At 33.9% G+C, this 111,780-nt stretch overlaps 6 protein-coding genes and 1 pseudogene across 7 annotated transcripts; 3 read left to right on the forward strand and 4 right to left on the reverse strand.

Moving 5' to 3' along the window:
• Window positions 1–3,603: 3,603 nt before the first annotated feature.
• On the reverse strand, window positions 3,604–10,188 carry LOC132065012 (NADH dehydrogenase [ubiquinone] iron-sulfur protein 8, mitochondrial-like). Of its 2 annotated transcripts, none has more exons than XM_059458225.1 (8): window positions 10,067–10,188; window positions 8,661–8,760; window positions 7,140–7,193; window positions 6,945–7,036; window positions 6,696–6,809; window positions 4,305–4,372; window positions 4,116–4,227; window positions 3,604–4,038 (listed from the first exon to the last, which is right to left on the reverse strand). In XM_059458225.1, exons 1-8 carry the CDS (start codon window positions 10,118–10,120, stop codon window positions 3,943–3,945), a joined length of 690 nt encoding a protein of 229 aa, XP_059314208.1. In that variant the 5' UTR covers window positions 10,121–10,188; the 3' UTR covers window positions 3,604–3,942. The 2 variants fall into 2 exon arrangements, with proteins under 2 accessions (XP_059314208.1, XP_059314209.1); XM_059458226.1 differs by having other exon boundaries at window positions 4,103–4,227.
• A 2,176-nt stretch (window positions 10,189–12,364) lies between these two features.
• On the forward strand, window positions 12,365–23,807 carry LOC132065014 (phenylalanine--tRNA ligase alpha subunit, cytoplasmic). The gene is made up of 18 exons (XM_059458227.1): window positions 12,365–12,580; window positions 15,408–15,530; window positions 15,840–15,932; window positions 16,900–16,956; window positions 17,124–17,179; window positions 17,306–17,398; window positions 18,570–18,660; window positions 18,786–18,823; window positions 18,974–19,012; window positions 19,735–19,811; window positions 19,885–19,969; window positions 20,068–20,164; window positions 20,251–20,347; window positions 21,842–21,913; window positions 22,104–22,170; window positions 22,246–22,371; window positions 23,292–23,346; window positions 23,427–23,807. The coding sequence occupies exons 1-18, from the start codon at window positions 12,434–12,436 to the stop codon at window positions 23,475–23,477; spliced, it is 1,464 nt and encodes a 487-aa protein (XP_059314210.1). The 5' UTR covers window positions 12,365–12,433; the 3' UTR covers window positions 23,478–23,807.
• A 338-nt stretch (window positions 23,808–24,145) lies between these two features.
• LOC132065015 (transcription termination factor MTERF2, chloroplastic) lies at window positions 24,146–28,201 on the reverse strand. Its single transcript, XM_059458228.1, has 6 exons — window positions 27,390–28,201; window positions 26,427–26,835; window positions 25,510–25,725; window positions 25,244–25,351; window positions 24,753–25,027; window positions 24,146–24,675 (listed from the first exon to the last, which is right to left on the reverse strand). The coding sequence occupies exons 1-6, from the start codon at window positions 28,115–28,117 to the stop codon at window positions 24,360–24,362; spliced, it is 2,052 nt and encodes a 683-aa protein (XP_059314211.1). The 5' UTR covers window positions 28,118–28,201; the 3' UTR covers window positions 24,146–24,359.
• Window positions 28,202–30,532: 2,331 nt separating this feature from the next.
• On the forward strand, window positions 30,533–33,912 carry LOC132065017 (AP-3 complex subunit sigma-like). Its single transcript, XM_059458231.1, has 7 exons — window positions 30,533–30,660; window positions 30,784–30,826; window positions 31,338–31,399; window positions 31,579–31,675; window positions 32,397–32,467; window positions 33,240–33,331; window positions 33,420–33,912. Exons 1-7 carry the CDS (start codon window positions 30,592–30,594, stop codon window positions 33,481–33,483), a joined length of 498 nt encoding a protein of 165 aa, XP_059314214.1. The 5' UTR covers window positions 30,533–30,591; the 3' UTR covers window positions 33,484–33,912.
• Window positions 33,913–40,639: 6,727 nt separating this feature from the next.
• On the reverse strand, window positions 40,640–48,832 carry LOC132065016 (probable LRR receptor-like serine/threonine-protein kinase At2g16250). The gene is made up of 4 exons (XM_059458230.1): window positions 46,509–48,832; window positions 44,642–44,770; window positions 42,383–42,405; window positions 40,640–41,645 (listed from the first exon to the last, which is right to left on the reverse strand). The coding sequence occupies exons 1-4, from the start codon at window positions 48,407–48,409 to the stop codon at window positions 41,056–41,058; spliced, it is 2,643 nt and encodes an 880-aa protein (XP_059314213.1). The 5' UTR covers window positions 48,410–48,832; the 3' UTR covers window positions 40,640–41,055.
• A 25,955-nt stretch (window positions 48,833–74,787) lies between these two features.
• On the reverse strand, window positions 74,788–77,714 carry LOC132065018 (receptor-like protein Cf-9; annotated as a pseudogene).
• Window positions 77,715–99,230: 21,516 nt separating this feature from the next.
• LOC132065019 (glycine-rich RNA-binding protein GRP1A-like) lies at window positions 99,231–100,360 on the forward strand. Its single transcript, XM_059458232.1, has 2 exons — window positions 99,231–99,416; window positions 99,726–100,360. The coding sequence occupies exons 1-2, from the start codon at window positions 99,309–99,311 to the stop codon at window positions 100,143–100,145; spliced, it is 528 nt and encodes a 175-aa protein (XP_059314215.1). The 5' UTR covers window positions 99,231–99,308; the 3' UTR covers window positions 100,146–100,360.
• The last annotated feature ends 11,420 nt before the right edge of the window (window positions 100,361–111,780 follow it).

Raw genomic sequence — 111,780 nt, forward strand, 5'->3', positions numbered from 1 at the left:
GAACCCAGCTCAATAAAAAAAAAAAATCGCAAGGCAAAATTTCGCAAGACAGAAATTTGCAAATTCTGTCCATGTGCAAATACTACCTGTAAGACCCAAATTCTGCCTTCATGGGTGAAATTCTTCCGGAAGGGCAAAAGTTAAAGACCACCATTTTGAGGGACAAAAATTAAAAACCACCCTCAGCGAAGGGCAATCCTACAAATTGCCCATGACTTTTAAGCGCATTTTTTTGTGCGGATTGCCCTTCTTTAGGGGTGGTCTTTAAATTTTACCCCTTATATTTGTAGTCTTTAAATTTTTCCCCTCATATTTGTTGTCTTTAAGTTTTGCCCTTCGCATGAAAAGGTGGGCGAATACCTAAGGTTCTGGGTTCGAATCCCCGCTCAGGCATAAAATAAAAAAATAATTTCGGGGGCGTAAGTTATGCGAGATCCGGCATAACTGAAAGTCTGCCCCATAAGGCAGAACCTTTCCTTAAGGCATAGTTTAGTTGTGCTTATGGGCCAGACTTTTAGTTAAGGTATAATCAAAAGTATGCCCCATAAGACAGAACTTTTTCTTAAGGCGTATACTTTGCCTTATAAGACAAACTTTTAGTTATGCCTTAAGAAAAAGTTCTGCCTTATGGGCATATTTTTAATTATGTCTTATGGGGCACACTTTTAGTTAAGGCACAACTAAAAGTATGCCTCATAAGGCGGATCTTTTCCTTAAAGCATAACTAAAAGTTTGCCTTGAAAAATAAAATAAAATAAAATATATGCCTGGGAAGATAGTTCCCTTCCTTCCGGAAGACTTTTATTTAAGCATAATTAAAAGTCTGTCAGAGGGAGCAGAGCGAAATTCAAGCTCTACCTTGTGATTTTTTTAAATTTTAGGAGCGACGGTTCAACGCGAACCCCCGTGAGTTTTGAACAAGGCGAAGGGCAAAAAAGCAGGCGTTAATTTGAGGGACAAAATTTAAAGACCACCCCAAAAGAAGGAAAATTCTGCGAATGGCCCTTTTAAGCATAAGTCATAAGTTAGGAATTGTAATTTTTGACTTTTGGCTTATTTTAATTATTTTGGCTTAAAAAAAAGTGATTAAAAAATACTTTTTTACTTTATCCAAATACTATAAAATGACTTAAAAATTGTTTTGGCTTAAAAGCACTTAAAATAAGCCAATCCGAACGAGCTCTAGTTGTTTTTAAGTAACAAGCAAAGGCTATTTTCTAGAAGCTAAAAAATGTAGCTTTCTCTAGAAGCATTTTTAAAACTTTAATCAAATACTATACATATTACTGCTCTAATATATAAAACATAAATGTATTTGTAATTGAATAATCAAATATAAACCAGAAATGAACGGTTTAAATTTATATAAAAGTGCTTTTTGAAACTGAATAGTCAAACAGAAATGAACGGTCGAGAAATCTAATCGTAAATAACAGAGGAATGTCATAATTGGGCAACTTAGAATTTAATAGTGGGTGAAAATTTGGAAATGCATTTTCTATATAAGCAAAACTGGAAATGAACGGTTAGGAATAAGATGAGAGTGGAGCCAAATCGTGTCTGTCGTTGTAAAATATCTTATCCTGCAACAGTATCCGCAGCAGCAAGACAGAAAAGACAGCGGCAACGTACGTCATCCGCTACTTCCAGAAGGATTTAGCAGGCGCTTGGCCATGCAATATGAAATTATAATTTCAAATTCGCATTTATTTATGTAATTTACATAAAATTTAAAATCTTAAATTCTCCAAAAAGGTTCAAATAATGATTTGAATTTTTTTTTTTTATGAAACTTGACTCATAAGTTTATATTTTGTAAAAAAAAATAAAAAAATCATAAGCTGATAGATATAAAAAAGCTTCACTGCTAAATTCGTTATATGGCAAAGGATCTTGCTAGGCTGATTGGCTTGAAATAGAATAGATTAAAATTATTGCATTACATTGACAATAATTATTACAACTCACTACCTCAGTCCAAACTTATGGCCTTACAAGGTGAAAATAATGGTAACTTATGTGGAGGTAATGGGATTATTCAACGGCAATGAATCTTAACATGACTCTATCACGAGCTTAAATTATATATATTGTTGGTATAAATAATTCTTTATATATCGTCTGTATAAAGAATGTTATATGTTAACAGAAGGATTTATATAGATAAGTCTCCTGAAAATGTGAGATTTATAATATTAAAATTAAGACATATTACTTGTTATAACAGGAAAAGATGACATGATATTATACAAATCTCTTTGATTAATGTTAAAAGGAGAATTAAACACCTGAATATACATCAATCCACCTTGGTGATAGAGAGACTTCACTTCTTTTTTTCAATTATAGTACGACCGTTAGTATCTATCACATCTTAGTGGCATAGAATGTGATAATGCTTTCCGTAAGTTATTTTGTTTTCAATTATATTCCATGAAAATGCACTTTGCATGAATAGCTTTTTTGTTCCTTTTCTTTTCTTTCTTATTAGGCACGTGCACTAGTAAACCAAATATGGGAAAGAAAACGAACACGAAAGTACCGAACTGTTTAAATAGCTAGAACGGGGGAATGGTATCCTTTGTTACCAGATTCATTCGAACTCAATTTTTAATACAAACAATAAAAATATATGTGAAAATTTACTAAACTTCCAATAAACATTAGAATTGAACTCATAATTATAGAAGTATAATGAATATAGTGCTATAACAAAACACAAAGCATGTAATAAATGTAGAAAGCACAACTATTCCAATAACTATAGAATAGAAAGCACAACTATTTGACATTATTTACAACTTACATAAATGGTATAATCCTGTAAAGATTCCTGGAAATGGACACGAGTTTTGCAAAATAATCGGAATGGGCATTTGCAGAGGTAAATGAGTTGGGTTTGGGGAATGAAATAGCACGTGAACCATGCCCGACACATCATCTTCTTCATGCTAGAACCACGTGCTCCATTATCTTTTACCTCACGTAAATGTCTAAAATTAAAAAAGATTACTCGGTCTCAACTTATGTATTTTGTTCGACAGTAGACATCGGCCACCACGCTATTTATTAAGTGTGCTTCATATGTAGAATATATTACATATTCATAGGATAGACTGACAATTTTGTCTCATCATTTGAATTTATTATTCTAACTTTATGTTCTATGAGTAGGGCTTGGGCCTGCAGCACGTAGAAGCACATCATTTTGGGGCCAACTCGTTTAACCATTTTTTGGAAAGAATAAAAAGGAAGAGATCACCAGTCTGCTATGTTATGAAGGAAGATTTCCAATGCTCCAAGTCCCGATATTCAAAGCCTAAACTTGTAAGCACTTCTAGTAGAACTAGGGAGAAAAACTGATTGGAGACATTCTCATACATGGCGCTATAGTACATTATAGACTCTACCTAGTGTCTTATAATTTGGATCCTAACCTATTTAAAGTTCTTTTGCGTTGAAGCACTGATTGCTTTAAGTCATCTGACAAAAATTGTCATACTTATTTCTTATTATATAATTTGTGCTGCTTTGCAGCAACAATCATCACAAGATAGGGTCTCACAAGATAGCGTTTGTAAGGGCAGAGAGAGCACTAGCAAATGAACAAAACTTCCAATCTTTTAGCACTGGAATGGATCATCCAAATCCAACTTGGGCAAGTCCTAACCCATTAGTACGGCAGGAGTAATTGCAATGACATAGCCACTTAAGTCTATGACCGACAGTACTTTACAAATAAGTCATCTTGCCATACCAGAATCTAAAACAGCAGCATCATTCGTCTACGGATGTTCCAAGATCCGGCTCTATTTCTTTCACAATTTTCTATGTATACGAAATAGAGTCCTCTCAACAATTGAAAGACAAGGGAAAACATTCAGCAAGTCCCTTTATTTTGTGGATTGCTCATAAACAAACTTCTATATTCAACGAAAGAGCTCAGCGATAGAGGCTTTCAGATCTCAGATTTTCCGCAATCTCAGTTTCCCATCGATCTCCATTCTCAAGAAGCTTCTCCTTGTCGTAAAGGAGTTCCTGATGCATACAATTTATTAGTCAAGGCATGTAACAGTAGAAGTTCATTTTTTTGCTAATATACTATTATAACAGACCTCATGAGTTTCAGTTGCAAACTCAAAGTTGGGCCCCTCAACAATGGCATCAACAGGGCAGGCTTCTTGGCAGAATCCACAGTAGATGCACTTTGTCATATCGATATCATACCTGTAATAGTTTATATAGACATGAGCATGAGTGTCTTAAGCATCTAATGGGACATCAGTGAACTGATAAAAGTGTACCTAGTTGTTCGACGACTGCCATCTTCTCGCTCTTCGGCCTCGATTGTGATAGCTTGAGCAGGGCAAATCTGTTAAAAAGCTCAATTCATTTGTATCAGTATACTTCAACATGAATGCTAGTAATGTCATCCACAGAAGTATTAAATTAAACATAGCACTATAGCAGCATATAATCCCTATGACTGACCCCTTTTTTTTTTAAAAAAAAGATGTATAATCCCTCCCTAGGAAAAGCTTCTTTTCAGATTGAACTGCTCAAAAACAGTGCCAATTGGGGGTGGCCCGGCAGTTTTAGCAGTTTCAGTTCACTTGATTTTGGTTTCTAAATAGACAACTGACCACTAGACCAAAATGGAAACTGTTTGATTCAGCTGTTTGAAGGGTGTTCAATTCAGTTTCTTGGTGAACTTCATATCCTTTTTTAATATTGTTTCACCCTAAATTACAATTCGTGAGCCTAAATTTGATGTAATAACTACTTGTCAAATTCTTTTGATATATCAATTGTGCTAAGTGCTAACTCACTAAAGAATCTCTCTTTATCCACATTTCATCATTAACTATACTCCATACCATAATATCATATAATTCAGAGATAATATTGAATTAACATTTTGCATAATATATTTAATTAATTTAACACTAATTCCATTTCAGCCTTTTCATTTTTTTTAAAAAAAAAAAAACTCAAACTGGAGTTAAATGACCAAATTTTTTTTTTTTAAAATACCTACCCTTAAAGGCCAACTAGGAAGTTTAAATGTTCATTCTCCATTTCAAGAAAATGTTCATCATTATTATATAAATGTTCATTCTTATATTAGTCACTGGTTACCACAATTTCACATGATATTCACATGATAACTTTCTCTTGCACTTCAAGAAGTAGCTTTTACTGCTAAAGACATAATTTCGACTAGATTCTTCACACAATTCAACAAAGTACTAGAGCATGCAAAGAGTTGAGAGTCTTACTATCACTTCATTTTTAAAAGGCCAACCCATAGTCGTCCAGAAGACACCTTAACTAAATGTTGTTCCATTTAAACACTCGGACTACATTAAATTGGTACCAATTTGACACCTTTTTAACAATCAGCTAAACTTATAAAGTGTGTGTAATACACTTGCGGGTGAGAAAATTGACATTCATCAAAATAATAATTTATAATAATTTATGTTCAAAAAATATATACAAATCTTATATTAGTCACTGGTTACCATAGGAATTAGGAATGTTCCAGAGAGTTCTCACAAAAGAAAATCGAAATTTCATCGGAATCCGGTGAGATTGATCGGAGTTTGTTTTCTGGGGTCACATGTTTATCACTGTTACGCGACCATCACTTTTGAAGTTGAGAGCAGTGACACCATCGACAATGTTAAGGCCAAAATTGATGGGTCATGATTTTGTGCTGTTGTTTTCATGAATTGGGGTTTTTGCGTTTTGTATACTGTTTTTATCTGATAAAGCAAATTTTCTGTTTGTGTATATAATGTGTGAGTGGAGATTGATACGTACATCAGCTCAACAATTCGTGTTTTGAATTATGTTCTTTTGGGATTTATGTTCTGCAAATAGTTTCACTAGTGAAGGAAATTGATGGCGTTGTGGTGGCAAGGTGGTGGTTATGGTGGAGGAAGTCTTGGAAGGAAAGAGAAGGAAGAAGAAGACATAAAGCAAAAAATTGTATAATTCAGCCTTCACGCGCCTGATTTGTGTGAAGATCACACAATTTGCCAACTCAGCAAAAAGTGTCTAAATGACACAGTGTGACGATAGGTGTCTAAATGGAACAACATTTAGTTAAGGTGTCTATCACTTCATTTTTAAAAAGATCATATGCTTGACAGAAGCAAATCCCACCCCCAATTTGAAGGAGCATATAAGAGACACAATTGAAATTTGTGAGACGATTCATACAGTTGAAAACGTTATCATGCTTCCATAAAGAATATGTTGTTATACATATTTCCCCATTACGCATATATTGTCAACTCAAGCCTAATCACCATACTACCCAAGATCAGGACCCTTGATCAAGAAAAGAGGGAGTTCAGTCGAGCAGTTTCTATGTTCTTACAATTATTATCAAAAGGACATATTTCACTAGTATTCTTCCTTTTTTATTTAGAAGACGCTTCAACTGCGTCCAACAATGAAAGAATGGAAGTAGTAGTTAGTAAATACCGCAGAACGCAAGTAGTCATACACCTCAACTGGAACAGTAGAAGACCAATACTAGCGTCATAATAACCCAGATCTTAAGTTTTATGAAGGCAACCAACAGAGAATTTTATAAAGGAAACCAACAGAGAATAACGATGGACACAGGCCCGAATCAATAGTGTGTAAATAGATAGTGCAGTTTAATCATAGCAAGCACTTACAGCTTCACAAAGTTTACATGCAATGCATCTTTCCTCTCCTGTAGGATAACGTCGAAGGGCGTGTTCCCCACGAAAACGAGGGCTTAAAGGCCCCTTCTCAAATGGATAGTTAATCTGCAATTTAATGGTTATTTGATTTGCCACTCAAAAAGGTAAAGGCCGAGAGATTAGCATGCCGAATGCTACTCAATCGGCAATCAAACATAATACTTTTAAGGTAAAAAGCTAGTAGAAGTCTGAGAGACTTACAGTCACTTTCTTTTCAAAGAAGTACTTAAGCGTCAGCATCAGACCCCGAACCATTTCAGTCAAAAACAGTGTATTTATGCTTCGCTCAAAGACTGCATTTAGTCAAAAAAAAAAATCAGAAACAGGAAATGCACGAAGGCAGCGCCAGGGGAATCTAAGCGAGATGCAGAGTCAGAAATCTTTAAAAGGATTTGCCTGAATTCCAATCTTTTGATAGCTCCTTTGCTAGCTGCTCTCTTTCTTCATCATCTGTGATGACAGAAAAAGCAGTGGATCATGGAAGTAAGTTCTACTGAGAAACCCCAAAATAAGGCACAAAAAAAGCCCAGGCGACAAATAACAAACCAATGACTATAAGTTGAGTAATACTAACTACTTTTTATTAGTGACTTTGAGTTCAGTAGTACTAACTACTTCGCAATCAGAGTAAATTGTTGCTCCGAATCATTTACCGTCATCTAATTAGGTTCTTCACGTAGTATTCAGACCGAATGACCAGTGTTATCAAAAGCGAAAAGCGCAAAAAAGCTCTAAGGTTAGCTGGGGCTTTAAGCGCAAAGCGCAAATAAAGCATGGGCTTTAATGAAAAAAAGTGCAATGTTGCAAAAATACAAATATATATATGTTTAGTCCAAGATTAATAATAATAAGCATGAATAACAAATATATGGGCAAAGAAATTGTAAAAATATTACGAAAAGTGAAATATCAATCATCTAGTGTCACCTCTCCAAGAGAGGCTCATTGACAAGGAAAAGTATGTCTTAGAGCCTTGATGACGACACTGAAGCGCACATAAAGCGAGGCGAAGCGCTCAACATGTTTTGAGCCTCGCTTCAGGGCTTAAGCGCGCTCAAAGCGCGCCTTTGATAACACTGTGAATGACACTGTGAAATTACGTCGATACTTCCACATATTATGGGTAAACTACGAAACATTTAACATACCATTGAAACCCACAAGAACTGGTTGTCGCATAGCCCAGCGTTTATTAAAAAACAAATCAATGCCCACAGGATGCACTGCCAATCTAGAATGATAATGTGCAATAGAGAAAAAGTAATCTGAAGCATTAGCCCAACCTTCTAAATCCATTTAGGATTGATTTTCTCTCAATTTCAACAGAGAATTAGATGGCATAACAGACAGGTGTTTCTACTTGCAAGAATTTGCATGGTCCTATCCAGAATAACTAACTATGTACCATGTTATGAGCTACTTTGGTTGTAATATTTCCTTAGCCGCAATGGAAATTTGATTGCGGACTTCAATAATATAGATATGCGCAAAACATTGCTATCATGCGTAAAGTTAACATATTCTCTTTATCCCAAAATGCTTGATTTACTTTCCTCTCAAGATTTTCCATGGAAAGTAATAATCATTTCAAATATCACAAAAGGTTCTAGTGGTCCTATAATCTAATTATTTAACCCAAAACTCCAGATATGACCAAGGTCCCCAACAAATTCCAAACAACCCATATTTTCTACTCCTCCCTAGATAATTGTGCTCATAGAAGTGAACAACCCAATAGGAAAGGAAGGTACTACATACCACACTGCATAAAAGTTATAGCCCACTAAAGCTCTAAGGCTCATTACCAGTGAGCTACAACCTTTTCTCTACAGCCATGTCATCCACATACATGCTAAGACACTCACGGTAAGGGGTTGGTGGATTTGGGGAGAGGGGACTGGAGAGCACAACACAAACCTTTGTCAGTTGAAAACGAATGCTTGGTAGCAAATGATCGAGTACCAAGCAAAGTTCCATTAGATGTATTAGTCCCTTGCCATGCTTGTCCTGCCAAAACCTACAGTTCCCACAGAAAGAAAAAGGTGTCAAACCATTCTATTAAATATGGAAATGCACAAATACATGCACATATACAAGTGTGTGCATGTAATCATTCTTATGTACGCATAGAAAGCAACCACACTGACCAAGAACCTACAAAGTAGTCAAGTAACTGCTGATCCTCGCACCTCCGAATATAATTTCTCAACAGACAGAATGTATTGTGTGTAGTATCTTAGAGTTAAAAATGAAGGAAACATTTTTAATATGTTAAACCCACACCAAACCGCCTCCCCCACCCCACATGATATCCCAACAGTGGACCTTTCCCACTTTGCCTTTAATAACTCTGAATCCTCAACTTTATTATAGGAAGTGGATGTCCTTACCACCAAGATATCCGTTGCTTGTCAAAACCAAAGACACATAGTATAAAAGAGTATAAGTACTGGCAGCCGTAATGTTGACTAGGGAAAGCCTGAATGGTAATCCATCACTCAGCATCTTCGTTGCCTCTATTAACAGCAATTTCTACATATTTCTTTTTATTTAACCTATTTGTATCTAAGCTAACACCGTACTAGGATTATTCCAAATTTATCTTCAAGCGGGTTGAATTGGGTAAGGCAGGATGAGAAAGGGAGTACTGAGATATAAAAGAAGTCTTTATGAGGTAGGATAAAGACTTCTTTTTTGTCCATTTTTCTGGTTATCAAAAAAGAAGTCTTTATCCTACCACATAATCCGAGAACAACAAACTGTGCCCTACAGGCACCCGATATTTCACTAATCATCTTTGTTGCCACTATAACAGCAATTTTTACCTTCTTTTCCTTACCTATTTCTATCCAACCGCCTCAGTCTCCGGAAGTATTTAAGCCAACACCCTACTAAAAATTATTCCACATTTATCCACTTGCGATTTGAATCCGGCAATAGCAGGACAAAAGAGGAGGTACAATGAAGCAAAAAAAAAAAAAAAAAAACCTTTATCCTACCACATAATTATAAAACCAAAAACTGTGCCCTAAAGGCACCCCATATTCCTACCAGAGAGTCCCCCCCTCCCTAAACCCAAACACCTAAAGCCCACCACTCGTTTGCATCAAATAATCAAGGGCATACACTAATTTTTAAACATGAGGTCGTTTCCATAACCTAAGTGTAAACCTGATGTGGAGGAAAGCTAATACGGATGCAATTGAGTGACCAAACGGTTTAATTGATGTTAGTAACGTTAGGGTACGTGAGACCATTCTTCTTATGAGAAATTGAGTCTGAAACGAATGAGGAAAGAAAGGGGATAGAGAGTCTCCACTTACAAGCTGGCGACAGCGAAGAGCAGATAGAGACTTGCGAGCTAATATAGCGGCCATTCGAATGTCGAGAGAGAAAACCAGAAAGGCGATTGCCAACAACTGAAATGTTCGCTTGCAGTTATTATAGTCCGATCGGTTGTGATACCGTCTCAGATCTTAATACCGTGTTATGTGTACGTTTTGGTTAAGGCCCGTTTGTCCATAGATATCAAAAAAAAAAATCACTTTTTTTGGGAATTTTGGAGTTGAAATTGTGTTTGATCATAATTTTTGGTGAAATATAGTGGTTAAAAAGTGAAAATATTTTGAAAAATGAGTTTTTTGAGTTTTTGGTATTCCGAAATATAACTTCAAGTTGTATTCGAAATTTTTATGACCAAATGCTGATTTCGAAAAAAGTGCAAAAAATTTCCGAAATAAAGTGAATAATTTTTATGGTCAAGATTAATAGCGTTTTTAAAAATAAATAAAAAAGTAAAAATGTTCTTTTCATAGTTTTAACTCAAGAATTATGATTAAAAGTTAAGTGATCAATTATATCCCAAATAATAAAGATTTTAAAGTTAACATGATCTGGTTTACACAGTTTGAAAATCAATTCTCTACTTAGACAGCAAAACCCAAAATTTGGTGAATTTTAATTTATGGAAATTTGCACTTTTAGTTCCTCAAATATAGAGGAATTCTAATTTTCGACATGGTGATAAATGGTCGAACGCATTCAATCTTCAATTAGTTGAGATGTTTACTTTTGATTCATTTGCTTTTGAGAGCTTCACAAATTCTACGAAATGTTAATTGTTAGATCATTTAATTATTAGTGTGTTATGTTAAATTCATGTTTTTACTTCATATTTGATGTTAATATAATTTTATAACTAATATAAGAATGCGTTTGACCATAGAAATCGAATAGTTTTCACTTTATTTAGAATTTTTAAAGTTGGAGTTGAATATGGAGTTGTGTTTGGTTATATTTTTTGCAAAAAAATATTTGGTTGTTTGATTATACATTTCCTAAAATACGTGAAATTGATTTATACTCCAAATTTTAAAAAACTATGAAAATCACCCAAATTGATTAATTTACTTGAAACATGCAAACCAATCTACTCTAAAAATAATAATATCTCATAATGGATAATCACATAATGTAATAAATTGGATCCCATATATATTTTTAAGTACAAAAAAATTATTTTACTATTCAAATGTCATGATTAAATACTTTTTACTCTTTTTAAATCTACCTAATGAATAAAAACTCAATTAAAATTATCTGATTTGACCTGATCCAGAATCCAATTTTGTGGTATGCTTGATCAAAGTTGAAACAGGTTGTTTATAATAACAAAAAATTTAGGGCAAAATATGAAAAAAGAAAAATTAAAAAGTGAGACGGAAAAAAGAAAAAAGAAAAAATAGGTTTTGATGTGTTTCAAATCACAGCAGAGATAAAAACATTAATTAATTTCTTCCCTTATCTAAACATTAATTAATTTCTTCCTTTTGACTAGGATGGCAAAAAATGTAATAAAACAAGATATCCTATTAGAAAAGACATCTTATGCATATACGCTTAATTTATATAAAAACATATTAATTATTATAAGAAATTATTCTTTCCATATTTATTAGAGAATGTTTCGAAGGTTACCGCATTTACATAATTTAATTTGTTTTTAGTTAAGTAATTACTTGCTCAACATATACTTAATTTAAGGCCAAACCCATCGACAGACACCTGCATTATCCACTTCTTTCACTGAAGACCTGTGTGCCCTTGTTTCATTTAGACACTTCAAAATTGCGGTCATTACTATTCCACTTAGATACTTTTGCATCGTTATCTGGAAGCAAAATCAACACCAAAGGGCGCCACCTCATTTTCACATCCAACCTACCAAAAGTCCCAATTTTTAATGGTCAAAACTCCACGAATTTATAAATTAGTGAATTTACAATGAAAATAAGTTGGCACAATTTAATTGAGTTGGCACAATTTAAATGAGCTGACACAATTTAATTAGTCACTTAATCCACGTAGGAGAGTAGGTGTTGGTTTTGCTTTGATAATGTGCAAAAAGTGTCTGAAAGTGAAATAGAAATCACCCAAGATCTAAAACGAAACAAGGTCACTTTAAGTTAAGCCAAGTGAAAGAAGTGGACGAACACATGTCTTTGTCGATAGGTTTGGCCTTAATTTAATTGAGAGCAAACCAAATTTAGGGTGTATAAAATAATGAAGACAAGAAAAAACCAACAAATAAATATGTCATATCGTTAAAGCCCCCCGGAAGTGAAAGCGAAAGCAAAGGTTTCATTAAGCCGCCCCTTCAGTCGCCGTTACCAAAACCCTAAAGAGTGAAAATGGCGGAAGACGCCATACTTGGTTATCTCCAAAACAATGATGAAATTGAAAATTCTGAAAAGTTTGCCCAAGATTTTAGTCTTAGCCATGACGACATCCTCAACGTCATTCGCAGTCTCCATGGATTTAGACTTGTTGATGCTCAGGTGAATTTACTTCCAGATACATGTGTGTGTATGCTTAATACCTTTTTTTTTTTTTTTTGAAATTTCCGTTCTCAATTTTCGATGGTATATACAAATTTGATACAGAAAAGAAGAGGCATTCTGTTTTGAAGTTATTAGATAGCTAACATGTCCTGGATTTTTTCTTGATAAATAGTTATTTAATGGAGGTCAGGAAAAATTTCTCTTATAGAATGTATCATTAATAGTTGAATTTCATTTTTATTTCGTTCTGATTTATTGCATTACTCTATTTTCTTTGGTATATTCAAATTTGGCAACAGGAATTTGAGTTTTAGAGTTATTAGATTGCGAACTTGTCCTGGATAATGGGAAAGTTGAGGAAAATTTTATCTTATTGTTTATCATACAGTTTGAATAGAATGTAGATTAGCTCTGTGGAAGATGCAGTATTTTGTTTATACCTAGACTCACCTAGGTGAATAGTGTGTTGGATAGGGTGGCTACTTACCTAATGTCCCTTGTTCCCATCCCTTATTATGTGGAGAAGAGATTGAATAAGCTTAGATGTAATTCTGACCATATGAAGTTGCATTTAGGGCGTGTTTGGTATGAAGGGAAATGTTCTCTTGGAAAACAAGTGGGTTGGTTCTTACTTATTTTCTAGTGTTTAGTAAGTAAGCAATAAAATATTATCCCAAGAGCATTTATATGTAATCTAGCAAAACATTATGGAAGTGGGATGGGGTGGGGAGTGGGGGTTCGGGTGCGGCGGGGCTGGGTTGGTCAATGGGTGGGGGTTGGCGGTGTTGGGTGGGTGGGGAGGAGAGAGAACTTGGAATGTCACTTATGGAACGTGTTTTCCTACTTCCATTAGGGGAGTTATTTTTCTCATTTTTAAGGAACTTGCTTTCCTAGAGAAAATATTTTCCAATTTTTTTTTTTTTTTTTTGATGACATGTTTTCCGAAATATTTTGACCTACCAAACATGAGAAAATTGAGAAGATGTTTTCCTCCAAACCAAACACACCTCAATATACAAGGTGGTGGTATGGGGGTGAAGAGTATTAAGCTCCAAAGCAAAAGCTTGCCCTTTAGGTGGCTCTGAATTTTGATTTGGAAGACTTATGCACCTCCTAGAGTTGCCTGTTTTGGTTAGGTTGCAGCTAGGGATGCTTGTTTGACTCATGATAAACTTCAAAGGTGAGGCTTGAATTTATTTGAATTTCCTTTCTCGATTTTCTTTGTTATATACAAATTTGAATACAGAAAAGAAGAGGCATTCGGTTTTGAAGTTATTAGATAGCTAACTTATCCTTGTTTTTTTTTGTTTTGTTTTGTTTTGTTTTGATAAGTAGTTATTTAATGGAGTTCAGGAAAATTTTCTCATAGAATGTATCATCAATAGTTGAATTTCCTTTTTATTTTGTCCTGATTTATTGTAGTACTCTATTTTCTTTGGTATATTCAAATTTGACAACAGGAATTTGAGTTTTAGAGTTATTAGATAGCGAACTTGTCCTGGATAATGGGAAAGTTCAGTAGAATTTTGTCTTATTGTTTATCATTCACTTTGAATAGAATGTAGATTAGCTTCGTGGAAGATGCAGTATTTATAGGTTAGTGTATTGGATAGTGTGACTACTTACCTAATGTCCCTCATTCCCATTCCCTATTATGTGGAGAATTCAATAAGCTTAGATGTAATTCTGACCAGAGAAAGTTGCATTTAGGGTGTGTTTGGTATGAAGGAAAATGTTTTCTTGGAAAAAAGTGGGTTCTTACTTATTTTCTAGTTTTTGGTAAGTAAGCAATTTTTTTTTCTTTAATCCCAAGAGCATTTATATGTAATATAACAAAACACTATGGAGGTGGGGGAGTGGGGTTCGGGTGCGAAAGGGGCTGGGATGGTCAAGGGGTGGGGTTGGGGGCGTTGGGTGGGTGAGGAGGAGAGAATGAACTTGGAATGTCACTTATGGAACTTGTTTTCCCTATTTCCATTAGGGAAGTCATTTTCATCATTTTCAAGGAACTTGATTTCCTAGAGAATATACTTTTCAAGAAGCGTTTTGAGCAACCAAACATGAGAAAATTGGAAAACTAAATACACCCTTAGCTAGGTGGCCTAATGTGGTGATCAATATACCAGGTGGTGGTATGGGGTGATGAGTATAAAGCTCCAAAGCAAAAGGTTCCTTTTTAAATGGCGCTGAATTATGATTTGGAAGACTTATACACCTTCTAGAGTTGCCAGTTTTGGTTAGGTTGCAGCTAGAGATGCTTGTTTGACTCATGATGAACTTCAAAGATGAGGTTTTTCTTTATGCAGTAGATGCTATTTCTGGAGAAGTCTATGGAAAACACCAGTCATTCGTTCCCCCATTTCAATCAAGTATCACAAAACTGTCAACTGTTTTTAAACCTTTCTGGAGTTGGCTGGGTTATGCCAAAGGAGATGAGAAGCTTGCTGATTTTCTGACAGCATCAGAGAACCTGTTAAGATTGAAGGATTTGGAAGATCACACTCCATTATGCATTATATGGACTACTTGTCCGGAGAGGAACAAAATATGTGTCTTGAGGGAAAGATAGATCATATTTCTTTTGTAAAGCATAGGCGTTACATAATTAATTTTTTTGGTATTGGGGCTATAAGGTAGAAAATATGAATTATGTCTCAGGATTTTTTCGAAGACATGAAGATATAGTGGAAAAACTGTAATGTTCAGCTACTTTGTATTGCATGCAATACCATCTTTCTGTCTTTTATATAGAATATCTCTACAAAGCATCAGGAAATAGCTTTCGCGGATGTGAAACAATATTTGAATTTATTGAATTGTGCAGGATATTAGGAGAGAGAGATGGGTGCTTACTGAAGAGGGGAAAACTTATGCTGCCGTAGGTTCTCCAGAATTTCAGCTTTTCTCAGCAGTACCACCAGAGGGAATTGCGCGGGAGGAGTTGCAGGTTGCAGCTTATTCTTGGTGTTTACTCGCTTGTTTATTTTACATCAAAGAAGGAATTAAGTGATTTTACTGAGTGATTTTCATGCGCCATTTAAGAATGCTTTTAGATCAAGCAGAACAGAATTATAATGGATGAAAAATAAAGATTCAAAAAGAAAAAGGAAAGTAGTAATAATTTAAAAGGACTTCACTAAACTAGCAGTTTTTTTATTTTTTTTATTTTTTTTTAAAAAGTAACAGATGTTTGGTATATATGTGTTTTCATTGTTTAGTGATACTCTCTTTTGGCTTAACGCTAATCTGGATGCAGAAAAAATTGGATCCTGCAGTTTATAAAATTGGTTGCCAGCAAGCTATAAAGAACAAGTGGGTGGAGATGGCGAAGACACATGTTTCAAGGAAGGTACAGTAGGCAAATAAATAAGAGTGTAATTTTGCTCTTATTTTATTTTATCAGAAGCGCACTTTTGCTCATCCTCCTCAGTACCTTCTCTCCAACCCTTGCCTCAAACAAAATTTTATTAACTTCGGTACCAAAAGAATGTTCTCTTCTTAAGCTTGCTTGTCTCTCATTCAGAGTCGCCTATCTCTGCCTCTCAATCACCAAACTCATCCATACAGTTCATTTTGACAGGTAGCAGTAGTATTGCTCTCTTGCAACTTCAATTTTATTTTCAAGCTCACGTTTACTTAGTTTTTGACACCATCATAATTTACTTTCTTCTCCTATCCCTTCTCCTTGAGCTTGTAAGTGCAAAAATATATCTATACAATCTTCCGGAAGATTAGAACCCAAATGGCTCCATTTCTTTTGAGAGCAAAATGTTTGGAAATCTATGAGTAGTGACCCTTTCGCTGTAAGGTCTCTTTAAAAGAAAGAGGCGAGATAAATGGACTAGTTGCCAAAATGATGAATAGCAGTTTATCTATTTCTTGGTCCCCAGTGGTTCTTGCTTGTGGGGCTAGGTTAGTCAAATAATCAGGAATCCCCTTGAGCCTCACAATGATTATGAAGTTCTGAAGAAGCCTTTATTACTCTCTTAGTACCAGTTCGTTAGAAATAAGTGTCATTTCTAGCCTACATTCAGCATTATTAAACTGTAACTGCCCCCCAACTTCCCTTGTGGTGGTTCCAGGATTTGTCTGTTTCTCCATCTATATTTTGTTGCTCCTTATTGTTTGCCATCTAGCTCAATTTATAGCGCGGGGCTTTCTTTTGTTTTAGTGTTTCTTTCCTTATCCGTATCTGTTGAATAAGGTCTCTGAGAACTTTAATGTACAGGCAGCAAGTGAAGGTGATATCTACATGTGCTTCTTTTAATACCTTTTACAGGGATCCACTGCTTAGTCTATTTGTTGGCTTCATGTAGGCCCAACATGCTGATGATAAAGTTAAAGATTTGCTATTGAGGATACAAAATGGCGAGGTATATAAATTTGTCGTCAGTGATCATCTTATTCCCCAACACTTCACTTTTTACTCACCTTTCATCTTTACTATTAGCTCTCCTCCCACACAGGAAATCAGTTATGGTTTTGTCGCTAGTTGACTGTTATATTAATCAATTCGTCTTTAACAAGCAATGCATTGCAGGCTGTCAATCAGGAGGATATTGATGCTCTAAAGCGAAGAAAACTAATAATTCAGCAGTAATTATCTATTCTTCAATATCCTTTCTCCAGCACTTGACGTTTACCAGATGTAATCTCACAATTACCCTAATATGTGGTCAAATGCTGGTTCTTAAATATATTTCTTATTGGTGCTCTTTCTAGGGTTTGGAAAGGTTTCTCAGTAAAAAAAGGTCCTAACTATGCCCCGAAAAGGAAAAGAGCAGCTACTGATCTCACGCGGGAAAATTTACAGAGGTAACTTTCTGACTCATTTTCTCTGAAAAGAATAAATAATATTTGGATTTAATTTTTAGAAAAGTTTACAAATTAACTGATGGAGTTTGAAACCCTACATGTGAAACTCCGACACAGTTTGAACTTTTAAGAGTGAAAATCTAGTACACTGTAACTGTGCTGGAGTTCAAACTTTTGAAAGTGAAACTGTAGCACACTGTGGTGGAGTTTTACGATTTTTTGCTTAAAGTTAATAAGTTGTCTCTTGCTTCTCTGCTGGAGTTCTGAAATTGTTTCCAGAAGTTTAATAAGTTTGCTGCCAGTCCTAATTGCCGTTTAAGTTAAACTCTGAACATAAGAGGTGATGCAAGTACCACATTTCTTACTAGCTAGTAGTGAATGATAGAAATCAGGACACGGTTGCGGTTTTCTTTTTTCTTGGCATGTTGCTCAAACTATTAACTGATATTTTGGATGGAATGATTGGTTGTTCGAAGCATTTTTTTCTTGGTTCTCTTTTCCCCCCTAAAATTTCCTTCATCATGTCGCATAATGAACGTAATACAATCAACTGCCAAGCTATATAGAATCAAAATTCGAACTCCAACACTATGTCCTCGAGTTTGAACTATAAGTTGAAGAGTTGGTAAATGCTGCATGATTTACTCAAACTCCAGGAAAAAATCATGGAATTTGATGTCCTTTAGTTTGAAAACTCCCTACGTGTGAAACTCGAGGAAAGTGTCCATTTTTAGCTTATTCTTCAGCTTCGAACTCCAGCGCTTATGCTTGAGTTTCACATACAAGGAGTTTCGACTCTCCTGGAGTTTCACATGTAGGAGTTTCGAACTCCAAGAGACAGTGTTGGAGTTTTTCGTGTTTCAGCTGAAGTATTTTTGTCCGGATTTTACTTCCGCATAAAGAAAAAGCGGCTTCTATTAGTTTCAAATGTGGTCTATTTCCAATTACAAGTCGAAAAGTGGTCAGCACTATGCTAAAATGTACAAAACAAATTCATGGGCTGGGTAAATGGGAAAAGTTTCAATTTGTAGTTCTCTCCAGATGGTTTCGGTAGTATTTAATATTTATTTCGACATACAAATTGATATGTTAGTGGACTACACTAATTCCACGATGGACGAAGTATTTAGTTTATTTTTCTGATCAATATATGTTGCTTGTTCCTTTGAAGGGGTGACTGGAAGGAAATGGAATTTAAAGAGTACAACTTCAGTGCTAAAGGTCAACCAGTTGAAGGTGGCCATCTTCATCCATTGCTCAAGGCATGTTTTTATTCCATTTTTCATTATTGTGGTTCTTGTCGCCTTATATTATTTTATTTTGTTGACTAACTGAGGCCAAATTGCCTTCCCTCACGTGTTGATAAAATCTTACCATCTTATTGCAGGTTAGGCGGCAGATACAAATGATTTTTCTCTATATGGGGTATGACTAAATGACCATTTCCCGTGTCTATATATGCATTCTGTGTAAATGCATGCCTATGCGTGCAGTCTCTTATGTATATATTCAGTTATATATTTGGAAATTCTCTGTAGTGGACTGTAAGAGCGAATTTTCATTTGAATTGTGCAGGTTTGAGGAGATGCCAACAAATAATTATGTCGAAAGCAGGTAAACTATTATTTATTTTGTTAGTCTTTCCGTGGTCATAAATACAAGTGAGTCCTTCATAATTGATGGTACAGCCAGGATTCCCAAAGAAAAAAGTTGTTAGGTTATATGAAATAACTTAGCTAGGAAAATGGCGCATCTCCTTGTCTTTTTACGTTTATCCAAATAATTGGAGCGGACCGACATTTTCTTTGCGTGGCTCCTAGTTAAGAGGTTGGTCTGTAAATATTTTGAATCAAATCCTACTCCATCCTCCATTTGAGATGCATGTTTTGGTATTGTCATTTTACTTGCTAAAGTTCCTACTCTCCATTACATGACAGTCTCAAAGTACCTCTTCTGTAAAGCAAACAACAACATACCCAGTGTAATACCTCTGCCGTAAAGCAATTTGCTAAATATTATTTTTTCATGTTGAACATTCATGAGCTTCTGGTGCTAAACATTCAAATTTATTGAAGATAGATGGTAAACTATAGCTATTGAACATTTATGAGCTTTCAAGCTCAAATTTCTTTTCAAAAAAGAGCGTTCTAGCTCAAATTGATGGTAAACCATAAAATTGACTTGCTGGTGGACCATAAACGAGTCTTTTCTGGTGTATAGCTAGTGGTGATTTGTTCATTGTCATGTTCTTCTCTTAGTTAAAATTGCGAGGATTAGTTTTTGTCTTAATCCCTGTCAAAGAAGTATACGTCAATGTTGCTGGTCATATTTTGCAGTTTTTGGAACTTCGATGCACTTTTCCAGCCCCAACAACACCCTGCCCGTGATTCCCACGATACATTCTTTTTGAAAGGTTAGTTTGACTTTACATTTTATCTGCCTCATCTATGTTTCTTCTAATGAATTTGTATGTTTAATTTTTGTAGTGCCTTCCACTACAAGGTTGCTGCCAGAAGATTATGTTGAGCGGGTAAAAGAAATTCATGAATCTGGTGGTTACCAATCTAGGGGGTATGATATAATACTGCCGATTCTTAATTCAATGTCACTAGCACTTGTCAAGGTTTTGACATTCCTATATAGCGAATTTAATGGTGCTTCTTGCTTAGATATGGATATGATTGGAAAAGAGAGGAAGCGAACAAGAATCTTTTGCGGACACACACTACTGCTGTTTCGTCAAGAATGTTGTATGCATTAGCTCAGGTCTAAATCGCTCACCAAATCCAGAATTATAATTTCATATATATTTGACTTCTTGAATTTTAAACCTGTGCTACATCTTATTTCAGAAGCCATTTGCCCCCAAGAAATACTATTCTATTGATCGTGTTTTCAGAAATGAAGCAGTTGATCGGACACATCTTGCTGAATTTCATCAGATAGAAGGTTATCATATAGTTATAGAATTTTCGTGTCATTCATATTTTTTTGGTTCCTTGATATATTCTTTTCTTCTCTTGTTCTTCTATGGTGCCAAACTTTTAGCTGAGATAAGACACTGGTCCTTGAAGTGCCTGCAAAGCTGATTCATTGTCCCAAGTCCCAGCTACTGGTTGAATTCCTCATAGAGAATTATAATGAGCCTTGCTTTAGATACTTTAGGAACATTTGCTTGTTTTTTTTTTTTTTGTTTTGTTTTGTTTGTTTTTTGAGAAAGTAGGGACTATTGTTTCTATTGCTTACCATGACTGCACATTATCAGAGAGCTATACCTCTTGACATGTCACAATTAAGGATCAGTTTGGTTCACAGACTAATTATACAAGGATTATAATACAAGGAACGTTATATGAATAATAATGTAGGAATTGTTATGTGGTGTATAACAATTACATGGATTGTTGTGTAGAGATTGTCTACTTTAAGGGCTTTTCTCTTTAGATATACTTATACGTGTATTGCTATACATGTATGCTTATTCCCTTTGTTTCATGCATAAAATAATACATAGATTTTCGGATAAGTTGTTTAGCAAAGCATATTTTAATACAGACTAAACACTGTATTAGTTATCTCTAGTTTTATACTGAAAACCAAATGTTGTGTTAGTTATGCAAAGCTTAAATTAGCAATCCAGAGTTTTATGTCGTAAACCAAATGTTACAGAGTGTCCAATAATTGAAAGACTTGTCGATACTATTTACTTTGTACTGTAGATGAGTGCAACGCCAAAATTTGGCTTTAGATTTTATTTGCTTCATAGCTCATAGGTGATAGGTACTACATGGACAGAATAAAACTTAGGGCTCTACATTTTTTTCATAGTTGTGAACTTACTTTTTTTTTGACATCTTCTGCTCCCAAGAAGAGAATTTCTTTGGGGGTTGGGTGTAGCTTCCGCCTACGGTTAGGCAGCTACTGGAACTATTTTACCAGCTAAAAGATCTTTTCGTAAATAGCAATTCGTTTCATCTTTTTTTATGTTTTAGATTTCGTGTTTGGGTGTTATATCAGATATGGCTTTCTGAGTGACTGCTGCTACAGTGTGGAAAACCTCTATAATTTTGTAATAGTGGTCTTGTGAAAAGCAGAAGGCCATTTTATTTGGCATCCATCCCTCACTCCTTTCCCCTTTTCTGGTAGTATGCTAACCTTTCTTGGCATGCTATCAACCTGAAACTCTCTTACCAAGTTGAATTTGATGCTGGCATTAGCAGAAACCTGAGTGGTATTTAGTCTGCATACTTCTGAAACATATTTCTGCATCTGTGTAAATTCTGTGCAGTGATAGGTCATCTCAAGCTCTCTTCTCATATTCAAACGTAATAATGTGTTAAACTCTGATGTGTTCGGTAGTTGTTTAAGTATATCTTGTTCTTTATCTGCATTTTATCCTTGTTGATAATTACATGAACTTATTGTCACTGTTTCTTATTCCAGGCTTAATATGTGATCGTGGACTTACTCTTGGTGATCTGATTGGTGTTCTTCAGGATTTCTTTTCTCGTCTAGGTGACCAACCAACACTATTGCTGTATTCTTTCTTATGTTCAGTTTTTGGTACAGCTATATCTGTTCAAGTCTTGGTTTCATAGAAAAGACACAGCTTGCGGTGATAGCATGTCCAACTCAATTTACATGATCTTTTAATTTTGAGACTGCTAATTAGTGGTTAACTTTTTTTTTTTTTCCCTAATTACAGGAATGTCCAAGCTTCGGTTCAAACCTGCTTATAATCCTTATACTGAGCCCAGCATGGAAATTTTCAGGTTGTAGTAGTATATTTGACGCGAACGAACACTTGTTCCACTCAGCACTAAAATCATATCCTTTTGTTTTGTCAGCTACCATGAAGGCTTTGAGAAATGGGTGGAAATTGGAAATTCTGGTATGTTTAGGCCTGAAATGCTGCTTCCTATGGGTCTGCCAGAAGATGTTCGGGTTATTGCCTGGGGCCTTTCCCTTGAGAGGTATACGAACTGTTAGCAGCAACATGTTCTTACTTATTTAGTCAAAATTAATTTCCTGTGCTTATTACTAGGTTGTATTGATAACACTGAGAGTTGTCTTCATGTTTGAACTTACTAGTTCTTAACCTGTAAAGAGAAACAATAACCACAGTAAAGCGACACACGCGTGCATTGTTTTCTTTAGCCATATTATGTGAAAGCATTGACTGTAGCAGGAGAGAGTGGAAAGTTTAATGTGTACCTGTGAATCATCTTTACTTGTGCAAACATGTGATAATTTGAAGCAAATATCAATTTTATACGTGTGAAACCTTGGATCATTTACATGTTTAAGTAGCACGTTGAAAATATTTGTGGCATAATGGAAGTAGGTCCCAAAGAGGAAAAGTTTGGTTTTAATGGTTACTCAAAACTGTTTACTGCTGAAAAGTTCAAAGCTTCAATGACTAAGGTGCTCTCTCATGTAATGCTTGCAATAGTTTCTGAACTGATTATTGCAATTCTTCGCACGATTCTTGCTATTTGACAGAGATTGTAAGTCATCTGGCTTCGGTGTAGTGCTGCAGTTATTTGCAGGTCTTTGTAATGTCACCAAGATAGAAAGAGGATAGGGGTGGGGGAGGAGGGAGAGAGAGTAGGAACTACGGGTTGGTAGTTTATGGTGGCCTGAGTAGCTGGTTGTGGTTTTTTAATCACGAGGGAGGGACCAGAGGGTAGCTTTTTTGGCTTAGATGGAAGTTTTCTGCTTGCACATGGGTTGATATGTTGACAAGGACGTATCTATAATTCGAATTACCCGGCGGGTGGGGTGTAATATCTACTTTTGGTTATGCTACTCTGTTTATATTTGGGTATTCCATGTAATAAAACTATGTTCACATGTTTCGTTGAAGTTTATTTTGCTTGTCTTCGTGTGCCAGGCCTACCATGATTCTCAACGGGATTGACAACATCAGAGATCTTTTTGGTTCCAAGGTATAATTGGACTCTATCAATTAATTGTGGTACGATTTCTCAGCGATGCCAATGTTTGATCATTTTATTCTTTCTTGCAGGTGGATCTAGGTCTCATCAAAAGCAATCCGATATGCCGGCTTGGACTTTAGGAACACAACGCTCTTGACTTGCGAATTCACTGTATCACTTGTCAGACACTCCTGATGGTTGAGAAAAGAGTTTTTTGCTGGCCCATCTGTTGTGATCATTTCTTTACCCAGTAGGAGAATTGTCGCTGGTATTTGTCATAGATAGTGTTTGATTTATCTTCTTACACCCGAGATTGTCGACACAAATGTGAAGTTTAAATTTCAAATGTATGGGAGCTGTATTCAATTTTGATGCTATTTGGGATTTGGGCTCATTTAGTCCGTTCACAATACTTTTGGGTATCTAATGACAGCTTAATATATGGAGTTTCCTCCTTGCAGCCTTCACAATTTGAATAGGCGAATGACCCTGTAAAGAGCGCGTGCATTATTTTCAGACCTTTTATGTGTAAAAATAATGATGTTTAAGACATAAAATTAAAAACAGTTCAGGATTACCAAACCAATTGATCCCTCATACAAATAATACCAACAGATAAAATGAAAAGTTTGCTTGCTTTGATGCAATACTTTTGGATAATGGTACACTCGTACCGCCTGTTACTCCCTCCATTGCTGTTTACTTGTCCTCTAAATAACTGGACACTCCTCTTATAAAATTACTAATTAAAGGGTTATTTTACCAAAGTAGTTATTTAAAGATAATAGTAACATCGGAATTGTTATAATGGACAATTAAAATTTTAAAAACTATTTTTAGTATAAAGGACTGGTAAAAGAGAACGGAGTATGAGGATGCTCATTTATGTACATGACTACATTCTCGCCCAATATAGTTTGTTCCAAGTAGATCAGTTGCGAGCCCTATTTTAACCCAAGAAAAAAAAGAAGAAGCAAGATCTACAACTTTATGTCACAATTTTATATGCAATTTTTTGGTTGTTATGCAGAATTCTGAATATGTGCAGTAGGTAAATCTTTGTAATCAGAACAAAGATCTGTCTTTTCCTCTACCATCTCAGCTGTTTGAAAATCAAAAGGCAACTTTTCAATGGAGCCATCAGTTTCAGTGTGTGCCTGCTTATCATATATGACTCCAGATTCAAATCTTAAGCGTCTTTCGACAGCAGCCTGAACCCTCTGTTTGAATTCCTCATCTGAGCTTGCCAACATATATCGAAGCTTGAAGTTTACACGGTTCTCCACCATAATCTTGTGTCTAGGAACTATTCTTTCATCTAGTGAATAGCTAAAAAACCTGTAAAATAGACGTCAGTTTAAGTAGAATAGTGGAATAGCAATATCATCAGGACAGTTTCGTTGAAGGGCATATACCTTGGAAATTCAATAAGATCCTGCAAAGGCCGAACCATCATTCTTCGCAGATAACGATACTTGGGGCGAAGGATATCTATATTGTATGTCAGTAGCATTGGAAAATCAGCAACCATTTCACCTAATTGTCTGAGAGTTATGCCCAGGGACAGAAAATACTTCACATTGTGATCCAATTTATTGGCAATGCTGCATCCTAGAAGCTCTGGTCCTAGAGCTATCACCTTTCCAACATTCTTCTGGGAGACACCAGCTTTTGTCAAAAGGAATATGACCTTTAATAAGATAAGCCCATATCAGTTCTGCTTCAACTCTTTAAGTAGTAAGTAGTAAATAGTCACTCTGATTCATAAATCAAAACTTTGTTCTTCATGTGATCCTTTATAGGGATTGCACTATTATCACCAAATATTACTAGGGCAGAGGAGATCGACATTGTTTAGACAATTTAGATGAAGTATAAACAGTCAGGAAAAGGGAAACAAACGGACCACTGGACGTATCTTCTTGTGGAGGCTGAAAGTGAGTAATCTGGGAAACCTGACAAGCACATTGCCAATAGCATCTTGTTGGACACCTATGTCTTGTAAAAATTGAACCTTCAATAATCGAGAAGGTAAGTCATTAGCAGGGAAAGGAGAAAATTTAAAGCAAATAGAAATTCTAGTTGCATTTTTCAAATTTGAAGGGATAAAATGCACTGCAGAAGTTTAAGTTGTCAACGATATAGCTCCACATGCCAAAAGTAATAACATACCTTAGACACAATGGTGGTCTCGAAATCAACACAGAATAACACTGGCCTGGTAACAAGAATTTTTCTCATGCCATCTTTTGAAATCCCGAGGTAGTAAAAGTACTTGACAAGAGGCTTGAACTTTTCTTCAATACCACAACCCATCAAATGGGGTTTAAAAGCTAATAATCTTCCAACATCTTCATTGCTGAGGCCAAACTCCTTAAGATATGCAACCTGGATGAGCAAGAATCAAGTTTCAACAAGAAGAAAAGTTGGAATATAAGCTTTCATTCTAAAGTTCAAATCACCCAGCATGTCATAACCACGAGAAAATGACGAAAATGATCCCTTATCTTTGGTAGATTCAAGTTAGTCCCTTAAGTATCGAGAACAATTTTGTCCTTTAAGTTTGCCAAAAGTGAGCACTTTTGGTCTCTGTCAAATATTCAACAAACTCAGATTGTTAAGTTAACCAGAATTGTGAAAAGAAGAATTTAACCAAAAACACTAGAAATTTCCGCTAAAAATTCAGAAACTGCAACATAGAACACTACAATAACAGAAATTTCAACTCAAAAAGTTGCGCCAGACTCTTGAAATTGACCAAAAATAACATAAACTACAAAATCTGTACTTCCAAATGTGAGTTCCCGTTAAATATTTTCTATTTTCACAACACCGATTAAATTTAACAATCAGAGTTTGGTAAATATCTGACGGAGAACAAAAGTGCTCACTTTTGGCAAACTTAAAGGATCAAAACTGCTCAAATGATACTTAAGGGACTATTTTAATCCTACTATCAAAGATTAGAGACCATTTTTGTCATTTTCTCTCATAACCACTAACAAGGTCATTCTTCAGTGCTTTTTGCACCAAGCATGTGGGGAAAAAAAAATAGCCCATTTATGTAAAGAACGTTAGGAATCAGGCACCTTGTGGTTCATCTCTTCCATAGAGAAGTAGCCAAGCACCTTAGGATAGTCAAACAGCATAGTTCCAAAATCCTTCTCATCCATTCCCATATCAAAATAGAAGTTTGTACGAGACTCTAGTTCATCCATGGTGAAAGACAATATTTCAGGACATCGGCCTACAATATATCCTATCCAATCTCTCTTCACTCCCTTGTACTCCAAATATCCAACGATTTCGTCCAATTCATCCAAGCTTCGACCCAATACATTTCCCCTAGCTCTAATCAATACAAGCCCAATAAATCTTCCCTTCACATGAATTGACTTCAACCACTCAGCCAAACGTCTTATTGATTCAAGATCTCCTCTAGAGTTGCAAATGAGGTGCGCAATTTGAGGATATGACAATGCATTGTGTTTCAACCACCTGCAAAGGAACATAGGGGTAGTTTGCTTCACAAACTAGCTATGCAATATTACAACCCTTGTAGTGGCGGAGCCAGGAATTTATACAAGGGATTCAAAAATGTCACATCTGAAATATGAATCTACGACATAAAGCAAATCTTGAACCTCCTTTGCCACTTTACAAGAACTTTAGAAAAAACTAGTTCTTGCCCTTTATGCACAGTTGGGACTTGGGAATCCAATTGAACCCCGTTCCCTCAAGCTAGTTCCGCTCCTAAATGCATGAATTGCTATTCAATAATCATACGTGGATTTTCACTCATACACTACCAAATTTAGGTCAATAAATTAACTAATCGTTATATATGTAGCCACTATATACGTAATCTTATACTACATTCTATCCCAAGGTTCATGCATAAGCAAGTACTTAGTTATATAAACTCTTGTAACCGAAATAGAAAGCTGTATTAGTAATGCAGAAATTTATGCTAGGAATCAACCTTTCTATTAACAATGCAACTACTTTATTGAGCTTAGTGAGTTAAATTCGATATGCATATTCCTTTGTACCTCACAATTGGCACGACACCAGAGTCATCTATGAAGGCTCTAGCACGAACATTGAATGACGAACCCGAAAACTCAGGCATTTTCTTCATTGAAGCAGCTTGAATCATTACATAATCTATAAAATCAGACAACTCAGAAACCAAATTCGTCGAATAGGTAATACTAAACCTTCCCTTTCTCATTGCTTCTTTAAAAATCTCAACTGTCACTTTCCTTCTTATCTCAAGTGCCTTTATTAACATCTCATCATCATCATCAAAACCCCTTCTTTTTTTCAAAAAAGATGAAATTGGTGGCAATGAAGTGTTCACATCAGGGTCAGTTGGGGATTGAATATATATAGAACCTGGAAATTGAGGGGTTCTTTTTCTTATTAATGACATTTCTAGAACCTTCTCTTTATCTTCTTCTAATACAGCACAATCTTGTTTTTCCGGTTCAGTTGAACCAGGTAAGGGTTCTTGATTTTCCGGTTTATTATTTGATGAGAGGTAACGATGGAGCACAAAAGAGGATTTTGAATTGTGCTTTCGAGTGATACCCTTTTCATTGTTTGATGCATGGGTGATGTTTGTATGTGTTTCTTGGTTTTTAAGGTTGGAAAAAATGGGGGGCAAACAATGACGTTTTGGAGAGAAGTATATGATGTTGGGTAGAGTAGTTTGATGTTGTTGATTTATGGATTGTGGAGTGAAGGAGAAGTGATGGTGATGAAGCTCACAGAGCATTTTTAATGGAGGAAGCTTGAATTTTTGGATAAATATCTTGCTAGTGTTCTATCTAACTTCCAAGCTAATAGTGAAGAAAAAAAGGGGTATTGATTATTCACTTAAACCCAAGAAGTTAAGTTGAAACTATACTTGAGGAAACAATATAATTTGCACCTGGGACCAGTAAGGTTTTCAAATTATTCCCTTGATAACTATGTTTAGCGACTTAATATAGTAGTATTTTACTATGAAGAAGCTATTCCCAGTCTGAATTTATGTGACATTATTTTCTTATTAGTTGATCCTAAAAAATTTTATATATTTTTGTATTTAGTATCAATCTAACTTTAAAGATGTCTATTTTATCTTTAATGAGATAATTTTAACCACAAAAAAATATTTATTGCTTATTTAGACTACAAGAAATTCAAAATTGTTCATTTATTTTTTAAACTTCATATCCAATCAATAGCTCCACACAAATGGGCATAGAAGAAATAGTATTTACACTTTATGATCATATTAAATTTTCATTGATTTCAGGATGTAATGATCAAACTAGGGCTGGGTATAAATACCGAAAAATCGGACCAAACCGAATCGAATTTCAAAAAACCGAAATCGAAAGAACCGAACCGAACTAGTTTGGTTCGGTATTCGGTGTCCACCTTCAAAAAACTAAAACCGAAATAGCCGAATTGAAGTTTGATAAAATCGAACCGAAGAACCGAACGCACACCGAAATTTAATACATTACCAAAAAAATTAAAATCGTCCAGACCCATTAAGTTTAATCCAGACCCATTAAGTTTAAGCCAAAAAAAAAAACCCAATTGTAACAAGACCTCTTTTGCTTTTGTATCCCTAATTTGTCACTTCAGTTGAGAAAATCAAAGATCCTTAACAAATGAAGGTGACTAGGATGTGTCTTTAGGATTAATGTATGTCCTTTATGTGTTTTCTTAATTATTCTTACTATATGTATATACCACCTAGTAATCCTATATCATAGTTATGATTTTTTGTTCTTGTGCATCCTGTTTGTTTGATTTTGATTTTAATTTATCAATTTTGTGTTTTATTGCTTTTGAGAATATGAATTAGCATAAATTGAATTGCTTCTAATATCATATCAAAAAAACCGAATTGAAAAAATCGAAACCGAACCGAACTAGTTTGGTTTGGTGTCCGGAGTTCACCTTCAAAAAACTGAAACCGAAATAGCCGAACCGAAGTTTGATAAAACCGAACCGAAGAACCGAACGCCACCCCTAGATGAAACCTAGAAAATCAACCTACGAATTTTAAAAAAGGGGTATAGGAAATATTTTTGCTACATGATTAGTGGTAATACGTCCTTAAACAAAAGTTACTGACACTCTTATGTCCCAATTAACGTGGAGTATGCCGTAAGTAGAATATTGTCTTTTTATTTTGAAAATATTTTATTTTAAAATTTTTAGTTTACCTTAATAAAATTATTTATATCCACTTAAATATCTAATAATTATTTCAGATCATACATGTTTATTCTTTTTTTATTTCAGATGGTATTGGGATGGAAGAATAATAGTTGAGAAACATAAAAATTCAATCGGGCATGCTATTAGATTAGAGTTTCAGACACTAAGGCCTCATTTGTTTTCATTAAGATTAAGACGTCTGAATCTGAATGCACATCTGAATGATTAAGATGTTGTCTCTAGGTCTGAACACTGAATGATTAAGCATCAGTTTTTTGTTTTTCAATATCTGAATGTGCATAATGTATTTATTTAAACATAATAAATATACAATTCAAATTAAAAAGTAACTAAATCTTAGAAAATAAATACAAATTTACTAAAATAAAATATTATTTGATTAAAGAAAATGAAACATTTATGTTCACTAGTAATGGTGGAGATGTTTTGTAATCGTGGTGGGTGGTGAGTGGGGGTGAAAGGGTGAGTGGGTGGTGGGTGGTTGGTGTGAGGAATAGGCAGTGGGGTGGGGTTGGTGGTGGGGGGTGGGGTTAGTGGTGGGAGGTGGGGTAGTGGGGAATGGGGGTGGGTGGTGTGGTGTAGGGGTTGATGGTTTGGCCATAAAAATTATTCACTTTTTTCGGAAGTATTCCGGAATACTAAAAACAAGAAAAACTTATTTTTCAAAAATTATTCAACTTTTTTCACTTTTTTACACTACATTTCACCAAAAACTACAATTTCAAAAACTATGGCCAAACACAACTCCAACTTCAAAAATTTCAAAAAAAAAGTGAAAAAGTTTTTGGTATTTATGGCCAAACGAGCCCTAAGCATAAAATAATGATGATAATTAGACACAAAAAAAGTAGTGCTCGAATATGCATTTTACCACATTTGGGGTATCTAATTGTAATAATCAAAACATAAAAAGAGTAGCAAACACAAAGGAGCAACGCGCGTTCTTACACACTGGCCAAGATTTAGAAGCAATCACAGAGCAATTGGAATCAAATAATCAATCTGAGGATGATAAAGGGAGTGATCTTGATGAACGATAAGGGCAAACCCCGTCTTGTTAAATTCTATGATTATCATGTAAGTCTCCCCTAAACCCCTTTACTCTACTAACAAGAACAAAATGATTAAAGCTCTCGTTAATTATTTTTGTGAATTTTGATTCTTTCTTAAAATCAATTGTTGATCGTAATGTAAGGTTAGCCCGCTGAGAAGCAGCAAGAGTTGATTCGAAGACTATATGGAGGTTCTATTTACATTTCATTTCCTTCTCTATTTGTTTCTGTAAGAATAAAAATAGATTTTTTTTTTTGGATCTTGATACGTATTTTGCTGCCAATTATGGATTGTAAGGATAAATCCGAGAAACCCATTTCAATTTTGAAAAATGTTAATTGGCTTGCCAGCTTTACTCCCTCCGTCCCTAATTAGCTGTCATGTTTCGCTTTTCCAGAGTCAAAGTTATGTGAATTTTGACCAATATCTTAAAATGTTTTTTTTTATCACATTGAAATGAGAAAAGTTGCAACTTATTGTACTTTTCGTATAGTTTTTGAATATCTAAATTTTAATTGTAAAATTTTGAGTTGATATAATCTAATTGAACTTTGAAGATTAGTTAAATTGACTCTCGAGAAGGGAAAAATGATAACTACTTTGCGATGGAGGGAGTACTCTTTTTTTTTTTTTTTGTATGGCGATTTATACTGTTTATGTCGTGTAAATCATTAGCTGTGACATTTTGTGTTCGAGTGCAGTTTTAAGCAGTAGAGCAGAAAATGTAAGCAACTTCGTCAAGGTTGACTCCCTTTTTGGATCAGTATGTGTTTTCCTCTTTACTCTCTCCATATCTCTCTGAATTTGGTTTTCTACTTTTCTTTGTGGTTTTTATCATCCCTCAAAGTACATGTAAAAAAAATACAAAAGGGTTGATCAATTTTGTCCTTCATGGTTGCTTTATGCTAGAGAGATTCACATCTTGTGCCTCCTTACGTGCAGGATGCTCGACTTGTGTACAAGACTTATGCCACACTACATATTTTATTCATATTTCACAGCTCAGAGAATGAGCTTGCCATGCTTGATCTCATGCAAGGTATGTCTACTCAGGCTCTGGACATGCTGACTTTTAACACATTACAATGACTAATTGAAGAACAATGATTCATCGTCAAAAGGTTATATTGATATAATATAAGTAAATCAAAAGGCCAAATCTCACTCTGATAGGGGCTTAACGTAATATTTGCGGAGTTCAGGCACAAAACTCTTGCAATCGAACAAACTTGTCAGAGAGCCTTCCTAACGATTTCTTGCTTGCCGTATCTGCTTGCTCCAAACTATTTAGATCAAATGAAAAGCCCTACTTGTTGTAAAGAAACTTGCTTGCTAGAAAGAAACTTTAGCGGACATGTATCTTCTACTATAATAGTATAAATATGGGATATGAGGGAAATATGCAAGTTTGAGCATCATTGTGTATTATGGCGGTCTGAGATCCATGGTTGCTTATGCAATACCATTTTCAACATATAAAATTTGGGAAGTGCTGCTATCAATTTTTTTTTTTTTGGGAGCAGTGCTATGTATGTAGGTTTCCATAGGAATGAATTGGTCACTGCTAAACTTTTCTATGTTCTTTTCTTATACTAAGTGTGTGTATTTGTGCTTCTGACGTAAGCTACCTGGACACGGTTTAACAACTTCGTTTGAAAGACCAGAACATATTCTTACCATTTTCTTTTACTTCAATGTACACATCATCATTCTCCTAGATTTGCTAACTTGAATGATGTTGACAATATTTTGATTTTCAGTTTTTGTGGAGACAATGGACAAGTGTTTCAGCAATGTGCGTGAACTTGATATAGTATTCAACTTTAATAAGGTTAGTCTTCTCTCTTGATTCAGCATCATGAAGCATGTATCGCTAAAGGCATGTAGTTGTTCTGTGACCTGATTCCTTTGGGTTTTCTGGTATTTGATGTAATAAAGAAACACTTGTGATTTAGTTCATTATTTGCATCAACTTTGGGGATATACTAATTATTAAGGGCTCGTTTGGTTGGAAACAACTTATCCCGGGATTAGCAACTTATCCCGGGATAACTAATCCCGGGATAAGTTATCCCGGGATAAGTTATCCCGGATTAGTTATTCCACCCTCAAGGTGGGATAAAAAAACACTCTAATCCCGTGATAACTAATCCCGGGATTAGTTATCCCAAGTTTTTTTTTTTCCAACCAAACGTGGGATAAGGCAGTACTAATTTTTATCCCAGGACTATTTTTCTCTATCCATCATACCAAACGAGCCCTAAGAGCTGAGGTATCTTAATTGCCAAATATCTCAACTGTCCCTTGAAATAATGTTAATCTAAGTAACATTACCATTCTCAAAAAAAAAAAAAAAATCTAAGAAGCACTGCTAACTGATTAGGGGTGTTGAAATTTCAACGTGAGTTTATTTATTTTGAGTTCAGTTGATGGCTTTTACTAAATAAATTTGAGAAACTATTACTCTTCTTAGGAATAAGTGTAACTAATAAAAAACAACAAAGAGTGATTGGCCTGTAGATAAGATCTTATTTTCATTAACATTCTGCTTCCATAATTTTTATTGAAAATAATTGTGACTTTGCTGATATGAGGTTTTGCAGGTGCATGCTATATTAGATGAGATCATTTTGGGAGGTCAAGTTCTTGAGACAAGTTCCTCAGAAGTGGTCAAGGCAGTTGAAGAAATCTCTAAGTACTTTCGGAGCGCACTTGTTTCTTTTCTCTTTTGTTTATTACTCACCAGACATAGGTCAAAATGCTATAAGTTCTTTTTCGTTCAGGATGGAAAGGGCTGCAAATTCAATCATGGCAGTTCCATCAATAACTGGCTGGCAAAGTCGATAAGTTCTGTAGGACAATTCAGATCATTTTTCAGCCCGTAATGATTGAACAGTGCTACCAAAATTGGTCAATGAGCTGGGCACTGTATTTGTCAACCAAGTTGTTGAACCATTACTTTTTGGTGCTTGAAATTTCTGCACAAGTGTGTTCGGAGAACTACAGTGCTTGCAAGTTGAACTATCCATCTTTTCTCTGTAGAGTTGTGACGTTCCAAGTTTTATCCCATTTGGAGGAATGAGGAAAAATAAAAGTTACTTTGAAGTGAATATAAGAAAGTGTACAAGTGCTTCGTTATTATGATATTTCTTTTCAACTAGTTGTACTTATTACATTGTGTTTGACTGCAAGCTTTCAGCATATCAGAAACTGCAACTATACATGAAAATGAGACTCTTGGGGCATGTGCACTTAGTCAAACGTATCTATTTGGAAGTGCCTTTTTCTTTTTTTTCTTTTTTTTACTTCTTTTTGCTTATTTTGAGGAAAGGGGAATTTGTCCCAAGATCTTGTAGATGTTATGGAGCCACAAGGCTATTTCTGCTGCTTACGGTTAGGTTTCTGAAATTTTCCCTTTACATGGTTTTGGTCTTTCTATAAACCATATAAGCCAAATTGCTAGCGACCCATTGCCTAAAAGAAATAATTGTTGGAGGGCTTAGTCCTAGTTTCAACATACTAAACTTTTTAGAGCATTCAATTGTATGCTTTTTAATTAGTATATCATATCAGTTAGTGATCAGTCTACTAGCTTCTTTAATCCCACTCGGTCTTCATTTTCTATTTCTTCCGAGTTGTTTCGGCCATTCCAGCTATCCCGAAACCCATGTAGTTTTTGTAAAATGCGCTCCATAAGCTCAATTAGCATCTGACTACTGACAGTGCTAATGATGTATGCTGATAAGTTATTTAACGAGTACATGCAGCCATTCTGGATGAGTAGAAAGCAGTATATTATCACCGAATTTATGATTCCTTAACAGTTATTGCTAGGACCTGGCAACTTCTTTAGTTTGTTCGAAGTTTGTCTTGCTACCTTCCATGTTTTGAGATAACAAGCTTGCAGTTAATGAAAATCTAGAGATGGAATAGAGTGAAAGCTTATGAATTTTATTGAGTGCAGTTGGTGATTCTGGTTAAGCCGAGGGTCTATTGGAAACAGGCTCTCTCTCTTCTCAAGTTAGGGGTAAGGTCTGCGTACACACTATCCACCCCCCCACCCCCACCCAAAGACCCCACTAGTGGGGTTACACTGGGTTTGTTGCTGTTGGTGGTGGTGGTGGTGGTGGTGATTCTGGTAAGCTAAGTGGAAGAATTGTTTCTCATTTTGTTTTCTCCCCTTTCTCATTTTTTGAGTGAAAGCTAGCAATATTATGATAAATCAAAGATAGAAACACTCCATGTCAAGCTAATGGCGCCAGACCAACGATATTTTCATCGTAACTCCATTGTCCTCAGACCCCACATTGTGGGATTTCACTGGGTATGTTGTTGTTGTAACTCCATTGTCCTCAATTTTGACTCCGGAAGTTTCACAACTATGGATGACATGGCAGGCTGGTCAGTGGTAAAACTACATGTTTTTATCATTTCCCCTAAAGAATTGCTGGTAAATGTTAAACAGATACAGGTTCCAAGTTTGGTGCTTGGACAAAACTGTGATTAGGTCCCTGGTCTTAGGAGTTGGCCTTATTTCTGTTGCCAAAGTGTTGCATTAAAGATAAAGTTTACTTCGTGAATGATCATTTAGGAGGGAATAGGTTAGAATGAAACATTGCATCCAAAATTGTGGCTTAGTGGTCTGTGAAATAGGTGAAAACCATCAGGTCAGAGTTCAAATCCTAACACGGACAAAAAAGTTTAGGTGGTTTCTTCTCATCTATCTAAACCTTGATTAGTAGAGTTATCTCATGCCAGTGCTGGTGGGATATAAAAGGTAGCCGGTGGAATAGTTGAGGTGCGCTCAGACTTGGTCAACACCACAATTTCTTTGTAAACCAGAAAGGCTAGAAAAAAAATCTTGTTTCTGTGTACATTCTGTAATGTATTTAATTTGGGGAAAAGGGTCAAATATACCCCTCTACTTTAGTTTGCTAGTCAATTTTGCCCTCCGTTAGCCAAAGTGATCAAATATAACCTTCCGTTAGCCAAAGTGTACACTTCTACCCCTAAGTGGATGGAAATCCTAATTCAGCCAAAATTAACCATTTAACTAAAAAAAACCATGCCCCAACGGTTGACCCCCCCCGACCCAAATAATACAATCAGCCCCACCCAAATAATATAATCATCCCCACCGGTAAAGATTGAAATTTCAAAACATAACATTGTGAGGCTTGAGATTCTGCATTTGACTTATGAATGACTTGATTAACCTCCTATAAACATTTGACTTGCTAAAACCACATTTGTGATCTTGCATATAAATTTGGAGCAACATGGAATAAATTAGAACTAACAAGGCATACATGACCTGCATCTTTGTGCAAAAGGTTCAGTTTGCATTGCTCCACTGAAATTATCATTCAATAGAAATTATCAGCATCGTTCAAAAGGTCTGCACAACATCATATTCTAAAATGAAGTGATCAAATGAACTTTAGCTGAACTGAACCAAAAAGCATGAACCAAAACTAAAGATTATGATTGCACATAAATGAACTTTAGCTGAACTGAGAACTGGACAGAACCTGCACCAAACTGAACAAAACTAAACCTCAAAACTAAATCAAAATCTGAACCAAAACATGCAACCAAAGTTGCAAAATTTCAATCTTTACAAGCGTAGAAGTGTGGCTGATTACATTATTTGGGTGGGGTTGATTGAATTATTTGGGTCGGGCGGGGTCAACCGTAGGGCATGGTTTTTTTTAGTTAAATGGTTAATTTTGGCTGAGTTGGGATTTCCATCCACTTAGGGTAGAAGTGTACACTTTGGCTAACGGAGGGGTATATTTGATCACTTTGGCTAACGAAGGGCAAAATTGACTAATAAACTAAAGTAGAGGGGTATATTTGATCCTTTTCCCTTTAATTTGCTTAACTCCTTGATTTGACAATAGCCATGTTCAGCCCCACTCTCTTAAGAGTGCAGTATTACCTTTTTCCTGTCTGCTGGTTTGGAAACTCTGTATATATACAGTGAGATGTCTTCAACCTACTCCAATACCTGCTCAAATATAAGAAGCACAGCCAAAATTAAAGGGGCAATTTATGGCTTATGGTCCAGTTGTCTGGAAATTTTCAGCAAACTTTAGCATAGGCAACATCAATTATTGTCATCTACTATTGGCAACACACTGCCCAAAACCTTCCATACCATTCATTTTTTTCTCTTTAAGGCATTAAAGTTGATGGAATTGCTGGGGTCAGTGGTGAACTGGAGACTAAGAGTCTAAAACATTGAATAATGAATACCATTTAGTATTGTCTCTGTCTATTATCTATATGGCTATCACAAGGGGTAGCTAGGATACTCTATCCAGCGTTTAATTTAACACTTACTCTAGGTTTTTCCACCTCTTAACGTCATGTGGATTGAGAATTCTAGAGTCACACTGGGGTAAGTGGCGAATCGCTATTTAACTGTATAATAATTGATGCAACAAATTAATGCTATAGCCTAGTGGTAACGATGAGAGTTTCTCATGCACTATAGGGATGAGTTTCTTTAATCTTATGGAAGTCAATTCTTACGCATGAAATTCGAATATTAGCTAGCAAATGTTCGAACTCCATCCAAATTAACAACTTGAATGAAGGTAACAAACGGACATTTATAACTATATAGAAGCATGGGTTAAAACCCATGCTTCGTCATCCGTTAAGCACCAAAAAAAAAAAAAAAAAAAAAAAAGTGTGGTCCCCATATTAACACCAACCAATATTAAAAAAAAAAAAACCAATATTAAAAAAAAAAAACACCAACCAATATTAAAAAAAAAAAAAAGAAGTAAAAAAAGTGGAACCCACCATCTCCAAACTCACGGAAAAAAAAAATGGATCCCGTATTAACAAAATCAAGCAATATAAAAAAAAAAAGTGAATCGCATATTAAAAAAACAAACAATGTAAAAAAAAAAAAGTGTAAACTTTGTATTCATAGTAAACACTAATATAATAAAGTTTTAGATACGGAGCACAAACTACAGTGGGTTAAAACCCATGCTTCGTCGTCCGTTAAGCACCAAAAAAAAAAAAAAAAAGTGTGGTCCCCATATTAACACCAACCAATATTAAAAAAAAAAAACCACCAACCAATATTAAAAAATAAAAAAAAACACCAACCAATATTAAAAAAAAAAAGTAAAAAAAGTGGAACCCACCATCTCCAAACTCACGGAAAAAAAAAAGTGGATCCCGTATTAACAAAATCAAGCAATATAAAAAAAAAAGTGAATCCCATATTAAAAAAACAAACAATGTAAAAAAAAAAAAAAAAGTGTAAACTTTGTATTCGTAGCAAACACTAATATAATAAAGTTTTAGATACGGAGCACAAACTACAATGTTATATTAATCGTGTTTTGAATATATATATATATATATATATATATATATATATATATATATATATATATATATATACATAAAAATAGTGCAAACTAATAATGTCCAAAAGGGTGGGCCCCATACTAAACAACACCAAGCAATATAAAAAATAAAAAAAAGAAGAAACCATATAAAGCATCGGTTTAGACCCATGCTTCGTCGTCCGTTGTCCCTTAAAAAAAAAAAAAAGGTGTGGGCCCCATACTAAATAACACCGAGCAATACAAAAAAAAAAAACCAAAAAAAGGAAGAAAAAAAGTGGAACTTACCATCTCCGAACTCATGGGAAAAAAAAAAAAAGTGGACCCTATATTAACAAGCAATATAAAAAAAAAAAAGTGAACCCCATATTAAAAAAAATATAATGTTAAAAAAAAAAGTGCAGAAAAAAAAAAAGTGCAGACTTTGTATTCATAGCAAACACTAATATAATAAAGTTTTAGATACGGAACACAAACTATAATGTTATATTAATCGTGTTTTGAACATCCCGTATTAACAAAATCAAGCAATATAAAAAAAAAAGTGAATCCCATATTAAAAAAACAAACAATGTAAAAAAAAAAAAAACTGTAAACTTTGTATTCGTAGCAAATACTAATATAATAAAGTTTTAGATACGGAGCGAAACTACAATGTTATATTAATCGTGTTTTGAATATATATATATATATATATATATATATATATATATATATATATATATATTATATATATAAAAATAGTGCAAACTAATAATGTCCAAAAGGGTACGCCCATACTAAACAACACCAAGCAATATAAAAAAAATAAAAAAAAGAAACCATATAAAGCATGGGTTTAGACCCATGCTTCGTCGTCCGTTGTCCCTTAAAAAAAAATGGTGTGGGCCCCATACTAAATAACACCGAGCAATACAAAAAAAAAGTGGAACTCACCATGTCCGAACTCATGGGAAAAAAAAAGTGGACCTCATATTAACAAAATCAAGCAATATATAAAATAAAAAAAAAAAAAAGTGAACCCATATTAAAAAAAAAAAATATAATGTTAAAAAAAAAGTGCAGACTTTGTATTCGTAGCAAACACTAATATAATAAACTTTTAGATACGGAGCACAAACTACAATGTTATATTAATCGTGTTTTGAACATAGTATATATATATATATATATATATATATATATATATATATATATATATATATATATATATATATAAAAATAGTGCAAATTAATAATGTAAAAAAAAAAGGTGCACCCAATATTAAAAAATCAAACAATATTCATATAATTTCTAAAGTATCTCATTAAGTCAATAATGATGGATTCATTGCCACGTGCGTATCAATCCATAAGTGGGAGCAAATGAAATTGCTTTTCTTCAAAAGGTTAAATAGTCAAACCATACAATTTTTTTTTTTTTTTTTTTTTTTTGCTATTCCGCCATGTGATTTATTTGTTATGTTTACTAAAATAAATATACTTAAAATATTTATATTTTAAAATAAGATAGAATTTAATTACTTTTTTATTTTTATTCATACTCTAATAAATGTGAAAAGAGATTAATGTCGTAAAAAAAAATATACCAAATGAAGATCAAATAATGAATAAGGTAAATGTCAAATTATAATTCTAATCAACGTTTTCTTAAAATACCATGCAAAAGACAACATGACAAGTAATGAGCTAAACTGAGAATATTTACCAAAAATTAAAAAATAGTATTTCTTCGTTTAAATAGAAAATTAATTTCTACTTTGTTTCGTTTTAAACAAGTAAAATTAATTTAATAATTTGATGGGATTGTTGTAAATTTTAATGACTTGTAAAATGCAACGTTTACCATCAACCACCTGAAGAATCTGCAACAGGGTGGTCCCATGGTCTAGTGGTCAGGACTCTGAATCCAGTAACCCGAGTTCAAATCTCGGTGGGACCTTTCTCTTTTGTCTTTTGTTCTCTTTGATTTTGTTTTCCCACTCTTAAGAAAAACTTAACAATTTAAAAGAAGAAAAATCAAACTAAATGGGTGGGTGTATACGACTTTTCTCTCCCACTTCTCAACGAACACAAAGTAAAATAGGATCAGATAATGTTTCGTTGTCCATATATTTGTGTCTTTATTGGACTGATGATTATTTGAACAACGTTATCATATTAAGGACAGACCAATATTAGAGGTCAAGTACCATGTAAAATCACCCGTCAAACCTTCTTTACTCTTGTTTATAATAGTGGCACCTAGACTAACTTGCGTGTATAACTCACCTATTTTGTAGCGTACCTATTACCTTCCGCTAACACATATTGGTTACTCATTCACCAATGCTTACGAAGATGAGAAAAGAATTACCTATAATCTTAGCTTAGTTATTTTCTGTACCTTCCTATCAGCACAAGTATCAGATACTCTCTCCACCAATGGTAAAAATATATATATATATATACCTACTATCTAATAAAACAACCTGAACTGCTAGACTACAATCTTGGATGCAAAATCACTTGTCAAACTAATGCTTGAATGAAGTTAGCATAAGAGTAATGCTACATCAGAAATTGGCACGAGAGAAAAAGGCAAACCTTTTGACTTTTAGTACTAAGAAGCAAAGCAAAGCAGCAACAAGAAAAAGGAAAGACCAATGAGATACCTTTTTTTTTTTTTTTCCTCTCCTCCATTTGGAAAATGAAAGATTCTGTATAATTTACATTCCATGGAGAGACTAGTAAAAAGAGAAGAATTATAAGAAAAGAATTGGAATTTGGAATGAAACATAAGCCCCCAAAACAAATTAAGAAAAAAGAACCACCACTGCCTAAATCCTGTGGTCCAACTCTATCCCCTGAAAGAAAAGAAAAAAACTTAAAATCCCCAATAAACAATTTGATGTTTGCTGTCCCAGGTAAACGACGCATCTCCATTGGCTTGCAAACTCAGCACTCCGAAAACGGAGAATGTACAAGGTGGCCCCGCCAAACAAGGCAACCTTACTGCAGATCCTGTTGCATTATTAACAAAGAATTAATGACAATCACCTCCCTTCTACTCCTCATGTGGCTCGGGAAAAATCTCTTTAGAATGTCGTCTAGTTGATGAAGAATGACCATTGTCCCCATTAGGACCACTTCCTTGAGAACCCGTTGTTCCTGATTGCTTCAAACTACTTGTTGCTTCCAACTTATTAACTGCGGCTGCAGCAGGTACGGCTGCCACATCTGAGGAACTACGCCAGCTGCCAAACAGTGCGGCGTTCCATGAACTTCTCGATGAAGTTGCTCTAAGTCTTGCTGAGCTAGTATGTTCTTCCCTAACTACCTTCAAAGGGTTTTCCAAAGCTTTAAGGATATATCTCATTAAAGGTCTCCTTGAAGGTTTGGGATTGAGGCAAGATCTGGCAACAATAGCCATCGCCCATACTTCCTCTAATAAATCTTCGTCTATGATTAAGGAAGGATCCACAATGTTTGTGACAAGTTCTTTATCATATATACTAATGTACTTTAGTGTACCATCCAACCACTCCTTCATGCTGGCGTCATTGGATGCACTAATACCCAGCTTGCCAGTTACTAGCTCTAACAAAACCTTTCCAAAACAGTAGACATCATACGCACAGGTGGCACTAGGTGTACCTGTCCATTCGGGAAAAAAAGAATATTAGGAAGAGAGTAGACTTCAAAGTATTCCTTAGTGATACTTTAAGCAACAAAGGAATAATTAGGCAAAAGGTAAAGCAAAAATCACCACCAATACAATATCAGAAATGTTACCCAAATAATTTTAAATAATTACTTAGGGTGTGCTAGGTACGAAGGAAAATATTTTCTTGAAAAATGTTTTCCAGAAAATAAGTGAGTTTCTTACTTATTTTCTTGTGTTCGGTATGTAAGCAAAAAATATTATCCTAAAAGCATTTGTATATAATCTAGACAAATACGATGGGAGATGGGTATGGGGCTAGGGGTGTTGGGGATGGGGCTACGGAGGTGGGAGTGAAGATGAGGTGTGTTGGGGTGGTGGGGATGGGGGCTACGGAGGTGAGAGTGAAGATGAGGTGTGTTGGGGTGGTGGGGATGGGGGCTACGGAGGTGGTGTGGAAGATAATGTGTGTTTGACGGTAGGGCAGACACGATCAATGTGGAATGGCACGTGTGGAACTTGTTTTTCCTACTTTTACTAGGGAAGTCATTTTCTACATTTTTTAAAGAACTTGATTTCCTAGAGAAAATATTTTCCAAAAATTTTGACCAACCGAACATGAAAAATTGGAAAAAATTCCTCCATACCGAAAACACAAACTAATTTGATAAATATTAATTAGTCACATAAACCCTATTTAAGGAAAGTAACTAAACAAACTTGCACATACCTGATGCACCTTGTTCCGACGTCCTGCAAATAAGGAAGAGAGAACTATGTCAACAACCAGCAAATATATATAAAGCAGTACAGGTTGAAAGAATATAACAAAAAAATTTGAGATCATTCAACGAGCTTAGACGAAAAGCTGAAAGAACTGTGGTAGCCACTTACGTTGTAACATTGGAAATACGTTTACTAGGAAGAAGGATACGGGAAAAGAGCTTAGGTTGAATTAGGGCACAGTCCCATTGAATGTATAAACATTTAAGTTAAATAGTAGGAAGGTTCGCAACCTTGGACTAACTCAAGCACAGACATCCAAAACTTTTCACCCCTTATTACAGCCAAATATCGCGTTGCCATGCATGAGTTTAGAATCTAACCATTTCCCATATTTCTATAATTGTATTTGGTTACCCCTCAAGACACTTGAACCCGCAGGTAAATCTACCAAACAGAAATCGCTCAAGATACTAGTGCAAACAGGAAAACCTTCCTTGTATAGAGGATTATATACAGTTGTGGGATGGCCGACGGAGTGATTGTACCTTATAATGTTCTAAAGACGAGACCTACTTTTGGTGTAACATTAATAGCATGTATGAAAACAGATCTACCATTAGATACGGAACCAGACTACTGTATTCATATACATAGTCTTCATCTATTTGTCACAAGTGTCAGGCCTAATTAAGAGCGGAACAAAGTAAAAAAAAAAAAAAAAAATTCAAATACTATAATGATAATTTATTCAAGAGAACCTGAAGGCAATTCTAAGTCTTAAAAAGCAAAAGATCCTATCACTTGAGACGGTGTGGTCCACAGAGTTTTGTCCCTGATGCATCTTCATCTCGCTCAATAAGAGTTTCCTTTTTTGTAATTTGCACTAAAAGAAAGAGTCCTATCTACATTAGCCGTTAAAGTAACTTCTATTAAACCCATAATTAACATATTCACACTTTTATAGCATTCTCGATAATGATTGAGTGTAATCATAATCAGTGGTGTAAACTCAATTGCTAAATTAAGAGAACCTGAAAAGTTTACAGAAGTCATGAAGATTAAAATCTAGAAGACCTAAAACCTTTGGCAGCTACATAGGACTTGGAACCAATTCTTCACATGCCTCTATATCTTAGGTCATTCCAGAAGTGTTTACCCCACAATACAGCATTTAATAATTTCCCGCATTCTATGTAGGCATAACGAGAGTAGCTCATAGTTAAAGCTAGACAATGAGAGTAGGTCATAGTTAAACTTACTTCAGCACGGGATGGAAAGCTAAAAGAATGAGAACTATGCATTCTCTACCAAATAGCTTAACCAGAAAATTATCCAGTGAAAACAAGTGCACCCAAAAGCTATGATACATGGATTCAGCTATCCATACATATACCATACGGGGAGTTTTAAGTATCCAGTAAGGGTACATACAGTGTTTTGCTAATATTTTTAATGTATTTAGGAGAATCTATACAAACTACAACACCCATGCGACACCCGCTTGGCATAGGTAAAATGAAGGCCAGAAGATGCATATTACTTAGAAAAGAGGGTGATGGTCTTTTGGACTAGTCTCACTGTTCTTTATAATGCTCCTTGTAACTTGAATACTGAGAAGAACTATCATTATATACAAATTGCATGATCACTATCACTAGAACTACACTAGACAGCGCCTACATCAGAGAAACAAGGAGGTCAGCCTCTTTCAAATATACAACATGGATTCTGGCAATGTAGTTTGACTCTCATGTCGATCCGGATGAAGTTCTCATAATGTAAAAACAAAGCTAAAGCCCTTTCATACAATAGCAGATAGCGGGATGATAGGGTTAAGAGTAAGGTTGCCGCATGAACGTTAGAACTCTCATTTATAGCAGAACTAATGAATATAACACCAGATAAGCTTGAGCTGGCAGCAAAACTGTGGAACTCAAATCCAATTTAGTAACAAAGCCAAAGCAAAGACCTAAAGCTTTCAAATGATGAATGCAAGAGAAGCAACCATGAAACAAGTAGTTTCTACAACATCAAATTGGAAATGCAGGCCTTCTCAGTTTTCTAATAGATGAAGAAAAGCATGTTAACAATAAACCGCCTGATTTTAAAATCCATAGCAGGAAAAAGAGAAACAGAAACAAAATTATTGACTGCAGCATAACAAGTAGTACTAGTAGTTTTGCCTTCTAAAAGAAAAGGATGGTTAGAATTAACAAAGTTACATACATCATAATCAGAACAAAAAGGACCAACAAGTACTCACTGTGGAAACCTGAGCAGCCTGGATATTCTGTTTTGATGGCTGTCTCCTTCTTGTGCACAGACCTCATTTAGACTCCCTAACCGCACTTCAAACTTATCATCAAGAAGTATGCTGCTTGCTTGAACATCTCTGCAAGAATATTAGGCAAAGTAAAAACAAGATGTCACTATGTGGTGCACTAGCATAATTCTGACCGAAATCAAGGGGTTCTCTCTCTCTCTCTCTCTTTTTCTTTTTTGTGTGTGTGTGTGTGTGTTGGTGGGGGGGGGGGGGGGGGGGGGGGGTGTTGAATCCAAGAGGATTTCATGGTGAATTGCAGCACAAAAACTATGTGGACATTTAGAGCAGCATCTCCGTTGATAATTCCTTCTGGAATGGATTTTTGGTTCAAGAAAGTCTATTAGATGCCCCATGAAAGGATCTTTTGTTTATAACCGAGAAATCCTCGAGCTCCAATGGTGCACAATCCAAAACTCGGTAGATATGGGCCCAGTCGTCTACCTTTCTCCACTTAAATACCAAGCTGTAGTCTAAGGTACGATTCAAAACCGATGATGTGAGCTTAACCCACATAATGCGTTGTGATCTTGCCACTAAACCAAATCCCTAGGGGTTGCCCCGTGAAAGAATATTTGATTGAACCCAGAACATGCGGATGAAAAATTTTAGAGAAGTGAGATAGTTCACTGACTGGCTTAAACTAATGAAAAAGTTTGGTATAAAGGAGGAGAATAAAACACACAACAATATCTTTAAGAAAACCCAAGCTGACATTAAAAAGGGCTCCAGGGAGATGAAAGTTACAAAAGATAAGGAGTATCATATGCAGACTACCTTTCGTTGATTAAGATTGATCTATTGTGTCAATATGCGCGCAAGCTAGCCAGGACACCACGGTTATCAAAAAAAAAAAAAAAAAGATTGATGAATGGAAGAAGGTTCAATCTTAATTTTAATTTTTATTTTTAAAAGAACCGTTCTTAGTTTGAGAAGTAAATTTCTATTTGTGCATCACAATATCCCAGCGCAGTAGAAATTTAATGCCATCAAAATCTAAGCCCACATTCCTCGTACCGAATCTAACACAAATTGACACTGGCTAGATTAGAGATATTGCAGCCATGCATGCAACTACGGGAGCAGAGCTACAACAATTTTACAAGTGCATGGCTCTTGACGTTACATCGCACTATAAGCCCTAAAAGGACAAGTTTTAGGTTTACTAAGCAAATAAGTATTAAATTTATTCCATGCAGGTGTAGCTCATAAAAATATGAAGAGAAGCCCTCGAGTTGATAGATTCAAGCTCCAACTTCCAAGATATTCTGGAGGCTATCCCTTATGATATGAACTTTGCATAATAATAGTGTAACCATCATAGATCTCCACTCATAGAAAATCAGAAACCATCAATTGCTTTTCATTCCATCTGCTTTTGTAAATCCCGAGAAGCTATAATAGCTGAAGCCGATAAACCATAGTGACTCATAAAACAGGAATGCAAGCAAGCATTCATTCTAGTGTAAATTTCACAGAAAGACAAGACGTTATATTTATAGTGAATTAGTGACACCAACATTATATCAGGGATTCTTTAGAAATAAAAAGCTTTTGCTTAAGTCATCGAAGTCCCCGGCTAATCCTCCAAACTATTAAACTAACAGACATATCCGTTCTTACCTTGAGTCTACGAAAGAGTCACCAATTAGGTACAACCAAAGAATATACATTGAAAGAGTAATTGCAACTCTTCCAAGATTTATGATCAACATGTTTAAATGAAGACTTCTTGTTATGATAGTGAAATATAAGTGCACTTGCAAACATGGAAATATAAGAGAAGTGCAATATGACAAGGCATTGATACCTGTGCACTAAAGGCGGGTTACATTCATGATGTAGATAAGACAAACCCTCAGCAGCTCCAATAGCAATTTTCAGTCTTGTTATCCAATCCAATGACTGCAAACTATCATCATCCGAATTGTTTTTTCTAAACAAAGAACTGGAGAGATCTCCATTTGGCATATACTTATATACCAGGAACTTTTCATTCTCATTCTCATTATCCAAACAGTGTCCCATAAAAGGGACTAATCTGGAGTGAGAAACCTTGCTGAAGAAGTCCAATTCTGATAAATATGCTTCCTTCCTTGCAGAATTCACATCAATTCTTTTGACAACTATAAGGGTCCCGCCTTCTAAGATACCACGGAAGAGATCACCTGAATGGCCATGCTTCATAAGATTTGCATCATTGAACTCACCTGTAGCTTGAAGAATCTGCTGGTAGGTAAATGCATCTCCTAAACTTGAAAAATTCAGTGATACTCCGGGTCCCGGAGGTGGTGGTGGACTTGAACTGGCAGGACCCGGCCCAACCTCAGTGGCTCTTTGAGTCGTGCCACCCCGTTTGCGAGTGCAAAAAATCAGCAGCAATATACAAATAAGGAGAAGTGCAATTAATCCAACGCTGCCCAGAACGGCCGCCAATATGATTACATTTCTGTGACTCTTTTTGTTGGATTTGGGAGCTGGAAGAGGCTCGGTGGCATTTGGCTCTCCAAAATTATCAAACGACAAGCCACGCTCGCTATAAAAAGATGCACATTCACTCCTACTCCTTTGACTTGATACATTCCTTTGACTTGATACATTTTGGAGGCAATTGCTATTAATTGACGCGTTGCTTCGTGCGTAATCTGGTAGTTTGCCTTCAAAATAGTTTCCTGATAGATCTAGAAAACTGAACCTTCTGTTTAAAGATGGCAAATTTCCATAGAACATATTCTGAGAAAGATTAAACACTGCACCAGTAGCATTGACAACGGAGCTAACATTTGGGAGAATACCAGTGAAGTTATTCGCAGAGACATCTAGAAGTTGCAACTGAGGCATTGACCACAAAGCATCAGGCAAGGATCCCGACAGCCCATTATTCTCAACAGTAAATCTCTGCAAGTTTCGTAATCCTCCTAATTCGGGGACCACTCCAGTAAGACTATTGGAGCTGAGGTCAAGGTCAACCAGATTAGAAAGGTTACCGAGTTGGGCAGGTATGGACGAAATTAAGCTGTTATCAGACAGATTCAAGGATTTCAGCTGAAGCAAAGTCCCAATGTCTGGAGGAATAGCCCCATTGAAGAAATTTGAGGACATATCAAGCAAGGTAAGGTTCTGAAGTGAACCAAAGGAAGCAGGAATGGGCCCCACAAGCTTATTTTTCGAAAGATCAAGAGTCGAAAGATGCGACAATTGACCGAAACTCGAGGGAATTTGCCCAGTGATACCATTGTTGGACAAATTTAGAGTAACTAAACTAGTCAAATTGCCTAAGGTAGGAGGAATAGGACCAATTATAGAGCATGACTTAAGATCAAGAACCTTAAGAGATGCAAGATTTCCAAGCCATTCAGGAATATTTCCAGGGAGTGCAAAATTGGAAGCATTAAAAGAGTCCAAAAAGGTCAAATTTTGAAGGGCATCAATTGAAAATTGAGGGGTTTGACTCCCAAGTCGGGTTCTTTTAAAACCAGATATATTGATCTTAGTGACTCTACCATTTTCACAAAGAATACCTGTCCAGTCTAAACAAGGGTTACCTTTTACAGGCCATTCTTTTGCTCTTAACCCTAATGAAGATCTCAGTTGAAGCAAAGCAAATTTCTCAGCAAAAGAAAAACTAACCCCTTGCTCAAATGTAGAGTCAAACAACAAGAAAAACACAAAACAAAAGAAAATCACTCTACCCTGTTGTTGTTGCACCATTCTTGATATTCACCTTCATTTAGCTTTGAAAATGAAAATTCTCATCTTTTCTCAAACATATATACATGGGTTCTTGATTTGTAAACCAAATAATGGATTCTTGATATACATTCTGTTATAGAAAACCAAAAAGCTTACCTTTTTAGTTAATCACAGAAGCATTTGTTGTTCTTGAAAAAAAAGAATACTGTTTGTATATATATCTCTCTATACCAACTCTTTCTTTCAGTTTCTTCAGTTGATGGGTTAAGAGAAAAGATTTAAAAAAATGGTCAAAAGAAAAATTGGGTTTTTTTGTTATTTTGAGAGAAAGTGGTGTGAATGAAGAAAGGAGAGTAGTAGTGTATACTATAGATGTAGAGAGAGGAAGTGAAGAGCTGGTATTGACTGACTCTCTCTCTATATCTCTATGTGATTAATTGGAACACTGCTGTACTGTTGATTACTGTAATAGAAGAACAAAAAAAAAAAATGATTTTTTTATGGTAAATATTTTTCCCTTTTTGGCAATAATGCTGACAAAAAGTAGCCAAAAAACAAGTTTACACCTTTTTGGTTGCCGGATTATGGCCTGAAAATGTTCTTTTTCTAACTATGTTGGGGTAACTTGGGTTTGGAGGGGGAAATTGAGGGTTTAGTTGACTACCGGGAAAGTTGCAAAAAACAGCTAAGCTAAAAACAACTTACTTTGATTCTAAATTAGATTATCATTAATTTAATTACTTAATTTAGGCTTCTTTTTTTTTTCTCTCACTAGAATCTCTCTTCTAATTATTTCCGTAATTATTACTCTTTTCCTCTTTGTTTTGGTAGATCAGTAATGTGAGTCGATATCAGGTAGTAGTGTTATTCGGCAGCTTTTATGGGATATCTTTTAATTACTTTTCTTTTATGTTATTTTTTGTTGTTAATTCGATGATCTTTAGGTAAAACGTATTTACAGCATGGCATAGTTATCATTTATGAATTCTTTAATAGAGCTGACGAAGAGTTGGCTCCTTTTGTGGTGGAAAAGAGTTGAATGAGACTATAAACATGTGTGAGACAGATTTCATAATATATTTTTTTAATAAACAAATGAAACCTCTTTAGACGTGCTTGGGTTTATCTCAAATAATAAAATAACGCAGTATTAAAAAGTTTATCTCAAATAATAAAATAACGCAGTATTAAAAAAACTTACTGCTTATGTTATGACGATTCGTAGGGGTGTTCATGGTTCGGTTTGATTCGGTTATCTTTTAAAAGATGGCCAATCAATTTAGTCCGCTTTTCAAATGTTAGAATCAAATTCAATCAATTAGGTCGGTGTTTCATTGCTTCGGTTTTTGTCGGTTTGGGTTTTTCAATTTTTTCACTTTTTATCGATTTTTATTTAAATATATGACAGTGTACGTCGAAGCACATATTAAATTGACTATTTTCTAGCATAAGACTATCAAATCACTTACTCCTATTTGAGAAAAGAAAGAAATATAAACCTAATCAAGTTATATATGTACTTTCTCTAAAAACTTGTATGCATCATCTAAGAATTTAGCCATTTTCAAGAAACATAAAAAAAGAAATTCTTACAATGAATTTATTTTTGTGCAATAAATTAAAGATCTAGTTGTGATATACCAAGATATCTTAATGAATAATTAAAGGACTCAAAAACGAGTTATTTTGAACAAGAAATAGATTCTTAGAATTATCAAAATAAAAATAACAAATCAAACTAGAAAGTAAATACAAAATTTGAATTACTATAAGGGCAAAAACATAGATTATGAATCAGGAGTGCAAAAGATTAATATCGTAAAATTTCAAACTTTTTTCTATAAAATACATACATAGATATTTATATTGTCGGTTATTTCGGTTATTTTTTGCTTAAAATCAAAATTAAATCAAACTTTGGCGGTTTATAAAATGGAAAACCAAAATCAAATCAAACCAAAAAGTGTCGGTTTTTTTTCTTCGATTTGATTTGATTTTCAATTTTCCGTGAACACCCCTAATGATTGGATTGAGTCACCGAGAGACATAACTAATATTCTATTACAACAATAATAACATACCCAGTGTAATTTCACAAGTGGGGTCTGAAGAGGGTAAGATGTACGCAAACCTTACATCTACCTTTATGGGATAGAGATGTTGTTTTCGTAGACCCTTGGCTCAAAAGAATGTACCGATGCAGATATGTAAGAAAAAAAAAAAAAAAGAACAACAAAATAGCATGTACCAAACAAATGTCGTACCAAACAAATGTCAATATACATTAGCGGGGAAAAAAACTATGCGACTACCCCAAATCATACGACAAAATGTACGATAACACTATATTAACTACTAGCCATCTATCCTGATCCTTGACCTCCACACCTTCCTAATTCCTATCCAAGGTCATGTACTCAATCAACTAATGTTATATTTGATTTATGATATTAATTTAACTTATATGATAGATTAGTAATGAGATAAGAAAAAATATTAAAGAAATAATTAAAGACATAGATAGATGTAGAGTACAATATTTAAATTTACGAAAATTCAATAATTTTTGTTGCAACCCTGTATATATATTTAGAAAATTTATTAAAAATATTTAATTGTGAGTATTTGCATACTAACTTAAATTTTTTTTTAAAACTGATAAGTTCCAAACTATGAATCCCTCTCTTTAAAAAGTTAATTTGATAACATAATTATTGCGACTTTGTAAGTAAATGCATTTAAAACTTCTAATGTAATTATTGCGGCTAATTAACTTTTTAGATGCTGTCGTTTCTATGAGTGTGAGCCGTTAAAGGACAATGATGACATGTTTAAAGCCGTTAATCATAGTTACAATTAACGTGTACCAAAAAAAACACAAAAATATTTTTCAACCGTGAGAATATCATGTGATAATTATTTCACTAAGAAATACTACTGTTTATTGGTGTAAACGAAATATTTTCATTTATCCAAAGATCTTAAAGATGCTAATTAATCATCAATGGTATGCATATAATCAAGAAAAAGGAGATATTGCCGTTAAAGATTTCACAAAATTAATCATCTAATCGTCCTACCGTATCTTTTCTATTTCGAAAAACACTCATTTATATTTACAACTTAAAATTCATTGTATCATTAATTGGTTTGATTTTTTCGTGATTGATTTGTTTCAAATAAAAAAAATAGTACTACTTAATATTTTATTTCAAGAAGAGTAGACTGGAATAATCTAATGTCATAGTGAAGAATTTATGTTGGTTTTTTATTTAAGAAATAAACTAGTCAGAGGAAGCAACTCTACCACGCCCATATACGCGCACACACTTGTCATCAATTGTCATAAAGCAGCACTTTTTAGCTAAAAATAAGCAAGGTCATTAATATTGTAAAAAGTTTGCAGCTTAATTCAAATTGAAGAAACACTAATCGTTCCGACCAAGACACTTAATCAATTTATAGTTCTGGATCTAAAGAAGCCTTGCTAAAAGTAATAAAATTGAAATTTTAAGAGTTTTGAGATGATAGATTTTAGTCTTTGTTCCCAACTTGCTTTTGGTACGTGCAGACATGGACACAATTTGCATTTTATGAGTTCAACTCAATCAATATTTTTCACAAGAAACTTAGATATATGCATGAGAATTATTACTTTTAGTAAATATTAAATTCTGAACTAATAATTCAAAAGTGTAACCGATCGGTAATAAGTATATCAATGTCAAGCCAATCAAATCTAAATCCTAAATATGTGTCCTTACTTATAGGTAAATTTTAGTAATAAGTTATACAACAACAACAACAGCATATCCAGTATATTCCCACATGGTGGGGTCTGGGAAATAGTAATAAGTTATAATCGTACTAACATTGTTGGCATTAAACTTTTTTTATAATTCAAGAAGTAAAACATTCTTGTGGACTTTTCTCTTGCTTCTTTATCTTACGTGAAAGACAAAGATTTGTCATTCATTAAGAAGAGCTAGTAAAAGACAACGATCTCGCGCACGTAAAAAAAAAGAGCTTGAAGACAAAACTAGTAGACTTGCGCCCCCCACCCCCTCTCTTTTAGCGCACGAGATATATGTGAGGCCTAATCTAAATATGATTTTTTTTTTTTTTTTTGTAACTAATTGTATGTACAAGACTCAGACTGATTTATGGACAGGGAGCCCCGCGATATCAATAACCTATGAACATAACAAAGCTAGTACATTACAAGTAAGTATTCAACTTCATAACTCTTCTAGCTAACTAAGGCTTCATGGTTCCTCGACATATACCTTCCTGGATTATCAACTTTGTTAGCACATCTATTGTCCTCATTTTCTGCTGAAAGATTCTGCAATTCCTTTTGTGCCATAACATATAAATGCAACCAGCCAACGTTACCCTGTACATCTCATCTTTAGAGTTCTTGCCATTAGCATACAATCTTTGCCATTCTTGCTCATCCTTCATGCCAGGACTGGTCTTGAGTACCCTTGCCATTGAAGCAGCTTTCCCCAGATTGCCGCAGACAGTGGTGTAACACCTCGTACTCTCATACTAAACCATATCGGTAACATCCCGTAAGTTTGAGTTAGGTCCTAATGGGTAATATTGGTATTATAATGACATGTTAGTTATATGAATCCCTTTGGAATGATTTCGGGCGATAGATAGTCGTTTTGAAGTCAAACCAAAAAGTGAAATCCTTAAGGCCTTCTAAATCTGTCTAAATCTGAGACAATCTTCAATCATTGCCAGTTTTTGAGAATGTGAGTTAGTAATTTGAGAAAACTTACTTCTTGAAAGTTGTAAATAATTGAAATACCTTTCCAATGGTGTATTGCGGAGATCAAACGGACATCCGTACAAAGAGTTATGGCCATTTTACTGAAAGTTGCAGAGCTGAATCTTCATTCATGGCCAGTTTTCGAGAACGTGCGTTAGTAATTTGAGAAAACTTCCTTCTTGAAAGTTTTATATAATTGAAATACCTTTCCAACAGTATATTTGGAGATCAAACGGACGTCCGTACAAAGAGTTATAACCATTTTACTGAAGGGTGGCATAACTGAATCTTCACTGGAAATTTCACCCAATGTACGCCCAAGGAGTATTGGACGTACTTTCAAGTACGGGCCGTACATCCTAGGATGTACATTGCCCGTTTTTGGCAGAAAACTCGTTTAGAATGGGTATGGTCTTATTTTGTTCCCATTTTTCATTCTCCCAAACCCTAAGGACGAAATTCTTCTCTCCCAAACTCAAGATACTCTAAGGTAAGCTATTCTAAGTCATTCCAAGTTAATTCTAACACGTACCCATGATTACTAATCAAGAATTCATCATTCTTATACTAGGGTTTTCAAGAAAACCCACATAAAGATCAAGATTCTAGCTTTTGGAGTTCTTTTTCAAAATTCAAGTCTTTAATTCAAGTTTTGGAGCGATTAAGGCATGTAGAACTTCTATCCACGTGTGGGAATCTCTACGTTCTTCCCCACGCTCCGTTTCTTAATATCCATGAAGTTCAAATCCTATGGCATTAAACCCAACATATTGGTAGCCTGTATTTATGTATTTATGAACATGAATTTTGTATCTATATTAGTTATTGTATTCCTAATCTTCCATTACAGTTATTAGGAACCCTAGCTTAATCCATGAATCGTGAATTCTTCCTCATGTGTTCTCATTATGTTTATATGAAGCTTCATGATTTGATCTAGCAAGTTACAAGCATGTTTTCAAGTTAATTATATAAGTATTTATTATTATTATTATTATTATTATTATTATTATTATTATTATTATTATTATTATTCATGAATCAAGAACTTGTTTGCAAGACTATGACAAGTATCTCATGAAACCATGATCTCACAAGCTATCATGATAATTCACATGTTTTGGGATTTGCTTAGTTAACCGAGAAGGCTCGGAAATTCGAAACTACGTAGCCACCGTAGGATAAAGGTTGTCGCCATGAGGCAACACCTTCATTATGCAGTTTGGATCCTTACATGCTTATTATTATTATTATTTAAATCTCATACCCCTGGCAAGGTGTGAGTGTTCTGTTGGTAGGACGCAAGTATCAGATCATGTTGTCATTTATACTATAGCATTCCCCACGTTACAAAAGGTTATATATACATGTATTTCCATTGGTTTACTGTTTTCAAACTTTACTCATGCTCATGTTCAGGTTATATTCAGTTTCAGTTCATGTCCTATACCTATATTGTGCCATGCTCTTTATTTCAGCAGGTTTTACATACTAGTACTATTCACCATGTACTAACATCCCTTTTTGCTCGGGGGCCTGCACTTCACGGTGTAGATACCAATTTTCAGGAGCATACACACCGCGTTAAAGAGATCACCTCGGTTATTAGCTTATTGGCGAGCCCCACTTCTCTCGGGGTTCAACATGGAGTCCGCACTAGTATTCGGTTTATAGTAGTCCGGGGCCATGTCTGCGCTAGAATTCGGACATGTTTTTAGAGGTTTCATAGACGTATGTTAGTACACTGAGTCAATTGTGCTTTTATGTTTGCAGACTATTACGTTTTCATGATATGTCATGCTATGAGATTACTTCAAGACTTTATTCCGCAATTATGTTTTCATGATTCATTTAAATTGCATCATATAGATTATGTTGTTTTGATGCCCATGTTGACAAGCAAGCCATAAGGTTCACTCGGACACATGCAAGAAAGGCCCGAGTGCCGTGTTGCGCCCAGGTCATGGTTCGGGGCATGACAAGTGGGCACTTGAAAAATAAATGCTCAGTTGACTTAGTTTCCAAACCACATATAGCACACTCAGCATCATCAATAATCCCCCATTTGCGTAACCTGTCCTTGGTGTATAGCTTTCCCTGTATTGCTAGGTATGTGATGAAGATCCACTTCGGGGCCCCTTGTTTATTACATATCATCTTCTTCCATGGAACTTTGGAAAAATTTCCTCTAAGCTTGTTGTACATAAATTTGATGGAGAATCTGTCCAACTGAGTGCCATTGATTCCAGTCTCTTCAAATATCTTTTTGCTCTGAAAATTTTCTACATTGGCCAAGAAGCTTGACTAATTCTCTTGACTTTTTTTTGTGTGTTTACTCAATTATATTTTGATAAGAATTTTGGCTCCGCCGCGGCTAAAAAAACATTTTACCACTTTGACACTCTCAAGAACCACAACGTCTATTTATTTATTTACTTATTTGCGTATAATTTCCACTCAAAATCTTGAAAGGTGCAAGTAGTTGAACATTAATTACAGGTTTAAACCAAGTGGTGCAAAGACAATGGTGGAGCCTTTTTAGTTGTGTGTGCAAGTTTTTATTTTATTTATGTATAAATATCCTGTATATATTTTTATATTCGGGGATGGAGCAAAATTGCAGCAATAATGAAGTCAAACACTATGTGATGGTCAACTCTTTTTATTCTTTTATTGTTTTGCTTTTTTGTTTTGTTTTGGATTTGATTGCAGTGTGGTCATCTTTCTTATCCACCTCAGGTGTCCACAACAACCAGTAAAGGACAGCAATAGCTTCCTTAAATTTTCTTTGGTCTTTTCACACAAAAAGGCGAAGTATTTGTACAAACTCATGTTTTATGCTACTTTGTGTCATGTTCATTTTAGGGTTTACACAAGCGAAAAAAAAATGATAAACATGAGTTACTTGGTGGACCACTCCCTCAAGATAGATTGATAGAACAACCTCCATTTTGTCCCAAACAATCAAACACGTCGTCTAAAGAACTTGTCTTCTGCCTGTTCTTGTAAACCCGGCTTTGTGAATGCTACTATTAAAATTTTAAGTGTTTTTTATGAAGAATAAGTCATTAGTTGGTATTTTGTTGGAAGAAAATAACTTCTTTCACATTTAAACGATATTCATTTTCCATCACAGATATCTCAACTCTGTCATATCATTATTCTAATTAATCAACACTTAATTAACACTATCCGATTTGCTAACATATATCATCATCATTTTTCTATTACTTCTTTCATGTAAATAGTTCACTCACCAACAACACATCGAACATCCAGAAATGACTTAAAATTAATATCAAATATATATTTATTATGTTGCATTAATTATGCAGAGTTTACACAGAAAAACATTGCATCAATTATGCAGAGATTAAATTAGCAAAGCGAAATTTTATGTTATAAACCAAATTTAATGTTGTATTAGTTAAATGTTATGTGGCCATAACGACTCCTAAGTCCTAAGGGCATAATTTCTTTCGGGATATGGATAGACGGTACTAATAGTCAGTCGATTAATTATTGAGAGACAAAGTCTAATATAGCCGTTCTAATCCCTTCCTACCCATAAAGGGTTCTATTATGAAGTTGTAGCAGCAAATTAAATATAGAGTATAGTAATTACTTAAATGAAGACTTGATAATAATTGGAGGGAGAAGAATAATTATTTCTTATTAAGTTAGGTCTCACGCATGGATATTGAAAGCACTTGTAAAATATACATGTAACAAATTATGCCACCAACACATTACAGCTTGTAAATAATGGATATTGTCATGACAACTATATGTGACAATTATATATGTGTGGTATTCTACTAGTAATAGTTATTACTAGTAAAAAGGGAGGCAACAAGTGGCACACCTAAGCACTCAAGCTTTAAGGACTACTTCATAGAAGCATAGTGGTAGTTGACGGGCATATAATTATTCGTTATAAGACTTGGAAGAAAAATATAAAGGTAGTACGTCCACATCAAACAAACTCAAGATTATGGAGATCGGAGTCCAAATATTAACCGAGATAAAAAATATCAGGTGATTTTTTTTATCTATGTAAATTTTAGCATGCAAAGTTATCCGCCAATTGTATTAATGGAAGATAACACATATTTGATGGAATAGTTGAGGTATGTTTAAGCAGTAGGGAAACCAGAATTTCTACCAGGAAGGTTATATCCTATTATATGTACATAAAAAGATAATTGACCTGAAATATGCAATGTGATTTTCCGGCAATCCTTCAACATATTGTTTTATCATTTTCCCCATTACATTCCACCAAATGAGCACTTAAGGGGTAGTCAAGTGGGTTAAGAGCCATAAGGTCTTGGGTCCAGATTCAGCAAAGGCAAAAACATTAGGTACTAGGTAAATTTTTCTTATGTCGAAGCTTTGGTGAAAAGAACTATCCATTAAAATTAATTGAGGTGTGCACAAACTAGTTCGCACATATAATAATCGTGGTGTTCAGACCAACCTCTTAATTAAAGAAAGTGAGAAGAGGGAGTTGTGGCTCCAAGATTTCAGATCTGTGACAGAAGATGACAGAAGATTTGAAGTGCCATTAGAATATTGTCTTCAAAGAACACCCTTGCACATGCAGCCCAAAAAATTTACTTCTAGGAAAAGAGATGAAAAAGAAGCAAAGCCTATAAGTAGCAAAAGGACCAGCAATCGGAAAGGCAAAAGAAGGTGCAGTGGTAGTTACTAGTATTTATTAATTAGTAGTAATAGTTTCTGGTGTTATGGACCGCAAAAGTGAGATACGCGATTTAGTACTGTTTCTTAATCAACCACTTCATCTATAATATATATGTTGTCATTAGTGCTTAGTGTATGTGCCTTTTGCATTATTTAATTAATGATTGACATGATAATTATTTGAGTGGTTTAATCTATAGCACGTGGCTCATTTGACAGATGTAAACTACTACTAGTCTACTACTAAGTACTAATCTCTATTATTATGAATTAATCTTCTTATTATTCTACTTTACGATTATGGATTCTTCTTATTCTACTTTCTCTTGTCATGTTCGTCCCTCCTATCTTTTTGCTTTTTTCCTTTTGGAAGATGCCTAATGGATAAACTAGGCAACCCTTGTTAATTTCATTTCAAGATAGATACTCCCCGCATTTTCTTTGCTTTAATTTAAGAAAATTTACTTTACTCTGTAAGACAGTCATTAGTCTAATCAATGCAAATATTAATTTTCTTATAGAAATAATACTCCCTTTGTTCCAATTTTTATGTGATACTTTTCGTTTCTCAAGGTTCAAACTGCATGAACTTTGACACATTAAGATGTATTTTTTCACCAAATTGATATGAGAAAAGTTGCAACTTATAGTACTTTTCATATAGTTTTCAAATATATAAATTTTAATCTTAAAATATTGACTTAATCTAATCCAATTTAGTTTCAAAGTTTAGTCAAATTAACTCTTGAAAAGCAAAAAGTATCACATTAATTGAGACGGAGGAAATAATACTTTGTCAAGTCGGTTGTCATCTCCTCAAGCCAAACAACCACGGATTATTTGAGAAAGATAAACTGCGTGGCAGATTGGAGAAAATAATTTTTACTATAAGAATAATCATCGTTAGTAGTGATGAGATGAAACTATTGTTATCCAGCAAAGGGCTGACTTATTTTACAAACATGTTCCCTTTTCTTGAGCTTTGTATGCCTTCTTGCAAGATTTCTGTTTAAAGTGAGTTCTCTGTTGTCTTCTGGATCAGTTGAGTTAGGTCTGAGGTCCCATTTATTACCATTAACTTTGTGTAGTAAAAGAAGACTAGTAATGAAGATAATAAGTGCCACTACTGAAAATTTTGTTTAACTGATCGATTGGTTTGAAAATATTTTTGTGTTTCTTTTTTACTTTTTAACTCCGGTAGTTTGCAATTTAGTCGGTAATGCTTTGATGGCGTAATCGATATGTCGTATCAGGGGCGAATCTATGTATGAAAAATGGGTCACGTGAACATATGGTCACCCCACTTAGAAGGAGGAAATGCGTTAAGTGGGAATTGATCAATTAAGTGGGGATTGATCCTTAGACCTCTAGGTAAATAACTCAATACTTAACCGAAGTGCACCATTTAACTTTTTAACTTTTTTGTTGTATGGGTTCGAGCAGATAATATTATACCAATTTTAGAAAATATATATACATAAAATACCTAATTTTACGGAGAAACCATGTATTCACGTGCCTCAAAATTACTGTACAAAATCTTCCCTGACTCGGACGCGGTAACGACTCTTATTAATAATGATTAGTTATTTCTTTACTAATTTATTTTCTTTATACTATATGTTTTCCAACTACAGAATATAAAATCAAAGTTAAGACATGGTCAGTAAACGAGCCTAAAGTATAATGTGCACGGAACCTCCTTTTAATGTCCAACTACCTGCCCTAATTTTTCTTTCATTTCAAGTTAGGCACTCAATTTGTTCGTTACACTTTCTTTTCTGTCGACTAATTGTTACTCAAAATTCTGCGTTACCTAACTTTTAGTGTTCCGATTTGAATAAACATATTCTCTTTGGTTTTTTTAGCTGAATTTCACAAATAAATGTGAGTGTATACATACGGAGTATACCGTTGTCTTATTAGAATTATTATAATCTTCGAACGAATTTGACCAATTCAGTGTATTTTTTTTTATATAAAATAATAGTGGTGCTCGGATCAGTATGCAATACCAAGTTTGACTATTGCATTGAGTACCTGCTACTAGAGGCGAACCATACATTTGATGTTACGGGTTTGACAGAACACAATAACTTTGGCCAGACCTTATATTGTTGATAAATTCACTTAATAAGTATAAACAATCTATTCAATACTAGTAAGCAAAAAGAATTATGATCCACAACTCATAAACTTAAAATTCTAAGGTTGCCTCAGCACGAGTATCGAGTAACTCTCCCGTTGAGACTTAGACAAATGAGAAAAAATCACCAAATGGTCTTTTTTTTTTTTTTTTTCCTTTGTCTTCGTTGAAACATGAATCTAGTCTTAGAAACTTGTGATTTTTATTCTTGAAATGTATTTGGTATGAAGCGAAATGTTATCTTGAAAAATAAGTGATTTTCTTATTTATTTTTTGTTTGTTTTGTAAGTAAGAAGTTAAAAAATATTATTAACCCAAAATATATATATATATATATATATATATATATATATATATATATATATAATCTAGAGATAAACACTATGAAGTTGGGGTAGGAGTTGTGGGGGCAGGAGGTTGGGATGTGGGCGGTATGCGTGGACAGGGTGCCATGGAAACAATCACCATGGGATGTCATTTATAAAGCTTTTAATTTTTTCACTACTCCCACCAAAGATCTTTTCTAATTTTAAGATTTTCTTAAGAGAAATATTTTTCAAAATATTTGCCGACCAAACATGAAAAAAAATGTTTTGCTTCAGACCAAATACACTCTTGGTTATTGCTTTTTTATGGCAACACGCCAACGGGCTCACGATTTGGTCCAGATCAAATAAATGGTTCAAATGAAGAACGCTTCAGAAAATGCTCTAAATATCTCTGATCTGAAGAAATCATAGTACAGTTTTTGCTAGTAGTTAGACTACATATGAAATTAATAAATTTCATTCAGACAAGTTATGAAAAAATAGAAGAGAAGAACTTTCACGTCCTCTTTGTGTGTTTGTGTTCTTCTTTACTATTTTCAAATATTTGTTTTCGTTCCCACCAACCAAAGCAACTTCGCTTTAATAAATAGTATTATTACTCTCTCCGTCTAAAAAAAAAAGTGTTGTTTTAGCAAAAAAGTTTGTCCCAAAATAATTATCGCTTCAAATATTTTAGACAAAAATAGTAATTATTATTCTCAAGAAACATTTAATAAATAGGGGTAACTTAGTAAATTATACCTCATATTTATTGTTTTTTTCTTAATGAGCGTGAAATGAGCCAAAGCGACACTTATTTTGGGACGAGGGAAATACTTCATAGTGGAAGATATACGTATTAAACATTAAAATAACTTCACAGTGGAAGGTATACGTATTAAAAATTAAAATAAATATTTGGAAGTAATAAAATATTAGTTTTAAACCCGCGTAGTCTTCAATTATTTATCTCAATGGTCTAAGTACTAACAAACTAACAGAATAAATCGGTACATAAGTCTCTGTCGAGACAGAGGTTTCATTTTTCTAGGAGGAAAATGGAAAAGAGCCAGAAGGATTGAATTTATTTTATTTTATTTCATTTTCCGTTCCTTTTTTTTTTTTTTTCTTTTTGTGGGCGAATTGAGGTGCTGAGAAAAATAATAATTCAAAGGTCAAGTAGACATGTCACTGTTTAATATTCAAATTGTCAACCATTGCTTTAAACAAAAAAAAAGTAGTAATCATTTTTCTCTTAATTTTAAAGAATATCAAATGCCTATTTCGTTTAACCTAAGCTTTATTATTAATTACTAGTAAAACCAAGTCAAAATCAGTAGCTAAAATAACTAAATAGGGCGAAGAATAAAGAGGATTGCAGATATTTTGAAAGGCAAATTCTTCATGCTTCCACTGGTTTATGGAGGTCCATTAATATCCATGTGAATATTTCCAAGAGCATATCAACTTATGACTTTTTTTTTTTGAAAAAAAAATTAAAATAATATTTTCAATAAGGTCAAGTTCTCTTATAAGTATATACTTTTCTTGGAAGATTTTAGAATTTGGAAAAATGTCATGAGCGGTTAACCGAATGACAAATCACCGGCCTCATTAGAGATTTAATAAAAAATTTAAGTTATATATATACCATCAATATAATGAATTTTTACACTACAAAAAAGGCTCCATTACGAATGTAACAAAAATTTAACTTGGTCAATGTAAATCATCGTTAAAAACTAAGTATGTTGGAAGACAAAAGCTGAAAGAGAACATAAGCATGATTACAGTTCTGATATTTGATTAATTCGCATACGTTGACCTCATCCTTCCAAAACTTAATAATTTGCTTATCATCAAAATTTGAAATACTTATAAAATTTTGAAAAACTTGTTTGAATAGTTCAAGTGAAATAATGGTATCGGTCACAATTTTTTTACGTTTTTCCCACAAATTTTTATGTCGAAACACAAACTTTCAAATGCTCTTTTCCAACTTTAACTTCAGTTCTTCTTTTTTCAACTTCAACTAAATAGGGTCTAAATTAACGTCTACTTTAGTAACTTTAGCATATTATTATAAATTTCAAATCCCTAGCACACCAAACTTCAAGTTTGGTCCAAGTCTACGAGATGGGTTCCTCAATCACAAGTCTGGTAGTTTAGCTGTTTAGGATGAAAATGACATGCTTAAACAATATCAAGACTTTTGTTAATTTCATTCCCCTCCTTTTCCTTCGTTTTCAAACATAGAGTTATCATTATTCATACGTCAATATTTTTAGTGTTTCAACGTCTAACAAGAGGAAAATTGTCTCTAGTACAATTCAAATTCTCGAAGCCATTTTTCTTGAAAAATTAGAATTAAAACATTATTTGAATTATTAGACCCCTTTTTGTAGCCTCTTGTATGGTCCTCCTTTGGGAGATTTGGTTTTATGATACATTACAATACTATTTAGTTACATGAATCTTTTCACAGGAGATCAATAGATAATAACACCAAAATTTTGTAAATAAACGAAAAGATCTTTGTAAGATAATTTTCTTTTATTCAAATTGTGAGCTGGCACATGAGATCATTTCCTCCTTTTAGTGGATTGACGTCCCCTCCTAAATTGAAGGTTGCATTTGAACTACTATTCATGAGTCAATCCCGCCTTGAAAATTTATGGAGAAATGATTTTTTATAAATCAGTTACAATTTGAATTTAAAAAACCTACCTCACAATAATTTATCGTGTTTTATTTATTGATCTCCCTGAAAAAGTCAAATAGCTAAAATAACAGGGAAGTTATATATTTGGCCGCTCGGCCAAAATACTTACCACCGTTAGCCAATATATATATATTATGCATCTGCCGACTATTTTTTTGAGCGAGCAATTATTTAAGCTAATTTCCCAATAATATATTTGAATCGGGACATAAAAGCGACTTCTTATTTATTTTGTTAATAGCAGAGTCATTTAAAAGGATATTTTCTTGGATAAAGGATTAATATCTTCACGACAGAATGAGGAAAGAGATTAATCACGTAACCTAATTTTCTGGGGAGTATGAAGTTGGTGTAGACATTCATATACCCATTGGCCCCATTAGGCACAGAAGGATATATAGAAAATGAAAGAGACTGAAATTGACGTCCCCAGCCCACCTTGTTAGGTTATTAGCCATTTAGCCCCAGTAACTATATATTTGAATATTCATTAATTGTGTATGCAAATATGCTTTCTTACTTTCTGTTCATATATTTGTTTAAAATTGACAGCACTATAAATTCATCACGGAAGAACCGTCCCATAGATTTTCAAGCCGAGGACTAGACGTGAGTAACGTTGGTAAAAATTATGTGGAATGGCAAATTTTCGAGCTTGTTATGTGTTTTTAGCCCCATTTGAAAAGTAATAGAAAAATAGCCACACTTTAAATGCGAAAACATGGAAGAACTTATAAATATTTGAACCTTACGATACATTTCTTGTTCTTGAACTTTTAAAGTTTGGACCCCATGAACACTGGTTTTGTAACTTCGTCCAATTCCCAAATCTCATGATACCTTCCTTGATTTTAAACTTATAAAATTTTTGAACCACGTGAATTTCTTTGGTTCCGGACCTCAAGAAACTCTCCTTGGTTTCCACTAGTTAATCCTTTGAATTCCAATAACATTTACTGGAGTTGTTTTTAATTTTAGTTTTAGGAGTACTTTTATCCAAAAAAAAAATCGTGGTGAAAAATTGCTAAATGTTAATAGCTTTAAAATAAAATTGCTTATAAGTATTTGATAGCAAATGTTACAAGTGACTGTTTACCTATTTTGTCCTTTGCATGGGAGATTGTTATTGGGGTTCTTACATAGATGTACTGCCAAACAAAGTAGTTTTCACCAGCCATAGCCCAAAAAGGATTTTTAGCCACTGTAGCCTAATGCTAAAAAATTCAGCGTCACTCCTTCACTTTATTTATGTACTTACCTCATTAGTGGCTCCTCCTCGCTTCCACCAAAATCCCCACTTAAAAAAAAAATCAAAATCACTACTTCTATTAATATGATTCTATTTCAGATCCAAACACAAGACAATCATCATCTCTCACATGTTCATCCTTCCTCGCTCTTAATCAAATTTTATTTTCGTTTTTTCTATATGAAATTCATCAAAAATTAAAAGGATCACATCACCAGCCTTCCACAACTCATTACCATAAAAGATTGTCATTAAACTACCAGCACCATTATAAAGTGTATACACATTGTATAATAATGTATAAGAGATGTGTATAACATCCATCTACACTGCTATACAATACTTATACATTGTATAAGTAATGTATCTAGTGTATAAATAGTGTATAATCGTGTATATACATTGTATAATTATGTATAAAGTATATACACATTATATAATAATGAATAAGAGATGTGTATATACTGCTATACAATACTTATACACTGTATAGCTAATGTATTTATATTATATAAATAATGTATATACGTTGTATGATTGTGTAGATACACCTTTCATGCACATTTATCATACAAAAACACCATCCCACTACCGTTACACCTCCATTTTAACACCATAATCACCAAACAAGAAAAAAAGAACTAGAAGAAGATACATAAGTCGTCCACCAATTTGTTATCGAACCTTTTTCATTTCGGATCTAAAAGCTTTTCCTCTTTGAGATGGGAGTTTCAAAACATTTGTTACCATCCCTATATTATTCGAACTAAAGACCTTAAATTTGACTTTGTAGCAAGTAAAAGAAAAAGAAAGAGAGAGAAATATGGAAAGATATATATATATATATATATATATATATATATATATATATATATATATATATATATATATATATATATATATATATAGAGAGAGAGAGAGAGAGAGAGAGAGAGAGAGATGGACATCTGGAAAGAAGAACAAAGAGAGACATAGGGGTTCGATTGAAAAGACAGTCCCATGGGAGAGAGAAAAGGGGGCAATTCGCAGGAATGCCCTTACTTTGGGGTGGTCTTTAATTTTTTGCCCTCAAATTAGTGGTCTTTAATGTTTTGCCTTCGCCTAATACCATGAGGTTTGGGGTTCGAACATCAGTTTAGTAAAAAAAAAAAATTGCAAGACAGAGTTTTGTAGCAAAGTTGGCTGCGCGGGGAAATTTCACTGTCAAACAGAGTTTCAAAGTTCGAAGGCAAAATTACGCCTTGCGAATCTAAACCCCTGGCTTGCGATTTATTTTTATTTTTTATTTTTATTGAGTTGGGGTTCAAACCCAGAACTTGGGTATTAAGCGAAGGACACAAATTAAAGACCACCAATTTGAGGGACAAAAATTAAAGACCACCCCAAACACCCCAAAAAAAGGACAATTCATGCAATAAAATGGAAAAAGGGGAGTGGTGACCAGGTATAAACTAAAAGGGTTTTTTTGGTTCAAAGACAAGTTATACATGGATTAATAATGCTGGGATTAGTAATATAGAGATTAGTAATACAAGGATTAGTAATACGGGGATTATTTTTGTTGGGTGTTTGATTCATTGCACTAAAATTGGACACAGAAGATACCATTTGAATATTTATTAATTTTCAAAGTTTAAGAAATAATTTGTTCCAATTATACCCTTGGATGCTTGACCTTTATAGGTTTCTTGGAATAAAATAAGGCTTATTTTGTCATTTTAGTTTTTTATCCATGGATAAGCTATCCATAGATAAGTTATCCCATGGTGGTGGTGGGATAAATAATCCATGTATTAGTTATACATGCCCAAAAATATCAACCAAACATGGTATAAAATAATACCGCATCTAATATCATACTATTTTAGCTAAGACCTCCTACCAAACGAGCTCTAAGCGGGCTAAACCGGATAAGAAAATAATAAGGGAGAATGACATATATATAAATAAGAATATGGTATATTTACAAAATATGAAGATACTTTTTAGTTTACAAAACATAATAATAGATTTTTTACAAAACATAACAATAGATTTCTTACAAAATATATTAAAAAAAAAAATCACTAAAGGCTTAAATTTTTCGCTCAAAATTTTGTGCATGAAATCTGTATTTTTCGCTCAAGACTTAAAATTTCACTCAATTTTTTTTGTGTATAAAAAATGTATGAAAATTGTATGAAATATGTATTTCTCCCTCAAGGCTTAAGAATTTCGTTCAAGCCTTAGAATTCTCACATTTCGTGTATCGCTCAAGGCTTAGAATTTCGGTCACAATTTCGTGTATGAAAACTGTATAAAATCAGTATGAAATATGTATATAAGCATATAATTTTTGTATAAAGTTCATGTTAGGTTTTTGAAAATTTAATACAACTACAACAACTGTATATGACTTTCATACAATATTCATACAAATTTAATACAAATAATACAACATATAAAACTTAAAATTTAATTTTCATACAAACTCAATATACAATTATCATACAACATTAATACAATTTTGAATCTCACTTCAAAATTTGAAATTTTTAAGCCTTTCAAAGAGAAACCATTCTTTTCAAATCTTCCAATAATATCACCAACCTGAAACATACTATCAAAAGATGATACAAAATTAATCAAAGAAAAAACAGCTTCAATTCATTCCAATTCTTTTTCCCTCTGAGTTCAGAATGTTAGATCTACAGTATCTAGGAATAGTGACAAACAAAACATAGAGGACCCGGATGCCAAATTGATACTCTGCAAAACTTATTTTCTCCATGTTTTTCAGATCTGCCCCGTGAACAGAATGGAGATCTGCGGTGGTGTTGTGGTTGTTCGGCTGAGCTACAGTCTAGGCATAAAGAAAACACATTGCTCTCTGTTGCTTCTCATTCGATGGAAAAAAATTGTTCTCCCCCTATTTTTCCAGATCTGTTATGTGAACTAAAGGGGAGAGAAGGGTTGGCCTTTTAAATTTTTTCAAATCTGGTATGTTTTATAATTAAGTTTTTATGTTTCGTAAATAAGAAAAAATATCATTATGTTTTGTAATATAGTGTCTTAAGTAGTATTATTCAGTCATTTTCCCAAAGAATAATTGGGCTAATTTCTCTGAACTAGATGAGCGAATGGTCATGGGCCTTAATTTTGCCTTTGGGATTTGCAATAATTATATTTAATAGCTAAAATATAACGGATAGGGCAACTTTTTTTCGCGATAACTTCCCACACCCTAAATTTAAGCAAAAAAAAAAAAAAAGAAAAAGGTCCTCTCTCCTATCCCCTAAAATACACGTCATCATTAAATTTAATTTCCTCAATTTCAAATCGTTTTACAATAGTTCAACTTCCTTGTTTATCTCTAATTAACTACTCATTAATTTCACTCATAATTCAAATCTAATTCCCAAAAAAGGGATTGTAGGTTCGAACCGTTTTTTTTTTCCGTTTGAATCGAAAATTAAATAAAAAAAAATCGTGAAATGGCTAAGAAAGTTTACTCCGATAATAGAGGTATAGAACCCGAATTTTCAATTCCTAATGTTTTGGATTGATATTTTAATAGTTGTTTTTCATATATATATTTGGCTATATTTTTAATTGTATTTTGATTATTATGTTCAATATTACTTATTCCGGTTTCTGTTGACTATATTTCAAATATATTTTTCATATATTTTGACTATATTTAGAAAAATTTCAGAAAAATAAAAAAAAAATAAAAAAAGTTGCAGTGAAAACGTTGTTACCTCAATTATGAACTCAATTATGACTATATTTTGGCTATATTTTAATTGTATTTTTGATTATTATGTTCAATATTACTTATCGTTTCGTTGACTATATTTTATATATTTTTCATATATTTTTCAAATTTCGGAAAAAATAAAAAAAATAAAAAATGGGTAAACTTTTACCTCAATTATGAACTCAACTTGAATTCGATAAAAGTCAATATATTCCTAGTTATGCCTTTGGTTTGATATTGTTATTTTTCAAAGGTTTTTGATTAGTTTTTTAACCTTTTTTTTTTGGTTAAAAATATGAATGTACTTTTTGAATTCAATTTTTTTTTGAACTAAGAGATATGAGATTTTAGGATATTTGCGTGAATCGGGGAACATTAAAACTGATTTTAATTTAAATTGTAGATTTTGTTTAGTTATGCCTTCTGGGTGCATATATTTATTTAGTTGTGCCTAGTTAAATAACTAAAATGTAGAACATGTAGTTATAGGTTGTTAGAAGGATAGTACAGTTAGTGAAAAGACATGTTTCGGATAGCTAGCGGCAACTTCTTACCAACTAAAATTTTGTCCCATTAAAATTTTGCCGACTAAAAACCCATGGGTTGTAGGTTCGAACCCAAATCGATCCAAAATTAAAAAAAATTGTTAAGTTTAAATTTCGCTACCAAAGTTACAATTACCAAAGTATGGGCAGACTTGGCATAAGTACGCATAACATTGGTAATTCTTCACAGAAATTATGTTTTGCCCAACGGCTATCTTTTATGGGCAAACTTTTAATGGGTAAACTTTAGTTAAGCCTTAACTAAAAGTCTTTTCCAGTTATGCCTTATAAGCGTACTTTAGTTAATTTCTTGAAGACACGGACTTTGTCTTTAAGGCGATTTTTTAGTTATGCCTTAGGGAAAAGTCCGCCTTGTAGGGCCTCTTTTAACTTTGGGGCATACTTTTATTCCTTAACAAGTGTATGAAAAAGACTTTTACTCTGCGCTAACTAAAGTCCCGCATCGGCGATAACTTGTTAAGGAATTACAAAGTTATCACCCAAACTCTTACCTTGCAATTTTTTTTTATTTATGCTTGAGCGGGGTTTCGAACCCGGAACCTCATGATTTTCGCGTGAACGCTCGGGGTTGCAACGCGAAGGGCAAAAATTAAAGACTAACAATATGAGGGGCATAATTTAAAGACCACAAATATGAGGGGCAAAATTTAAAGACCACTCCAAAAGAAGGGCAATCCGCGCAAAAAAAAATGTATCGGATGCAAGAAAAGCCTAAATAACTAGCCCATATACATCCATTGCAAACTCGAGTGGAGGCCCAACTTTTAGTGAGATAAGTTATTCAATTTTTTTTGGTGCAAATACAACTTTGAGAATGTTACATAGACGGACCAAAAAGAATCCCTAATTACCAGTTATAAATTGATACCTTTAACTAACTATCAAACATAAAACACTTTAAATAGCAACTTAGAGAAATAGGGGTCTTTTGATTTTAGGCTCGTATTTTAATTTTTCTCTACTAACTTAGAGATATAGGGAAATTGACAGGGGAAACCTTATGACAATATCTTAAAGTTTTTCATTTGTGAAATTTGAAATTTCATGATGGCGGTCACTTTTCAATTACCGAGACAAAATGGTCATTTGTGAATTTTACCTGACTAAGGTGTGAGTTGTCTGGGAGTTGGGATTTTTCCATGTTATCATATGCTACAAGATAAGCCCAAATAACTAGCCCATATATTTGCATTGCAAACTCGTGTGGAGGCCCAACTTTTAGTCAGATAAGTTCTTCAGATTTTTTTTTTCTCGTACAAAATACAAATTAATTCGTGAGAATTATGATAATGTCAGATTTTTCTTTTCAAACATCATTCTGAATTTTGTTTATTTGCCTCATGCTATTATTTTTATGCATTTGATCCCAAAAACTTTATTTCTTTTTTGCATACATAAATTTTTCTTTACTTCAATTAAATAAAGATGTTGACTAAAAGGTCCTTCTTCTCCCATGATAGTTTCTATGAAGAATATCTCTTTATTTACTAACCTATTCTTTGTCATGCTATTTCTTTTTTTTCTAAAGATACTTTCACGTATAATTTCCTTACTCTTAATAAGATGAATAAGCAAACTGCAAAAGGTTATTGATCATGCTAAGGGTTCCCTGTTTCCATGCTAGATGAACTTATCAGCTTTTCTACCCACCTGCAAAAGATACTCTTTTAGTTAATTGTTTTGGTCATTCATTTCATAAAATTAACTTAATTTTAAGAGCAAATACTTTTGATCTGTTTCTAAGATTGTCTTTCAGTGGCAAAGAGAAAACAATCCAAAATGCAGTATTATGAGTTTGAATCCCGTAGTTATTCGATTTTTTTTTTTTTACACCAGCAAACCGATAACAATTAACACAAGAGATCAATAAATCAATCACATGAGATCTTTGTAATTACATACTCCAATTATTTACTCTTAATGACTATAAATTATTATCTTCTATTCAAATTATAATTATACTATTTTCTCTTAGTACTACTGTGTTCGAATTGGATCCCGGTTGCTGTATGCTAGCTATGGCAATATACAAAAAAAGGATAATTTAACATAGCGAAAGGACACGTTGATGAGGTTATTCTGTCAAAAGTCAATTACGCCCTCAAAATAAAATTAAACACCATGAAGCAGCCATGTCGATCTTGAGTCTCAACTGACTCTTCTATAATAGTAAAATAATACTAATAGATACTAACATGAAGTGATTAGCTAATATCACTTAGTTAAGACAGGCGGAATAGTTTAGCTGTTTGATTTTGTTAAAGGATTGATCTTTTGAATTTGTAAAATTTAGCAGGAGGGTTAAAAGAGATGAGGGGAATTTAAGTTCTTCTTTCCAGGATCAGTGCATATAATTGTGCATTCCTATTTCTGAAAAGAAGTGTTGTAATCATTTTTTAGTGGTTAAGTGTTTATGAGTCGAGTAGTATCCTAATGCCCATGTCACTTCCTACAAGCCCAAAGTTTAATTTCAAATTAAGTTCAAAATCTTACATATGCCTCCTTAGCACGTGGCTCGACCCAACCTTCTCTTGTACTGTCCTCCTTCTTCTAATGTGTCTCCTCGAAGACCTCAAAAAGAGGCACAGCCTCTCCCCCATTTAACTTTCGCTGCAAAGTTAAAAAATAAGAGTTGGATAAAAGTTTAATCGTATTTAGATAATTTAAATGAAGGAAAATTAATTGGCTAAAGTACCAATCTTCGTCGGTGGCCCACCAAACTCATGGAACCTCCGGTGTGCAACAAACCACCCTTTTGAGGTTTCGGGCATTATACAAGTGTTCGTTAATCCGCAAAGATACTTTCTTCTCAAAAATGGTATTTATTTCATTTTCATAACGAGGCTGCCTTGTACACTTTGTCTGCAAAATACTAATATCATTAGAAGAAAACTCATTTTTGAAAACCTTATATCATTAAGACCTTCGTCACAAACAAATTAAGATTATAGCTGCGTCCCCGAAATGGGCCAAAGGACAAGAGAAAAGGAAGTTCATTAAGCATGAATGTTAAAAGGAATTCTTAAAACTGACTAACAGCAAGCTGCAACACATGAAAAATTATGTGCAATATCAATTATTCTATCAGAAAGTGGATTTTCGTTTCTTTTAAGAATCCATATTCAGTGATAGCTCCAACTAAAAAAAAAAAAAGCAAAAGGAGCATATCTAAACTTTCTGATTTTTAGAAAACATGAGAAAACCTTTTTTTTTTTTTTATTTTTAACATCCAGTGTGTTCTCCCTCTGGAGTAAAATCAAAATCCACAACATGCCAAATTCATGCATGTAAAAGCACTAAATCAAGTATTAGATAAATACACTTTGTCTGCCATGTACCTTCAACTGAGCCCACATTAGCATTCTAACATCGTATGTAAAGTCCTTGTATCTACCCCAAGCATCTCGGAAAAATGGTTCAAATGATGTTGTAATCATATTCCCGGCATATGGGGGAATGAACCTGCATTAAAATTAAACCATCTTAATTTTTGTACTTTCAACAAATTAAGGAAAAACATAAGGATTACTTACCCTTCACCAGACACTTCATCTTCACCATTTCAACAATAAATGGGGATATAGTGCGTTACCTCTCCTGTGTGGTTTGCGAGCTATTGCACAGGAGCTGGGTTTACCTTGTGCGTACCCGAACGGTAGCGGCTGCGGGTTCCCATGTCATCAAAAAAAATATAAAGCTAAGAACTTCCAGTGCATTTCTTAATTAACCAACTTAAATTGTAAGAGCCACCATTTACCTTTAAGTTTTCAACCTTTTAGTCTATTCTTCCAGTTAAATGAGGTTTCATCAGAATAGCTAATAGCTGCGAGGAAATGGGTGCTAATTTATGTAGGCTAGAGTTAATCCATTTACGAAGCAAAAGGGTTTCCTAAAGTAATTATCTTATTCCAGCTCTGCTTCAGCAACAGAGCCTATTGAGTATAGAACTGAGACAGAGAGAAAACCAGTATACATGCTTCACAACACTGTTATCAAAAGCGAAAAGCGCAAAAAAGCTCTAAGGTCAGTTGGGGCTTTAAGCGTTAAGCGCAAATAAAGTGTAGGCTTTAATGAAAAAAGGCGCAATGGTGCAAAAATACAAATATATATATATATATGTTTAGACCAAGACTAATAGCACTAAGCATGAATAACAAATTTATGGACAAAGAAATTACTAAAACATTACGATAAAGTGAAATATCATATATCTAGTGTCATTTCTTCAAGAGAGGCTAATTGGCAAGGAAAAGTATGTCTTAGAGCCTTGGTGATGACACTGAAGAGCGCATAAATCCCGGTGAAGTGCTCAACATGTTTTGAGCCTCGCTTCAGGGCTTAAGCGCGCCTTTGACAACTTTGCTTCACAACAGCAAACAAATGATTAGGATAAGTCCTATTATACTTCCTTCAACAACAAACATTCTACTTTCATGCACAATAGATTCAAACAATGGTTTTACATATAACCAGCATACATTTGACTTAGTTTTATGTCATTAAATCAAATTGAAGGTTAGGCTAAGAGTTATATTCTCTTATATTTTGGACAGAATACTACTAAGACTAAAAGAGTATATTCAACATGTAGATATTCATTCTCAGCTAGTCCTAATTTCAACCTAATGTCTTGACAAAGAATTCAATAAGAAGAGTTGTAAAGTTACAACAAGTTGTACTAATTACTTTTAGCGAATTCAATAGGCTAAGAGATTAATGAGTTGATGTTTAATCCTATAGGCATGATTTCTACAAATTACTTTTAGCGAAAAGCTTGAAAGTTTTTACTTCTAAAACAGAACCATGTTCCTATCCTTTACATAATACCTGAGATGAGGTAAAATTGATAAATTAAACTTATATTCATGAGCCATAAAGTTATCTCATAAAGATAAAACATAGGAGATGAAACCCTAGCAGTATTTCCAAAACAGATCATAAATGAATTGCTTTCGCAAAGCCAATGTTGTCTCCAATGAATTGCTTCACTCTCACCTAATTGACCACAAAAGACACTCGCATACAATAAGGAGCGCTACAGGTTTATTTAACAATTTCAAATATACCGAAGAGAAAGTGAAACCAAATTCACAACAATTCGTTCCAAACAGAACTATCAAATTTTGTAACCTGTATCCTAAACTCACAATATAGCTAACCAGGAAGGTCACCTAGTCATTTTCAGTTTTAAAATTTTGATTGGTTAGGATGAGAGTGTTACTTGGTGTAGAGACCTTGACTTACAAGTCAACAAGGAAAAAAATAACTAACATACTTCTCCTTTACTCTGCTTTCTCTATACAATCAAGAATCTCAATCAAGTTTAGAGAAGGAGCCTAATATAACTTGATATTGTTCCATTTAAATCAAAGTAGAAACCGTCTATGATTCAAATACAGTCCAATGTAAGCTCGTGCAAAGGATTAATTATAACGTACTAATATCAATTTAGTGAAATTGTGTAGTGAAATCACCAACCTTGTTTTTATATCAATAAAATCACTAAACTTATACCTTATCGGAGAAATCACTTTCTGGCACCGGAAATCAGACTTGGACGGGCCCCACTGAGTAGGAAAAATTTCTAAGTTTTTTTTGAAGCTCTACCCAATATCTAAACAACCCACCAGGTCGGAGCTACAAGCATATCTGTACTTGTCCCTAAACAAAGAAAATTCTGGGGAGAACTGAAACAAACAAGTGCACAGAAAAATAAATAGAGAGATAAAAGAGGAGAGAACATACTTTGTTAAGTGCGCCCTGTGTTTCATTCAAAACGGCATCGTTTTCCCTTCTGCAACTGCAACAACATACTTAGACCCTTTTTCTTTCGGGTATGGGTCAAAGTTATTGGGTGGGTTGTGTAGATATTGGGCAGAACATATTTTTTCTTTGGTTTTGATTCAGCATACTAATGCCTTCATTGCATTGAAAATAAGCTCCAAAACTGAACATTCCTATGCATAGAGATTTATTAGTCCTAAGTTACTTTCTTGATTGCCTTAAGATTTTGGGTTAAATGCTCATATTTAGAAGTAATATGCTTGAACCAAAGCAATCTTTATTCCATCGAGTTAACACCATAAGGATATTTAAGCCAATTAATCCTATCTTCAAGGACAAACTTAATAGGTAAGTGTTTGCCTTGCTATTGAAATTAATTAATGTAATTAAGAAAAAGATAAGATAACTTCATAAATTTATTAACTGAACTTTGCAGTCGAATCCAATTAGCTAACTAATAGGCCGAATATGTAACAAACTTATTCATAGGGTAACAAATACTTCATGAAACATCACAAACTAGGAAAGTAATAGCTTTTATTTGCATCACCAACAACGTATTAGACTTGAATCCTGCAATTTTCAAAGATGAAGAAATAAAGTTTAGAGCTTTAAGGATGAAGGAGGTAGCAAATACATCGATATAAAAATAATCTCCTGAAAGATAAAGATCAAGTTAATACCTAGATGTTACACACTAATATCTTTTCTTGTGTTTTTTCATTCTAGCAATAATTTTGTGTTCCAATTCTTCAACCATCCTCGAAAACCATGCTGGACTTTGGGTTGCCAGCATTATGTATATTATGGAGAGTACAACAATTAGACCACATCCATAACCCATGAGAAACGCCTGCCAACTGATTATTGCTGAATCTCCTTCTTCTCCTTGATCTAGCTCAACTGAAGTTGTCGCTTGTGGTACCCCATCATCACCGCCACAATCTTTTGAGAGCGGAAATCCATGTAAACCATCATTCCCTTGGTATGAACTATTCTCAAATGTATCAAATTGTTTTCCTTTGGGGATGCATCCAACAAGATGATTGTGAGAGAGATTTAAGACTTCGAGTGATGTGAGGGATGCAAGTTGCTGCGGAATTTCTCCTCCAATTTTGTTAGATGAGAGATCCAACGATTCAAGTACAGATAGATGTTGCAGTGATGCTGGTATATGACCTTCCAAGCCATTGTGAGATAAGTTCAACGTACGAAGCCCAACGAGATCTCCAATAATGCTTGGAATATGACCTTCAAATCTATTCCTTGAGAGATCGATAATTGCGTTTGTTCTCCAAAAAACTTGATCAAAAGTAAGATCCAATCCCTTTGTTGTAATTTTCAAAGACTCATCATAATCAACATATCGAGGATAATTCATGTTCTTGTCAATTACTTTCATGGCATGGAGATTCTGAAAAAGATTTACTGGTAAATTCCCACTAAATCCATTGGATGAGAGATCCATAGTTAGAAGTTGTGCAAACAAGTTTCCAGTCCTTGAAGTTTTAATGGGCCCGTGCAACTTATTAGAAGTCAACTTCAAAAACGTCAAACTAGGTATGGTTCCCAACCATCTTGGAAATGTGTCATTCAACTGATTGTTAGCTAAATTAAGAAGTAGCAAATCTGTGCAATTGATCAAAGATCGTGGGACTTTTCCCTCTAGCTTATTCCCGGCCAAGTTAATAACTGTGAGATTGTTTCCAAATCTAAAAGTTGTATTAATTGTTCCACTAAGACTATTGTTGCTTATATCCAAAGCCCAAAGTTCACTCATCTCACCCAAACATTGCGGGATTGATCCCTCCAAATTATTACTTCCCAAATCTAGTAGTGTCAATGTTTTCAGATTGCAAATAGTTGAATCAATTTGTCCACTGAGATTATTTTGAGAAAGGAGAAGATAAGATAGGCTCTGCTGGTTTAGGAGTGACTTTGGAATAGGACCTTGCAGCTGATTTTGTCTTAAAATAACTGTTAACAATGTTTTGGACTTGAAATCCTGAATTTTGCCAGTGAAACTGTTATTGCTCAAGTCTAAATTAGTTAGTGAAGGAAGGGAGAATATACAAGAAGGTATTAGACCAGTTAGGGAATTGGATGAAAAATCTAGTGTCTGAGTTGTGTCCAGCTTTGATTACAAGATAAGCACTCAATTTGGCCATTCAAGTTGTTTTCCCCAAGATCTAAGTACTTTATGCTGGTGAGATTCCATATAGGTTTAGGAAAGGGCCCTGTGAGATTGGAAGAACTCATGGACAATGTTTGCAATGAAGTTAGATAGCTAAATGATTCAGGTATCCTACCGGTAAAATTCACACCAATAAGATATAATCTCATGAGAGATGCACTGCTATTCCATTTGGTTGTGGGAAACCCAACAGTGAGCTGGGGATTGTATGATAAATAAAGAGATTCCAAGTTGGAAAGGTGGAAAACTCTTTCGGGCAATATACCAAATAACTGTGTGTCTGGAAGCCATAGAGTTGTTAAAAAAGAAGAGAAATTTAGAGGAATGGTGGAAGAGATGTTCACATGGTAAGGTCAAGCTCTCTTAATTGGGTCAAGTTCTTAAGGAGCAGTTCAAAATTGTGAGGTCCTAATCTAAGCCCATATGGATTAAAATTCCATATACGAAGAACGTATAATTTAGAAAGATGAGAGATTTCAGAAGGGATTAGACCAGAAAAATCTGAATTCGACAAATCAAGATGTGTCAAACTAGAAAACTCACCAAATTTAGGCGAAATGAACGACCCGGAAAAATTATTATAAGACAAATCAAGCCTTTTGAGATTGGAGAGTAGAAAGAGGCTACTGTTAGAATCAAACTTGCCTTGAAGTCCGCTGCAACTGAGATCAAGCTCAATCACTTGTCCAGTCGTCTCCTCACAGTGAACTCCACCCCATGAACAACAATCTGTGCTCTTGTTCCATGAAAGTACTTTTGACTGATAAGAAGGATCACAATAAGAATTAGCAGAAGCATTTATAGTAAACATGTGCTTGAATTGAAGAAGGGCAAGGGCTTGATCATTGGGGCATAAATGAGGTAAAGATGAAGAGGAAACAAGTTGACAGAGAAAGGCTATATATAGCAGAAACAATGCAAGTTTTTGATAACCCATTTCTGCACTAAAATTATAAAAATTAAGTTGGTAGAGAAGAAATCAAGAATTTTTTGCTGAGTTCCTCTATTCAATAATATTGAGTTATATATAGCAGAAAGCAAAGAAAAATTTACTACTGTAGCTTTGGAGTACTCAATTCCAAGAAGGTCACCTAGTCATTTTCAGTAAAATTTAGACTTATTCCATGAAGACTATTACCAAACAAAAAAAACCAAAAACAAAACAAAAAAAAGGAGACTATTATTTCTAAGAAAAATTTCTAGATTTTTTGAAGCTGTACCCAAATATCTAAAATTTCTAAGAAAAGCTTTTGAGAATTAAACAAACAAAAAGAGAAATAGAGAGAAGAGAGAATTTTACAAATATCTCTAAACAAAGAAAATTTTGGATATTGGGTCAAAGTTAAAATACAATCTTTGAGAGAACTTTACTTTTTCATTTCTTGATTTTCCCAAAAATTTAGAGAGAACAAAGAAAATGGACTTTGATTTTTACCCTTTCTTTTTCATTTAATGGGTCAAAGTTTCCCTTCTTTAAAATCTGTTTCAAATATTTTGATTTTTCTTTTTTTTTGTTTTTTTAATTGGATTTTGATTTTTACCCTTCAAATGGGCTGGACTTTGATTTTTACCCTTCAAATTGTTTAATTTTGTCTTTTAATTCATTAAAAAACGTACATATATTTCCCTTCAAATAGTGCAAATGTACCCTTTTTTTTTTTTTTGATTTTTTTTTTAAAAAATGTCACATGGCTTTAAAAAGATTATACCTTTTTTTTTAATTGCATAACGGTTTGCCCTTCAAATGGGTGGACTTTGATTTTTAAGTCTATCTACTTTTTTTTTTTTTTTTTTTTTTTTTTAAAGCCATTTGACGTAATTTTTTTTCTAGTGACTTCAAGTAAAAATTTTTCGTTTAAAAAAATGGATAGACTTATTTTTGTTTAAAGTTCCAACAACTTGAGCCTCTTTTTCAACCATTGGTTGGTTTTTTTTTTTATTTTTTTTAAACAAAGAGACAACCCATATTTTAAGAAGTAAAAAAATTGTCTCGTGGCTTTAAAAAATAAGTCCAATATGAAAATAGATAGACTTATTTTTTTAAAGTCACGTGACAATTTCTTAATTAAAAGATAATCTAAATGATTTTTTTTTTTTTTAAAGCAAATAAAAACAAATGGGTATATTTTCATTTGTGTTCAATCAAATTTAGAGTGGTATATATGCACTATTTTCTTAACGAGTAAAAATCCATTCAAACTTATATCTTCAAACAAAAGTCGTTAAATCGCAAGATTGAAACTCTATCACCTGTGGAGAAAAAAAGTGATAGAGAAGAGATATGTTTTTGAATATTAAATATGTCAAAATAATTTAATTCATAACGAGAACCCAAATCAACAAATCAAAATATTTAACTTCAAATGGAAAAAATGGACTTTGATTTTTACCCTTCCCTTGCAAAATATACCCATTTTAACACCGACAATTTTTTAGCTTGTTTTTTAAAACAAAAAGAATCGGATCAACTATAAATTTCATATGAAACAAAAGCATCAAGCAAAGAACAAACACAAAAACTGTGGTGAATTTAAACAAGCAAAGGGACATAGAAAAATAAATAAAACAAATAGAGAAATAAAAGAGGAGAGAGAACATATTTTGTAGAAAAGTATTGATTTAGTTAAGTGGGCCCTGTGTTTCATTCAAAGAATTGATAATTGATTTCAATTGAACTAAGTTGAAAAAAGATAAGAATTTATTTGATCAAATAAACACCATACTTAGACCCCTTTTTTCGGGTATGGGTCAAAGTTAACGGGTGGGTTGTGTAGATATTGGGCAAATGTTTAAGAAATGAGAAAATGGTCCTTAATATATTGGGCTTGACTTTTGGTCCTTGATATACATTTTTTTGCATGGATTTTCCTTCAAAAAAGAAACAATAGAAATTTTTTTTTTTCAAAGTTGGCTGGTAGTTTGAAGTCTTTAATTTTTGTCTTTTAATTAAATTACTTGTTGGCTATTGTTAAAAAAGTTCAAAAAATATCCTCGAGAACGGGTTCGAACCTCACATTTTATGGATAAAAGAATATAATTTCACAAGGCAAGGTGTAAAATTTCAAAAAAGTCTACCTTAATTCCGGGGTTAAAATTAAGGCTCAAAAAAAAAAAAAAAAAAAAAAAAACTCTGCTTGAATTGCTTGAATAGGCAAAATTTTGCAACGAAACTCCGCCTTGCATTTTTTTTTTTTTTTTAAAAAAAGTTCGAAAAGTATCTTTGAACGGACTGCAAGGTATTATAAATACGTATTTTAGGCAAAAGGCAAAAATTAAAGTTAGACCCCCTTTTTTCAAGAGATTTTTTGTGGGTCCACCTAATCTCAACTAGCTTTCTTTTTAATTTCTTTTTTTATTCTTCAAAAACACCTTTTTTATCTATCTCCACGGCCCCTCCCTCAAACCAAGTTATATTGTATTTGATTTTCTTCTATAGGGGTCATTAGATACTACTTATTAATTATTAAATTTAATAGAAACTTTAGTTTGGGTATTTAGTTGTAAGAAATATAAAATAATATTTCAAACAAGTTTCTACCAAAAAAAACTGGAAGAAAAGGTTAGTTACATATACCATTGCATTTTCCATTCCCTCCCTAATTAGGTTATTAGGAGGTTTGGACCAAAAAAGTTAAATAAGGGGTTAATTTCTTCCATAGTTTTATAGGGGAATCGGGAGAACTAATTGAGATTTGAAACTTTTGATTAGAACTCTCACACACTCTATCAAAACACAAGAAATTTAACATACATCCATTAAAATTAAGAAGTAGCAAAATCCATAGATTGAAAAAAACTTTAAATTTAAGCTAAAATCTATAAATCAATGTAATATTTTTTGAAAAAAACTTTAAATTGTGCTAATATCTATTCAATGTAATAAAAATCTCAACCCCTCCACTATAAAACTATTATTTTAGTTTATACACTTTATGACTAAATTGGAAAAAAAAATAGATGCTTTGTATCTGGTGGAAAATAAATTATTGACGTCGTTTATGATAAAGTCGCTAGGTTACGTTGAGCAAGATGGATGTGAACCCACTCAATGAATTTTTTTGTTAGTTGCTTCTTTAAATTTTGCACACCCTTCATAAAATCTCTGGCTCTGCCACTGGTAATGACCTTGAGTAAAACATTTGAAGTCAATTTTTTTTAAAAAAAGTATTGATTGGTGTATCTTGACTAGAATATTACAAGTAAAAATTCCATTAAAATCTTGATTGGTTAGCATAAGAGTGTTATTTGGTGTATAGACCTTGACTTACAAGCCAAAAATTCATAGAAGTTTTGATTAGTTAGGACAAAAAGGAAAAAAAAATATTTATACAATGAAAATATTATATTCCAACAACTTGACGTCTCTTTCAACCATTTTTTTTTTTTTTTTTTTTGCAATTTTACAATTTCAAAGAAGAAAAAAAGTTGATTTTGAAAATAGTAAAAGCCGGATATTATTAAGAACATGTACAAGAAAAGTCTACAAGAGTATTAATTGATGTAGAGACCTTAACGAAAACATTTCACGTCAAAAAATCAAGAAGAGTTTGATTAGTTAGGATAAGAGTAGTGATTGATGTATAGACCTAGACAACAACATTTCAAGTTGAAAATCCTAAAATGATCAAATCGGAGTACTTAGTGGAAAAAGATATCAAGAATTTTTTGCTCTGTTCCTCTATTAAATAATATTGAGTTATCAAGAAAGCAAATAAAATTTACAACTGTTGCTTTGGAGTAATAAATTCCAAGAAGCTCACCTAGTCATTTTCAGTCAAATTTAGAGTGGTCAATTACATATGCACATTCTCTGGTGAATATAAATGAATGCTGGAAAATGCCCTCAAACTTATATTCTCAAGTCAATGCAAAAGTCGTTGCGTAGAAAGATTCAAATGAAATCTACAACACAAAAATTCTATCACCTGTAATAATACAATTTTGTTTGATACATTATCGGATGAAGACGTCAAAATTTCAACTCACTGCAAATAGTCCTGACCCAATAATTACACATTATTAATATTATTTATCAAATAGTACAAGACATAATGCAGAATAACGCAACTTGAGAATATTAACTTTAACAAAGTACTTGGGAAAATAATTATTTCATCAATTTAAATTTTAGAGGAGAAAGAAAATTAAGAGTGCTAATTGTGTATAGACCTTGACAAAAACATTTCACAAGAGTTTGATTAGTTAGGATAAGAGTATTGGTTGGTATATAGACATTGACAACAACATTTCAAGTCGAAAATCCTTTAAAATTTTGATTGATATAGACCTTGACTTAAGAGTCAAGAAGAAGAAAAAAAAGATCTTCATCTTAAAAAAAAAAAAATCTCCCTTATTCTGCTTTCTCTACACAAAAAAGAATGACAATTAAGTTCAAAAAAGGAGCCTAATTCTACAGTTGCTCTACCACTGGGTGTAAGCCATGTCTTCATTTAGTTTCCAAGAGCACACAGTATTTCAAGGTTCCAATTTTACTTGATATTGTTGCAAAAACTGCTTAAAGCAAATCAAAGTTGAACCGTCTACAATTCAAACACAATCCAATGCAAGCTCATGCAGATGATTAATTATGATGTATTTATATATCAATTTAGTGAAATTTTATAGTAAGATCATTAACCTTGTTTTTGTACTAATAAAATCACTCAACTTATACCTTATCGGAGAAATCACTTTTACGGCACCTTGAGAATATTAACTTTAACAATAGGAAAAAAATATTTAATCAAATTAAATTATTATCAGAGATTGAAAAGTCTTTTTTTTTTTTTTTTTTTTTTAAAATTGGTAACATGGAAAAGAGAAAAGTCTATAAGAGAATAAATTGATATATATACCTTAATGCCCTCTCCCCAAAATGTCAAAACACGTCAAAAAATCAAGAAGAGTTCGATTAGTTAGGATAAGAGTATTGGTTGGTGTATAGACCTTGACAACAACATTTCAAATCGAAAATCGTTTAAAATTTTGATTGGTTAGGATGGAGTGTTACTTGGTGTAAAGAGCTTGACTTACAAGTCAACAAGGAAAAAATAAATACTTCTCCTTTACTCTACTTTCTCTATACAATCAAGAATCACAATCAAGTTTGGAGAAGGAGCCCAATTCTGTAGTTGCTCCTAATATGGCTACGATTAGGTGTAAGCCATGTCTCAATCTATTTTCCATCAGCACATATTAATATTGCAAGGTTCTAATTTAACTTGATATTGTTGCACAACAGCTTAAAGCAAATCAAAATAGAGTTGTTTGCGATTCAAATATAGTCCAACGCAAGCTCGTGTATATGATAAATTATGATGTATTAATATATCAAGTTAGTGAAATTGTGTAGTAAAATCACTAACCTTGTTAATATGTGATGTATCAAGGCATGATAGACGATCATTCGTATTTAAAGAAAATATCGAAATAATAGTGCAGGTAGGAAAAGGGAACAACTATTAGCTGGGGTGTGAAACTTACCAAAAAGTGATAGTTCAGATGTGTTTTTGAACATTAACTCTAATATGTCAAAATAATTTAATTCATAACCAGAACCCATAAACTCAAAATCCTAACTCCATCTCTGCAAACCACCCATTTTAACGCTGACCAGATACAAAAAGAATCGGGTCAACTATAAATTTCATATGAAACAAAAGCATCAAGCAAAGCACAACCACAAATTCTGTGGAGAATTGAAACAAGCAAAGCACAACCACAAAATTTGTGGATAAATGAAACAAGCAAAGGGGCACAGAAAAATAAATAAAATAAATAGAGAGAATAAAGAGAAGGGAGAACGTACTTTGTTTGAGTTAAGTGGGCCCTCTTGTGTTTCATCAAAAGCGGCGTCGTTTCCCCTTCTGCAACTGCAACAACATATTTTTAGAGTTCTCATCAATTGAACCATACTTGAAAAAAGATAAGAATTGATCAAACATATACAAGAATATGACAAAAATGGTCCCTTGTGTTTGAGAGTAAGTTTAAAATAGTTCCTTATGTATGCACTTAACAGTTTGGGTCCTTTAAGTTTATCAAAAATTAACACTTTTAGTTATCGTAGGCGAACGACCATGAAAACCAAATATTTTTCTTTATTTGAAATTTTGAAGTTAGAGTTGTGTTTAGTTGTTTGAAGGTACTAAAAGTGAAAAAAGTGAAAATAAGGTTTTAGGTGTTTTCCAAAGTAGCATTTGGAATTCTCATGGCCAAATGTTGATTTTCAAATAAAGTGAAAAATTTCTCATGGCTAAACGGGTCCGATTCGTAAAATATTTACTGAACTCTGTCTGTAAGATTTGATGGAAACAAAGGTGAAAGAATTTAACTATAGATACCAAAAAAGTCCCATCAAATCCTAAAATATGCATCAGACTCTAGAATATAAATTAAAAATAACAAAAACTACAAAAATTGTACTTCTAAATGTGAGTTACCTGCTAATTTCCTTTTTCTCCCAAAGTTTACGTCAAATATAACAGACGGAGTACTCAATTCTAGGATGGTCACCTAGTCATTTTCAGTCAAATTTAGACTTATTCAGTGATAGTGTATATATTTTGATATGATGATGACTATTATTTCATAACAAAAAAAAAGACTATTATTTAATCTTTCATAATTAAAGTTCGGCCAATTAGTTGCAAGACATTTCCCCCCTAAATTTATAGAATTAATATTGAAATGTAATGACATTGTATTTGAGCCAAATGGATAGTAAGGATTCATATAACTGACCCAAACTAGGTTGAGATTGAAAGAGTATTTGTTATTGTAAATGTATAGGATTAAATTTTTTTTTTCCAGTAACTATGGTTAATATGTGATGAATCAACGCATGATAGACGATCATTCATAGTTAAAGAAATTATTTGTACAATGAAAATATTATATTCCCACAACTCGGCTTCTCTTTTAGACATTTTTCATGCAATTTTGATGATTAGAAAAAGAAGTTAACAGTTAAAGCTGGATATTATTTAGAATGTCCAAGGTACTGAGTGTTACAATGTTTCTACAATTATTTCAATGGACTTCAAATTATATGTATTGACATTATAAAATATTTTTACTATCATGTTGCTTTCTTTACTGTAACGGGTTACTTATCATATTATGCAGATCATTCATGCTTGCAATCTAAAGTTTCCTACAAATTGCTTTTAAAAGATTTGACAGTAACAATTCCTTAACACTGTGAATGTATAGATGTATAGAAATTAAGCTAACGGAAATAATCTTAAGTTTACATTCTCAAGTCAATGCACAAGTTATTCCACTAGAATTCAAATGAATGCTGGAAAAAATCTCAAATTTCATTCTCAAATTCATTGCATAGAAAAATTCAATGAAAGCTACAACAGAAAGTTCCTATCACTTGTAATAATGCAATTTTATTTTATACCTTTTCAAAAGAAGACTTCACAATTCCAAGTCCCTGCAAGTAGTCCTGGCTCAATTACTACGCATCATTAATCTTATTTATCAAATAGTACTAATTTAACTATTGCACTAGAATCCAAATGAATGCTAGAAAAAATCTCAAATTTCATTTTCAAATCAATGCAAAATTCATTGCATAGAAACATTCAATGAAAGCTACAACAAAAAATTCCTATCACTTGTAATAATGCAATTTTGTATGATACCTTATCAAAACAAAACTTCATAATTCCAAGTCCCTGCAAGTAGTCCTGACTCAATTACTGCGCATCATTAATCTTATTTATCAAATATTACTAATTTAACTATTATACAGCCCTGCATAACATAGAACAATGCACCTTGAAAATATTAACTTTAATAGTAGGAAACTGTTATTTAATCAATTCAAATCCTTAGAGGGGAAAGAAAAGTCTACAAGAGCATTAATTGGTGTAGAGACACAGGCAAAACATTTCAAGTTAAAAGTTCATAAAAGCATTTGATTAGTTAGGATCAGAGTATTGGTTGGTGTATAGACCTTGATAACAACATTTCAAGTCGAATATCGTTTAAAGTTTTGATTGGTTAGGATAAGAATTGATGGTGTATAAACCTTGACTTCAAGGTAAAGATTGACAGAAGTTTTGATTGATCAGGATAAGGGTATTACTTGGTGTATAGACCTTGACAAAAACATTTCAAGTCAAGAAAATCCAATTTTTTTTATTGGTTAGAATAAGACTGTTATTTGGCGTTTGCACCAAATCGAATATTAACTTGATGATGATCATAGTAAAAATATTATATTCTAAGAGTTCTTATGAATTTATATTTTCAAAAATTTTCAAGAACTTAGGATGTCCTGCAGAAGTGGAGTTTGGTGATTTAGTGTTAGAATCTTGATGTCTTCTAACATTTGAATTCTATTGAAGTATGTCCTAAAATTATGATAAACTCAAAATATCATTTATACATAATAGTACCCAATGAATTTTTCTGCTCGGGACAAAAAATCTAGGATTTCCTTAATTTTCTGTTAGAAGAAAAGAGGATGCATAGTTAAAGAGCGTTCTCAATATTATGCCTTGAGGAGGACTAAAACCTCCATGCTCTTAGCACAAGATCTTGCATGGACTTTAGTACCCCTTTGAGCTAATCCCTTAATTGTTTCGGAGCAAAAGTTCAAGAACGTGTTTATTTCCTTCATCTTTATTTTCCTCTAGGCAAGAATCTTTAACTTACTCTTTTTCTTTGTTGTAGAAGAGCCAGAAGACAACGCCTTACATAGGGTGCCAGCTGCTCGAACTGATTTTACACTAGAATGTACCTGCTGATGGAAGACAATTAGGATGTGTATGAGTGTTAATTTGTATATAGATTTTGACAAAACATACATCTGAAGTCAAAAGTCTATAAAAACTTTGATTAGTTAGGATAAGAGTATTGGTTGGTGTATAGACCTTGACAACAACATTTTAAGTCGAAATATCATTTAAAGTTTTGATTGGTTAGGATAAGAGTGTTACCTAGGCTAGAGACCTTGACTAAAATATTTCAAGTAAAGAAAATACAAATTTTAGATTGGTTTGAATAAAAGTGTTATTTGATGTATGCACCAAATCAAATATTAGCTTGACGATGATCATAATAAGAATATTATATTCTAAGAGTTTTAATGAATTTACATATTTGAAAATTTTCAAGAACTTAGCATGACCTGCAGAAGTTGATTTTGGTGATTTAGTGTTAGAGTATGGAGTCTTCTAACATTTGAGTTCTTTTGAATCATGTCTTCTAAAATTATGAAGAATATCATATATACCTAATAGTACTAAGGGTGCATTTGTTTTCATTAAAATTAAGACTTCTGAATTTGAATACACATCTGAATATTAAGATGTTGTATTTAGATCTGAACACTGAATGATTAAGACTGTTTTATTTTTCAACATCTGAATGTATAATTTATCTACATAATAAATATATAATTTAAATAAAAGTAATTAAATATTAAAAAAAATCTTGTTGATAATTATTATTTATGTTTAATTGATCAATGAAATACAATGGCTGCTTGAGAAATACATTAACCCAGATCTGATTCGTAAATATGAATTAGTATGAGAAATCAAGAACCCATGAAATTTAGGCAACAAAAGTTGCTCGCTCAGTCAATGATCAATTAACAAAAGTAAACCAATCACCACCATTTTTTTTTGTGCCTCCTATTTTAGCCATTGGTCTTCTCAAAACATATTTCAAAAGAGTGCTTTTTAAACCCTAATCTCATAACTGGAAACTACCATTAAAAATACGGAATAAAAATGGAGAATTGGATTCAAGAATACCCAATCAGGATTTTGTCACCTTACCAGTTCAAGAGAAAAATATTGGGCTGGTTGATTTACAGTTGAAAGAGATGAGGAAGCATGAAGTTGTTTTGAGAATGGAAAGAAAAAAAATGGGGCGGGAAGTTGAGGGAGAGGAAAATAAAAGCGTGTATTTTAAGATCTGAACAGTGTTAAGACTCCTTCCCAGATCTGAATGAATCAGATGCTTTTAGACTTATTAAGAGCTTTTTTAAAAATAAAAATAAATGCACTTAATGGGCTGAGGTCTGAATCATTCAGATTCAGACCCCCATTAAGTGCAAACAAATGAGGCCTTAATGGATAACGGGCAATTCGCACGATTGTCCCTATTTTGGGTGGTCTTTAATTTTTGTCCCTCAAATTGTTGGTCTTTAATTTTTCCATTCGCTTAAAAAGTGATCGAAAATACCTCGAGGTTCTGGATTCGAACCCAGCTCAGTCAAAAGAAAAAAAAATCGCAAGGCAATGGTTTTGCAAAAGTTATGCCTTGCAGAACTTTCGCGAAACCTTGTCTTGCAATTTTTTTTTTTTAACTGAGCTAGGGTTCGAACCCAAACCTTAAAATATTTCTAGCTACTTTTTTAGGCGAAGGTTAAAAATTAAAGACCAGCGCCTTTGAAAGACAATCCGCGCAAAAAAAGTGATGGATAACAACTTCACAAGTGTGTCCTCAGCCAATGAAATGGTTAATAGTGACCCATGGTAGAGTAAGATCAATAATGGTACACTATCGGTTAAAAGGACATTGAGCCCAAAACAGCATTGGGACCACTGGGTTCCAAATTGGAAAAAATAGGCTACTCTTTTCTCCCCAAATTAATTAGGAATATTTACTGTAGTTAAATTAAATAGTAATTACTAATTATAAATACCTCTTAGAATTAGTTATGCCAAGTAAATATTCCTAATTAATTTGGAGAGAAAAGAGTAGCCTATTTTTTCCAATTTGGAACCAGTGGTCCCAATGTTTTGGCTCAATGTCCTTTTAACCGATATGTATCATTATTGATCTTAAGCAAAATACATCAAAACACCCAAATATATCCAAAATGTCGATTTCACACCTAAACTATACGAGCGACCTATTACACACCTTAACATCTTAAAAGTGAATTTAATTCCCCTCTGCAAGGTATTATACCACTTTCACAGCGTGTGGTGTTCCACACGCCCATGCCACGTGGAAATAATTTTTTTTAAATAATTTTCAGTACTTTTTCTTTTTTCTTTTTAATTTGCACTATTTTCTTTTTCCTTTTCTTCTATACTCATTACAAAACCTACCACCAATTTCACCACAACCATATCCGCCACCACCAAATTTGCCACCACCCATTTCACCACCACCATATCCTCCGCTACCACCACAATCAATTTCACCACCACCATATCCATCACCACCGTCAAACCAATCATCAAACCCATCCATAAAATTAAAAAATTAACCACAAATTTCACACCCACAACCAAATCAACCATTAAATCGCTTCATAACTACTGCCACTATAAGAAATTGCAAACAATCACCATAAATTCAAGATCCGCAACTAAATTCACCACCGAAATTACATCACCCCGTCCAAAATTCAATTTGTTACTGCTGTTCAATAGCATCGACTATTTAATGTGTTGTTCTTTATTCTTGCCCCCCCCCACCACGCACTAGTGTTATTCTTTACTTTGCCCCCCCTCCCCTCCCCCCCCCCCACAACCCGTTAAATCTTCCCCCCACCCGCTCATTCAAAACCTTTATTATCTTCGATGGCATATCACCATCCCCAAACCCAATCATCAATTCCATCACCACCATCAAATTTACTAGCTATAAACAAAGACGCCATCGCCACCATCGAGATTCATGTTATGTTTTTTTTTTTTTTTTTTTTTGGTATTACTATTTTAATCAACAAAAATTGATTGACATATTTATATTAATGGTGCTGGATTTTAATTTTTGATGGTAGGTCAGGTGAGGATGATGAAATTGATGGTGGCAATGTGATTATTTGTGATGGAAGGTATGGTGAAGAAGAAAGGGAGGGGTTTCGGGAGTGGGGGTGGTTTTGAAGATGGAGGGACGAGGTGGGGCAGCGGCGTGGTGGGGTGATGGGTAGGCATGAAGGGAGGAGAGAGAGAATGTAAAAAAAAAAAAAAAGCAAAATGGAGTGCTCATCTTGACGGGTGAAGGGTGCAGCCGTGCAAAAATGAAGAAGAAAGAGAGGTGGGGCAGGTTTAAGGTGATAGAGGGGCAAGGCCGGTGGGGGGTATAAAAATATTTATTTTAATAAAAAATGGAATAAAAAAATAAATTTTTATAAAAGAGGCGCCATTTATTAATTTTTAATTTTATTTTGTGCCACTTCAGCTTGCAGGGGGGAATTAAATTCACTTTTAAGATGTGTAATAGGTCGCTCGTATAGTTTAGGTGTTATATTGACATTTTGGGTATAGTTTAGGGGTATTTTGATGTATTTTGCCTAAGATCAATAATGGTACACTATCGGTTAAAAGGACATTGAGCCCAAAACAGCATTGGGACCCTTTGGGTTCCAAATTGGAAAAAATAGGCTACTCTTTTCTCCCCAAATTAATTAGGAATATTTACTTGGCATAACTAATTCTAAGAGGTATTTATAATTAGTAATTACTATTTAATTTAACTACATTGAATTTTTAATTTACTTACCATAGCTATACCAAATACATTTCCCTCTCTTCGGTGCCTCTCTCAGACGCGATTTGGTCGGATACGGCTCGACCCTCCTCCTCATCGACGACACCACGGATACGAGAAACGCCGATGCCTCCACCTCTTCTTTATCCACGGCGACACCATGGCCACACTGTAGCTCGTCCGAGCACCCCTAGGTCACCATAGCGCCACTCCTAAAGAGCTTTAGCACTTGTTTTCCTTCATCGGAGGAAGAGGAATTGGAATTTGCCATCGTTAGAGAAAGAAACTTTCTGTAAAGAACACGAAAGAAAAGGGAATACACTTCTCAGATCTGACGGATCTTTTGGAATCCATGGCTTTTTCTCCTTGTTGTATCTTAAATTTGAGTGTATTCGTTATTTTTTTTTACTGTAAATACAAGTTATATGTAGTTTCCTGATTGTATTTTGGGGGCAAACTAGATGTATTTGACCATATGTGTTGTTTGAATATCTATACACATATGTATAACAACCCGAAAATTTTCAAGTGCTTAGAATTACTTCCTTATTTGTAGAGTATTTAATTTTAACGAGTTTCATATCGGAGCGTGTACTAATTATACCCATATAACATGTATCTATATATTAGTGTTGAAATATTATTTACATGATATAATATTAGTTGGTGAATTAGTAAAGAGTAAATTAGTGGGTCAGGCCCACTACTTGACTATTGGTCGGTTTCGGATAAAAGTGGAGGGACGGACAAAACATTATTCTATTCCTAGACTAAAAAAGAACCAAAAAAAAAAAAAAAAAAAAAAAAGGAGAACCGCATTGGGCAGTCAGGCTACTTTGCGTTCAAGAACCATTACTGAGAGAAAGATTTCTCTCGGTTAAGAAAGACAACAAAAAAAAAATCCGGGTACATAGTATGTTATTATTTTAGTATTTAAAAAGAAAAGCATGTTGCGAGTGAATTTGGATATTAACAAGAATGGTAGGATTTGTAGAGGGGGTTAGTTTCAAATTGCAAAAGTTGCCATTCTTTTGCTTCAATTCACGTGCAACTATATAGTACCCATTTTGTTCCTTTTGCCATTTTTGCTTCTTTCCCTCCCTTCGTCTTTTCTCTGTACACTCTATAATATTAGAATTTATTTTGGGATGTTTATCTTCCTTCTTTCACCCTTTCTCTGTACACTATAAATATCAGTATTCATTTTGGGATGTTGGGGTTATATAAAAATATTGTAGAATTGTTTAGTAAGGGTATATATGGATATACAAGTTCTACTTTTTAAAAGAATTATGGATCAAGGTATAGAAGGTTGAGATTTAGTTCTAAACCTAAAATTATAGGATTAGTTTTCCTAGACTAATTTAGACCATTTATTTATGTTACTGGATAGATTCAGGCTATTGGAGATTGTTGAAGAGAATTTGGCATTTCAAGAGAGGTTGCGTTCCGATTATAAGGCAAGTGGGCTTAAACTCTTAGTTTACTTGCTTTTCATAAAAAGCATATGGTTTGTGTTGTATGTATGCATTTAAACCGTTTAGTTCGTGTGAGTGGGCAAGCATGATCTAAATTGGATAATTTTCAAGTTTCTAAAGTAATGACCGTATGAGTTCTTTAGTGTAAATTCGCTGAAATAGATACTATTTATATAAATGTAAAGTTTAGAGGTGGTGCTTGATTGGATATATATTCACTTATCATATCTTCGAGAGGGCACACTTTCATAGTCCCATTGATGTTCATTGAGAGATAGATATTTTAAGTGACCGGGTAAGATGGGGGTAAATAATGCCCTCTACGGAAGACGGGGTAAGACATAGACAAATATGTACTATGTCCGGTGAGCATAGATTCGGATTCGGTGTAGTGCATCGTATTGCTCGTGCGGGTAAGACGGGGGTACATAATCCCCTCCCAGGAAGACGGGGTAAGACATAGACAAATACGTACCATGTCCGTGAGCCACATTGAGATTCAGTGTATTTCATGTATTGCTCGTCCGGGTAAGATGGGGGTAAATAATGCCCTCTCCGGAAGACGGGGTAAGACATAGGTAAATACGTACTATGTCCCGTGAGCTTAGATTCAGATTTAGAGTATTTCATGTTTTGCTTGTTTATCTTCCGTGATTTCGACTTTAGCTTCGGTGTTTGTATATATTTGATGTACTTGTCTTGTATAATTGCTTTTATGCATTATCGGATTTCAAAGACTTGCCCCGCAGGTAAGTCGAGAGTGTCGATGATCTTCTTTGGTCTTTTAGACTCACACTTGTTGATGTTGTATGTGTGCGGTGTGTGGTTAACGGTGACCGGTGTAGCCGATACTTGATTCATTCCAGCTTTGTTCGGTCCGATTCGAGAGGTGAGCCACCATTAGATCATGGCCTCTTCTTCTTTAGTTGACTTAGTAGTATTCGAGCTACGTCTCGTACTTTTATATTCAGACTAGTAGTTCCATGACTTAGACATTTTTATGGGGTTTATCAGTATTTGTATTTCGCTTCCGCACTTTTCTTTATATTATGAGACTTTGCGTATTATTCATTTTATTCGTTAATTTTCGCATGATTTGCTTAGAGGGTTCGCCTTATGGGTAGAAGCTCGTCAGGTGCCCGGTCACGGCCTGAGTGTCAGATTTGGGTCGTGACAATATGTTTGTATATAAATTTTCGAGTAAATACAATGTATTTGAAATTTTGTTGAAATAATTCAAATACAGTTGAATACATTCAACTTTGCGACGCCGGTGGCGATTTTGTTGATTGCAGCTCGAATACATTCAAATACAATAAAAACCAAAGGATATATCAATATATAAATACACAGCTCCGTCGTGTATTTAAATGCACTGAAATACAATCATTTTGAATACACATGTATTCAGAGAAATTAAGGTTGCATGTATTCAAATACAATCAAATACACGTGTCATCAGATAAGGTTGGATACAACTGAACGGTGTGTTTCAAATACAACGAATTTGCCATAAACTAGCTACGAATTGTAAATTAATAAAAGGTAGTTACTAATTGTTAAGAGCCCTTAAAAGGTAGTTATTCTTGTAAGTTGCCCAATTAATTACGGGTCATCGGCTCTTATGCCCCAATTTTATGCAGGTCTATAAATTTTTGGCCCTCATAACAAACAACCTTTTTTGCAAGCATAAGTTTATGTTTTTGCATTATAATATTCCACAAATTGTGCTCCACACAGACTTTTGCCTTAAAGAACTTATGCCCCACTAAGCATAAGATTAAAGTCAAGCCCATTTAAATCGCGATTGGTGCAATTTCTTCATTAATTACTCACAATCTCAGAACCAATCAATTTTTAGAAACGAATTGGACAAGTAGCCACTGTTTTAAAAGCTGTTAACATTTAACCACTCTCTTGACACGAAAAATTGGACAAAAATAGCCCCCCCAAAAAAAAAAACGGAATAACTCCAGCAAACTCTATTGAAATTCGAAGGATTTGGAATCCAATGAACGATCCACAGAAAATTTTGCTAGAGTTTCAAATCCTATGAACAAGTTGTATGGTTCGACCATTATAAGTCTAAAACAAAGAACGATTCAAAATTTTGCTGAAAGTTTCAAATCCCATGAACAATTAATTGAGTTCAAGCCTTTTTAAATTCAAAACCAAAAAACGATTCACATATTCGAACTTTTATAAGATTTTCTGTGTTTTAAGTAGCATTTTTACCAACATAACTTCCGCATTAAAGTGTGACTATTTCCCCATCAAACCTTTCAAAATTTAAAATCAAAAACTCACATCAGGTCCGAAAATTGGTAATTCCACCTAATTTTTACAGTATTTAGCCTTACTTCAATATAAAAATAAAATCTGAAAGAAAAAGCGATCAATTGTTTAAGCTATTGATAATTACTTTAAATTAGTAATTTGACTATGGAATGGCAACATGAATGATATTTTTTAATTTTTTTTAATATAAGTGAAACTTTAGCGCAATGTATAGCTACTAATTACCCATGTTTGTTCTTGTTACAGTGATCCGAGCTAAGCACGCCGACGTGGTTTGATTTTCTTAGATTATCTCATTATTATATGGAGATATTTTTGTTTCCCTATCAAATTTAGTGACAAATGCTCAGTCAACCGTAGAAGATATCTTGTGCATATCTGGTATGTAGAATTGGGCCACGATGACAACATATCTGGATGTCTCATTCTCTCGTTTAATCTTTCGTTGTACGGTTGTAGGGTGTTTATGGCTGTTTGGAAAATAGTAGATATACTGAATTTTATTGAATGAATTATTACTATAAAAATAAAATATTCCAACTTGTAATTTACGCTGCATCATTAAGTACGGTAGTCTACTTTTAGACGGTGTGCAATTGTGTGGAAATAATGAGGTCATCTTCCTTCCTCTATCCTCTACCAAGTTTCAAATACTATGGACCCTTAACCCACGTTTGTCCACACCCTTAACCAACATGGGTGGGCTAGCAATGAATGAAAAAAAAAAATCCACAAGAATCAATTTTATTGAATATTTAAATAAATTATATGTTAAATCCAAAAGTAAATCCAAAGTTTAAACATTATTAGTTTAAGTTCGAAGTTCAACTGCAACTCATTTGATTTAATGAATCGAATTTTATTATTTGTACTTATTTAGTAATGTAAATATTTTAATATACACACAAGGTTTGAATTAAAATTAAAGCACCCAAGGTTGTAACATAGTGACTAATGAATTGAGTTGATAATCACGTAATTTCAAGTTCAAATCGTATAGGGTAAAATCTGACATTACACGTGGCAAGGGATGATGTTGACATGTGGCACGCAAAAACGTTAGGGAGCAATTTGTTCGAGAACCCGGAGGAGACCATTCCTTACGTATCTGTAGCAACGAATTCAAAGCAATTGTCAGGGAACAGTTATGTGCTTCAGGCATTACATATTCGGACTGGATACGTAGCCAAACGTTACGTTCATGCAATTAAAGTAGCATTTATTGATCATTATTATCCATAACGAGGGAGCGATTCACGGGTTCCTGCTGGTGAATTTGTACCTATAAAAGGAGCCTAACATCAGTGTTAGAGGCCATCTAATTCTAGCTTCACAATTTACAATTTATGCATTCTAGTAAATCATCTTATATTTTACGGAAAAGGGCCTAAAATACCCTTAACCTCTTAGAATTGGTACAAAAATACCCTTCATCCCTCTTTCGGCCCCCAGATACCCTCGTCGTTAACCTTTGGGGTCTAAAAAACCCTTATTTCTAACGGCCCACGTCTAATTAAAAAAAAACATTAATTAATTTACAAGTGGCATCACCTAATTGACCTAATTTTGGGTCCCATAATAAACTAAAAATAAAAAACTCCCCCCCCCCCAACCAATCATCTTAGTTTATTCATTCAAGTATTGTGGCAAAGTGTTAGGTGGAATATTAGGCTCTTCAATACCCAGAGAAGATGAAATTCGATTAAAATGGCATTGTTATTTACATGAACTTCAGGAATACAATTACATAGAACATAAATGTAAATTTCCAAAATTTGGATTGGTCAACTGTTGTTCTTAAAATTTGATGAAGTTGTACTATATATAGGAGCAAGCCTCAAGCCATTAAATAATACCCTTTAAGTTTTTCCATAGCTTTAATATATAGTATTTCACTTAAATGAGGTTGTCCTAACCAAACAAATATTAAAATTAAATCACTATATATATGTTGTCTTCAAGTCTAACCATTTGGCTTTCATTTTTGGTGATTAAATATATTAAAAGTAATATCAATTTTGCTCAAACTTGACATTGTGAGAATAAGGTCAAAATTTGCATTTGATGACAGCCAAGTTGTTATTATCTTTTTTTTTTCTTTTCTCAAGCATATACTTTTAATAATTGCATAATTGAAAAAATATATGATTGTTGGTTTGGACGAAGAAGACTAAAAATGAAAGAGAGTAGAAGTGGATCAAAGGGGTTTGGGCGGGTTGGTTGGGTTGGAGGGGGGGGGGGGAGTTTTTAAAAATTTTAATTTATTATGGGACCCAAAATTAGGCCAATTAGGTGATGCCACATGTAAATTAATTAATGATTTTTCTAATTAGAAGTGGGCGGTTAGAAATAAGGGCATTTTTGACCCCATAGGTTAACGGCGGGGGTATTTGGGGGCCGAAAGGTGGATGAAAGGCATTTTTGTACCAATTCTAATAGTTTAAGGGTATTTTAAGCCCTTTTCCGTATATTTTATCTACTTTTTTTACCGGAACCATATTGTTCTTCAAGGTTGAGTGTTCAACCAGAGTTATCTTCACTGAGGGTAAACACAAATTTCAGTGGAGGCAAAAACACAAGGTATTACTTTTGCATTGTCCAAATATTTATGGGTAGAGTTATTCGTTACTTGGTAAGAGCATATCACGTAGAATTAATCGAGTATGCGCAAACTGTTGGGATTGAAATAACAGGGCGTCATGCGGAAGCTAATAATTACAAATCTTGAATGACGATAAATCAGATGACAAAGAAAACTATAAAAAAGAATTTATTATATGATATGAGTTTGTTCGAGAGAAAATTAAAACTCAAATATATTAAGAAAATTAGGACAAAAGTCCCAACAAAGACTAACTCGACTAAGATGCCACTTATGAAATTACTCTGAATACTATTGTTGTTGTTGCACAAACTAACTCGAATATCATAATTATAAAAAAAAAAAATACTGAATTTAAATAGCCCGTAAGTTCAATCAAATAGGGATACATTCAAAAAGTTAAAAAATATTACGGAGTAGAGAGAAAACCCAATAGGAAAAAGAATTCTTAATTAATTTAATGTCCAGAATAGGAGTAGATTGGAGTAGGTATTTGCCATGTCAACAAATTGAGACATTGGGGGACCCAGGTGCCATTATAAATATCTTCAGATTTGGATACTGATATTTTTAAGGGCAATGCCGTACCAACTGGGGTTTGCCAAAATATCTTGCGTTCAAACTCACGTTTAACCCTGGTTAGCCACTGAAGGTTATCTATTACCGGCGCAAACGGCTCTAGTATATCCCCTTATAATATTCCTCCTAAGTATGATTTGTCAAGTAGTCCCTTCTCTTTTTCTTTTCTCTCTTCCGGTCCCTTTTCTTTTTTAATCATTTCTTTAAGTTACTATTTAGTTGTATTCTATGTAAAAGGCGAGATAACAGAAATTGTAAAATTTATGACTCGATATACAGTCGCTTTCAGATAACTATAAAAGCTTATGGTCTAATAATATCGATGGAAGCTATCCACTTAATAGGTGCGAGTTTGATTATTATTATTATTATTATTATTATTACTTTCATCTTTCTTTTCAACCTTATGTAATACTTTTTTTTCCAACTAGTCACTTTAATGTGTAACAATAAATTCCACTACGAGACATGACACTACATTAATATAATATATCACATTTTGAAATAAGCACATGCACACAAATAAGCATATATTAAAATCTAGGATGTACACAATATCTGTATTAGGTATAAGTGTATTTACAAAATATTTATTGGGCTTTATTCATACAAATCATGTTAATTTATCATAATTAAAGGATAATTTGAAATTAAAATATGTACTTTATAAATCATGATTAATTGATAAATTTTATGTAAAAACACTTGATACGCAATTATTGTTTAGTTCACGCACTGAATGTGAAAAAGTATTTTATGTGCATTACTATTCGGAATTCGAGTTATATAATTTTAGAAAATATTTATATTACAACAATAACATACCCAGTTGATTCCCACAAGTAGGGTCTTGGCGGATAGGATGTACGCAAACCTTACCCCTACCTTTGTGTGGTCGAGAGGCTGTTTTCGGTAGACCCTTAGCTCGAGAAAATAAAGCAAGATAAAAGGGAAAGAAAAGCATGATATCAAGAAAAAATATGACAATAAAGTAGCAAGATAAAAGCAAAAAAAGAGACATATAGTAGTCCACGTTGAGAAAAAGTATCTACATGATTACTAACTACTATTGCCACTACTAATAAGGAAAATTCTCAGCTACTTTCTAATCTATTATCCTAATCCTCGACGGCTACCTTCTAACCTAGTATCCTAATCCTCGACCTCCACACTTTCCCATCTAGAGTTATGTCCTCAGTAAGTTGGAGCTGTGTCATGTCTTGCCTAATCACCTCCCCCCACTTCTTCTTCGGCCTACCTCTATCTCTCCAAATTTCTATTATAGCCAACCTCTCACACCTCTTTACTGGCGCATCTACACACCTCCTCTTCACGTGCCCGAACCGTCTCAATCTCGCTTCCCTCATCTTGTCTACCACGAGAGCTACTCTCACCTTGCCCCGTATAACTTCATTCCTAATCATATTCATCTCAGTACACCCACGCATCCACTTGAGCATCCTCATCGTTACACTCATCTTCTGGATGTGAGTGTTTTTGACTGACCAACATTCTGCACCATACAACAAAGTTGGTCTAACCGCCACTCTATAGAATTTACCTTTAAGCCTTGGTGACACATTCTTAGCGCACAGTACCCTAGATGCGAGCCTTTATTTCACCCACTCCGCTCCAATACGATGAGCAACATCATCCTCAATCTCTCCGTCTCCTTGGATTATAAACCCAAGATACTTAAAACTATTGGATTATAGACCCAATATATATATATATGTATATATATATCGGAAAATATTTATATTGACTTCATAAATAGCATATACGTATTTTTTTTAAATCTTGCATATAATATAATGTGAAAAGTATCTGAAAAACATTATTATTTGAACTTTTTTAAAACTTTATTATTTCATTCATATAGCAGAAATTAGATGAATACAATATAATTTTAGGGGTTAACTACACTACTGAAGAGTGTGAAGTATAAAATTTTCATTGTATTGGGAGGTGAAAGTGTTTGATCTTAAAACATAAAGGATCTATAAGTAATTGAGTCATAATATAGGAGTAGGATTTATGTGCATGGAACAAGTTGAGGAAAATGACAAAAACGAAACGGCCAAAACTTTAACCAGACCCATTAACCCGAGTTGCATAGGAGTTAGTAGAGAGGCGCCGTGCAAGATTAATTTAACCGTCCCTAGATGCAAAACCTAGGCTCCTCACCCACCCTATAAATAGCAGCGTTTTTCTTCTCAATTCTCCACAGCTCTCCTCTCTTCACATTCTTTTCTAGGGTTTCTTTTCTTATTGTAGTCTCTCTAGAAAAAAATGGCAGATGTTGAATACAGGTGCTTTGTCGGTGGGCTGGCATGGGCCACCACCGACCAAACACTTTCCGATGCTTTCCAACAGTTCGGTGAAGTTCTCGAATCGAAGGTCTGTTCCAGAGCAGAGGATCGGATCCGAGCCTATGGCTTTGTTGACCACCCTCTGTTACTGAATTGATCTGTTACACTCTGTTACTGTTACTGTTACTACTCTCTGTTACTGTTACTATTACTGTTACTCCTATTATTCCAATTTCCCTGAAACGGTACGTTCCGTCTAACTCTCTTTTTACAAGAGATGCAGATAGATCGCTTTTAATGTTTCTCCCCTGTCAGATCTAACTTTTTTATTTTATTTTGATTGTTATGTTATTATAGATCTGATAGAATTGTTATGTTTTTTTTTTGAATTTTGCAGATCATTAATGACCGGGAAACTGGTAGATCTAGAGGATTTGGATTTGTTACCTTCAAGGATGAGGAAGCAATGAGGAATGCAATTGAAGGAATGAATGGTCAGGATTTGGACGGACGTAACATCACTGTGAACGAAGCTCAGTCCCGTGGTGGCGGCGGCGGTGGAGGAAGAGGCGGCGGTGGTTACGGTGGTGGCCGACGTGAAGGCGGCGGCGGTGGATACGGTGGAGGTGGCGGCGGCTACGGAGGTGGTGGCCGTCGTGAAGGTGGATACGGTGGTGGTGGCGGTTACGGAGGTGGCCGTCGTGAAGGTGGTGGTGGTGGTTATGGTGGAGGTGACCGTTACAATGGTGGTGGTGGTGGAGACCGTTACTCAAGAGGCGGTGGTGGTGGTGGATCTGAGGGAAACTGGAGGAGTTAGTTATTAAAGTTGGCTTTTATATTGTTTTTGTTTAAGATTTATTGTTCGAAATTTGGTTCAAGTTCTGTTATGGTTTACTTTACTCTGTGGCTCTCTGTTACTGTTCTCGTTTTTGACCGCGATTGTTACCGTGATGTTACCCTACCCTGTGAATCTGTCTTGACAGACTTCTTTTGAATGAAGTGAATGAAAGATTTACTATTTACTATTCGCTATTTCCTATGTTTTTCTTCAAAGCTTTTTCAATTTAATTCTTCTATTGCTCTTGATTACTCCCTCCGTTCACTTGTCCAGATCCATAACCTATGTTTACTTTTCGTTCACTTTTACTTTGTCTCTATTTCAAGGGATTGATGTAGAAAGACAATTTTTTTATTTTATCAACATTAATTACTTATATATAACTATTTTTCAAATCTTGTAAAGATTATACAAATTTGTAACTATTTTTCAAATCTTGTAAGATTATACAATTAGTTGTAGTATTATAATAAAATATATGCTTGGTGTGCAAGTAACTTTTTTCCTGCACAGTTAAATCGTTGAACCAGGTCTATCTATCAGATTTAATACTGAATATCTAAGAATATAGGTCACGGCTGAATCAGATTTAATACTGAATATCTAAGAATATAGGTCACGGCTGAATCAGATTTAATACTGAATATCTAAGAATATAGGTCACGGCTGAATCAGATTTAATACTGAATATCTAAGAATATAGGTCGCGGCTGAATCAGATTTAATACTGAATATCTAAGAATATAGGTCACGGCTGAATCAGATTTAATACTGAATATCTAAGAATGGTCACGGCTGAATCAGATTTAATACTGAATATCTAAGAATATAGGTAGCGGCTGAATCAGATTTAATACTGAATATCTAAGAATATAGGTCACGGCTGAATCAGATTTAATACTGAATATCTACAGCATTTTAGTGTGTTTTGAGATCAACAAATTAATTCAAGCTCAACGTTTTTAAATAGAAGCACTAATTACGCCGATCCAATTACACTTGTAGAACACAATCAGAACCATATCACGCTATGAATGCTGAAGAAGAGGGGCAAAAAAGTATTGACCTCTTTGGCAAAAGGAAAATATGAAGGAAAAGGACTTCGATGCCAATCTAGGAATTAGGATCACATTTTTGACAAGCATTTTAACCCAAAATATGAAATACTCCCTCCCGATAAAAATAAAAAAAAAAGTGTTCACTTAGCCTATTTTTTGTGTAAAAAAAGTGTATTTACTAAATCAAGAAATAATTAATCTTATCTTTTCAGATTTTGCCTGTTATGTGATTAAATTTTAATGTCTATTTAATTAGAGGTAGTTTAGTCATTTTTTTAATATTAAATTTTAATGTCTATTTAATTAGAGGTAGTTTAGTCATTTTTTTTAATTGAAGTGAGTAATTTGATCTAAATTTGGCCACACTTATGTAAAAATCATCATAATCTCTATTGTAAAATTTTAAATTAAGATAAACTTTGAGAAGAAAATATAGAAATGACATTAAATAAGCATACATTATTAAATATGACTTTTAATAATATGACTTAAATAGTCATATGAATTAATCTCATTTGGATCATTATGGCCAAAAGACATATTTTTTAATCTTTGCCGGGGAACACCTCCGTCTCTCAAATCGAGATGGTATCAGTAACATCTTAAAATAATGTGAACATTGGTTTCCCACAGAAAATACTCTGCTTAGGAACACAAAAGTTCACGCTGTTCCAGAAAATCAAAATCAGGTTCCCAAGTATAGACTCCATTTGAATATTGGAAGGAAATGTGTGAACATAGCGATTTATAATTTTAAGTAGTAAAAATGTTTGCAGAAATGATTTTGCAAAGATTTTTTTATGTATTATTCTCAGATTTCTTGTGTTTTTTATATCTTCAAGTGGCTTCAAGCGCATCTAGGCACATCTAAATCCATATAGTCCATTCATGAGTTTTCAATTAAAATTAGTAAATATTCACATATTTATCATAATTGTTAATCATTCCACTAATTCATTACTTTGTGTTACGTTATGTTTGTATTGTTACTTGTTTGACAATAATATAATTCTATAAATAATCAAATATAAAGAGATCAATTTTTTTAATTAATTAAAAATTAAATATAACAATTATATATATTATGACAAGCAAAAATAAAGTTTACAAATAACTTGGATACGTGTTACTATGCTATAAAAATATTTTTCCATAATAGTTCAAAATTTTAATTAGGCAATTGATGGCTCATTAGGAAATCTAAAGACATGGTGCATGCCCTGTCACGCGTTGGAAAAGAGAGGACACAGTGTGCGCTACGCTAACGGACCCCTGTCTGCAATCAACGTTACATGTTTATTGTGTCAATCAACATCATTATCCTGCTGGAATTTCCCTTTGCCATAAAAACATGTAAATATAATCCCCATTATCTTCTTTTAAATGAGACAACTTGGTCACACGACGACAAGTTAGTGTAAAAAATCTTACTTTATTGTTTTCTGTTCTGATTTTGGTGATACTGCAACCCATATTTTAATGGGGAGCCCATTGGAATAATTGGTAATTCATATCAGGGGCGGATCTATTAAGGGTCGTGGGAGTGTCACGCCACTCGCAAGCTTCGCCTGAAACTCTGTGTATATATATGTATAGATACAGAACCTGTATACAAATAATTAAAGTGGCACCCTCTGAACAAAATGAATCCTTGATGCCACTGGCAAAGGGCTCTCTTTGCCTCCATCTGGTCACCGAATTGAATCCAAACGGCTGCACTTTATAATTTTTTTTTAACTTGCTGTCAGCACTCAGCAACGTGACTGTCCCAATTCCCATTAACTTTATATTCTCTTTCCTTATTTCTATATAATTGTTGTTGACTTAGTTTCAATTAATAATTATTGTTGATTAATTTAATTTATTAATCTTTGACTTTTTTATTTCTTAAAGTTGAAAACATAAGTTTCCCTCTCTTCTCATATAAATAAATAAAAAAAAAAAACTCTCTTCTCAATTCTCATCAAATAAACAAACCCACTTCATTGCCCCAAAGCGAAAATCCCATTCGGCTGCTTCCTCCATTGACCCATTGTAAGGCTCTTGGTCTTTCTTTCTTGATTTCTTCTGAGTATTTTTCTTGCAAAAATTTTTTTTTTTTTTTTTTTTTGTGTTAAAGTTGTAATCTTGCTTGTGGGTTTTGTTCAGTTATGTATAAAAGTTGTAATCTTGCTTGTGGGTTTTGTACATTTATGTATAAAAGTTGTAATCTTGATTGTGGGTGTGTACAGTTTTATAGAAAAGTTGTAATCTTGCTTGTGCTTTTTGTAGAGTTATGTTTAAAAGTGTAATTTTGCAAAAGCATTGGTTGAGGCAAATCTTGTGGATACTTATTCACTTGTTTATTTACTTGTGAATTTAACTTTGATCTTACCTGTTGCTACCGCAACTGTGGAGAGAGCATTCTCATCCATGAAACAGATAAAAAATGAAGTGCGAAATAGCATTGGTGATCAATATTTGAATGATTGTTTAGTTTGTTACATAGAGCGTGATGTATTTACAAATGTAAGTAATAATGTCATCATTGATCATTTTCAGAAGATGAAACTTCGTCGAGGACAATTGTAAATGAATTATGGATATTTATGATAAATGTAATATTATTGGAAGTTTTATGCTTTTCTCTTCTGTATATTGCTATAAATAAATGTTTCATCGGAAAAGACGAATAACCCAAATCAAAGCCCGAAAAGACGAATAATCTGACCCGAAGCCCAAATTGATTGAATGACGCATGGCACCCGGACACTTCAAATCCTAGATCCGCCTCTGATTCATATATTTCCCGATCAACCTCAATACATCGATTAAGCTGTTGAAGGTAATGATCAAATTGGGCTTTTCTTTAACATCAATAGTATTGGGCTGAAGTCCATGAATGCATGTCTCTGTAGCCTGAGGGTCGTCTGCACCTTTTTACCTTTTTTGTAACGGTCTTTAATTTTTGCCGCTCAAGGCAAATAAAATTTTGTGGGGGATATATTTATATTTTTGCATCACAATATCGGACAAGATATGTCCTGCGACTTTAAATAACTTATTATCGGCTAGGCAAAGTTTGTTCGTTTGCTAAGGGAAAAAAAATTAAAGACCAGCCAATTTGAAGGGCATATACAGAGGGCAACCAAGTTGAAGGGAAAACCGTGCAATATCTTCGTTTCTTGATGGTGGGAGAAAATTCACAATAGCCACTTTTTGGCCTTTGTCATTGAAAACTAATTGTTATCATGAAATTTCTAATTTCACAGTTAGATGAAGTCCGTCCCTTAGCCTAATCTATTGACGCAACTCCATACCGACGCCTCACCACTACTTTCATTTTTCTTTGCCTTCTTTCTTATAGTGATTTCATTTTAGGAAGACTTATTTCCGCAAGGTGTAAGCAAGCTTCTTTTCGACCAGACTGACCTGACAAAGAAGTATATTCCTATATATAACTCCTTTCTTATAAAAAGAATAAAAAGATTTATAACGAGATTTCTCCCGGGGGCGGGGGTGTGGGGTAGCTACTTTTCGGCTTTGGCTTTGATAATTAGTGTTTTAAATTTCACAATTGTAATTTGAAACTCCATAAACATAGCTATTTTTCAAAGGCACATACGAAAAATGGCCAATGAATACTAGTATTTCTATTTATTGTGGAGGTTGGTCACTAATTAATGCCTCTTTTAACATGATGGTTTCTAGCAGTAGCAGTATTAGGTATACATACGGGGTTAAATTTGGTGCATGAACATACACCTTTTTTCTCAAACATGTCGGTTTGTGTGAGTTGTATCAAATATATAATTATAGTGGGTCAATTTGGGCACAACACCAAATTTATCCCATGTAAAATTTTGAGTCAATTCAGACTACATCTAGTACCCACAAAAAACTAATCAAAAGTTAAAGAATGAAGTTTCCTTGGTAATTTGTCATAAATACAAAAAATATTTGCATATTTGATATGGTGATTAAAAAAAAATTCTTAAAAACAAACAAGCAAATGAAAAATGTTTTTGAATAGGGCATGTTGCGTTATGACTAATTTTTTAGTCCAAATTGACCCTCCCATCTCGAGCTAAACACATTTTGGATGGGTTATAACCAATATGTTTTTTGACTCAATCAATTTTAACATGTCCAAATTTGTGCAGCTCGTTCGTTTGTCACACTAGCATTCATACTTATGTTTAATATAAGTACGATACTGCCTTACGTTTTTATAGGTGTTAATATGAGTTTTTTTTAATTTTATTTTTTTATTTTTTATTTTTTTATCTATCAGTGGTGAGATTCCTGTCATATTCTATATATAAATTGTCAAAAGGCTTTTACATTTTCAGTAAACGGTTGAGGAAACTAAGTTATGATAATACAACATGATAGTGCAGCATTGGAACTTCAAGAATCTGATTACACTCTATACTGCCATAGTTAGTATGATGTTTCAACATACTTTAAAGTTTAAACGAAATATAACACAAGTTATATTGCACCTCACAATTTTTATTCTCAATGTAATGCATGCTTTGTAAAAATTCAAACAAGCTAGCATCCACTTAATAATTAGGATATTAGTAAACATCTGATCAAGAAATAAGTTTGTACCCTTCATATATATATATATATATATATATATATATATATATATATATATATATATATATATATATATATGTCTTTTAGATATTTTTGAATTTAATTGTGACTAGGGGTGTTCGCGGGTCAGGTTTGCGTTAAAATCAAAATCAAACAAATTTAGTCGGTTTTTAAATTTATTAAAACCAAACCAAATATAATACATATTCATCGGTTTGGTCGTTGATTCGGTTTTGGTCGGTTCTTCAATTTTTAAGAAAACTAACAGTATTTCTCTGTTCATGTTTATTTCCTACAATTAGGAAAGAATTTTGTATCCTTTTCCAACTTATAATACATCATTACCCTTTTAATATGGTAGCTATACTTTTCTTGGATTATGGAGAAAATGTCTAAGGATTTATAAGTTTCAATTAAGTGAATAAAGTTTACAAGGAATACAAAAAACAAATTTAGTTAAATCCCATAGTTGTTTCTTTGAATAAATGAGTTTGAATTCATGGATTTCTTTTTATAAATGGGTTAAAGAATAAAGTTTATTAGCCTATTAGAGATAAATAAAATTTTGCTGGAAAAATTGGTTTGGTTCGGTTTTTTCTTCAGTTTGCTTTTACTAAAACCAAAACCAAACAAAATATTATCGGTTTTTAGAAATTTAAAATCAAACCAAACCCAACCCAAATAAATATTGATTTATTTAATCGATTTGGTTCGGTTTTCGATTTGAATCGGCTTTTAACCAACCGTGAACACCCCTATGTGACCTATAGTACCTTTTACCTAATTTCTAAATATGCAAAATCTTATATCAAAAAATATTTTATGTCCAAATTTTGAAATCTAAACTATGACATATAAATTGGAATAGAGGGAGTAAAATATTTTTTTTTCCAAAAAATTGAGACTCAATAATCTTGCTAAAACTAGTCGTGCATAAAGTTGCTCCAAATTAGTGGAAGTGCAATATCCCAAAAATTAGGTCCCAACATGGTTGTGTCATTCTCGTACTGTCGTATGATATATATATATATATATATATATATATATATATATATATATATATATATATATATATATATAAACTAAGTATAAGGTTTTGAGGTAGGCGGCCAATCCATGATTTTCAGTCATGGGGTTCGAAAAAAACTACAAAAGCTAAATATAAAAAATAATATTCTCCTTGGGAATTAAACCTTGGACGGTGGAGAGAATTTTGAACACCCTAAACCACTTGAGCTAACCTTTTCAATTTGTTGAGTATATTCAAAATATATATATGTACACAAACACAAAATTTACCCCATATATAGAATGTAATTTTTTGCGGAGGACACCCACCTAAATCCGCCCCTGGACTAGCGTAGGGAATTAATTCTGAAGATTGATCTTTCAACAACTTGATGATGATATTTAATTTATTACTCATACCATACAAGGAAACTTCCACTAGAATTATAGAACATACCAAAAGTTGTAAGATTGCCTTATGATTGGCAAAAACTCAAAAGGCAATAACTATCCTTCAAAAATTATATATTCATCTTATTCCTTTCTATTTTTCAAATCTTATCTTAACTTAACGTCCAATATTCGAATTTGTGCAACTTGTGGATCGAACTTTAAGGCTTTTGCATCTTTTTAACGATATAAGCCTTTTGATTGGTTCTCTCATTTACTACAAGATTTTCAGGAATATTATATATAACCAATACTGATTCTTCCTTTGTGTATATTCTGCAACTAAAGTTCCAGCATGCAATTTGATATTCTCCTTCCGAATTTTACAATAATGACATTTCCTCTTTTCCGGGGATACCTTCTAGTAAGTAGTCCATATATAGTTCTGGTGATCATTTTAACAAGTGTATCGTCCAGGATAACGTTTTCAAAAAGTAAAAAGCTCAAAAAAGTGACAGCATACACAAAGCTTAAGTGAAGCTCACAAATTAACCATTGGTGTAGCTGATGGGGCTGCTCCTTCCTTAACCAAAGGTCTCGGGTTCGAGCCCTTGGTATGAAAAATCCTTGGTAGGGAGAGCTCCCCCGAATGGAGCCCTACGTGGTGCAAGTCTGAATATAATCGAGCTCCAATGCAGGTACCGACACCGAGTGAGAAATAAAAAAATAAAAAAAAGACACTGACAAATTATTAAAAATTAAAATAGAGATTTCTACGTTATAGGTCACTAATTAATAATTATTTTCCTAAATAACATTGCTTTTTTTTTATGTTTCAGAAATAACAGAATTAATAACAATTACAGAAAAATATTGTGCACGTGTAGTAATTAATGACTCCCTAATTCAAGGGATCAGTTTTAATCCTTATTCGGTACTCTCTCTCATAATTATACTATCCCAAAATTTTCTTAATTAGCTATAAAATAGAACTATTTTCCTTAATAAGGTTTATGCCTCTAACTACTCTGTTTTTTTTTTTTTTTCTTTTCTTCTAGCTGCATTAGCTATGTATTAACATATGTATGTAATTAAACTATTTTACAAATAAATTATATTTGAAATACAGAACAAGCACAAATGTAAATAATATAATACAAATAATATACCTGATTTATACCTAATATTTTATGTTTATACATGATTTATAATGTATAATCATCACATATATTCATAATTTATCCCTAAATAAATATGAACATAGATGGAATACATAATAAATACACATATTAGTTTTATACTATAAATATTTCGCAAATCTATTGGGTATATGCACAAGCTTTTCCCCCCCATATTTATGGTATATTTCTTATATCTTCATTATACCATGAATAAACCATAGGTTTTTGACATTTTGTATATTAATTGACCACAATCATGCGTTCTCTAAATTTTTACTTATACAATATTTATATCATAAGAAATAAATCATAATATGCTCTTTGTGGTTTCTTAATTTTACTGAGGTAGTAGTGTTTATGGAGGAGAGAGGAGAGAGAAGAGAAAAAGAAAAAGAAAAAAAAAATCATAGCATTTAATCCTTAATTTACATTGGGAAGAGAGAGAATAGAGGAAAAAAGGTATTTTGAATTATTGGAATATAATGAGGAAGCTGATGGAGGTTACGAATTTGATTGAAATTTAATGTGAATCTTAATATGCTAAAATTGATATTCTAATAATATGAAAGGTGAAAGTTTATGTAGGTTACCTATGTAACCATCTCATTGTTTACCTCGAAAATGGGTAATAAGTTAAATTTGTGAGTGAGGCAAAGGATATGTGGTGTTTTAATCTATATTTTGAGGAATAAAAGAAAGTCGAATCTATTCGGTTTGTTAAGGGCTTGAGCAAATAGTGAACTGATATATTGAAGGCTAAGACGTTTATATCTATGTATAAGAGACAAATTTTTATATATCTATATATGTTAGATGCAACGTTGAATAAGGAGATTTAATGAACAGTTCCAGTTATAACCGGACCAAAAATCTGAAGAACACTAGGCAAGAGAAATTTTATAATATATTTGAAGTACAAAGTTTGTGGATCAGAAAAACCAACCCTCAAAATGAGAAAATGACCCCTATTTATAGTTTTCTTCTATGGGCCTCCTATACATCATGGGCCCCTTTTAGGATAAAGAAAACCTAATATGGATAAGGTTAGGTCGTACGGTCTGACACCCGTACGATTCGTCGAAACAAAGTGCGGCTCCCACGCGTGGCGGGCGAATAACCGATTATCCGGACCAACGGCCACGATCGTAATGGTCACGAAGAAACCGGGCTAACGGCCACGGCCCATCTCGCCGTATTCGAACCGGGCAAACGGCTACAACCAACTCGGCCATATAAGGATCGGACACCCGACCAACCACGATAAGGAGTTATCTCGTGATCACAACGAATTCATGCAAAGCTTTTTCGGATCGACACACTACCGTTCGTTCTCCTCCTTTTACCAACCCCGAGTTTCACCGGACAAACTTTACTCGGTTTTTACCGTATACAGATAGTCCCCACACTTTTCGGACCGAGATCCTATCGGAGTAACGGGAAGTGGATGAATCGCGTAACCGAGGATCACATTGGCTTGTTCTTATCTTTCCATTTTTAAGGAACGATTTATCACCTCCTTCGCCATACGCCACGTGTTATACCCTACCGCCCGGTCCGGCTCAGAACCGCCGTTACGTGCGTCCCTTCAAATCACGTCCCCATTTATTACGGGACACGTGGCGCTCGCCGATTGGTCAAGACTTTTAACCGCCCAGCCCCATGCGTGCATATATAACCTTCCATGTGCTTCCTCCTTCATTTTACTTTCTCCATTTCCACCATCTTTACTTCAAATTTCTTCACTCCACATCTGTTCTTCTTCATTTAATCTTTTCTAACTTCTTTTTCATCGTTGATTCGTTATCTCATCACCCATATTTTCACCTAAACTCGTCTGCAAGGAAACCGTTCTACTCGTGTTGTTGCTCGTTATTTCATTTTTCCACTTGTGCTCCATTTTATTTGCTTCGCTGTCTCCATCTTCTTACCTTCATCCCTTTATCAAATTTTCATCAAATTTTCAAGCTCTCACCCATCACAGATGTCTGCCAATACTGAAACCACGTCCCGTGATATTCCCTCGGTTTTCCACTTGAGCCGAGCCGTGTCCACGAAGGGAAAGAATGTGCCGAGCCAAACTTTGGATATTGTGCCGATCAAACCCAACTTTCACAAAGAGTTTGAAGCGGCACCTTCTCTAGTCTCGGACGAGAGGATACGATGTAAGACGATATCCCTCCTCCATCACCGAGGATAGGCTCGATCAAGTCCGGATCGCCCGTGGATGGGACAATCGTCCAAAGATACAAGTGTTTGCCCCTGGCCCGGAGGAATCAATCACCGACTACCGGGAAGGCTTCTTATACGTTTACACTTATCCTTTCACGCTAAAGTTCGAACCTGAAATCGATCCGGTCATATTAGAGATGTGCCGGACATACAATGTGACTCTCGCGCAAATTGGTCTGATAATGCGGGAGGACGGTAGCTTGCCTCTAGGTTGTTGGCCAACAACGCCAAGCAATCATTCACGATGGCACATCCGATCCGCCTTTATTCCCCAAGACGGTTCCGGGGGAGGCGTAATAAAATTAGCTAAGCGGCGGAATCCGATCTTTCTCAAAGATGGACGAAGATGTAGATCGGGGCTGGCTAGAGCGCTTCGTCACGGGTGAGTAGGACCTCGGATATTATTCGGAGGAATTCATGCCTTCCTAAAAAAATGGAACGACAACCGTAAGCTTCTCGATCCCACTTCGTTAATTTATTCTCATTTTCCTTAATTTTATCCCTCGTGCTAACGTTCCCCTTTTTCTTCTCAATAGCCGCGGCGTGGATACTCCTTTGGTCATCCCACATATGAACGAGTGGGTTGAAAGCACTTTGACCGGCATACGCACGAAGAGTTGACACGGGGAATCTCGGTCGTGGCCGATGGACGCCCAAAATCACGGTAACGTCATTTTCGGTTCGGTCATTACGTACTATCCGTCCTTTTTTTAATTCGAACGTTTATCCATAACCCCTTCCATTTTAGGTTTACCCGAAGTGGTTCGGTGCAACCTAGGCCGGGATCGTCATTTTAACAAGCTATGCCGACACCGGCATTCTACTCGTCCGGGTCATTAATACGCTCAAATTACACCTATTAATGGTATAACGCGGACGTTGTCAAATATAGTAACCCAACAAGGTTCAGTCGAATCCAACGGGGGAATATGGTGTGAAAAGTTTACTAAAAATCGTAGATGCTAAATTTTAGGTCTAATATCTTAATCCGATAAGTTTTGGCAAAGGTTGGTTTTTTTATAACTAATTGCTAGTCTATTGATTTGGTGGAAGTTTATGGAAAAAAACTAAGGTTGTGTCCCCGTTAGATAAAGTGTATGATCATGCAGATTGCCTTTGATATACTTCTAATGGATCATTTTATGAATGCCTTAATCCCTA

This window comes from Lycium ferocissimum, chromosome 7 (assembly GCF_029784015.1).
Source record: "Lycium ferocissimum isolate CSIRO_LF1 chromosome 7, AGI_CSIRO_Lferr_CH_V1, whole genome shotgun sequence".
Classification (NCBI taxonomy): Eukaryota; Viridiplantae; Streptophyta; class Magnoliopsida; order Solanales; family Solanaceae; genus Lycium; species Lycium ferocissimum.

Bases quoted from the DNA above. Each gene is read 5' to 3' on its own strand.
- LOC132065012 (XM_059458225.1), bottom strand. From the start codon at position 10,120: ATGGCCGCTATATTAGCTCGCAAGTCTCTATCTGCTCTTCGCTGTCGC. The intron at 8,761-10,066 runs GTAAGTGGAGAC...TGGGAACTGTAG, and splicing joins CTCTTCGCTGTCGCCAGCTT to GTTTTGGCAGGACAAGCATG. The intron at 6,810-6,944 runs GTAAGTCTCTCA...ATTAAATTGCAG, and splicing joins TCTTTGAAAAGAAAGTGACT to ATTAACTATCCATTTGAGAA.
- LOC132065014 (XM_059458227.1), top strand. From the start codon at position 12,434: ATGGCGGAAGACGCCATACTTGGTTATCTCCAAAACAATGATGAAATT. The intron at 19,013-19,734 runs GTAAACTATTAT...CATATTTTGCAG, and splicing joins AATAATTATGTCGAAAGCAG to TTTTTGGAACTTCGATGCAC. The intron at 19,812-19,884 runs GTTAGTTTGACT...TAATTTTTGTAG, and splicing joins CGATACATTCTTTTTGAAAG to TGCCTTCCACTACAAGGTTG.
- LOC132065015 (XM_059458228.1), bottom strand. From the start codon at position 28,117: ATGCTCTGTGAGCTTCATCACCATCACTTCTCCTTCACTCCACAATCC. The intron at 26,836-27,389 runs GTACAAAGGAAT...GTTCCTTTGCAG, and splicing joins GGTGTCGTGCCAATTGTGAG to GTGGTTGAAACACAATGCAT. The intron at 25,726-26,426 runs GTGCCTGATTCC...TTGCTCATCCAG, and splicing joins TGGAAGAGATGAACCACAAG to GTTGCATATCTTAAGGAGTT.
- LOC132065017 (XM_059458231.1), top strand. From the start codon at position 30,592: ATGATAAAGGGAGTGATCTTGATGAACGATAAGGGCAAACCCCGTCTT. The intron at 31,676-32,396 runs GTATGTCTACTC...TTTGATTTTCAG, and splicing joins CATGCTTGATCTCATGCAAG to TTTTTGTGGAGACAATGGAC. The intron at 32,468-33,239 runs GTTAGTCTTCTC...GAGGTTTTGCAG, and splicing joins TAGTATTCAACTTTAATAAG to GTGCATGCTATATTAGATGA.
- LOC132065016 (XM_059458230.1), bottom strand. From the start codon at position 48,409: ATGGTGCAACAACAACAGGGTAGAGTGATTTTCTTTTGTTTTGTGTTT. The intron at 44,771-46,508 runs GTATCAATGCCT...ATATTCTTGCAG, and splicing joins AACCCGCCTTTAGTGCACAG to AGATGTTCAAGCAAGCAGCA. The intron at 41,646-42,382 runs GTATGTGCAAGT...CCGAATGGACAG, and splicing joins GTCGGAACAAGGTGCATCAG to GTACACCTAGTGCCACCTGT.
- LOC132065019 (XM_059458232.1), top strand. From the start codon at position 99,309: ATGGCAGATGTTGAATACAGGTGCTTTGTCGGTGGGCTGGCATGGGCC. The intron at 99,417-99,725 runs GTCTGTTCCAGA...TGAATTTTGCAG, and splicing joins GTGAAGTTCTCGAATCGAAG to ATCATTAATGACCGGGAAAC.